The following is a 141,883-nucleotide window of genomic DNA, read 5'->3' on the forward strand; positions in this document are numbered from 1 at the left end:
CTGAAGCATATCAACTACCGTATTAAGGCAGTTCATATATCTTTAAATATTGTGTTTAAGACATAATGGCATTCAATAAGAGTTTGGAGAAAGAAACTAACATTAAATTCATGCTATTTTTGTAAGCTTTTTTATTTATTTTTGAGAGAAAGCACAAGTGGGGTAGGGGTAGAGAGAGGAAAAGAGAGAGATTCCCAAACAGGCTCCCCATTGTCAGTATAGAGCCCGATGCGGGGCTTTAACCCATGACCTGTGAGATCATGACCTGAGCCAAAGTCAGATGCTTAAGCAACTGAGCCACCCAGGTGCCCCTATGCTATGTTTTTCCATATATCCTCTTAATTAATCCTCCTCCTAAGGTGAAGTGGAGGTGGTATTTTATAAACCAGAAAACCATGGATCAGAGGGATGAACAGTTTACCCAAGTTTCAGTAACTAGTCACTGTTGAATCTGGGTTTCAAACCTAGGTTTTCTGACTTCAAATCGAGGACTACCTCTGCTGTCCTGGCTAGTGTAAAGGAAATAAAAATAGCTTGTCCCAGTTGCATGATTTCTTGGCTCAGACATGAACAGCTGAATCTATGGTTTGCTTCCTCTGGATGAGGAATGCATACAACCATAAAAGGTAGTCCTGCTTAGAAACAACCTATAAATGTTATATATTTTGTTAGGGGGAAAGTATGTAAGTTATTATTAAGTTGTATTTAATCTTCCATCATTCCCCTCTCATTGTCAGGCTTTCTGCAATTTTGCTATGTGGTAACTTCACTGATTGGTGAACTAGATGATGTCACCCCTTGATTTTACTGTTTCCCTTTTGGGAATTGCGCACCCAGGAAAATTTTCCCAAACAGGCTGTATCTTGTCCCCTCTGTAATACTTAAAAAAATAAAAAACAATTAACTAGATCCCTTCTACCTTGTTGATAGGAAATCTGATTATTGGTTTACCCTAGGGTCGTGCACAGGTCTATGGCTCAAACATTAAGAAGCCCCCTCTAACTTGTTGGTGTGAGCACTGGGTGTTGCATGTAAGTGATGAACCATGGGAATATACCCGCAAAACCAAGAGCATGCAGTATACACTGTATGCTAGCCAATTTGACCATAAATTATATTAAAAATTAAAAAACTTTAAAAATTAAAAAAAAGCCCCTCTAGTCATTTGTCATCGGTCTACACTTATTACTACTGAGACATCAACTATTCCAGGCTGAATGGTGCAGTAGTTCCGTGTCCATCCCACTCTCGGGCCATGGTGAAGTTTGGTGAACTGGGAAGACCTTCTCCCTGGACTAAGGTTCCATTTCCTCTTAGGCCTTGGCCTCTCAAAGCTACCAAACACCGAGTAGGCCCCTAACTGCATCTGATTTTCAGATACCTGATGTCTTGACCTCTGTCTCTCTTTTCTCTCCTTTGGCTTTCCTCAGAAGCATGTTTGCCTAGGACCCATGTCCCCTTCTTTGATTCAGAACAAAAAAAAACCAAACACACCTTTTTTCAAAGGACTAATTGCACCCTCTGGCTCCAAGACTGGAAGCAGAAGCCAGGTGCAGCCAATCAGCCACAGTAATTGTTTCAGAAATGAATGAGTCATGTGACCAAAAAGCCAAGCCTGGGCCTTTGGAGCCCAGGAGCTCCAGGGAAAGAGATGCTAAGTTGTGGTGGGAGGAGCTTCATGCTACTGGAGTCCAAGTTTGCTGACCACTCATGAAGAGCCTGCCTAGGAATAAAGCCATCACAGAAGAAAGGAGCTGAGAAATGGAGACAGATTTCTATTAACATCATATTGTCTTTTGGATCAAGCTATGGCCAAAGCCAGAAAATTCTTGGATTTTTCTGTTGTTTGAGCAAATAAATTCCCTCTTTTCCTTAAGCCAGTATGAGTTGGGTTTGTCTCTTTTAACTGACAGAATCCTGATACACTCATACTTTTCTTTGGACATTAAACACATCCCTCACCTACAGTGATTTGGCACATCACTTTAATCTTTCAGTTAGTTTAGGATTTTACGAAAGACAGAAAAAAAAATGTAGACTTCAGGCTACTTCTTGTCAACCCAACAAAAAGCACCTGCTTGAAATGGGGGAAAGAAAGAAAGCATAATATCTAAAAAAATATGTTGCACAATAATACTGTCTTAGTCTGTTTGAACTGCTATCACAAAATACCACAGACTAGGTGGCTTATAAGATACATATCTAATTAGATGTTAACTAGACTTACTGTGGTATCAGTTTTGCAACAGATACATATATCAAATTATTATGGTGTACACATGAAACTAATGTTATGTGTCATGTCAATTTAAAAAAAAAAAACCAAAGGAGATTTTTTAAGAGACTTTTTTTTAGGTTTGTTTATTTTGAGAAAGAGAGAGAGAGAGAGTGAAGAAGGGGCAGAAAGAAAAGGAGAGAGAATCCCAAGCAGGCTTCACACTGTCAGTAAAGAGGCCGATGTGGAACTTGAACTCATGAACCATGAGATCATGGCCTGAGCCAAATCAAGAGTTGGATACTTAACCAACTGAACCACCCAGATGCCCAGAAACCAAAGGGGATTTTAAATGCTTAAGATAAAATCATCAAAGTCATTACTATATGCTCATTCCAACAAAAGGAGAATTATAGACTAAATAATGGCACAACACTACAGTATTTATCAAGAAGTTAAAAGAGCTTTGGAATTCATTTTTTTCCCCTAGATTTGGAGAAAAGCAATGAGGTACTTATGAGCTTGCTGTGAACTTAAGGAAAAACTTTGTTTTTTAGAGTACTTTTAAAATAAAACCCCTGGATTCATATATTTTACTTTTGTGTCTTTATCTTACAGAAATAAAATCTCACAGTGCACAAAGATGTAAAACAATGTTCACTGCAACATCACTTAAATTTTTTTTTATTTCTCATAATTTTAAAGGCTGAAAGTCCAAGATCAGGGTGCCAGTGTGGTCGGGTAAGGGTTCTTTTCTGGGTTACAGACTTTTTGTGTTTTCACAGGGCAGCAGGGACTAGGGAGCTCTGTCTGCCCTCCTTCATGAGGACATTAATCCCATTCATGAGAGCTCTGCCCTCACGACCTAACCCCTCCCATAGGTCTCACATCCTAACACCATCACTTTAGGGGGAAGTGTCTAACATAGGAATTTTAGGGGGAACACACAAACATTCAGACCACAGCAAATGGTGATTTAAGAAGGAAGACATAACGGCCTAAGTGTGTATTTCATAATAATGGAGCTTCAAAATACATGAAGCAAAAAATAGAATTATTTTTTGGAATTATTTTGGAATTAGGAATTACAGAATTCCTAATGGGAGAATTAGTAAATCCCACAATCGATATATTTTGGGTAATGGGACCAGGCTACAATTCCTAAAGGCCAGAAATGAGTTGACCCTGAATGGGTTCCAAGAACCTAAGAAAGACAAATTCCTATTGTGCTCTAATCCCTTACATGGAGCCAAAATGAGCTAAATACAGTCTGAGGAGAGCTGAGAAAGATGCTACCATAGCCACACAGAGCTTTCCTCCAGTCATACAGCCTGAAAATCTCACTGTGCTTTATCCATCTGGGGCAAATACATCCAGAATATGTGTATCATGTAATCTCAAGTAGAAAAAAGCAGTAACAATGACTTTTCAGTATCGGGTTTTACTTCTTGTAAAATGTTGAAAATCTATGTATCCTGGAGCAATGGGAATGGTGAGGGCATCAAACTACGTGTCTTGGGCCTTCATGTCTTCCAAACTGGCATCTCAAAGCTAGCCAACCCCTTCTACCCAGGATTTCCAGTAGGATGGGCACAAGGACCCTCACCTCTTGTTCACAGAGTAGCTATTGGTTAGCTGCTCTCAGCCTTTTCTGACTTTCTTACCTCTCTCTGATGTCCCTCCTCTCCTGCCTTGTTGGGTGTAGACGAAATGCCCTCCCAAATGCCACACTAGTCTCAACCCATGACTACTCTGCCCACAGAAACTGGGGGTAGGTAAACAATATCTATTTTGAGGGGTTTTGTTGTTTCCCATCTGGCCTAAAGGAGCCACTGGTAGTGTCAACATCGGAAGAGGTTCTCTGCTGTATGATCATTACCACAAGTAGCACATACTCTAAATTATAAAATTAAAGGTTCAGAAAGTGAAGACAGTGATTTGAGAAATTACCTAGATGAACTAAGTAGACATCTCCCAGCCTCTTACAAGCTAGTTCACACTGGGTACATCACTTCATCTCTTGATGTCCATAAAAGGAGTTGAAGAAGTCCCCAACTATGGGCCAAGGGCTGGTTACATCACAATCACCTGGGACCATTGTTAGAGATTCCTGTTCCCATACTCTATGGCAGTTCTGTATCAGTCTCCCAAATGCAAATGTATGTTTTCTTAGCAAACACCCCATGGGCACCTGGGTTTGGGAACCACTGCAGTAGATGATATCTTCTGACACTAAGTGGTCACTGAGCCCACCGCTGTATTAGCCAGGTTTGGGTGGGAATGGAGCTGGTGGGGGTGAGGGAACACAGGCCTCTCTCAGGGTGTGTGTTGGGGGGACCCCAGGGAATCTGAGGAGGAGACAGTTACCACCTTTCACGCCTGGCCAGGCGGCTTGCAGCCTCTCTGCTATCTGTCTTCAGTTCCAACCGCAGTAAGGCAGCATGTAACCTGGGCTCTACTGGTCTAAACCATAGTTTTCTGCTGACCCAGAAGTTCTAGAAATAGAAAAGTCCAAACTCTGCTTCCAGGCTTTTGTAGAGGTGGAGAAAAGCAGAGTGCCTGGGGAAGAGGTTGTTAGCAACAACAAACTGGTAATGTCCTCCCTGGGGTGAGGGCGATTTTTGGGCTTTTTTCCCCCCCTGTCCCTGCCCTCAGGCTAAAGTGGTGCAGTCTGTTACCTTGGAGATCAGCTAACACTTCCTGGGCTGATCGAGCTACACTGTGGAGTTGCTTGGAGGAGCTTAGAGGAAGTGGGAGCCAGGAAAAGCAGAGACCTCTCTTTCTCTCCCAAAGATGGAAAAATAAATGGAGAAATGCAGGCGAGGGTGAGTGTCACAGGGTTGGCAGGGTGGTTAAGAGAGGGTGAGGCACACTCAGACACTAAGCTTGGAACCGAGTAAGAAAGGTTTAGGGAGCCTGGGCCCTTGGGCCTCCGCTCCCTACAAGCCAGGTACTGTGCCAGGTGCTGGAGATGTAACAGTGGACCAGGAAGGAGCCAGGCTGCTTGGGAGAAGGACCCTGACAACTTGGTATGAGGCAGCCCCGGGCGGGCGGAAGTAGGTGGAAACGATTTCCTTCCTGGGGGCTGGCAGGCAACAAATGGGGTTCAGAAAAGACTTGATGGGTTTTCTTGTCAAGCAAAAAGGGCACAGGGTGTTTCTAGTAGGTCCACCTGGAGCCAAGAAGGCTATGAAGCAGCCAGGTGTACGTAAGTAGGGGCTGCCCAGGCCATAGAAGGGTAAGAGATGAGGAAGAGGTTAAGAACAGGTCCTGGAGGAAGGTAAACCTTTCAAACGTTCAGCTTGATTATCCACAGGCACCATGGCAGATTCTAAACAGGTGAACGACTCTGCATGTCGGAAAAATCATTCTGGCAGTAGAATGTAAAATGCATTGGATGGGGACAAGACTTCGGTTATTTGGCCATTCAAAATACAAACCCTGGGTGTGGTTTCTTCCTGGATGTTTAGGATAATCCAGCTATTAGCAAACCAGGAGTGAGTGAACCAACGGGAGCTTTTCTTTTATCCAGTAACCAGAGCTTTCTCCTTTTGCTCTCGATGCCATCTCCTAAGGGCCAGCTTACATATTCTCTTCCCACCTGAGCCCAGTCCCCCAGGGTAACGTGACCCACCTTCATCTGAACTCTGGACCTGCCCTGAATGCATTTATTCAAATGCTTTTTTGAGCAGTTATTATGTTCTAGGCACTGATTAAGCGAAAAGGTTCTAAAAATGAACCTTAACTAAGTCCCTGCCCTCGAGTATTTTCCTTTTAGTGAGTTGATGGGTGGGGGCAAACAGTGATAAGTAAATATGGAGCACTTCAGATGATAAACCGGCCCCTGGAGGAAACAAGGCAGGGTGGAGGGGGGTACTCTTTGAGATGAGCTGATCAAAGGAGCTGTCTCTAATTAGGTTTCATTTGAGTCAAGACCTGAGGGTAAGACCTGTGTCCACTTCATCTCTGCCTCCCCAGTACCAGCTCTTGCTGGCATCCCTGCAGATACCCTAAAAAACTTTCCTGGAATGAATGATCACTTTATACTGAAGTGTTTGAAGTAGGAGTGTGTATTCTAATGCTATTCTACATTTCTATAGTACTCTGTATGTACAGAGCTCTTTGACATTCTCAACTTCCTTTGACCTGACAGTTGAGTTGAAGTAGGCCAAGCAGTTACCAGTAACCCTATTGCATTCGGCAGACTGAATAAACCCAAGTTCCAGTGCTTTCTAGAACACCACACTGTTTCTTTGGTTTTATGCTGACCACACTCTCCTCCATCAGCCCACACTGGTCGGTCACCCTAGACTCCCATCCTCAGGCCTCTGAGTTCATGAAATTGTGAATCACTCACTGAAAAGAGGGAACTGGAACCCTGTGGGTGTCCAGTGTTCGCAAAGCATTACTATTTCAACAGTCTCTGCCACTGGTCTCTCAGCCAGGTGTAACTGAAGGAAAGCCAGTTGTTTTTAAACATTTTTTAGCATTAACAACATTACCACATTATCTTGGCTCTTCCCAGATGACAAAGCATCCTCTCAATAAAAGGTTAAAAACCCCAGAGAGAAAAGCAAGTTGCTGAACCATCATTAGGCTATTTTATTTAATGATTTCATAAGAACACACACTCTTATTTTTCAAGCTGCAACTCCATTTGGAGTTTCTCACTTGCTGTGTCTCGGCCATTTTTTTTTTTTTTTTGGTTGCAAGTAACAGAAACCTAAATGAGCTAGCTTCAGCAGAAAGATTGGAAATTATAAGGAACAGGGTTTTTCATGGAACCCAAAAGCGGAAAGCGAAGGCAGTTCTCACAGGTGCCTGGGATCAGCATTTAGAAGTTCACGAACCAAGGCAGTTTCTTGACTTCCTCCTCTCCTTTCACCTCCCCTCCCCCAAATATTTATTACCAGCCAGTCCCTGCTCTCATGTAGCTTACAGTCTAATAGGAGAGAGACACCATAATTTTTAAAAATCACACTAATGTATCATTCTAAAATAAAAATAAGTATTCCAAAAGAAAGCACAGTTCTGTGAAAGTTTACATAACACGAAGGAGCCAAAATACAGTGAGAGGGTGAAGACTTCCCAGAGGAAGTGACACTGATGCTAAAACACTAAGAATGAGTTGGGGGAGGGGTGTGTGGTGGGTGGAATGCTGCAGAGCAAAGACAGCACATGAAAAGGCCCTGTGGTTAAAGGAACTGTATACCATCCCAGGAACTGAAGGGAGGCGTTGTGGAACACAAGGTGTGGGGAGCAGGGGTGAAGTAAGAAAGCTGGAAAGGTACAGGTGGACAGCACCCATATTATGCAAGACCTCAAATGCCATCACAAGGACGTTAGTCTTCATCCTAGAAATGAAGGTAAGCCTTAGGGAGAAGAGGGGTTATGACATTGGTTTTGTGTTTTTAAAAGATCACTCTGACTGCAGTGAGGACAGACTAGATGGGGGTGGGGGAAGTCTGAGGGGATGTAGAAAGGCCAGTGAGGGTCTACTGCAGTTGCCTGTGACAGAGATGACAGTGATCTGGACACAGAATGTCACTGGAGACAGATAAGTGGAGAGGGAAAGTTAACAAGATTAGGTGATGGATTGGATGTGGGGAATGAGGTGTCAGGAGTAATTCCTAGGTTTCTGACCCATGTGAATAGATGGAGAGTGGCTCTATTCTCTCAACTGGAGAACAATGAAAAGAGAATAGGTCAGTAAGGAATAAATGAATTCCATCTTGAACACGTTGGGTTTGGGGTACTTCAGAGGGAAATATCCAGTGTTGATGAATACATGGGTTTGCAGTCAGAGTGGGAGGTTTGGATTTTTGACATACAATTTAGGAGTCGATGTATGCAGGTGGTAGTTGAAACTATGGGCAAGGAAGGGTAAGACCGCCTAGGAAAAGCGGATAGAGAGAGAAGGGAAGAGAGTGCATAATTTAGCCTCAAGCAAGAGCAACTTAAAATGCTCAGGTAAAGGAGAGCGAGCCTGGAAGGGAGACAAGGAAGGATCTGGCAGAGAGGGTAGAAGGCAGGAGAGAATGGCCCTAGGGAAACCAAGGCAGGGAATGACCACTCACTCCTCTTTATCTGAAGACAGGCTTTTCCTGCTTCTAAATGTACATGGCGGTCCCTTAGCTCTTAACTCTGAATTCCCAGGGAAGATGTGATGGACCCATCTTGTTCCTGTCCACTGCTGACTCAGCGGGGAGAAGGAGGCTGCAGGGTCACCTCTTTGAGTGCAGATGCAGTTCTCAAAGGAAAAGAACTCAATGTCATCTCAGTATTTTCCTCTCCTCTCCCTATTCTTAAAGTCCTTATGGTCACTCATTGCCCTCTCTGCCCAGTTCAGCCCTCATCATGTTCTGAACATGGCCACCTCCTTTCTGTCCTTCGCAAAGATCAAAGTTCAAGACACCTACACTGACCACCTTAGCTATCCAAAGGTAGATCCCTTATTTAAGTAATCTCTACACCCCATGCAGCTTCAGCTAATGACCCTGAGATCAAGAGTCTTCTGACTGAGCCAGCCAGGCGCTCCATAGAGACATTTTGGTTGTCACATCTTGGGAGACAGCAATGCTATTGGCATCTAGTGGGTCGAGGCTTAGCAGCATCCAACAGCCTCACAATCGAGAATGAGCCTGTCCAAAATGTCAAAAGTTCTAAAATTGAGAAGCCTCTGTTACCTTGTTCACCGTCATATCCTCAGCACCTAGCACAAAGCCTGATACCTAGGAGGTATTCAATAAGAACTTATTAAATGAACGAATGACAGAATTGAGTTGACTATAGATACCCCAAGGCTGTTGTCTCTGTGCTGCATTTATCTTTCTCTTTCCTGGTATTCCTCTTCTCCCTAGGAAAATAAGCATTGGATGTTTTTATAATGGCTACACATACTAGTCATGTCTCCCATGGTCAAGATCATACGTTTCTGGAAAACCACTGGTAAGCATCTTTGATTTTTTAAATGAAAACAATAGCAACAAAGTTTTGTTCAAGGCAGTTGAAGGGGGAATACTTGTCTTGAAGTGAGACTGGATAAATGATCATGGCATCATCTTATGCCCAATGGCTTCAGTTTTCCTTGCTACCAGAACGATAGAATAAAATGTCTTATGAACCTGGGGTCCACCTTTTATCAGGCCTCTACAGCATCCCTTCCCAGTTACTGTACAGAAATAAAAATGTCTCTGGAGACCCTTATAATGTGGAATCAAATGTCTAGTGCTGGGACATTGACCAATCATTCACTGTGTGTTTTGTAGCATGAGAAGAACCAATGGCAGAAATCCAAAGAAGCAGTTGGACCAGAAGGATATCTGTGGACTTGGCCAAAATCCAGACAATGGACTACTGGTTACACATGTTAACCAGACACAGGACTTACTGGTAAAAACCATAGTGCTTTAACTGAGTCATAGTGCTTACAAATCATAGTCCGGAAATGCAGAATGTGTTCTTTCTTTCCTCACATAGAATCTTGGGGTTAAAAAGATAAGTTAAGCATTCATCTCTAATCCTCTGCCTTTGTTTGTTTTACAGAAAGAGTGTAAGTGGGGGCAGAGAGGGGTCAAAGGAGAGAGAGAGAATCCCAAGCAGGCTCCACATCCAGCATGGAGCCCAATGCAGGGCTCAATCCCACAACCCTGAGATCATGACATGAGCTGAAAGCAAGAAACACATACTTAACTAACTAAACCATCCTCTGCCTTTAGAAATGACAGGAATCTCTATGCTTTTATGCAAAATTATAATGCCTTCTTGACCATATCATTAAATCTTCAGGAGTAAATGAACACTGTCTATAATATGAAAGCCTGAAGACGGAGGAATGTAGTTCTAAAATTCCTCTTTCTAAGATTTGCCTTTCTGTTAATATTCTCTAAAACCTAGATCCAAAACTCAGTTTCAAGAAATGCTATCAGAACAGGAGCAATATGGCAGGAGAATTAACTTCTAGAATAACCAGAACTGTGGTTTTAGGCTGACTTTTAGGTTTTAGTTCATGTCAGTCAACTATTTTCCCACAATGGTGGCTAGACTGTATAGAACTCAAAATTTACTCTACCATAGAAACCGGTGTGATCAGGAGCTGTTAGGTGCAAGCCTGGCCTATAATCATCTACCTAATCTATACAAGAGTTTAAAGATGATACCTTTGAAACGACATTCAGTCAATAAACAATACAGCTTTAAGGCTGGTAATTAAACAATCAGGAAAATGGTCCTATTTTACTTTTCTCAAGTATTAGCACTAATAGGAAAGCGATTTTAATGAAAAGAAAATGAGGAGACGTTAATACAGTCTTGAGATTCTGGGGGATTCTTTCAATGACTTCAGATGTTGATAATACGGGTTTTTGCTTCATCTAATTTCATATCAAATATGTGACTTCCCAGGTGTACAGGGGCCATTCCTACATCAGCCACAGCTGGGACCTCCTATACCTCACAAATGAATAGCAGTGGGAAAGAGGAAAAGGATCACCCCAAATTAAAGAGCTTCAGTGTGAAGCACATACCTTATTATATGATCAGTCTGCCCTACAGTCAGAATCTATAATATATATGTGTTAATGGTGGATCTTCAAATATTAATCATACAAAATCCATGTCCCAAAACATGATGAATTATTTCAAATTCAAGTATAATGGAAGAAAGGGAGTTGAGTTCTGAAAGATGAAGAGAGTGACACCTAGTGTTCATACAATGTAAAGCAGAGTTTCCCTAAATGTGAGATGGGGACCATGATTTTAATTGGTGCTGTTCAAGGGCAGGACATTAATTAGCATAAAATCACATGAGAAATTTATCTTTTTATCAGTTCTCCCTCAATCCTTCATTAGAATAGTCACAGTTCGGAGCTAACTTGAGCTTGGATTTGAATCTGAGCTGCACCACTTACCAGCTTATGTGACTGGGAAAACTATTTAAATTCTCTATACTTCATTTTTCTTTCTTTTTAATTAAAAAAAAATTAATGTTTATTTTTGAGAGAGAGACACGGAGCATGAGCAGGGGAGGGGCAGAGACAGAGAGGGAGACGCAGAATCCAGGCCCTGAGCTGTCAGCAACAAGCTTGACGCAGGGCTTAAACCTGTGAACCATGAGACCACGAATTAAGTCGAAGTTGGACAGTCAACCAACTGAGCCATCCAGATGCCCCATGTGCCTCAGTTTGCTTGTCAGTAAAATGGGGTAATGATAGTAACAACTTTTTAGAAATAAATGAGTTAATATATGGACACTGCTTGACACATAATAAGTGCTATTCAAGTGTTTGCTCTTAGTGTTCACACTTCTTTAACACTTGTTAATTTCTTTTTCTTTTTCTTTTTTTTTTTTTTTTTTTGCTAATTTCCTTTAGAAACAGGGCAGTGAGCAGACTTCAGGCATACAACTGAGGGCATCCAATGCTATCTAGCTGGAATATAATAGCATTTCATTTTCATTGAAGGGAGAAATAAGGATCATTGTTCAGATCTGGTTTGGTTTTGTTGTTGTTTAAGTTTTTATGTATGTATTTTGAGAGAGAGAGTGGGGAGGAGCACAAGTGGGTGAGGGGCAGAGAGAGGGAGAGAGAATCCCAAGCAGGGTCCATGCTGAGCCCAAAGCACAATTGTGAGATCCATGACCTGAGTCAAAACCAAGAGTCGAACGTCAAACAGACTGACCCACCCAGGCGCCCAGTTGTTGAGATGTTAACGCAGTGACATGCCTGGCTGAGTGCTATCATAGCTTCACATGCCTGTTTTACAGGTGAAAAAAGAGCCTCACCCACTGGGCCAGCATCACGAAGCAAGTAGATGGAGAACCCCGCATACTGCACTTTCTTCTCTCCTGCTCTTCTTTAGACTTTCCTCTTCCTGTGTCCTCTAACCCTGTCAGTCAGCTACCCACAGAATTTTCAACCCCCTGTGCTCCACCTCACCCACTACAATGAAAGCCCTGACAAATACAAGCCCAAGAAGCACCTACTTAGGGTTCAAGCAGGTGCCCGGGAGATGGGCGCAGCCATTTTTTTGAATGTAGAAGGGAGTCTCGATGGGATAAACAGCGTGCAGACCTACTGACCTACTCCCCAGTCATCAGGTGCTGCAGGGCAGTCTCTGTCATAGTGGGACTGAGCTGGCCTCCGGTATGGTGCCATTCCCCACCCTGAGTGAGTCATGGCCAACTCTGGCAGTGTTTACATCCTAGCTATATCACACAAACTGCAGTGATCGCGCTGGAAGCCCTGTCTGAACCAGGCCTTGCACGCCTACCCAGCCCCTACTCATGTCACCTTACAAAAAGCAGCAGCCACCTTTCTGCCCCTCAAATGCTCTGACTCCTTTTCTGCTCCATGCCTCTCCCCAGAATATGTGTTCCCTAGCTATGCACAGGGCTGGCTCCTTCTTGACCTCCAGGTCTTGACTCACAGAGGCCTCCTCTGATCCCTGCCCCAGCTGAAGTGACCTCTCCATCCCCACCCTATTCACTGTCTATCACATTCCCTGCTCTATTTTCTTTTCTTTCTTTTTTTAAAAATTTATTTTTGAGAGACAGAGAGAGACAGAGCACAAGCTGGGGAGAGGCATTGAGAGAAAGAGAGAGAGAGAGAGAGAGAGAGAGAGAGAGAGAATCCGCAGCAGGCTCCAGGCTCTGAGCTGTCAGCACAGAGCCCAACGTGGGGCTCAAACTCAGAAACTGAGAGCAAGACCTGAGCCAAAGTCAGACGCTCAACTGACTGAGCCACCCAGGCACCCCATCCATTTTCTTACTATAACTGTTCCTTTCTGAAATTTTATACATTGATTTCATTTTTTCTCTGCTGTCCACTTGCCCACTCTGGAACGTAAGCTCCAGGAAGGCAAGAACATTTCTATCTTGTTCACACTGTAGCCCTACCACAAGTGACCGTGCCTAGTGTGTAGAAGAGCTCTGGAACACCCACCGGGGAGAGAAAGAAATGCCGCCAGGAGAGGCTGATCAAGGCCAGGTGGGCTCAAAGCCTCTGATTAGTTTTCTCCACCGTGTGGTTCCCAGAAAGCATCACCAATGTTGAATGCTTGCCATGGACAACTTCAGCTCCATCACCAAGGCCACCACCCAAATCCTGAGCTTGGGACTATGTAACTGTGTCATTAGGTATAAACAAGGGGTATAGTCCTTTTTATGGCCAGAGTCCTACAATGAGGAAATTCTATATGTAAAACTTTTACCTGCTGCTCCTGTTTCCTCTGGACTAGACAGGATAAGCCCATTCCCCTCCATCAGCCAACAAATGTTTGTTGAGGACCCTTCAGACTGATGGAAGGCAAAACTCATACACTTGGAAAAATACAGAAAATCCAAGTGTAGAAATAAACAAAGACCACCCGAGTGAGAACAGGCAATTTATTCAGAGCTTGCTCTAGCGAGGGAGTCAGCCACCGTCTCTTGTGTTTGGCAGAGACTCAAAGGCAGGGGAGTGGGAAAGCTTAGTGTGTGCCCTGAAAGAAGGGTTTGACATAAGGAAGTTGGAGGCGGGCATCTCATAGGATGGGTTTTGAGGGCGTATTTGGCCTTTTCTGAGCTGGATGTGGGATAAAAAATAGGAAAGCCAGCAATCTTAGACTAGTCCTGACCCTTCTGAACCAGTGGCTACAGTTGTGGTTTGGCTTCGTGCACTGGCGGCTACAGAGGTCATGGGTTGGAGTTGTATTGTCGTATATGGTCTGGCCGTTGTTAGTCTGTATATTCAGTCTCTCATGAGGCAGGATGTGGTGAGTGACACTTGAATTGTCTAGCCACATTCTGGGGATGAGGTGACAGATAAGAATGGGGATTTCCAGAGCAACCGGCTCAGGACACAGGCCTCCTCATTCCTCAGTTTCCTCAGCAAGGTGAGTTCTTGAACAGACTACATTCACAGTTGGCAACTCTTGGACATCTGTGTGGAGGGAACCTAGGGCATCCTCAGCCTTGCCCTCTCTCTCCTCAGTTTTCTTTTGATTCTGGCTCTGTCTCACAGAGGCTGCAGGGAGATAAGACCCAACCTTCAGCTTGGGAGGACCCGGAAGACTGGCTTTCCACGCACAGTTTACAGTTTGAGAGGCTCACCTTGGCTGACCTGATAAACCAGGGCACCACAGTGCTGTAAGTCTGACTTCACTCCCTTCACCCCCAAGCCTTCAATGACACACCCCACCCCCAGGCTGGAGACACCCCTTCATAAGACTTTGCTTCTTCAGGGAGGAGGGCAGCAGTGTCATGAGGAAAGTACACTTCTCCACCCAGATCATCCACCAATTTGAATCAAAGCTTTCTGGGTAAGTATGTTTTTCAGTCTCTTCTCAAAAACCCCAGAGCTCCAGAATTTCCTCATTTCAGCAGCCTGAAAGTAACTTTGTTCAGACAACAATCTCTGGGTTCTCAGGCTGCTCTTTCCCACTTCCAGCCCTGATTCCCTTTTTCCTCAAATGAAGGGATTGAACCATACCAATTTTTCTCAGCCCTTTAAAACCCATGAACCATTTGGGCACCTGGGTGGCTCAGTTGGTTGGGCATCCAACTCTTGACACCAGTGCAGGTCATGATCTCAGAGTTCATGAGATGGAGCCCACATCAGGGTCTGTGCTGGGTGTGGAGCCTGCTTGGAATTCTCTCTCCCTCTTTCTGTCCCTCCCATGCTTACATTCTCTCCAGATAGATAGATAGATAGATAGATAGATAGATAGATAGATGTCAATGGAAAGAATGGATTATTTAGTAAACTGTTTTGGATAGTCAGCTTACCATTTAGAAAAGAAGAAATGAATTGATGCACCAAAGTAACATGGTAAATGAATATAAAAATTGACATCTCTGAAGTTAAAAAGAAAAGAAAAGAAAAGAAAATATGCGAGTTGACTGTGTGGTCTTAGAAATAAAGAGAAGACCTTTCTATATTTGCAAAGTCAGCCTCTATTAATAAAAAGACCATGATTGTATTTTAAGGGTAAACAATAGCCTTTGTACAATACACATGAAAGGGTAATATTCTGGGGCGCCTGGGTGGCTTAGTCGGTTAAGCGTCCGACTTTTGCTTAGGTCATGATCTCGCGGTTCGTGGGTTCGAGCCCCGCGTCGGGCTCTGTGCTGACTGCCAGCTCAGAGCCTGGAGCCTGTTTCAGTCTGTGACTCCCTCTCTCTCTGACCCTCCCCTGCTCATGCTGTCTCTCTCTCTCTCTCTCTCTCTCTCCTAGAAATAAATAAACATTAAAAAAAATTAAAAAAAAAAAGAAAGGGTAATATTCTATATAATGAGGCCTTACAAAGCAACATGAAACCAAACATAAAAATTGAAAAATGGACAAAGAAAATGAATAAACAATTCAGAACATGGAATACAGAACACTAAAAGTATATATAAGCATATATTTTTTATTTTATTTTTTACTTTTTTTTAATGTTTCTTTATTTTTGAGAGAGACAGAGTGAGCACACAAGCAGGGGAGGGGCAGAGAGAGAGAGAGGGAGACACAGAATCCCAAGCAGGCTCCAGCTGTCAGCACAGAGCCTGATGTGGGGCTCGAACTCATGAGCTGTGAGATCATGACCTGTGAGATCATGACCTGAACCAAAGTCAAGACACTTAACCAACTGAGCCACCCAGGCACCCCTAAAAGTATATATATCTTAATGTTCACTCTTTCTAGTAATCAAAGAAATTCAGCGTGCATGCTCTCTCTCTCTCCCTCTCTCAAAATAAACAATTAAAAATAAAATCCATGGGCCCTTTGGTTGAGCACATAAAACCTCACACCTTCATTTGATGTGAAATAGTTAAGAGTGACTACTTTCAACGACAGACTGATTGAGCTTCTACTTTTGCAAATTGCATGTCAAAACCAGATTTTCATAGCATATGTATATATTCCATCCCTGCTGTAGCAATCTGTGATCCATGATTACTATTTGTGTAAAGTTTCTTAAAAGGCTATAATAATAATTAATACCCATCATTTATTAACATGTCAGGAATTCTGCCAAGGCCTATGTGCATTATCTTATTTAAGCCTCTCCGCTTCTCTTTTGCCTTTTGGCAGATCGAGTATAGTATCTGTTCTTATCAGTTTAAACCTCTCAACAACTGGAAATACAGTGTCACTCTCAAGCCAATTATCTAAAATTCAGTTGATAACTGACCAATTTGTCAGATTTATCAAAACGTTTTAACTAACTTTTGTAACAATTTATATTGGGTATGAAGGTTTAAACAGGTTCTTAAAGAATTCTGCAATATTTTGGCAGACTTTTTAAATGTTTATTTCTTTATTTGTGAGGGAGAGAGCACGAGTGGGAGAGGGGCAGAGAGAGGGAGACAGGGAATCCGAAACAGGCTCCAAGCAGCAGCACTGAGTCCAAATCCTCAAACTGTGAGATCATTGAGATCCGGACTTGAGTTGAAGTTGGAGGCTTCACCGGCTGAGTCACCGAGGCTCCCCTTGGCTGATTTTATTTTTGAATCAGGCATGTTAAGGAATGTTCAAGCCTCTTCAGTAAATTCAAATTGACTTTCAGGGAATCAATTTGATTTTCAGCAAATTGACTATTGGCAAGTTGACTTGGGTAGAGCCCTGGAATTATCTTCATGTTGGAGATGATGAAGCTTAGGTTCAGAGAGGTTACCACACCTGTTGAAGGTCACACAGCTAGTAAATGGCAAAGCTGGATCTCAAGGACCAGCATGTCTCATTATGAAGCTCATACTCTAAGCTCTATTTGTAGCTTAAAACTGTCCCTACCACCCAGTCCCCCATGTTTTCACATCAAAGGTCTTGCTTGCCCTTCAGGAGGCTCCCAAATCCCACCTGCTCTCAATGAGGGCAATTCAGTTAAATTCAAGTGATGAGTCCTTAAATGGAGAACCTGTTACATGCTGTCTCCACCCAGCCATTGGAATGGTTTACAATGAGGCAAGTTCAAGAAGATCCCCCAGCTCCCTTTTGGAAACTAAGTCTTTTTACGTTAATCAGTCCACGGAGAACACACTGCTGAACTGCCACTGTTGGGCGTTTATGATCATCTCCCGGTGACTAGGAAGTCTCACCTGAGGAGACACAGGTTTGAGAAGAGCAAGACATTACCCAAAAATCCCATCCACACTTTCTTCCCACGCATGTAAGTGGCTGTTGCTCGCTGATGAAGCTGACCTTGGGTGATGAGCCTTTCTGGTGTTTTGGCAGAGCTATTGAACTCTATCAACAGAGAATCCAGTGGCTCGCAGAAAGCAGCAGGAAGGTAAGAGACTTGGATTTCATTCTCCACCCCCTTTTCCTCCTTCCATCTGTATTTGTTACAGCCCTTTCAGCTGCAAATGATAGACCTCCAACTTAAACTGGCTTAAACTAAAAAAAGGAATTTCTCAACCTACATAAATGAATAGCCCAAACACAGCTGTATCCATGGGCTCAGATGATGTCATCCCTTTGTCACTGGGCTCTGCTTTCCTCGGGTTTTATTCTTAGGAAGTCTCTCCCCAACTCGGGAAAGTGGTCACCAGCAGCTCTAGGCTTACATGACACCTGCTGAAGTGACATTTTGAAGAAGTCCTTACCTTCCTTTCCCAGTGTACCCTCCCAAGTCCTAGGATTGACTCTCTCTGGGCCAATTTAGATCATCACCGTAGCCAAGGGGTGAGATATGCTAACTGGCTAGACCTGGAACTAGAAGGTGGGGGACATGCAGGGAGATTGGGTATGTACCCCCAAACCTCATAGACTGAGAAAGGGGGACACGTGGTAGCACATGGAAAGCCAGAGTGCTGTTACCAGAAGAGGAAATGGATCCTGGACAGGTGAAAACAACAGATGTTCCCCTAAGCCATTTAACTTCAGACCCACAGTTCAAGTCATGACTAAGGCTGATCATCTGGACATAACTTCTCTGGGAAGTTTGAATAAATGCTTTCCTCAGACCCAAAGAGTTGAAAAGTGATCATGGGCAAATTAACCTTTGTTTTGCTTTCTTATTTGTGTCCACCTGTTTTCCTCCCGCTGATACATTACTGGCTCACCATTTGCTTCATTTTAGGTAATCCTCAATTCTTGCTTTAACCCTGGGACAGGCAGATGCTGAAATTCGTGCTCCCTGCTCCCAACCCCCACCCCTACACAAGACCAGTAGGTGACAACATAGTGCTGAGGCTGCTTGTCACAGCCGATTCCCTGGTGTCATCTACATTTCAGATCCAGAGCCTTCTTCACCCACTTAGATTGGTCAGTGGATGCATGAATCCAGCTTTGGCATGGCCCCTCTGGTTGCACTTGATAACACAGGCAGAGAAAACCCTGAGGGATGAAACCTTCACATACTCCAAAAACATCCATTCAGGGAATGCTCTGCACACCTCCTCACCCCCATTTCACCTATCCTAGCCCTTTTGACAAAGGAGGCAGGGATTGCCAGACCCTTTTTTCCTGTACCTTTTTTCTTTCTTTTTTAATGTTTATTCATTTTTGAGAGGGAGAGTGTGAGTAGGAGGGGCAGAGAGAGGTGGGGAGACAGAGGATCTGAAGTAGGATCCGTGCTGACAGCAGTGAGCATCAGGCTCAAACTCACGAACTGTGAGATCATGACCTGAGCTGAAGTTGGACACTCAACCCACTGACCCCTCCCAGGTGGCCCTGCTGTACCCTTTTCTGATGGAGCAACAGAGGAACCATGAAATAAGCCCAGATTGGATCCCAGGGAAGCAATCACCCCTAAACCAATTCGTGGGTTCTCTGGGTGCTGAGGCAGCCCGGGTTGCTGGATAGGCCAGCACTGGGCCCACTTCCTGACTACTGTCAGCAAGGCCATGGGCAAGTGGCCTCACTTCTCTAGGTGTCTGTTTCCATATTTATGGAGGATATTATGGCTTAAAATAAGTGGCATGCTGACAAATCTGGCCCACAGCCATGCTTTTCTTGGCCCACACAGTTTAAAATGTTTCTTAAGTTAGTTGCCAAGATTGAAAATTCTGTTGTTTCATGTTTATGTCTGTTTTTTAGCCCTCTCTTGAAAAATGGGAATACCTAGCATCACCAGGCTCCAATTCCGTCTTAAGTACTTATCCAGTTATTTCCACAGGAAAACATCTAGAATTCCAATGGCTATAAGTGTAAGAGAATGAACGTTTTCAATGATAAAAGCTCTAAAGGCAGTTTCCTTAAATTTTAAAAGGAATAGAACTGGCTCTAGATTTGAGCTCCTTTTGGCCCCTGAGGATTGGTAGTATGTTAGAGGCCTCAGACCTCATCTGGGTCATGAGTTCAGCAAATACTGATTGGAGGATTACTTTGTATTGGGCACTGGTCCAGAATTAAGGGTTAGAAGCGTGACCAATATGAAGGTCCCTCCTTCACAGAGATTATAGTCCAGTGCAAGAGGACAATGAATAATTTAGCAAATCACATGCAAGATCAAGTTAATGACAGTACTTAAAGAGAAGTAAAGCAAAGTAAGGGAGTCGAGAGTAGGAATGAAGGAGGGCTGTGCTTCTTTTAAATGTTTGTTTATTTTTGATATAGGGGAAAGAGGAGAGGGACAGAGAGAGGGAGACAGAGAATCTGAAGCTGACTTCTCCTTACCATCGTAGAGCCCAACACGGGGCTTGAACTCAAGAGCTGTGAGATCATGACCTGAGCTGAACTCAGACATTTAACCAACTGAGCCACCCAGGGATTCCAAAGGAGGGCTATTTAAATACAATGGTCAAGGAGGAGGCATTTGAACAGACAACTGACCTGAAGGAAATGAGGCCATTCCCATGTAGACATCTAGGGGAGAATGTTCCAGGCAGTGGAAACAGCAAATGCCCAGGCTCTAAGACAAGAACAGGCTTAGCATGTTCTAGAAGCAGCAAGCAGGCCAGTGCAGCAAGCACAGAGTGAACAACGTGGAGAAGGGGAGGAGATGAGGCTCAAATCAGGAATGTCCTTGCAGGGTTCAGATCTTATTCCATAGGTGAGGGTTTTAAGCAGGGAAGTGACATGATCTGACAAGTTTCAAAAAAGTCATTGTTGCTGCTTCATAAATTGATCATAGAGAACAAAGACCAGGTCAGAATGATGGTGTCTTAGGCTCAAGGACTCAGGTGGATGGAATGAGAAATGGTGGACTCAGGGCTTAGCTTGGAGGTAGACCTGGCAAGGCTGATGGACTGCCTGGGCTTGGGGTCAGAGTGGCTGGGGGTGTGTTCCAGGCTGTTCACGAGAGGACCAGGTGTGAGGAGGAAAATCAAGAGGTCTTGGTTTCAGCGCATGGAGTCTGAGAGGCTTGCGGGACAGTTGGGCAGAGACACAAGGGGGCAGTTGAATGCACATGTTTGGAGCTGCAGGAGAGCCCTGCCTCCTGGATTATCATCAGTGTACAAATGGTATTCACATCCCTGAGACACGGGAGATCATATAGGGGATGAGTGCAAAACAGCGGTTCTTAATGGGGGGGTGATTTTGTCCCCCTCAGTCCACCCCAGGGGACATTTGGTGTGGTCTGGAGAAATGGTTCGTTGTCCAGGCTGAGAGTGCGGCTTGCCAGAGAAGCTGCTGAACATTCTACAATGTATGGTCTGCTCCCCACAACAGGGGTTGTCCAGCTCAAACTGTCTCTAGTTTAGGAGGCGCCTGCATGGCTCATTCGGTTAAGCATCTAACTCTTGATTTTGGCTAAGGTCATGATCTCACAGTTCAGGATTCAAGCCCCATGTCGGGCTTTGTGCTGACAGCCTGGAGCTGATTGGGATTCTCTGTCTCCCTCTCTCTCTCTGCCCCTTCCCCCTTTGATCTTTATCAAATGAACATTTAAAAAAAAATTTTTTATAGTTTATTTATTTTTGAGACAGAGACAGAGCATGAGTGGGGGAGGGACAGAGAGAGAGGGAGACACAGAATCCAAAACAGGCTCCAGGTGCTGAGCTGTCAGCATAGAGCCTGATGCAGGGCTTGAACCCACGAACCGTGAGATCTGACCTGAGCTGAAGTTGGACGCTTAACCGACTGAGCCACCCAGGCACCCCATCAGATGAACATTTTTTAAAAATGTCAAAAGTTCGGGGTTTGACAAACCCTGGTGTAGATAAGGAAGAGAAAGGAGGATGGATCCCTAACCCTGTGCTTCTCAAACTTTTATGGAAGCCAGATCTCTTTTGGTAGTGGAGGAGGGCAGATTTTGTTAAAATGCAGACTCTAATTAGGCAAGTATAGGGTGGGACTTGAGATTTTACATCTAGCAAGTTCTCAGGACAGTCCCCTATTTAGACTTTGGGAGGAGAGGGGGGAGGGTAAGAAGAACTGGCCAGCAAGTGGAAGAAAAAACAGGAAAATGTGACGGCCTACAAGACAAGTGTATTTATTAAGTACTTCAACTTGTCACATTCTTGACACAGCCAAATGGTGTCCTATGGCACTCAGAACTGGATAAAGCAGAGAACTTACATTTGACCATTGGGTCTGGCAAGAGTGAGCTCATTGATCACCTTGTCACGTGTGGTTCAGGGGAGCAAGGAGGTGACAGCCTAATATGAGGGGGTCGTAGAGAAATGGGGGGTAAAGAAGCAACTCTAAAACAGGAAGCAGAGAAATGCGGGGGTAGGGGGTAAGCAGAAGGGAGAGGTGGGGTCCTGAAAGGTTTATTTCCTTTTTCCAATGGGCAATAGTACAGCGTATTTGTATGGTGATGGAAATGGTACAACAGACAAGGAGGAACTGGGGGTCCAGGAGAAGGGATGGTGACAGTAGCAAAGTCCCGATTTGACAAAAGATGAGCCAGTAATGGGAGCCACAGGGTTGGCCTTGGGAGCTTTGGTAGTTGCCATAGATACATTGTAACAAGGGGAAAGCTGAAGTGTGTGGGCAAAGAGGGGCAGGCAAGCATGGAAAGATTAAAAAACAAAACAGGGCTGGGGCACCTGGGTGGCTCAGTCGGTTTAGCGTCCGACTTCGGCTCAGGTCATGATCTCACGGTTCGTGGGTTCGAGCCCCACGTTGGGCTCTGTGCCGACAGCTCAGAGCCTGGAGCCTGTTTCTGATTCCGTGTCTCCCTCTCTCTCTGACCCTCCCCTGATCATGCTCTTTCTCTCTCTCTCTCTCTCTCTCTCAGAAATAAGTAAAACATTATGAAACAGAACAGGGGCCCCTGGCTGGCTCAGTCAGTGAAGCATGTGATGCCTGATCTCAGGGTCACGAGTTTAAGCCCCACATTGGGTGTGGGGATTACTTAAAAAAGAATAAAATAAAAAATAACTTAAACAAACAAAACCAAACTCTGGTTCATTTCTCTTGTCTCAGTGAAATCGGAGGCAAAAATCACTTTCTGAGGGAGTATAGAAAGGAAATGTTGGGGTGTGAGAGATCTAAAATACGCCTCTCTGAGAGCAGAAGTAAGTCAAACAGGAAAATTGGGCACGCAGAAAAGTGAGATTTCAGGCCAAAAACATCAAATGGAACCCACTGCCCCCAGAGAACTAGCGGTTTCATATGAATGAAAATCCCAGTTCATGATGCAGCTGTACCAGGATGAAGTCTGAGGCAGAGTCAGACCGCATTGGCATATTGAATGCGAGAGCCGTTAGAAACAGAATTAGAATGGGGCGCCTGGGTGGCTCAGTCGGTTGAGCGTCCGACTTTCGCTTAGGTCATGATCTCGCGGTTCGTGGGTTCGAGCCCCGCGTCGGGCTCTGTGCTGACTGCCAGCTCAGAGCCTGGAGCCTATTTCGGAGTCTGTGTCTCCCTCTCTCTCTAACCCTCCCCTGTTCACGCTGTCTCTCTCTCTCTCTCCTAGAAATAAGTAAAAACATTAAAAAAAAAAATAAAAAAAAAAAAAAAAAAAAAAAAAGAAACAGAATTAGAAACTCACAGAAATACCATGGCAGCCGGCGAGCTTGACACATCTGCCTTTGATTGGAAGAGTGGGCGAAAAATAAATAAGGAGCTAGAGAAATGGAATAAAATCAGCTGATGGAATTAGATATCCGATTTTATATCTTACAAAGGACACTTTTCTCTGGTCTCCAAATTTAATGGACATGCGTTACTTTATAAGAGTAGACGCGAAGGAAAAAACACTTGTAAAGAGTAGGCTGCCAGGAGATAGGAGCACATACTGCCCAGATCAAGATGTCAAGTCTTGCTTTTTCCTCTTTAAAATGGGCCTGCCTTCTGCTGCTTTTTGTGGTCGGGGGTATGTTCCAACGTCTGCATCATGCAGAGATGCCCAGTGAGAGGCTTCAGAGAAGCAGAGTTGTGCTGGCTATTTCCACACGCCCTCTTTGGTTTTAGGCATTTGGCCTCATCAAGGGAGCCAGAGTCGGCATCATCATTGATGTGTCTGCCATTGGCAGTGGTCCTCAGAAAGAGGCATTCCAAAACGACCTCCTGGTAAGTCTCTCTGGCACAGAGAAGTACCTGGTAACATTCCTTTAACCCCTTCCCTGTTGTGAACTTGCTCCTTGGCTTCCTTTATAGCAACTGCAAAATGAGATGTTTTGCAAAGAACAGTTCACACTTAATTAGCACCTACCTATCGTTATATGGTTATATGTTCTGCGAAACCCAACCATGGAGTCCTTTTCAGCTCCAGTATGAGCTTCTCATGTTCTTACCACAGCAGTCCCCTCTAGTGAGAATTTGCCAGAAGAGCTCCCTGTTCCCTGGAAAGAGGGCGGGAAGACTAATCAACTGGACTGACCCCAGCATAACATAGCCTCAGTCTCCTGGCCTTTTCTGCACCCAAGAGCTGTTTGCTTTGGCATCGTCCATAACAAAGAAGCTAAGAACTCCAGAGTTAGATGACTTGGGCTCAAGTTCTAGCCACCTCTGACACTTGGAGGCTGTGACCCTGCTACCTAATCTCCCTGTACCTAGGTTACCTCATCTGTAAAATGTGGAAGATAACAGTGGCCACCTGATGGGGTTGCCATAGGATGAAAGGAGTTCACTCGAGTTAAGTGCTCGGTACAAAGTCTGGCATGGAAAAAAACCTCTGTAGCCTCTGTGAACTAATGTCGAGAGGCTATTTTCTTATGGGAACCTCTAGAACTTTGGAAGCAGTAGTCAGTTCAAGGACTTTTATTAGGGTTCAATATGGACTCATTGTCCAGAATTATCCCTTGTTCCTGGGCTCAGTGGATGTCAGGAAACAGTGCAGATGCCTTCATGACACATCCCCGGGGCTGAATTTCTAAAGATCCCCCAGGTGAGCTGGTGGAATATTAGCCAGGGCAAGGGTCATGTTGGTGACATACGGATGAAATTCTGGGTAGCCAGGAAGAAGAGGGGGAGCTATCTTACTGCTGGGGATTCATCGGCTATAGCTTGAGAGCATCAAACAGGCTGGCATTGTGCCCATTGCATAGTCACTGTGTTTTGGCGAGAAACCACTGCCCCTGACCTCTGTCTCCCCTTTCTGGGTGCCACAGTGTAGGGTCCAACCATAGCTCGTGCCGAGATCAATAACCAAGATGCTCAAACCCCCCCCCCCCCCATATTACATGAAACGAAAGTATGACAAACATGATGAGATGAACCAGAAGACATTAGTATACAGTCACTGGAAATGAATCAGGACACAGACTACCAGGGCGGTGTGCTGATCTACAGGCTGAGGCCAGTGCCCTGCCTCCACCATGCAGACAGGCTGGGATGGGTCACCAGGGCCACTCATTCCACATGTCCATGCAACTCAGTGGGCAGGAAGCAAATGCCAGCTTGGGGCCACTAAGTGGCCCTGTCCCAGCACAGCTCACACCCCAGCCAACAGTGGGCAGCCCCGGCATGGGGAGTGAAGTCAGGCTCCATGTGGCCCACAGCTCCGGGAGTCAGTGATATCCCTCTGTCTGTCAGAGCCTCATTGATGAGCAGCTGAGCCACAAGGAGAAGCTGTATGTCCTGTCCTTCGGCACCACCACCAGCGCCCTCTGGCCAGACCCCGTGGAAGTCAGCCCCTCCACGTGAGTAACTACCCCGCCTTGGCCAGATTGTTTGCTGTTCATTTTCCTCCCTATGTGGTAGTGTCTTTTGTGAATGAGCACATTGCAAACCCAAGACCCCAACAAGTCAGTGAGTACGAAGAGTCAATTCACAGAGCAAAAGCCCAGGGACCAGTAATCTTTGGAAAAGCGGCCAGCGTCATGAGCAATCCACAAAATGAAAAGACAAGACAATCACAAGGTGCTATTTTCTCCAGCCAACTAGCAAAGATCATTTTGTTATTTTTAAAATAATACATGTTCATTTTTTAAAAATTCAGACAGTATGGAGTTTGTCTGCGTGGCTTAGTCAGTTAAGCATCGACTTCGGCTCAGGTCATGATCTCACAGTTTATGGGTTCAAGTCCTGCACTGGGCTCTGCATTGACAGCTCAGAGCCTGGAGCCTCCTTCAGATTCTGTATCTCCCTCCCTCTCTGTGCCACCCCCTCTCTCTCTCTCAAAAATAAACATTAAAAAATTCAAACAGCATAAAAGGATAAATAATAGCAGAATTTCTGTCACCTCCCAATAACTGTTTCTTCTACCTACGTCCACAGTTGGCCACATATGTGCATCAGTGTGCTTATTAATAAACAGGAGTGCATTACACTGTCCTGCACTTTGACTTTGCACTTAATCTTGAACAGCATTCTCTCTCAGTACACACAGATCTACCTTATTATTTTTTAGTGTTATTATTTATTTAATATTATTTTTAAAATTTATATTTGAGAGAGAGAAACTGTGAGTACATGTGAGTGAGGAAGGGGCAGAAAAAGAGGAAGAGAGAGAATCTCAAGCAGATGCTGCACTGACAGCGGGGAGACAGATGTGGGGCTTGATCTCACAAACCATAAGATCATGACCTGAGCCAAAATCAAGACTCAGACACTTAACCAACTGAGCCACCCAGGCACCCTCAACCTTATTCTTTTTTAATGGCTACATGGTATACCACTGGGTAAATGTACTATGCTAGTCCTTTACTTGGAAGCTTCTAGTTTGGGGTTTTGGCGGGGAGCCTAAAGGGGGGAAAAGGAAGATGTGTAAGAATTTCTCCTTACTTATGCCAGTAGATAAAAATGTCTTTTCCATGAAGAGAATATCCTTGATGGCCCCCCACATGTTAGGTGCCATGCTGAGTACTTTGCATATACTATCTTATTTAATACTTAGGACCAGTACTTGGAATAGGATTCTTATTCCCAATCTGCCAATGAAAAATGGGACTCAGGTTAGGGCACGTGCCTAAAGTAGCAGAGTCAGGATTGGCTGCCAAAGCCCAGAGCAGATGACCTTGACCAGTCCTTCAACTCTCTTCAGCAGGGTGAGGTCAGAGATACCGATCCCTCACTGAACTCTTGTGAACGTGAAATGAGGGATAAGTATCTGGCAGGTAGCAGACACTCAGTGAATGAGACCTTTTTTTTTTTTTTTTTGCTGTGGTTGCCACTCCAGTTAGACGGCAATCTCTGGAATGTTAGACCTGGAAGTAACCATGAGGTCATAGACAAGAACTTTTCAACTTCAGTCATTGCTGAACGACTCCTGTGATTTATGTCACATCTCTGCCACATGTCCTATTTTAAAACATCAACTTTACATGGATTATTGAACAAAACGATCAGTACTATAACCACGAAGCCCATATCACTTGCTATAATTAGAATGCAGCCATAAAATAAATACAACAAAAGCAAACTAAACAATAATATTAAATTCCAAATTGAAACCTATCGGCCAGAGAAGACAGTAGGCCTGGGATTTGCTTTCCCTTTGTTTATTTATTTTTTGGTTTACTTGTTTATTTTGAGAAAGAGAGAAAAAGAAAGAGAGACTCCCAAGCAGGTTCCACACTGTCAGTGCTTAACCCAATGCATGGGCTTGAACTCATGAACCTGAGCCAAAATCGAGTCAGATGCTCAAACGACTGAGCCACTCAGGCGCCCATCTCCCTTTGTTTAAAAGGGAGATTCAACACTTATAATAATGAAAGACAGACTTACTAGCTACGAGTTGAAGTTTTTTATTTTATTTTTATTTTTCTTGTTTTTATTTATTTATTTTTTTTGATCAAAGAGAAACGGAAAGAGCAGAACTCTCTCACTGGTGCCATGTGAGGTATTTAATGGAGACAGCACTGCTTCATGTCTTCTTCCCTCTTAGGGCTGGAGTGTATCCCAGTCCACATGAGATGCGGCCACACAGCCACAGTACCTACTGTGGGAGTGCTCCTAGGGTTCAAGCATTCACCCTGCACTTGGATTGTGGGCTGTATGGCAGGGTGGGGGAGAAGGAACTTAGCCCAGACCCTCTGATGGGCAGAGTTGCTTGAACCTCAGGTCCTAGAGTCAGACGTGGTTTGAAATCCCAGTGTTGCCAGTTGCTTACAGGATCACCTTGGGCAAGTCCTAACTCAGTCTTCTCGTCTATAAAATCGGAATAAAGGTATCCACCTCAAGAATTATTGTTAGTCTGGGGTGCCTGGGGTACGCAGTCGGTTAAGCCTCTGACTCTGATCTCAGCTCAGGTCATGATCTCACAGTTCATGAGTTCAAGTCTCACATCTCACCATCAGTGCAGAGCCTGCTAGGAATTCTGTCTCTCTCCCCCTCTCTCTGCCCTTCCCTTGCTTGTGCACTCTCTCTCTCTCTTTCAAAAAATGAATAAATAAATACACTTAAAAATTAATTTTATTTTTAAATATTTATTTATTTATTTTTGAAAGAGAGGGAGACAGAGCATGAGTAGGAGAGGGGCAGACAGAGAGGGAGACACAGAATCCAAAGCAGGCTCCAGGCTCCTAGCTGTCAACACAGAGCCTGACGTGAGGCTTGAACACATGAGCCGTGAGATCATGACCTGAGCTGAAGTCAGACGCTTAACCAGCTGAGCCACCCAGGTGCCCCTAAACTTAAAAAATTTAAAAAGAAAAGAATTAGTCTGAAATGAGCTTGTGTTTGTCCTGGGCCTGGCACTCTGAAGAACGCCGTGTTTAGGTGTTTGTTGTCTATGCAGTCTCCAGGAACTCAAGCTCTGGGTGAAGAAGCTCCAGCCTGATGAGGGTGGCAATCTGCTACAAGCTCTGAGGAAAATCTTCACTCTGAAGGGGCTGAATTCTCTGGTGACCATAATGGGCAGCTGGTAGGTCTACTTTCCTATGTGAGTAACAGACCACATCAAGGGGGCTGGAGAACCAATCCATTGTTTGAGGAAAGACCATCAAGCATGACTCTTCACACATGCTCGAGAGAAGGATTTCGTTTACAGGCCACCCGTCCACAGGCGTCAAGGCAGGGGGCAGCCAGGGCAGGCCAGTCCTACAGCCCACTCCTCCCCATGCCTTCCCCAAGTGACCTGGGACACATGTCATCAGCTCGATTTGGTAGATGTTCCCGTTTTCTCTGGATGGTCCTCAAAGTGGTTTGACTTGGGGCATCCCTTTTTCTTTGTCTGTCTTCTCCCCAGCCCAGATCAGCCTTCTGAAATTCTGTCCGACTACATCCAACAGTCCACCATGGGACGGGACCTCATCACCCACTTCATCACCTACAAATGCAGCAATCAGGTGCCCCCTGTAAGTACCCGGGATTCTCCAATGTCTCCCTTGGGTTGGCCATAGTGAGCTAGCTGGGCCACCCTTGGAAGCTCTGTACGTGGACAGGGACCCTCTCACACGCTACGGACCAGAAAACAACTCTCCTTGCACCTAGTTCTTCCTTGGGGCAGTTGGGAAGTTCAGTCAAGGAGAAGCTTTGTCAGACTACTGGCGTCGCCCTACAGAGGGCTGACCCTGTCTCCACCCCCCACAGGCTGTCCTAAAGAACCTTGCAGAAGCTCTTGGAGGCTACTACCACTGCTACAGCACAGAGACCGAGGTAAGCCCTTCTGTCAACACGCTGTGCCCCTCTCCTCCCTCCCTGCTTGCCTCTAAGGCTGTCCCTGGGGGATCTGGGCCAGGACAGAGTATGCTGCATACTTGCCTCCCTCCCCCACCATCACCTTCGGTATAATCAGGTTAAGATGAATATGTGGGAATAACAGGGACAGTGTGAAGTCACAGGAGATCCTTTGCTCAGCGTGCATGATGAGTTGATTGTGCACCGGTGTGCCTGGAGGCCTTTTAAAGCCTAGATGGTAGAATCCCAAATCTCTATCCGGTCACCAACAACGTGGGCCCCACCCCACCTCTGCTCCCTCCCATCAAAGCTGTGAGTCTGAATCAATTGCCTCAGGTCTTTCTCCAAGATACATCCTTGCTACTGCAGGGGACCCGCAGCATCAATTATGGGTGAACGATCAGTTCTGTAACAATCCATCCATTAGTGCCACGTGTCCACAATGGAGATAACAATTAGCAAATGTGTGTGTGGACCTGTTTGGCAGATTGAGAATCCAACTGTCTGTTCAGCTAACAGGCTGTATCTTGCCTATAACCATGAATAGCCATAAGCAAATGAATATTCACATCTCACAGTGTTCAAGTGTCACAATGTCTAGCATTTCACACCAAGGAGCCAAGGTCAGGCAACATTTTCCTTGGGTAACACCCCTTCTGGTTATGTCATTTCTGTCACTTCCCAGACTGTTTGTTGAGGCCATGGACTACAGGGGCTAGGAAGGTACAGTAAATGAATGAAACTGGCTGGTTTATCCTTTATCTTTTATCTTGGGCCACCTGGCTAGCTCACGTGGTGGAGCATGTGACTCTTGTGAGTTCAAGCTCCATGTCGGGTGTAGAGATTACTTAAAAATAAAATCTTAAAAAAAAAAAATAGACAGGTGCTTGGGTGGCTCAGTTGGTTAAGAATCTGACTCTTGGGGCGCCTGAGTGGCTTAGTCGGTTAAGCATCCGACTTCGGCTCAGGTCATGATCTCACAGTTCGTGGGTTCGAGCCCCACATCGGGCTCTGTGCTGACAGCCAGCTCAGAGCCTGGAGCCTGTTTCAGATTCTGTGTCTCCCTCTCTCTCTGACCCTCCTCTGCTCCTGCGCTCTCTCTCTCTCTCTCTCTCAGAAATAAATAAAACATAAAAAAAAAAAAAAAGAATCTGACTCTTAATTTCAACTTGGGTCATGATCTCACAGTTTATAAGATCTAGCCCTGTGTCAGGCACTCACTCTCTCTAAATAGATAAATAAACAAACAAACTTTAAAATAAAGAAATCTTTTATCTTAATACCCATAGCCCTCTTGGCTTCTCTGTTGTTTTTCTGCTCTTGATAGAGATATGGGTACAACAAATTTCATTGTCTTCAGCTTTTTTTTTTTTTAAGTTTATTTATTTTTGAGAGAAGGAGAGAAAGAGGGAGAGAATCCCAAGCCGACTCCACGCTATCTGCACAGAGCTCGATGTGGGGCTTGATCTGATCATGAGATCACCACCTGAGCCGAAATCAAGAGTGGGAGGCTTAAAGGACTGAGCCACTGAGATGCCCCTGTCTTCTTTTAATATGAGCAAAATAACAGTAGAAGGATAGTATAAACCCTACAGCTGACTCGGATGGGGGTGGGGGGCAGCAGAGAGTGGGTGGGGCTTGGAGGACTAGGCAGTGGATGCCCCGTCTAGAGAGGCACCTCTGCTCAGCCCCAGCCAGTTGTTGCTCTAGAGGAAAGTGACCCCAGTGCTGCCAGGTCTTCCGATTTTTCAAGAGCCAGAAATCTGGATTTGTATATATGTAGGACTCCTTTACATTTTTTAAAAATGGAGTTGAAACTCATAACATAAAGTGAACCATTAGGGGTACTTGGGAGGCTCAGTCAGTTGACTATCCAACTCTTGATTTTGGCTCAGGTCACAATCTCACAGTTCATGAATTCGAGCCACACATTGGGCTCCCCACTGACAGTGCAGAGCCTGCTTGGGATTCTCTCTTTCTCTCAGCCCTTCTCCCCCTCTCGCTTTCTCTCAAAATAAATAAACAAATAAATTTTTTAAAAAGGTGAACAATTAGAAGCTCTTAGTACTTTCACTATGTTGTGCAACCACCAATTTTACCCAGAAGATGTTTTCATCCCCCCAGAAGAAAATTCTATACCTATTAAGCAGTTCCTCCTTCTCTCCCCTCCCCCATGGCCCCTGGAAACCACCAATCTGCTTCCCGTCTCTATGGATTCACCTATTCTGGATATTTCATATAAATGGAATCATACACCTTTTGTGTCTGTCTTCTTTCAGCATAAGATTTTCTTTTTTTTTTTTTTTTTTTAATTTTTGTTTTTGAGAGGAGAAAGAGTGTGAGCAGGGGAAGGGTGGAGAGAGAGGGAGACACAGAATCTGAGGTAGGCTCCAGGCTCTGAGCTGTCAGCACAGAGCCCAATGCAGGGCTCAAACCCATGAACAGTGAGACCATGTGTGGAGCCAAAGTCAGAAGCTTAACCAACTGGTTAGTGTAATGCTTTCAAGGTTCATCTATGTTGTAGCTTGTCTCAGAACTTCATTCTTTTTCACAGTTGAAGTATATTCCATTTTCTAGATGTACCACCTTTTGTTTATCCATTCATCAGTTGATGGACATTTGGGTTGTCTCCATCCCTGATGGGATGGGCTGTTCTGAACTGCTGTGAACATTGGTGTACAAGTCTCTGAGTTCCTGTTCTCAACTATTTTGCATTATATAACTACAAGTGGAAAAGCTGGGTTATGTGGTAATTCTGTGTCCAATTCTTTGAGGAACCTCCAAACTGGTTTCCACAGAAGCTGCACCATTTTACACCCCCCTGGCCCCCGCCGGCAGTGCACAGGGCACCAGCTCTCCACATCCTCACCAGTGTTTGTTCAAGTCCTTTTTAAATTATGTGTGTAGCCAGCCCAGTGGGTGTAAAGTGTTCTTCATGTCTTTAAGGTTAGAAAACCCTTCAGTTATTTGGGGCGCCTGGGTGGCTTAGTCGGTTAAGTGTCCGACTTTCGCTTAGGTCATGATCTTGCAGTTCGTGGGTTCGGGCCCCGCGTTGGGCTCTGTGCTGACTGCCAGCTCAGAGCCTGGAGCCTGTTTCAGTCTGTGACTCCCTCTCTCTCTGACCCTCCCCTGCTCTCTCTCTCTCTCTCTCCCCTAGAAATAAATTAAAAAAAAAAAACATTAAAAAAAAAAAAAACCCTTCAGTTATTTAAAAACACTTCGGGGGCACCTGGGTGGCTCAGTCTATTAAATTTCTGAGTGCAATGTCGTGCTATGTGAGTTTGAGCCCTGTGTTGGGCTCTGTGCTGACAGCTTAGAGCCTGGAGCTGCTTCATATTCTGCATCTCCCTCTCTCTGCCCCTCCCCTGCTCACACTCTGTCTTTCTCTAAAATAAACATAAAAATTAAAAAAAAAAAAAACCAAAACACTGTAGACCAATGCCATAGAAATGGAACACAACACATCTGCAGGCTGTATCTAGCACATGGACCCTAGTTTTGTTTTGTTTTTTAAGTTTATTTGCTTATTTTTAGAGAGGGTGCACAAGTGGGGAAGGGGCAGAGAGAGAGGCAGAGAGAGTCCCAAGCACTGCATTGCTGGTACAGAGCCCAATGCTCATGAACCACAAGGTCATAACCTAAGCTGAAGTTGGACCCTTCACTGACTGAGCACCCAGGCGCCCGAATGAACCCTGCTTGATAATGTCTGGTTTAAACAGTCCTCCACTCAGCTTCAGAATGACATGACTGCTTGCCTTGCATTGGCCACTGCTAGTAGCCAGTGACCTCTAATGGCTGTTACTCCCACTACCCCAGGTCTGTACCAGCTGGGACATGGACCAGATCCTGGCAGAAATCCAGAAGGCCCAGAGCCTCCTGAGCCACATCCAAGCCTTGCACAACAGGACCCCTTGTGAGGAGCTAACGGGCATGATGACGGAGGTAGGTGGCATGGGTGAAGATTCTGGAGCTGGCCTCACTCCGTTCTCCTTTCTCACCTGTCTCTCTGAGGGCACGGCTGCTGAGGCCCCCGTGTGCTGAAAGGAAAACAAGGCAAAGCTGTGCCCTCTGCTGTACCTGACAGTCCTGAGCTGGGTGGGCCTTCCCCGGTGCTGGAAGGATCCTGATGGATTTTCTAGGTGAAAAATTGATTTCAGAGAAAGGCCAGTAGGCTCCTGCCACCCATCCCATCTATCACTGTCCCTTCCCTTCCTCCCAATGTGGAGAAGGATAAAAACCTCAGCCACACAGAGTGGGCCATCTTGAAGGCAGTCTTTGGCATTCAGCACAAAGGCACCTGCCTGGTGACTTTGTTACTGTAACATTAGCAAAATCACGTGGCCAACTCATGGATGCAGCACCATCAAAGCTATGAGCTGTTTTGGGGCGACTGGCTGGCTCCATCAGAGCAGCATGTGACTCTTGATCTCAGTGTTGTGAGTTCGAGCCCCACATTATGTATAGAGATTACTTTAAAATAAAATTTTAAAAAACTTCTAAACAACAGTACAGTGATATTTCAGATACAGCAAAATTCATGAAGGCAGTGCTCAAGTGTCCAAAGTGTGAAAATTGCTGTTCTGTGTCTTATTTATACATGAGTTATGACTTAGTATCTCAGAACCTCAGGTGTTCAGTTTTTATATGTGGGCAAGGAGAAACTGGGCTAGATCAGGGCCCTGAAATGGTCTGGTGTGGGAATTACTTTTTACTTCTTCGAAGCCTTGTGTTAAGAGCCCATGGAGGGGCTGTCTGTCATCCTGGAGCCCAAGGTGCTGATCTTGATGGTAAGGGTGGGGAAGGGACGAAGATGACAGAAAAATCAAAGATGAAGCAAGTTTCTGGGGACATCTTCTTACTCTGGAAATTCTAGCAATCTCCAGAGAAGGGGATGGGGATGGAGGGAGGGGAAGGCAGAATTGCCTTAATTTACCAGATAATATGTTCAGATGCTCTCCACTCACGGGAACTGGGGTGGGTTGGGGAGACTAAGGACTTCCTGGCTCTAAAATATGATATTGTAATGAGGGCTTTTAAATTTAATTTAGATTTCCACAGAGATTGCAAAAGGGCCACTCACAGGTCTCTTGCGTAAACCCCCAAAGCATGAGGGTCCCCTCACAATTGAGTTCCCAAACTTGGACAAGACTTCTGCAGAATGGCTAAAGATCAATGGCCTAAAAGGTAAGTCCCCATTGAGGGCAGAACCCAGGGCTCAGGTGACTGACTAAATGGCATGAACCCTCTGGGGCTCCGAGTTGTACCTCAAAACTCACTATTTATTTTTACAGCCAAAAAGCTAAGCCTTTATCAGGTTCTGGCACCCAACGCATTTTCTCCCGTGGAGGAATTTGTGCCTATTCTCCAGAAAACTGTGTCTTCATCTATCTATGAGGTAACTCACAGTCCAAGTTCTCTTCAGTCTTCTGCAGGGGAGCTCCTTTGTGACATTTCCCTTCTTAAATGTTCAAGAAATAAGAGTCATCAGGGGCGCCTGATGTCTTAGTCGGTTAAGCGTCCGACTTTCACTTAGGTCATGATCTCGCGGTTCGTGGGTTCGAGCCCCGTGTCGGGCTCTGTGCTGACTGCCAGCTCAGAGCCTGGAGCCTGTTTCAGAGTCTGTATCTCCCTCTCTCTCTGACCCTCCCCTGTTCACGCTGTCTCTCTCTCTCTCTCCTAGAAATAAATAAAAACATTAAAAAAAAAATTCTTTAAAAACAAAATAAATGACACACACAAATACCATTATATCTTAATACCATTAAATCTTAAAACAATTTTTCAATATCAAATACCCACAAACTAATCAGATTTACAACCATCCCATGAATGTTATAAAGGATTTTAGCTTCGATTTTTNAAGTAAGAGTCATCAGTCAGATCACAGGGAGCAGAGGTCTGAGGGTCTGGAGTAGGATGCAGGCTTTCCACCCCGGACTCTAGATCTCTCATCAGATCTACTCCAACTGCTGTTTTGCAAAGATTTAAAAAATGAGGGCGTTATATGGAAACCAACTTGACAATAAACTATATGTAAAAAAAAAAAAAAAAGATTTGAAAAATGAACCTTGAGAGATGGGACAAGAGGGAGAAAGTCAGGTACTCTAGTCACCTCCTCCTTGAAGGTTTTCCTCTCTGCGCTCAGAACACACTTGCTCCCCTTGTGTCCTCACTGTACCTGGTACAGCTCTGCTCCAGCTCTTGTAATGTGTTGATATGTGTATATGTCTAAACCCCCACTGGTGTATGAGCCTTTAAAAGAACAAACTCTCGAGGTGCCTGGGTGGCTCATTCAGTGGAGTATCCAACTTCGGCTCAGGTCATGATCTCGCAGTTTGTGAGTTTGAGCCCCACATCGGGCTCTGTGCTGACAGCTCGGAGCCTGGAGCCTGCTTCAGATTCTGTCTCCTTCTCTCTCTGCTCCTCCCCTACTTGTGCGTTCTCTCTCTCTCTCTCTCTCTCTCAAAAAAGACATTTTAAAAAAAAGACAAACTCTTCTCCAGCCCTGTATCCCCAATATCTAATACAGGTAAGCAGCCAATGAATGTTCCTCGCAGGGCTAACTGAGTAGAAGGAAGGATAGAAAAAAGCAGGAAAAGAAGAATGAATGGATGGATGGATAGAAAGAAATGGCGATGAATGAATAGATAAAAGGGTGGATGGATGGATGGATGATTGGATAGGTGATGGATGGATGGATGGAAATATGGAGGGGAAAGTAGAAGGATGAATGACAGAACTAAAAAGGATGAAAAGATTAAAAAGTACAATGAAAGGATGGAGAAATGAAAGGCTAGAATAATAGGTGAAGAGAAATGTCAATGGAAAGATGGAAGAACGAAAGGGAAGTGGGATAGATCACTGTAGCAGTGGATTGATGAATGACCAGGTGGATGGATATGACAACTTGGTAGAGGATGAAAAATTAGATTTTCAAAAGGTTCATGAAGGTCTCTCAGGGTTCCCAAACCTAGGAACCCATGGCCAGTATGCTTCAAGGTCTCCAACTCTATTACAAAACCTCCAGCCATATCTTATAATCAGGACCCTGATGTTTGGAAGAGCCTCCCCAGAAGGGAAGCCTGGCTTGCTGTCAGGCATGGTGCATTCAGGGACCACTGTCCTGAAGGTCTTCTGCCACCAGCTCCGGTCATGGCAGTGACTAGGGAGGCATAACCCAACCCCAGATGTGCTCAAAGCCCAGTTCCCTCTTATGCATCTGATTTGGAGAGCCCAGTTCCCGAATTAAACTTACAGTCATTCTTTACATGTGCTCTGTTCACCTGCTGCCCATTCTGGCCACACCTGAGTGCAGAAGGCAATGGTACAATTTGAATGGCATGACGGGACAGTAAAGAATGTTCATGTGGACCTGCCCTTCCTCTATGAGTACCAGGTTAGTAATGGATCCAATCAGCCAGAATATGGGTATGGGAAGAGAGAATGTGAGGAAGGCATCATTGAATGTGGAGACACCAAACCATTGATGGACTTCCTTCTATAAACAGAGACTATTCTCTGCCTCCAGGCACTTCTAGAACTTTCTCCCCTTGCTCTCCAGAGAGGGACCAGTCAAAAGTCTCTAATCTTTTGGGGCAAGACCTACTTCCTCTCCCATTTGAGGCAATGAAATATTTGGACTTCTTGGTCTTGTGGCAGACTCATCAATGATTTAGTGGAATGTTATACTGCCTGGATACCCATGGCCTTGACATCCCATCCCCAGAAGCCAACCTTCTCCCAAAGACCCTTTAACCAGCCATCCTTTGATCCATCACTCACTCTGTGTGGCCTATGGATTTACAGAAACAGCTCAGCAGAGCTATGCGAATGTATGAGAGGCGGATCGAGTGGCTCTCCTTGGCCAGCAGAAGAATCTGGGGCACCGTCTGCGAAAAAAGGTACCTTCCCTCAAGTAGCATTCTTGGCCTTTGTGAGTCCAGTGTGTGATATACACACTCATCAAACTCATGATGTGCCTGTTAGTAGCATCAGAAACCATCACTAGATTAAGGGCCAACAGTAACTCAGCAGAATCCCTGAAGGAAAAAGTCACCACTACCATCATCAATATCAATAACATCATCATTGTGTTTACTTGGGATTCTTTCAATTAAAAAGCAACAGAAACTAAATGCATATTGGCTTAAACAAAGCAAGGAAGTCTGGTTAAGGTAACTGAAAATTCTAAGATAGATTTGATTGCTGTCTATCCAGGCATGGCTCCATCCAGGGTTTCTTGCATGTCAGGGATCTTTCTCCATCTCTCATTTCTGCTTCCTTCCCTCTTGGCTTTGTTTTCAGGCAGGCTTTACCCCTCCACGTAGCAGGATAGCCACCTGAAACTCCTGACTTGCTTTCTACCAGTTTAGCATTCCCAGAGCTTGGGGCAGGGGCCCTTCCATGGACTATTCACTATGGCCTGGGCGGTCAGAGTGATGTTCTAATTGCCTAAGGTCAAATGCCCACCCTTCAAGCTTGGGGTCATTCTATTCCATCCAGTTCAGATGGACTGATAGAGGATGAGGAGTTTTCCAAAGGAAAATCAGGATGCTGTTGTGACAGGAGGTGATGGATTCTGCATAGGGAGAAACAATTGGCAGCCATTATAGCCATCATTACCATTCCATACCTTATTGGATGCATTCCTACTTACAAAGTACTCTACTATTCAGTCATTTAATTCTCAAGACAAACCTATGAGGAAGTCATATATAGTTCTTTGTTAATACTATTCAGTCACTTAATTCTCAGAGCAAACCTATGAGGAATCTTATAAATAGTTCCTAGTTAAATATAAGAAGGATCAGAGAGGTTTTGTGACTTGCCTAAGTCACACAGTAAGTGGAACTCTGACTCTAAATCCAGAGGATTTGCTTCTGCTGTCCATAATTGCTGTCTCGTGCTGGCTTTGGCAGCACATGAACTAAGAAAAAAAAAAGAAGAAGAAGAACCATAATTGTTGTCTCAAAATGAGAGTAGAAGATGGAGTTGGGAATTGATTTGAAGTCGTGAAGGAAGACCAGATGGGGCTAAGGATCTTAAGACAGAGAGAGGAAACAAAAAAATGCATTTATTTCCCCCAGAGGCTCAGATACACCTAAGTCCCCATCTAATTTGCTTACCTTATTTGTTTCCCCTACAGAGATCCCAACCTATAATAATATTGAATGTTAGGGCTTTAAAACAGGGAAATGCCTGCTTCCCAGGTGTCCCCCGCCCCTTAAATTATCTCCACCATGATGCGACTTTACTCCATGATGAGACAGAAGCTCCCTGGGACGGAAGCTTCCACGACCCCCTTAGTCTACTGTTGTAAACCCACTCCTGTTGACCTCACACCACGGAAAAGATTTTGGCCACCTGTGAATTTGGCATGTAGAACTTCCCTGGAAAAAACTTTAAATAGTAAAATGGAACAAAATAAACATTATCTGAGAGATTCGGTTCTCTTCTTAAAGCTTGTGTTTCTTTTTAGGGTGGTTATACTGCTGGATATCTCTGTGACCAATTCCATGTACATTATTCATATCCAGCACTCCCTGCGGCTTCTGCTGGAGGAGCAATTGTCCAACAAAGACTGCTTCAACCTCATCGCGTAGGCTCCTGGGTCCCGGTGGGGGGGGCTGGGGGTACGGGGTGTGGGTGCTGAGGCTCCCGGCAGGTGGCTAGATGACAGATGTTACCAGCACCCAGCATCCTAGGGTGGCCATCAGCTTATCTGATTTGAATCATCTTGTTTGGGGTACTGAATAATTAAATGGTTGCCGGACAGTCCCACTGGGGCAAAGGTGTAAGTGGCCCCAAAACACACTGCTTGATCGGCCAAGATAAAGTAACTCAGCCCGTTGCCCCATTTGGATTCTGAGCTGATAAACATGAAAGAGAAAAAGAAGGGCCCCCAAGCGTGCCCCGGTCTTAGATCCCAGCTCATGTCTAGCAACCCACAGTATGTCATACGCTTAGGATTCCAATCTCAAATGTTAATTATGTATATATACATATATATATATACTATATATAGTGCTATATAACACATATTTAAATTATGTATTACTATATAATATATAATTCTATATATTTCAATGATATATTTTATAAATAAATAATTTGATATATACATAAAAATATTGATATTGTATGTAAAAAAAAATATATCTTTTAAAGTGTTTGTTTATTTTGAGAGAGAAGGAGTAAGCAGGGAAGGGGCAGAGAGAGGGGGGGAGGGAGAATTCCAAACAGGCTCCATGCTGTCAGCACAGAGCTCAGTGCAGGGCTCAATCTCATGAACCATGACCCCAGGGTCATCACCCAAGCCAAGATAAAGAGTTGGACGCTTTAACCTACTGAGCCACCTAGGTGCCCTTAAAATATATATTTGAAAAAAAATTTTTTAACGTTTATTCATTTTTGAGAGACAGAGACAGAGCATGAGTGGGGGAGGGGCAGAGAGAGAGGGAGACACAGAATCAGAAGCAGGCTCCAGGCTCTGAGCTGTCAGCACAATGGGAGGCTCAAACCCACAAACCACAAGATCATGACCTGAGTCGAAGTTGGTTGTTCAACTGACTGACCCACCCAGGTGCCCCATATGTATTTAAAAAATTACATATAACTGGGATGCCTGGGTGGCTCAGTCAGCGGAGCATGCAACTCTTGATCTTGGGGTTGGGAGTTTGAGCCCCATATTGAATGTAGAGATTGGTTAAAAATAAAACCTTTAAGGGGCGCCTGGGTGGCTTAGTCGGTTAAGCGTCCGACTTTCGCTTAGGTCAGGATCTCGCGGTTCGTGGGTTCGAGCCCCGAGTCGGGCTCTGCGCTGACAGCAAGCTCAGGCTGGAGCCAGTTTCAGTCTGTGACTCCCTCTCTCTCTGACCCTCCCCTGCTCACGCTGTCTCTCTCTCTCTCATAGAAATAAATGAAACATTAAAAGAAAAATAAAACCTTTAAAAAATTATATGTAACTTGGGGCGCCTGGGTGGCTTAGTCGGTTCAGCGTCCGACTTTCGCTTAGGTCATGATCTCACGGTTCGTGGGTTCGAGCCCCGCGTCGGGCTCTGTGCTGACTGCCAGCTCGGAGCCTGGAGCCTGTTTCAGTCTGTGACTCCCTCTCTCTCTGACCCTCCCCTGCTCACGCTGTCTCTCTCTCTCTCTCTCTCCTAGAAATAAATAAAACATTTAAAAAAAAATTAAAAAAAAAAAAAATTATATGTAACTATACATATTTAAATTATACATAACTGTATATATCATATTTAAATTATTAACTTAGTATACAATCATTAAATTATATTTTACTATATTTAACTTAATTATAATTATTAAATTATATATAGGTTACTTATACTTTATATATAGCTTTATATAATTCAAATATATATAGTGTTATAATTGCATACCTTTTTCACTAATTAGGAGCGAAAGAAAAGGAACCTACTTGAATTATACATTTTTATACCACTTCATTTCAAAAAGGGCATGTTCTCTCTTTTTTTTAATGTTTATTAATTTATTTTTGAGGGAGAGAGTGTGAGCAGGGAGGGGGCAGAGAGAGAGGGAGACCAGAGTCCAAAGCAGTCAGCGTAAAGCCTGACGCGAGGCCCAAACTCACGAACTGTGAGATTATCACCTGAGCGGAGGTTGGACACTTTACCGACTGAGCCCCCCAGGTGTCCCTTAAATCGGGAGTATTCTAAACCAATTAAGACAGCGGTTAATATATATTATTCTGTACCAGAGCCTAATCTTTTTCTAATAAATGCTACAGAAAAAAATACTTAGAGATACATTTTAGGCAATGTTTTCATTAATTTATCCATCCATCTCCATCCATTCATTCAACAAACTTTTATTGAAAGCCTGCCATATACCAGTCATTGTGCTCAGCATTGGGCATAAGGAAGTGAATATGCATAATACTTATTCTCAAGGAACTTGAGGTCTAGTAGAGACAGGCATGTTTAAAAAAATGTGTTATGAACTGTTTTCTACAGAAATAGGTAGAAGGCAGGGTCAGAACATCCTGCCTGAGCACAATGAGGTCAGAAAATGCTCATAGAGGAATTGACCCTTTTGCCAAGTCTTGCCAAATGAGCAGGTGTTTGCCTAGCACATGGGAATGATGGGGCCAAGTGGGGAGGAAAGGGATTTTAGACAAAGGGAACAACACGAGGCATAGAGGTGTTGGAACTATGGAGTGTTGTGTGTTGTGTCGGAATAGAGACTGGACCTTTGGGAGACCATCGGGGAGTTCGGTAGGTTACAGGCTGAGAAAGAGAGATTGCACATGACAGTAAAACAGGTGATGAAGGGTTTATACATGCAAGGTGTGCGCAGCAGCTTTTATACTACGGGACATACAGGCATTAAAGGATTTTAAGCAAGGTAATAAGACGATCAGATCTTGAATGCTCAAGTCACAGTGTGAAGGGTGCGTTGAAGGGATGCGATACTGGGGGGCTGGAGGCCATTTGGACTGCTCCAGTGGTCTGCACTAGTGTGGAGCAGGCTTGAGCCGTGGCCATGGAGGAAGGGATGCATGTGAGACTATTGCAGAGTTAGAATCTACAAAACGTCGTTACCATGCGGCGCTAGGGGATGAGAGAACAGTGAAGAGAAGATGTTCCAGATGGAGCAGATCTTGGAAGTAGAAGACAGTTTTAGCCATGAAGAGCTGGAGATTTCCAAGAGGAGATGTCCTCGTAGGGTCTCCAGTGGAGCGTTCTAGCTAGGAAACACAGGTATCCGAGCTCTCACTATTCTGGTGACGTGGTTCAAAACACGAAGCGCATGAATTGCACCTGTGGAGATGTGAAGGAGAGAGAAGACAACCAAAGACAGAACTGATGAGGCTCTGACATTTGCAGGGAACCGCCAGAGGAACACAGGAGAGGAGCAGCAGAGAGGTAGCAGGAAAACGAGAAGAGAACAGTATTGAGAAGCCAGGTCTCAGAAAGAAGCAGAGTTTGATTCTGCAGAAGCAAAGCAGGAAGAGGAAGAATGAAGGAAACCACTGAATTTGGCAGTAAAGCTCACTGATAACAAAACAATTGGATAGAGGATTTTTGGAATTCAGTTTGGCAACTGAATATTTAAAAGATTTAAAATAATAACAATGGCCAGTGCTGGTGATGATGCAATGAGAAGGGCAACTCTTGGAAACTGTCAGTAGAAGTGTAATTTGGTATAGCCCTTGTAATTAAAATTTTTAAGTTAAACCTTTATATATTATCTGAAGGGAATACAAAGCCAAGTTTACAGAGATAACCATGCTAGGTTGTTCAGTACAGAGTTCTAATGCGGATAAAACTGGAAACAAACCACATGATCATTGGCAAAATTGGTATAACAATCCTGACAGTGCAATTACTCAAAAGAATGAGGGAGAGTTACACATGAGCATTTAGAAAAACATCCTCAGTAAGTCCCAATGAAAGGGAACACATAGATTACAAATAGCACGTACTGTGTAATTTCATTTCTGTAAATATGTATTTACTTATTCTGGTTTTTTGTAGTATAGTTGACACACAATATTACATTAGTTTCAAGGATACAGCTCACTAATTTGACAAGTTTTACATGTTTACCTATTTTTAAAATTTTAAAATTTTATTTATAAGTACTCTCTTCACCCATTGTGGGGCTCGAACTCACAACTGAAATAAAGAGTTGCATGCTCCACAGACTGAGCCAGCCAGACACTCCTATGCTTTCTTCTTCTTCTTTTTTTTAATCCGAAAGAATATAGAGTAAATATAGAGTAAAAGAATATAGGGTAAAAAGTTAAGAGAATTTTTTTCTGGGGAATAAAATTGGAGGAATTTTTACTCTCTGGATGTTGTTAGAATTTTTATCAACCTGTAATAGGGAATTTATTATCCAATTACAATAGATATTTGCATGAGGGAGAAGGAGGTCATTGGGTATATATTTTTTTAAGTTTTATTTATTTATTTTGAGAGAGAGAGCGAGCACACAAGGGGCAGTGTCTGTGGAACAGAGAGAGAATTTCAGAGAGGGAATCCGAAGCAGGCTCTGCACTATCAGCACGCTATAGAGACAGCACTCCATCTCCGGACAGTAAGATCATGACGGAGGTCATTGTTAATATTTGCCAGAGACCCTACCAGAAGCTTGACTGCAGTGGGTTGAGGGGTAAGGAGGTGCTGGGACATTGTTTTTCCAGGGAGCTCGTCCATACATGGGAAAGAGAAGTGGCTAATAAGAGTGGTCCCTGGTAGAAAGAGGAAGTTATTTTTAATAACAGGACAGGGTTGGGGTGCCTGGGTGGCTCAGTTGGTTAAATGTCTGACTCTTGGTTTCAGCTCAGGTCGTGATCTCATGGTTCATGGGTTCCAGCCCCCGCATCATGTTCTGTGCTGATAGTACTGAGCCTGCCTGGGATTCTGTCTCCCTCTCTCTCTCAAAATAAAGAAATAAACTTAAAAAAAAAAAAAAAGAATGGACAGGCTTAAACATGCACAGAGACAATTGGGAAGAATGGAGTAGAGGTGGGGTGGTGAGGGAGGTATCTCTGGGCAAGTCTCAGAAAATCAGATGCAAGACTTAATCTTGAGCCAGAGAGGGGACACCTTTTCCTTGAGAAGGGTGATCAGTCCTCTCTCTTCTCAAGGATTTAAATTCTGCCTCATAGGAAGATGAGATGATGCGTATTTTTTAAATTAGAAATTATAGTGCAGACAGAGAGTGAAACAAATGAATTGTGGGACTGAATCAGTACTGGGGGAATTTACAAAGGGGGAAATGATTCCCACCTTCAGGGGTGGGGGGGAAGGGGAAGTTCACCCAGAAAAGGGAGGTGGTGTCAGAAACGAAGTCTGGCCACAGCTGGTTCTTGCTCTGTGCCTCCACTGAGAGCCTCTCAGCTCTGCTCGTACTGGGAATGTACTGTGACACATCATGACCAGCAAGGAAATCTTGTGGCTGGCCCAGGCCAGGGACATCCTAGCATTTTTGAGTGTAGTCAGAATTTTACTCCCCAAAAAGACCTGGGGTGTAGAATGGCTGTATCTCCTGCTTAAGAACACGCCCTCTTTCCTTTCCCGTCAAGGTTTGGAAGCACAATAGAAAGCTGGAGGCCGGAGATGGCTGCCGTGAACCACGAAAACTTACAGAGTGCCTGGCGGTAGGTGACTGTCAGAGGCACCTGCTGTGTCTCAGGGTGGCCCTTGCGGTGCTGTTTTCTCTGTCTCCTTCTCACCAGAATCCCTGGCCTCCCTCTCTGGGGTATCGTGGCCGGCCCCCCTCAGCAAGGCCCTCCTTGCCTCCCAGGTGGGCCCTGACTCTGCAGTGTCAGGGCAGCAGGAATGTCCTTGGCGCCCTGCGGAAGGCTGTGGAAGTGGATTTCAAGGACAAAGACAAACACCAATCACAGGGCATCTATCTCTTCACGGGGGGCATCCCTGACCAGGAAGTGGTGGGTAGGCCTCATCCTGGGCAGCCTTTCTGACCCCACAACTCCCCCTAGGTGGATGCCTAGCAATGGGTTTCTCCAGCATGGTTTTCCAAACTGGATTTTATTTATTTATTATTTTTTTAAAAATTTAAGTTTATTTATTTATTTTGAGAGAGAGAGCAGGGAAGGGGCAGAGAGAGAGGGAGAGAGAATCCAAAGCAGACTCCAGGAACCGTGAGATCGTGACCTGGGCCGAAACCAAGAGTCAGACGCGTAACCGACTGAGCCTCCCAGGGCCCCCCCAAAGTAGATTTTAATGTGCAGAAAAATCACCTGGGGATGTTGTGAAAATGCAGGTCCTGTTCCTGAAGGCCTGGCCTGGGACCTGAGCGTCTGCCTTGCTGGCGAGCTCCAGGGTGACATCCATGCTTCTGGTCCCCAGACCACACATGGCATGGCCGGTCTCTCGGGTCCACCCCCCTGGCCTCACCCTATTAGGACAGAGACGTGGTGGCCCAAGTGCAGTTATCCTTCTGTCCCCGGCATCTAGTCCTAGACCAGGCCCACGGCAGGCCCTGAAGAGAGAGGATTATTGTCAACTGGCCTGGGACCAGCTGCTGCAGGAGCCCTCAGCTGGGGCCTCCCTGCCCTCTTTCCCCCTGCAGCCCATGCTCAGCGCCTACATGGCTGAGGCCTGTGGGGGCTGCAACCTCCAGCTGAACGTGTGTCTCTTCTACGTGGGCGAGCCCCAGATGGACAGCACGCCCCCTGCCTGCTATGCCAGCCGCAGCGACACGGCCGCCGCCTACCGGGAGGTCACCCGGGCCACCGCTGGGCGCTTCCACTGGTTTGGAGACACAGGTGCGTGAGCGAGTGTTGGCGGGCCCTCCACCTCTTTCCTTCCAGAAAGTTGTCTCGGTACCAGCATAGCTCCCCACGCTATAGATGTGTTCCAGAAGAAGGGCATGTGAAACTCACATTTGGAAGAGTAGAATTCCTGTCCTAGAGGCGGATGGTCATGAGGACCGCAGGACGGTATGAACATGCTTAACGCCACTGAGCTGTACACTGAAAACATGGTTAAAATGATACATTTCATGTGAAGCCTACTTTATCACAATTTTTAGAGGAAAAAAGGAAAAAAGCAAACCTACTTACAAACATTTTATTTGCTTATTCAGTGATTCATTTATTATTTTTTTTTACAAATAGTTTATTGTCAAATTAGTTTCCACATAACACCCAGTGCTCATCCCCACAAGTGCCCTCCTCCATGCCCATCCCCCCCCCATCCATCAGTCCTCAGTTTGTTTTCAGCATTCAAGAGTCTCTCATGGTTTGCCTCCCTCCCTCTCCCCCACCATTTCCGCCCTTCTTCTCCCCCTTGTTCCTCCGTCAAGTTCCTCCTAATCCTCCTATACGTGCAAGCATATGATATTTGTCCTTCTCTGCCTGACTTATTTCGCTCAGCATAACACCCTCAAGGTCCATCCATGTTGCTACACATGGCCAGATTTCATTGTTTCTCATTGCCATGTAGTATTCCATGGTATAGATAAACCACATCTTCTTGATCCATTCGTCCGTTGATGGACACTTAGGCTCTTTCCGTGTTTTGGCTATTACTGAGAGTGCTGCTATGAACATTAGGGTACATGTGCCCCTTTGCATCAGCACTCCTGTATCCCTTGGGCAAATTCCTAGCAGTGCTATTGCTGGGTCATAGGGGAGTTTCCAGTGATTTATTTTTAAGTAAGTTCTACGCCCAGTGTGGGGATCGAACTCATGACCCTGAAATCAAGAGTCGCATGATCTTCCTACTGACACCAGGTGCCCTGACTTAAAAATGTGTTAAGGCCTATATAGGGTCTTAACCAAGGACAAGGCATTTGTAAAGAAGTGACAAGTCAGAGGAAAGGGGGTTAGGCTGTTAGGAGTGGTAGACCAGACTGTGGGAAGGCAAACAGGGAGGGAACTAAGGGGAAGGTCAGGGTTGTTTTCATAAGGCTTGTTGTCTCCCATGCTCTTCCTCCTCCTCCTGGCAGAGGGAGACACCCTAAAATGGAAATTTGCATCCTGCTCTAAAGGAGGGAGGAAGGTAGAGAACTTTTTCACTGTTTCTCAACTGTCTTCAGCGCAAAATAATCCTTATGCCAAAGTTGCATATTTTGGGATGGCATGCATATTCTGACCCCCTACACAATCACAATGAAAGAAATTGTTGGGGCACCAGGGTGGCTCAGTTGGTTGAGCTTCCAACTCTTGATTTTGGCTCAGGTCATGATCTCACTGTTTGTGGGATGGAGCCCCACGTAGGGCTCTGTGCTGACAGCATGGAGCCTGCTTGGGACTCTCCCTCTCGCTCTTTCTGTGCCCCTTCCCCACTTGTACTTTCCCTTTCTCTGAAAAATAAATAAATAAACTTTAAAAAAAAGTACTAACTGTCTGGGATGTCTCCCTGGTTCAGTCAGTAGAGCACGCAACTCTTAATTTCCGTGGCATGAGTCAAAACCCCACATTGGGCATACAGCCTAGTTAAAAATAAATAAATAAACTTACCAAAAATGCTAGCGTTCTGTGGTCTGAAGTGACATAAATTTTCTCCTTTTTTTTTTTTTAAGTTTTATTTAGTCATTTTGAGAGAGAGGACGTGTGCGTGCACTCAAGTTGGGGAGGGACAGAGAGAGTGAGAATCCCAAACAGGCTTTGGGCTGTCAGCACAGAGCCTGATGTAGGGCTCAATCTCACGAACTGTGAGACCATGACCTGAGCCAAAATCAGGAGCTGGACACTTAACCAACTGAACCACCCAGCTGCCCATAAATTTTCTTTTTTAAAATATACTTTTAAGTATGTTAGACATTATGGTGATCATTTGACAGTATATACAAATATCCAATCATTTTGTTGTATACATGAAACTACTATAATGTCATTTTATGTAATATATTATGTCAATAATATATATCTGAATTATATTATAGGCATATGTATACTTTTAAGTAAACAAAAGTGAATTGATAAAATATATATTAAGTAGATAATGGTTGGGGTGGTATGCAGATAAGGCAAAATCATGACAGGAATACGGGAGCGATTGAGGTTCAGGACACACTAGTATATTCCACCCTCTCTGGTTTACAAATGAAGAAATGATTTCCGAGGACATGAGTTACCTGTGGTACAAAATCAGTGACATATAGCTAGGGCTGGAACCCTGGGGCCCTGTTTCCCAGCTCTTTCCATGAAAAGCGCTGGGTGTATACATAGAAGTTATTGTTGGTGATTATTACTAATAATAGCACACACTTCTAGGATAGTTATCATATGGCAGACGCAGTTCCAGAATGAAGAAGTTACTTCTTCATTCCTCACAATAACCCTATGAAGTAGGTTACTATTATCTCTATTTTACAGCTGGGAAAGCTGAGAGAGAGAACCCAAAAGCACATGGGTAGTAAGTGGTAGAACCAGGAGTTGAACCTAGGCAGGCCAACTTCAGAGGTTGTCTTAGTCATTACATTCCAATCCCTCTCAAATAAGTCACCAGTATTCACTACAGACACTAGATAGTTTAATCCCAAGGTGGATCTTTTTAGTTATTGCCATAGCAGGACCATCGTTCCTAACCCATCCTTCCCCTGGGTGAAAGCAGTCAGCTGGATGCACCCCACTGCTGGTAGCTTCACCCTAACTGCCCATCCCCTTCACCACTGGATGGGGTGGGGAGGGAGCAGGGACCTGGTCCACGCAGCCCATCAGGACCCCTCCCCACCCCTCGGGCTCAGGTCACCTCCACATAGCCCTCACGTATGTAGATATGGACACTCACCAGGATCTACACCCCTCCCCCGTGCTCACAATGTGCCTTGTTTCCAGGTATTTATGAAAGCGATGACATCAATGCCATCGTGTCTGAGATGGAAAAGGCTCTCAACTATTCCCAAAAGGTACGCTTTTCATGTGGGGCAAACGACTGCCCTTCTCTATTCATGTCCTGGGGCTGCCATATAAAGTACCACAAATTAGGCAGCTTAAAACAATAGACGTTTATTCTCTTACTGTTTCAGAGGCTAGACGTCTGCAATTAAGGTGTCAGAAGGACCAGAGCTCCTTCTGAGGGCTCTGAGTAGAATCCCTCCTTAGCCCTTCCTAGCTGCCAGTGCTGGTTAGTGTTTAAAAAATTGCACAGGAGGGGCGCCTGGGTGGCTCAGTCGGTTAAGCGTCCAACTTCGGCTCAGGTCATGACCTCATGGTTTGTGAATTCAAGCCCCACGTCGGGCTCTGTCGGGCTCTGTGCTGACAGCTAGCTCAGAGCCTGGAGCCTGTTTCAGATTCTGTATCTCCCTCTCTATCTGACCCTCCCCTGCTCACGCTGTCTCTCTCTCTCTCTCAGAAATAAATAAAACATTTAAAAAATTTAAAAAATTGCACAGGAGGCATGTGGGTGGCTCAGTTGGTTAAGCCTCAGACTTTAGCTCAGGTCATAATCTCATGGGATTGTGGGTTCGAGCCCCGCGTCACGTTCTGTGCTGACTGCTCAGAGCCTGGAGCCTGCTTCAGATTCTGTGTCTCCCTCTCTCTCCTCCCCTCTCCTGCTTGCACTCTGTCAGTTGCACTGGATGCTTGTCAAAAATGGCAAGGAAGAAGGGTGCCTGGGTGGCTCAGTTGGTTCAGTGTCCAACTCTTGATATCAGCTCAGGTCATGATCTTGCGGTTGTGGGGTCAAGCTCTACCTCAGTCAGGCTCCATGCTGAGTGTGGGGCCTGCTTGGGATTCTCATTTTCCCCTCTCTCTCTGCTTCTCCCCGATTCACACACACACACACACACACACACACTCTCTCTCTCTCTTTCTCTCTCTCTCTCAAAAATAAATAAACTTCAAAAAAGATGACAAGAAAGACTTTATCCAGTAACAGAGAAATTGAACTCAGTTCTGAATACAAAGATATGTGGGGATTTATAGCCAATGAGCAGAGGGAAAGGGTTAGGTGATGGAAATTTACTATGAGGAACTTAATTAGATATCAAGGGTAGGGGGATTCTTGCACAAAGGGCTTAACAGGATTCTTTACTAAAACTGGGTTTACTAGGCCAAAGTCAAGGCCTGGTTGAGAAGAGGGCTCCAGGAGCACAGCTAAGGTATAGTCAAGGAGAGAGTCCTTGTCACCAGCACTCCTTGGCATTCTTTGGCTTGTGGCAGAACAGTTCCCATCTCTGCCTCCATCTTCACATGGGTCCCCTCTCTGTGTGTCTGCATCTCTCCTCCTCCTGTGGGGATTCCAGTCCTATGGGATTAAGGGCCCACCTTTCTCCACTATGACCTCATTAACTTACATCTCTGTTACATCTCCAAAGACCCGATTTCCAAGGAAGGTCACATGCATACGTACTGGAGGTTCCACATATCTTTCTGGGGGACACCACTCACCCCTATCAGCTTCCCTCCTCAGGTCCTGTCCACTGGCACCCAAGGCTTTGAATGAAGCCTGGGAGTTTCCTAGAAGTCATGGCTTAGGTCTGTGTGTCAAACATCCTGGCCTCCTTGGAGTTCCTTGAATGTGTGAGCTCACTCCCAAACTCATTCCTCAACTCGGAGCCTCTGCACTTGCTCTTCCTTCTGCCTTCCATCCCCTCCCAGATGGCCCATAGGTTGCTCCTTATCATTCAAGACTCGCTAACATGGTACTGCCTCAGAGGATGGCTTTGAGAAGTTCTAGGTGGGATTAGAGGGGTGGAAAGGAGCCAGGTTGTGTCAGGAGCCATAAGAATGAGAATAAGGGAGTGGACTTAAGAACATTTGAAAGGAAAAATTGGGGGCACCTGGGTGGCTCAGTCCGTTAATCATCCGACTCTTGATTTCAGCTCAGTTCTTGATCTCATTGTTTGTGAGTTTGAGCCCTGCGTCAGGCTCTGCACTGATGGCGAGGAGCCTGCTTGGGATTCTCTCTCCCTCTCTCTCTCTTTCTCTCTGCCACTCCCCCCACTCGTATGCACGTGTGCTCTCTCTCTCTCACTCAAAATAAATAAACATTTTTTTAAAAATGTTAATAAATATATAAAAATAAAAGGAAAAATTGACCAAATATGTGACAATTGAATGTATGAGGTGAGGAAAGAGAAATTCCAGGGTTTCAGATCTTCCAAGTTCCTTGCTGGGGGACCTGGCAGATGGTGGCACCGCTGATCAAGAGAGAGAAAACAGGAGAGGATCCCACAGGGGCTGCGGGAGGGTGGGCCTAGGACAAAGGTGAGTTTGTGGGGCCTGTGAGCTGACAAGTGGAGGTTCAGAAGGGGGAGAAGATAAGGGCTGGAGGCAGATGTGGAACAGTGCAAGTCACAGGGGTAGACAGATAGCATGAAGAAGGTCACAGCTAAGGTAGGGAGGGACAAAGAGCCCGTGAAGAACACTCAGCCTGACTCACGTTGTCATCGCAGACATTTGCAGGGCAACATTTTCCTGACTCCATTGTGAGCTCCCCTGGGAGGGCAGGCCCGCAGCCTCACGTCCTTTCCCTCCCTGTCCCTGGGGTGGCATACCTGTGCTTCCCCTAGCTGCCCTCCCTGAGGGGACCCCTCCTCCATGCTTTGTTTATGCCTTCTCAAGTGCAAGTTAGTCTGTTTCATCATGTGACGAGCACTCACAAAATGTTAGTGGGCAATGATGGTTTAATCCACCCTTCCCAGGATGTTGCTTACATTCAGATGGTGTCTCAGTGCTTTGAAAATTACTGGAGAAGCTTTCAGGCAGGTGAGAAATGTGTTGGCAAAGGGAACCAAGTGTTCCACCACGTTTCCACCAGCACTGGGTACGTGGTGAGCTGATGGGCGTTTGTGGATGATGCTGGGTCCACATATGGAAAGCACTGGCCTGGGAACCAGACCCACCTGGGTTTGAATAGAAGGTCCTCTCCATATGAGTACTGTGGCCTTGGGCACATCCCTTGAACTCATGGAACTTTGGGTTCCTCATCTGTAAAGTGGGGATAAAACAGCACTTACCTAGGGAAGCCTGGGTGGCTCAATCAGTTAGCATCTGACTTCGGCTCAAGTCATGATCTTGTGGTTCATGAGTTTGAGCCCTGTGTTGGGCTCTGTGCTGACAGCTCAGAGCCTGGAGCCTGCTTCCGATTCTGTGTCTGTCTGTCTCTCTCTCTCTGACCCTCCCTGCCTCTTTCTCAAAAATAAATAAACTCTAAAATATTTTTTTTAAATAGCACTTGCTCTAAAAGCATAGTTGGCATGCTTTCTTGGCAAGATGATTTGGGACGCCCGGGGAATAAACTAGCCCAGTGCCTGAGGGATCCCACGCCCTACATACGTGGGACTTAACAATTCATAGGACTGATCCACAGTGCTTATGACCCCAGGAGGCATTCTAGGGACAGAGAGAGGAATCCAGAAGCCCCACTGGACCCAGTCTCTTCTGTGTGTGTGTGTGTGTATGTGTGTGTGTGTGTATTTTGTGAGTGTGCACACTCTCTGTCCCCTGCTCAGAGGCACACCAGGGCTGGGGCGTTGCTAACCCTCCAATCTCTGTTGCAGTGTGCCTTGCTGGTGTCCTCCCTGAAGAACCAGTCTGGAAAAGAACTGAAAAGCTCAGCCCTCTTGAAAGAAAATCCAAAGGTGTTCAAGCAAAGAAGTCAGCCCAGGAAACTCTGTTCTTTCAAGCCCACAGCTCCCTCAGTGGCCAGAATGGTTTGATTCCCCTCCCTCCCTAATAACACACTGTGGACTTCATTGCCACCTTGTCTCTTGGTCTTTCCGAGATCTTAAAATGACCCGCCTAGACCCCCAGACCCCAGGCCAGCAGGGTGGGGGAGGAGGCAGGGTGCTCAGTGGTCAGTATCCTGGGGGTACCTCCAGCCCCCACCTCCTCTGGGGGATCTGCTTCTCAGCTCATCTCTGGCCTCCTCTCCACCCACCTTTGGCTCTGTCTGGCTATCTCAGCTTGGATCCCTAGCCGGGTGCCAAGGACTCCATGAGACTGGCACCCACTGTTATATCTGATGGCTATAGGGCAGCAGCACTTACCCTAGAGGGTCTGCCGGGGCAAAGGAACTAGGGTATTAGGGTATCTAATGAGCTCCCGCTACTACAGGAGGTACTGCTGCCCAAGGCTTAGCAGGACCTGATAGGACCCTGAGGTGAACCTGCGCCTGCCAGGGCCTTATTCCCGTCATAGCCGGTCCAAGCTGTCCTGCCTAAAATCTCCACCCCTGCAGGAATCAGCGGGACTTCAGAGGACCCAGACTCCACAGTGCCGTGTGCAGAAGCAGCAAGTATCTGGAGGTCTTCAGTGTTCCACTGACAGACAGATCCTTGCAAACACAGTGCATTTGCAGAATAAGGGGACCCGTCCGGATTATGTGTCGCTTATTCCGAGCCCTGAGGCTGCATTTCTAGGAGGTTCTGTCCACACAGGCTCTACCCTCATTCAACCCTCCAGCACGTTCCGGAGCCAGCCCAGACGCAAATTCTGGGACGAAACCCCAGAGTCTCGGGGGCTGTGTCTCAGGCCTTTGGTGCTTTCCGAGCTGATTCAGCCTGAAGAGGCTTGGGCTGTGCCAACGCCTCTAAAGAGCCTCCTGAAATGAGGGCTGGGGGCCTGCTGGGGTAGCAGCACCCAGGCCTTTTACACAGCAGCTCACCCAATGGGGTGAGCTGGTTGGTCTAGGGCTCTGGGTGACTCTTCAGCCACGGCCACATTCCACTTGTGCCCAGTAATGAAGGGCTCCTCCCTTAAAACTGGATGCCCAAAAGGGCACAGAAGTTACTCAAATGGTTGCTTGTCATGCTGGAGGCCCAGAAATCCCAGTCCTAGGAAGAAGGGTGGGTAACTGAAGAAAGTTCTGGCAATTCCCACGGGTATGCTAGCATGCCCTCCCTCCTTGTTATTAAATACACACACACATACACACTGTCTCACCTCAACACCCAGTCTCCTCTGAATCTGTTGCAGGAGATGGGGTAAACATGTCAGAGGCATCGATTCCCATAGGCCCTTCCCCACATAGGTTCCCAATGGACAGGCTGAGACTGGGGTTTCATCCCCAAATTTGGGAAGGCAGGGAAGGCGATGCCTCTGGGCCGGCTCATGGAACCTGGTGGAGTTCTTTGAATGTGGGCAGCACCCATGTGGACAGAACCTTCCAGAAACACAGCCCCTGGGATGGGAGTAAGCTACACATGGTCTGGGCCTGCCACAGAGAACAGGCCACTGATAGGAAAGACGGCCTGTTTTCTAGAGCCTTAAAGACGACCATGACAGAGAGAAGAGCTCCCCCTTGGAAGCTCTGACACGGCGGCCACTCAGTGACAAAGCAGGCATCCCAGCAGGTAAGCATGGCCGTGCTCAGGCTGGTGGGGGAGAGGGGGTGGGCATGGCTGAGACAAGTATTAATTACAGTGGTAACGAGAATGACTGATGATCACAAATCTTGATCACACGCTCACTCTTCTGCTAAGATTGTCGCCTGTAAAGCTTACAGTAATCAATCCTGTGTGCCAGGTAATCTATTCCCCATTTCACTGATAAAGAAATTTAGGCCCAGACCGGCTAAGGATAATGACCAATGCCAGCTGGTCATGACAGGGCCTCAGTATTTTTATTTAAGTATTTAGCTCATAGAAGCAAGATCATGTATCTTATTTCTTTTTTTTTTTTTAAGTTTATTTATTTATTGAGAGAAAGACAGAGAGTGCGAGTGGGGTAGGGGCAGAGAGAGAGGGAGAGAGAATCCCAAGCAGGCTCTGTGCTGCCTACACAGAGCTCAGTGTGGGGCTCAAATTCACAAACTGTGAGACCAAGACCCGAGCTGAGATCAAGAGTCAGACACTTAACTGTCTGAGCCACCCAGGTGCCCCCATGCATCTTATTTCTAATGTCAGAGACAGAGCCGAATGGTTCAGAGCAGAATTGTGGAGTCACCAAACTTGGGTAGAATCTTTGCTCTGCCCTTACTGACCCTGGGCCCCACTTGCCTCGACTATAAACTGGGGCACGTTGAGGATAAGGCAAGACAGGTTACAGAAAGCATTTAGCTCCATGCCTGGTACACGGTGGTATTTGGTAAACGGCAACTTTGACTGTTGCCGATCCAGGTGAGGCCAGAAGACTTGGGGTAGTCCCAGAGGACCTCAAGGCCATCTTGAAGCCCTATTTCAAAGGCAGAGCATAGCTGAAATTGACAAGTCTCCCAGACAAGCAGATAGTATCACCACGTGACCCCACGAGGCTGCTCCAGCCAACAGGTCAATTTTCCTCCAGCTTCAGCTCAGCCAGTGAAAGAAGGGACAGCTGGGAGGAAGGAACAGAGGAAGAAGACCAAATGGAGGGAGGCAGAGACATCTCTCTCACTGTTTTATATGGAGACAGGGAATAATGTGGGTAAGTTGAAGGCTACACAGATGTCTGTAAGAACTGTAAGGTCAGCAGGCCCCGTGGGTAGGGAGACCCCTCCAGCTGCCCCAGGATGCAGGCAGCAGTGTCTCCAGAGCGGGCCTGTCCTCAAACCACTCAGCTGTCCCAGCCCAGGAAAATGGACGTGCAAATTCTTGACACCACTCATCATCCATCAGAAGCAGTGTCCTTGGCTCTAAGGCTGGTTGGGAAGGGAGCAGAGATGAGTGTCCCTTCTTGTGTCCCTAACCCTCTCCCCATTGACTGCTGTGAAATGATACAAATCCCCCAGTAACGATTCACTGAGGTGCAGACAGGGGAGGTCTCAACACTTCCCCTGATTCCCCTATAAGCCTCCCTCTATCCTTCAACAAATTTCGCCTAAGGAATTTTCCAGCTGATTTGATTGACAGAGAAATTAAATGCAAAATGAAGCCAAAACGAGGAGGGAAGAAGAGGGGAGAGGGAAGAGAGGTGCTTAAAGTAACCTCACTCTGTTTCTCCTAGGCTCAGTCTACAAGAAATACCCTCAAGGAAGGAAGATACAAAGGGTTAGCTCTTCTATCCAGTTGCCCAGGAAGGATGCAGTTTGCTCAAGCCAAGAGGTATTAAGTTCTTGGAGCCTGCACATACCCCTCAAGCAATAATTCCTCCACCAACCTTCCACTTGTAGGAAAAGTGGACATTCTTGGAAGTGGAGACATACCTTCTCACAATGACCCCTTCATGTGGCAGGTGGGGAAAGAGTTTAAGCAGACCTGGGTTTGAAACCCAGGTCTGCCGCTTCCTAGCTGGATGGCCTTGGGCAAGTCATTTAGCTACACCCAACCTCAGTGTCCCCATTTGTAAAATGAAGCCGGTTGTATATCTTCTAGGATTGATGACTTATTGAAGTATATTTTGGGTAAAGCGCTTAGCAGTGTCAGAACCTTTAGGATGCAGACAGGGCGAATCCCCCTTCTTGTTCGTATCCTGAAGACAGACCATCCTGTTTCCCACAATGATTCCGTAGAAGAGTGAGCTGGTTCTGATTGGGCCGATCCTGGAGCCATGCTTGACTGTCATGAGCCTGCCCTCTCTTGTATCTCTTATTGTGACAAGCGGACGGAGCTCCTCCTAATCGATTTAGAGTCTGAACTTCAGACTAATCATGGCTTTCCACTCAAATTTTGTGGGAGAGTTGAAATGGATATTGGAAGAGCAACACTGTCCACCAGACTAGGAAGCAGCAGGTTCCTCGTTCCCAGTATTTCTTGCGCATCTCTCCCCCGCACAGGGGAAGGAAATCCACACGGCGTGGGTATTCTGTGAAGACCCAGAAACCCCATACTTCAAACACGAGACAGATTTCAAATACAATGTTTTAAAAGATGAGTCAGACCATCATTCAGTTAAGCCTACATTACCCAAGGTAATAGTTTTTTCTTTTATTCTGAAGTGGGTAGCAAATTATGGGCTAAAAAAACTGAGGATGGAAATCTCCAGATACATCGGTCCCAGATGCACTCATCAGAAGTCAGTCCAGGGGCTGGCGTCAGCCAAATACTGCAACATCCTGCCCAGCATAGAGATCAATGTAAGTCATGGTTTTTGTTGCTATTGTTGCCTTTCTTCGGCCTCCTGCCTGTGATCAGCCACAAATGGCACAATGTGTCGGGGAGAACTCGACGTGAACGTCCGAGCCGCGGCTTCTCTTCCTGCTCCTATCCACGACTCGGGACTGTTCTCGCAAATAGGGATGCAGATCATGTTAGAAAAGTCAAACCCTGGGGCGCCTCGGTGGCTTAGTCGGTTAAGCGTCCGACTTTCGCTTAGGTCATGATCTCGCGGTTCGTGGGTTCGAGCCCCGCGTCGGGCTCTGTGCTGACTGCCAGCTCAGAGCCTGGAGCCTGTTTCAGAATATGACACACACTCTCTCTGACCCTCCCCTGTTCGCGCTGTCTCTCTCTCTCTCTCCTAGAAATAAATAAAAAACATTAAAAAAAAAAAAAAAGAGTTGATGAGTAGGCGCCTGGGTGGCTCAGTTGACTCTTGATTTGGGTTCTGATCATGATCCCAGGTCAGCTCAGGGCATGATCCCAGGGTCTTGGGATCAAGCACCTCATGGAGCTTAAGATTTTCTCTCTCTCCTTCTCCCACTGCTCCTTCTCCCTGCTCTCTCTCTCTCTCTCAAATAAAAATTAAAAAAATATACAGTTGCTGAGAATAGGGCAGTGGCTGAAGAACTCAGCAAAACTCCATACCCCAATACTGCTCATGATTCTGTTAAGGTGGGGAGCACCAGCAGGTTCCCTCCTCCCCCTGGGGGAGGTGACAGTGTTCTCTAGTTTTTAGTTTGGGGATAATTTTTTTTCATTGCTTTGATACTGGAACAAGTAAATTTAGTACAAATGAAAAATGAATCATGCTGGGGTTTTTTTTTTTTTTTTTAGAAGACCCCATTTTCTATCCTTGCCATTTTATATGACGTTATTGATGTTAGGGGAAACTAGAAAGCCAAAAGTAGCCACCAAATGCAAAATTATTCACCAGAAGGATTTTATGGGAGTTTTATCACGCCATCTCCTTCTCCATCTGAGGTCATCTTTTAGTTTGACTTTTATGGACTTCCCATTCTACCATTAAGAGTTTTCTAATTTAAAATTTAGAGATGCTATTTTTTTTTTATTATTTCAGTGACTGCATTTGCCTAGTAGTTCGATAAAAGAAAAAAGCCTTTTAAGCAAATATATATGCCTAATAGATGTTTTGGAAATTATTAACCACAACCGACTAAACTATTAAAGGAGGTGTAGGGGATATGAAGAAATAGCTGATGGGGCAAAGTTTGCCTTGACTTGTCTTAATCCAGGGGGTAGTGAGACATATCCAGTGGACACCCAGGGAAATGGAAGCATACATCACATGTCTGGAGAAGGTGATGAGGCGCTACGTCCAGAGGCTGCAGTGGCTGCTGTCTGGTGAGCCTGCCTACTGTCCCGGAGGGTGGAGGGGCATGAGGCAAAGTGCAGGGTCAACCCCAGGGACGAGAATCAGTCCTTTCCAGACCAGGTACACAGATCAAGGATGAGGCCAGGAGGGTCATCCAGGTACAACTTGATTTCTCGGTTCCTAGGTGCCATTTCAGGCAAGGTGCTGGATGACAGGGAGGTGGAACATGGGCCAGTGGGACCCAGGCCTGTGCAGCCCCACCCTGCAAGGCCATGTCCCCACCCTTGTCTTCCTGGATGTGACAGAGGGGCTTGCTCTCAAGAGGCTCAATTCAATATCGATTGGACCCCATAGAACTTGTCTAGGAAGGCAGAAATGAGAGGGGGTCCAGACAGAGAAGAATCCCCTGTTCTTCTTTACAAAGGGCACCAAGATCCCTCCAGGGCAGGCAAACAGCAGGCCTGGCCCAGGAGAGCCAGGCTCACACCCTAGAGGAGGGTGGACTAGAGATCAAGAGAAGGGCAGAAGTATCAAGTCCAAGAGGCCAGGCGGATAGTTGGAGCTGGACAGGAGAGTGTTTAGGCTTTAGGGCCTGGAGGGTTCCTGGGACAGCAGGAGGAAGGAGAGAGGGACCTTTTATATATACGTCCCTGTGGGGGCCCCTCAGAGTCCTGTACAGATTCACTAGATCCAATCCTCTGCAGTAGAACCTGGTAAAACAGACCACGTGCCATGGGGTATAGTGATGACTGCTGGCTTCCAAAGCCTCTGGAGGGCGCTGCCAGCTCCACGTGTAGTTTTCACGTCAGAGGCTGCCATGGGGCAAAGAGGTTGTGTGCTTCTCTCTAATCGCAGTGCACATTTGCTGCTGGGAAGGGTGTGAAGATCAGCGATGCCGCCACCACAGCGCCACCTAATACTTCAAAACACCGCCAACACTTCAAAACTCAGGGCTACTTCACTTATTCACTTGTTCATTATTCAACAAATGTGTGTTGCTCTCCCGCCAGGTGCTGGGGAGATGGTGGAAGGCAACACCCAACACGGTCCCTGAGCTCATGGAGCATATGGTCTAGGAGATAGACGTTAACCAGAGAGTCTCACAAATGAGTCTAATGTCACAGCAGAGATGTGTAGGGAGGAGATGGGCATGGTGCAGTGAGAGCCTCTAAGAGGGGCAATGGACCTGGATAGGAATATCACAGGGAGCTTCCCGGAGGAGGTGATATCTGAGCCACCATCTGAAGAGTGAATGAATAGATGTTACCTGGGCAAAGAGAAAAAGGACAGGCATGTCTGAGGTGCTGGGGGCTGGGGAGATGCTGAGTATAAGGACCAAAGGGAAGCCCTTGTGGCTGAGAATGAGGGAGAGTAAGAGTGAGACCATCCCAGAGAGACAAGGTCATGCCTAGACTGTCTTTTATCCTAAGAGCAATTGAAGCCACTGAATGTTTTAAGTAAGGGGAAAATGATCAAGTTAGCACTGGCAATAATGCCCCTGGTTCTGCATGGAATATAAATCGTTGAGGGGACGGAGAGGAATCAGGGGAACTTGCAATAGCCCAGGTGAAACATAAGGCTAGCTGGAAGAGGTGGGGATGGTGAAGATGGATGGAAGGCAGTCCGAGAGATGCGGGACGTAAAAGCGACAGGGCTTGGTGGCTTGCACTGTTTCCACCATCTGGTTCCTAAGACAGATCAGCCGGCCGTTTGTGGTTGGAGTTTCCTCGACAGCTGGCCGGCCACCCTCATGGAACGTCTCCCATGCCTCAGGATGGCCCCTCTCTTGTCATGTTGACGTGAGCATTGCCAGAGAACACCGCAGATGAGTCCCGGAAGATTCCTCAGTGGGTCCAGCCATCTCTCTCCGTCTTTTCTTGGAGAGCAGCCCATCTTTGCTGTGGCAGTTTTTCCATTTTTGCTCCAGCTGCTTCCAGGAATGTCCCTGAGGCGTGATTCGAGAACACTGGATGTGTCGTGTTCTGTTCTTCCGCTTTCCCCTGGGTCACTTCTGTATTTAGCCTCCTGAAACCAGAAGGGCTTGGGTTAGTGGTTGTCTGACTAAAGTGTGGGTTGGAGGACGTGGGTTTCTCAGTGGCCACCGCCAGTCTGTGTGGCCCTGGCAAGTCCCCAGCCCTCTCTGTTTATCCCTAGGGATAAATCCCAAATCCTTTCCTACCCTCACCAGCTTTACCTCTTGCCGTCTCCTCCCTGTGGGTCTCTCCATCCCAGTCCTCCGGATTCTTTACACAGCCTTTCTCTCTGTCCTTGGGCACACTATGCTCTTCTTCGTCCAGGCTTTCCCAGGCTGTTTCTTCCACTCCTCCACCTCTTCCTCCGCTAGCTGCTGCTTATCCTATGGTGGTAGCTCACCCATCGAACTGAGATTCTTCCCATTACGGACTCTGTCATAACCCTTGGAGAGCCGTAACTATTGATGTAACGTCGGTCTAACCTGCCCAACTCCCGGCTCCAGGAGGGCAGGCACCCCCCTCCATTGCACTTTGCACAGCACCAGGTTCCGCTGATTTCTGCTGACCAGCTGAAGGACTCTGTGCTCTCTAACGTCTTTTCCAGCCCCAAACAATACTGTAAGGCCACGTAGTCCAGGCGCTTAACTGTACGGATGAGGAAACCCAAGGCCAGAGCAGTTACAACCCCTTGTGCAGGTGATCACAGAGCACAGACAAAGACACAGCTGAAATTGCAGCATCCCAAAGCCCAGGCCACTGACCGGCTCTGCCCTTGGACAACTGATGCCCTGCCCTGCCCCCGCCACTCCACGACAACAACACAAAGGCCATCTCCCAGTGGGTTAACATCTGATTGTCAAACAGGCAATGGGTGTATTTGGTAGACCTTGTATTTGATAGCTGCTGTGAGAAAAACTAGCAGTGGGGGAGCGATCCCTCACTCCTTCCCCGCCTCTGCCCCCACCCCCTCGGAGCAGGGAGCCGCCGATTATTTGGCACCATTTTGGAGAGCAAAGTGTGCATCCTGGTGGACACGTCGGGATCTGTGGGCCCTTACCTGCAGCAGGTGAAGATGGAGCTGATTCTGCTGATTTGGGAGCAGCTGCGGAAGCACTGTGACAGGTGAGAGGCAGGGGCGAGTGGGTGTGGAGTAGGATGATCAAAGGGGAAGTGCATTGGGCTTCCCTCTTCACCCTTCACAAACCTGGAGGCATAACTTATTTGAGCAGTAAAGAACACTGCATCCTGTTGCAGAGGTAAAGCAGCCTTTAGAAATCCATCTCGGGCCCAGGGACCATTGCAAGCAGAGCAAAGGAACCAGCAGGTGGCCTTCAATTGTAGATCTCAGCTGAACTTGATTTTTTTTTTTTTTTGCCCTTTTTTTTTTGAACTTGATTTTTTAAGAGATGGGATTTGGGGATTGTTTTCTCTACCCAGAGAAATTGACACTAGGAGATAGTAGGAAACTCCGGTCCTAGGCTGGGACTCATCCTTGCCTTAATATTAACAACAGTAAACATTTATTGAGCACTTGCTGTGTGCCAAGCACTTTACCTACATGATTTCATTCAATCCTCACGGCGCCCCCATGAGGTATTGCCATTATTATCTCCATTTTTCAGAAAAGGAAATTAGGGCTTGGGGAGGTTAAGCAATTTGCTAGAGATCACATGACCTGTAAGTGGCCGAGGTGGGATGTAAATCTATTTCAGTCTGTACCTAGAATCTTCAGTGTGAACCTTCTCATTCTCCCCCAGGGGCCCCTGGGCTCTGCTGTAGAGTCTTGACACTGATAAGCATGCATAGCTCACAGAGGCTACTTCACCCAGGCCATCTCTTTCACCTCCGCTCTGCCCCCATCTTGTCCACTCCCTTTCCCAGGTTTAACCTGCTCAGCTTTGCGGAGGACCTACGGCTGTGGCGGGACACTCTGGTGGAGACCACAGACACAGCCTGTCACGAGGCTATGCAGTGGGTAACCCACCTGAGCGCTCGGGGGAGCACCTCAGTCTTGCAAGCATTACTGGCAAGTTCTATCCCCGAGCTCGACCCCCTGGCAAAACAGAAATACCATCACCCCCTCTACTGATCCTGCACGATGCTTTCAAATTACAAATAGCACTTTTAGATTTACTGTTACTTTATTTCATTGTCCCAACAACCTGATAAGAAAATGATCCTCGTTCTCACTTTATAGATGATGACACAGAGGCTCAGAGAGGTTAAGTGGCTCGCTGGGGTTAATCAGCCAGGAAGCGCGCCATGGTCTTTCTCCTAAACCCTGGCAGCTTCTTTGGTCTGTGGTAGGCTGAAGCGGTGGGGGGTTTGGGGAGGAGGATGTCTCTCACTCTTAATGGACAAGTCAGTGGCTCTAATCGGAAATACTTCCCTTGGGGACTGCAGGCAATTGGCTTTTGCCCTTCCTGGTTAGCGCCTAGACCTGAGCCGGACCACCCTCCACGCTCTTTCAGAAAGCCTTCAGTTTTCACGATGTGGAAGGATTGTACCTCCTGACTGATGGGAAGCCAGATACAAGCTGCAGCCTTATTTTAAATGAAGTCCAAAGACTCAAGGAGGAAAGAGATCTGAAACTGCATACCATTTCCCTGAACTGCTCAGGCAGGTGGGCAAGGAGGAGCCAGGGCTGACCTGTAGGCCCTTCCCACGGCTGTGTGTGTGAGGCTCATGCGTGAGCAGCTGGCCCAGTCCAGGGATTCGCCAAAGACCCTGATCTCTCTGGGACCCAAGTCTGTGAGTGAGAAATGAGAGGGGCCTAGGCAGGCAGGTGTTACACCAGAGTGAAAGCCCTCCCACCACCTCCAGCTTACCCCTCGTAGGCCCCACCCATCTGACTTTCTCCAGCACTGACCGTCCATTCCCATGGTCACCTGTGGTAACCTCCCTCCCAATCTTTCTCGGGAGCACATTTGTGAAAGTTGACCAAAAAAAAACATTTAAAGTAGCATTGTTATGGTTATTTCTATAAATGATCGCGATAGAGGGACATGTGTCGGACAAGAGAGATTCTGCTCCTTCAGAAAAAGACTTTAGTGTCATTGGCAAAACTGTGATTAATTTGGTGCATTTTTTTCATCATGTTTATTTTTGAGAGAGAGACACACACAGCCAGTGCGGGGGAGGGATACAGAGGGAGGGAGACACAGAACCGAAGCAGGCTCTGAGCTGTCAGCACAGAGCTGGACGTGGGGCTCGAACTTAGCATGGTGAGATCATGACCTGAGCGGAAGTCGAACACTTAACTGACCGAGCCACCCAGGTGCCTCACTTCAGTGCATATTTGATCTCTGTCTAAACCACGAGCTCCATAAAAGCCACCTTTGTGTCCCTACCAGGCCCAACATGTAGCAGCAGGCACCGGCTACCCGACAAGTTAAGGAACGTGTGCTGGCCTCGTGGTTTCCCACTAACTGGCAACCCTGAAGCAGGGAATCTGCTTCACGCAGCAGCTGCCGCCCCCCATAAACTAACAGGAGGTGGGCTTGGTGATGCCGACGTGGTCTCAATGGCACAGAGCCTCAGGGTCCAGGGCCCATTGCCACACAGACTTGAGCCCCCCACAGGCTAAGAGTACACAGGGAACCTGCCTGGCCAGTCAGCGGCCAGCCCAAGAACGTCTGTTTTCCCAACTAGGGCTGCGGTTGACTTCCTGAGAAATCTAGCCTCCCTCACCAGGGCCCGCTATCACTGCCCCGTTGATGAGGACACACTCTTCAAAATCCACCGCCTGCTGACCAAGGGCTTCATGGATGAAAGGGTAGGTTGTGGAGCGACTGAGTGAAGTCTGTTCAAACGTCTTGATATAATGTCAACAGATAGGGGTTTTTCCCCCTCTAACTAAAAAGATCTCTGCTTCTCTTGTGAGAATACAAAGTATTGGCCAGAAAGGGCTGTGTTTCCCTGCTGTTCTTCCTCTAGGCTGGCTCTCCTTGGGTGGGAAAGCAACAGAGATTGGAGGTGTTATTAATTTAGTCAATCAATCAGTCCATCAATCTCTACACCCAACTGCCGAACATGGGGCTCAAACTCATGACCCCAAGATTAAAAGTCGTTCTCTGCCTATGGAGCCAGCCAGGCTCCTGTGAAGGTGTTATTTACTAATAGAAAATTCAGATTCATTGCACTTACTTTGTGCAGGCCCACTGCTTTATACAGATACCCATTTGAGTTCCCTCAGCCACTATTATACCCATTAAACAGATGAATAAATAGGCTCAGTAAGGGATAGGAGTACACCTAAAGACATAGCACATGGTAAAGGCAGAGCCCAGACACCCATGCTCTTAACCTCTTTGGTTTAAGTCCTGCTTATTTCTGTCTCCCTGTGTTCAATTCATTGAAACACAGATATTCCAATTATCTAAGTAATAAATCTGGTAAAGTCATGGTTTCTATCACACATGCAAGATAAGAGAATACCAAAGATCCTCTCCAGAGGAGGAGACATGTTTAGGCACATGTTTATCCCGTTTAGGAGTATGGTGCTGTCAATTAAAACATTTTCAAGGCAACAAAGTATCAAGTACCATAACCAACCAGAATTCCAGATTTCTTTTTGCAGGTTAAAGATGACTATCATAGGACATGGCATAACTGGTGAGGTCAAGCGTTTTGCATGACTCCTTCGTTCAAGTACCTCTTCTAGGAATAAATATTACAAATAGTTCAGAGAACAGAAGAAGTAACAGTAACAAATATTCACCTGTCCTTATGACACAGGAAAGCAAACTTGACAGTATTGCAAAGGTTCTCAGTTTGATGCCGCATCAAATCGGTTCTTTGAATAGTCCCTGGATGCAGAATGGGATCATTCTTCTCCTGCTGCCAAAGATAGAGGTAGCCTCGTCTTTCTCTTGCTGATCGCGAGCACTTGTGTTTTGAACACTAGCCTCTAGAATTCCACGGGTTGACATAAGGGAAAAGCTGCCTCTGAAGCTCTGTTTTACTAGAAGCAATAGGGAGAGGGCAGAATAGATTTCACTGGGTAATAGTGAGATAAGGAGCATGTTCCACTTATGTTCTACTGGGAAGAGAGGCGCCGACTGCTGTTAAGTTCAGTGACCATCATGGTTCACCACCACCCACTCCACTGACTCTCAGATACCTTACCTCAAAGTGTTCCACTTGCAAAATGACTGCTTTTACAGGTGGTGAGCTCCTTGTCCCTGGAGGTATGCAAACTGAGGTCCACAGACTTCCTGCACTGGGTCGGAGGCTGCATTTGAATAGCTCTAAATTTTTTTTCCTGAGATTTTGGATTTTCAGGTTGCATCCAGTCATTTAATGGATCTACCTAATTTCACACTCATTTCCTCTTTCCAAGGATCCCATATTGCCACTATTTGAAGGAGATGATTTGAGGAGATTGGCCCAGGAGATTGTCAAGGCCAGAAGCTTCCTATGGAAGGCCCAGTCCTTCAGGTATGCCCTTTGAGCAGCCCCTCACACCTGCCTCGTGGCTCTAGCTCAGCTCCCCCAGACCCTGGGCCTCCTCAAGACCTGGGCCCACCCTGGTCATAGGACAGCCTTCCTGCAGGAGCGTCTGCCTGCTTCTCCCCACCAGGCCCAGAAATCTGGGGATCAGGGGGACCTCCTTCCTTCATCTTCTGTCCCCCAGGTCCCAACTCCAGAAGAAAAACAACACAGAACCAGATGTCACTCTTTTCTAGAGAAAGTTCTCAGGGAAGAGGAGGAGATGGGCTCTCCATCGTGTAAGTATCCAGCAAGGCCAGGCAGCATGTTCTGTGTCATGGCCATAGTAACTCTGGGGAGGGACAGAAATAATGATTCCTCTCAACTGAAAGGCCGTCTTACAAGTAATCACTCACTGAGCGCACACTGGCTCTGAGGGTGAGGGATCCTAGAAAGCTGTAACCTAGAGTTCATCCCCAGGAAACATGATCCCAGGCAGCAGGGCTCTCTGGAAGCTGAAGGAGGGAAGACTCTGCCATCTCGGGTCCACTCTGATGTTCCTGCCCTGTCCTCCACCACACCCTACACCCCAGCCACAAAATTATCACTGACTGGGAAGCCCTGCACCAAGCCCTGCCTGGAAACGCCCTTCCTACCACCCTCTGCCTGGTGACTCCTGCTCAACCACCAAGGCACAACTCATGTGGCATCATCTCCACCGTGAAGATGTCCCTGGGACCCACAAGAGCTGGGAGCCTCCAGCCTTCCTCCCACCGCATCCTGACCAAACATCTCTTTTCATAGCAGTGGCATTTAGCACTTATGATGCTTAGCACTCCATGCCATGCTTCCTCACTCCCTTTGCCAACTCTTTTTCTTGACTGTGAACTCCCCCAGGATGAGGCTGGTGTCCTAACCATCCCTAGGTCCCCAGAACCTGCCTTGGGGACAGACGTAGAAAACTGTGAGCAAGCACCCAGCTTAGCTGTGGGAGCCCAGCTCTGGAAACCAGCCAGAGGGTGTTATTTCTGCCCTGGTCCCTTTATTCTCTGCTTCCCAACACCCTGGTCCAGGGGGCTGATGCAGATTCACCGGCAGCCCATCTCAGGAGAAGAAACAAGTGAGCCCCCTACCTGTTTAACCAAACTGAATCAGATCTGGTCTGGAGCTGAGTCCAGAGAGAGTGCTCTGTTCAAGCAGGTGAAAACTGGGTTGTGTCCACTGGGCCCAGCCCTGCTGTGTACATATGAAATGAATATCTCACATATTATGTGGTCGGGAGTGATTTCCTGAGATGAAAAAAAATTGCTTTTATTTAATTCAATAGAATCAAAACGACTTTTAAGCTGAAGTGGTGATTTGTTTGTGTGTGTATAAATTTTTGGTGATATAAAATGTTAGTAAAAGACTCATGCAGGGGCACCTGGTAGCTCAGTCAGTTGAGCGTCCAACTTCAGCTTAGATCATGATTTCATAGTTCATGAGTTGGAGCCCCACGTTGAGATTGGTGCTGTCAGTGCATGGAGCCCGCTTCAGATCCTCTGCTCCCCTATCTATCGGCCCCTCCCCCATATGCGTGCACTCTCTCTCTCTCTAAAATAAATAAAACATTTTTAAAAGACTCATATCCAGAATATATGAAGAACTCCAAATCAATAATAAACTGAGAAATATCCTAATTTTTTTGAAATGGAGAAAACACTCAAACAGGTACAAATAGACAATAGGTATATGAATAGGTGCTCAAAAGGTTTACCCATCAGTGAGGTGCAGATTAAAACCACAATGATAGGGGCACCTGGGTGGCTTGGTTGGTTGAGCATCCGGCTCTTGATTTCGGCTCAGGTCATGATCTCACAGTTTGTGGGTTCAAGCCCTGCATCAGGCTCTGTGTTGACAGTGCGGAGCCTGCTTGGGATTTGTTCTCTATCTGCCCGTCCCCTGCTCATGCTGTCTCTCTAGCTCATAATAAATAAATGAACTTAAAAAAAAAAAAAACCCACAATGATACATCACTGCATGCCCACCAGAATGGCAAAAAGTAAAAAGATTGACAGTATCAAGATACAAAGCAGCTAGAACTCTCCTGCGTTGCTGGGGTGGGGGTGGGGCAATGTAACTTGGTTCAACCACTTTGTAAAACAGTGCATTTTTGCTGAAGGAAAATATACGCCTACCCTATAATCTAGCAATTCCACTCCAAGAGAAACAGGTGCATACATTCCATAAAAGACATACACAAAACTGTCTTTACAACATCTTTATTCATAAGAGCCCAAAATTAGAAACTTACCTAAATGTCCTACCAGTGCTAGAATGGACAAATAAATTGTGATACATTTGTACAGTTTGATACGTTTATGATACATTTGTACATATGTACAGTGTACCTTTCTACACATCCATTTCAAAAATAGGTCAGTAGGAGCACCTGGATGGCTCAGTTGGTTAAGCATCTGACATCCACTTTCATCCACATCTGACCCTATGTTGACAGTTCAGAGCCTGGAGCCTGCTTCAGATTCTGTGTCTTCCTCTCTCACTGCCCCTCCCCTACTCATGCTCTGTCCCTCTCTCTCTCATAAAAATAAATATTTTTTAAAAAGTTTTTAATAGCTCAGTAGGTTAAGCATCTGACTTTTGATTGCTGCTCAGGTCATGATTTCATGGTCATGACATCAAGCCCCACAGCGGGCTCCCCATTGGGTGTGGAACCTGCTTAAGATTCTCTGCCCTTTTCCCCCTACCTTTCTCTAAAAATATGAATAAATAAATAATATAAAAATAATTAAATAATGAGCTAGAACTACATTCAACAGTATACATCCATCTTACAATCAATGTCAGGCAAAAGAAAAATATGTAGCAATTCTATTTATATGAAGTTCAAGAACAGACAAAATTCTTGCTGGCAATAAAAGTCAGAATAGTGACTGTGAGAGTCATACTGGGGACATCTGAAGTGCTGGAAATATTCTATATCTTCATCTAGGTAAAGCTGTAAAATTCAAGTTGTTTCCAAAAAAAACCCCATAGTTCACTAAGGCTTGACAAGCCCTGGCTTTGGCCAGGCTTTGTGCTGGGCTCAGGGAGGCAGCAGTGACCATAGCATAGCCCCCGCCCCAGTGGATTTCAGTCTGGTCACTGTCTCGGATAGCTGTTCTTCCTCGTCACCTCTCCAAACAGAGAAAATGGCCTGTGGTGTTTGTATCTCTTTGCTAGTGTCATCACAACAGAGTGCCACAAACTGGGTGGCCGGAATATTAGGAACATATTGTTTCCAGTTCAGGAGTCTGCAAGTCTGAGATTAAGGGACCGGCAGAACTCCAAACTTCACATGATGCTCTCCCTGTGAGTATGTCTGTGTCCACATTTCCCACTTTCATAAGGACACCAGTAATATTGGACCAAGCTCTCCTCTATATTACCTTATCTTTAATTACATCTGCAATGACTCTATTCCAAGGCCACATTCTGAGTACGGGGCGGGGTGTGGGGGTTGTTAGGACTTCAACATATGGATTTGCGGGGCGAAGGAGGTACACAATTCAACTCACAACTGTTGTGTTGCAAACTATGCTCTGAGCAGGATGACAGCCACCAGCCAGACCTGGGGATAGGATTCTGTGGCCCTGTTGGTGGGAGAGGAGAGGCTGGTCTTGGTAAATGGAACGATGCACACGGTTTGGATGTGGTTTGGGAAGTGGTGAAGCACAGGACGTAGGTCTGAACCCCAACCTCTCCTACAATGATAACTCGACCATTGGTTGAGCCTTGCCTGGGCGGGGACCATATGGCTGATAAATACCTTGGGTGCCCCAAGCTCAACGTCACAGCTGTATAGCACATGCGATTTCCAGTTTGTGGAAGAGGAAACTGAGCATTGTAGCTGCCAAAGACACACAGCAAGAAAGTGGCAAAGCCAGGACTAAACGCCAGGGCTGACCCCATGGGCCCTCTCTTGCCAGACTTTGAATCTCTTTTCATCTCTCTGAACCTGTTCCCCTGACTCTAAAATTGATCCAAAACAGAGTTGTGAGGATTAAGTAAGATACCTTAACACCTGGCACACACTGGCTAAGACTTTCTTTTCTCTTCCCCACACCCACCTATGCCCGCAGAGGAGGCTCCACTGGGTGAAGCCTTTCCAGTAGCCACTTCAGACCAAAGTCACCAGGCATCAGTGGTCCTCGCGGCTCAGTGGGTCCTCAGAGCAGCCCCAGCTGCCTGGCACATGCCTTCCCCTCTGCCACTGCCCCTTGCAAATGGGTTGTCCAGGGATGGGGTGTGATCCAGCCGGGTCCCCAGAGGAAGGGAAAGACCAGCACTGAAGAAACACCCCTACACATGGAATGACCCCTCCGAGGACAGATGAACCCAGAAATGGGTGGAAGAATACAAGAAAGGAAGGGGAGAGAGATGGGTGGACAGGCAGCAAGAAAGATACATGGAATGAATTAGATGGATGGAAGGCTGGATGGATAGGTGGAAAGATGGAATGACGGATGGATGGATGGATAAGATGAATACATGAATGCACAAAAATAGAAAAATTGTGTGGGAAAATGAAGAGACAAAGAGGTGGATGGAAGAATACGTGGGATGATGAATGGGTGGACGAGGAAGAAGGGAGGGAAGGCAGGAAGCGGCAGGCAGGCAGGAGGCAGCCTGCACAGAGAGGAACGTCTCAGGGAGCAGATGGATGGGTAAGGGGGTGAAGGAAGAAACATTGTTTCTTGGACCCCTTTGCGGCAGCACAGGCCAGCACGCAGGGCCTTTGCGTCCTTTCCCGCCCTACCAACAGCTAAGCCCATTTTACCCCATCGCTGTTCGGCGGGCCTCAGTTTCCCAGCTGTGAGAGCCTGCGCAGGGCCCTGAACAGTCCATGCGTTCCCACGCCGGATGTGGGCGGGGCGGGCCCCGGAGCCCCGCCCCGCCCCGGAGCCCCGCCCCGCCCCAGGAGGCTGCCGCCGGGTGGCGCCTGGGCTTCTAGCGGAGAAGGTGGGCGCAGCGCCTTGGAGCACGCAGCGCCGCCGCGGGAGCCCAGCTGGGTGAGCGCAGCCGGGCGCTGGCAGGGGTGTGGGGCTGGGGTTGCGGCCGGGGACCCTGAGACTGGGCAGGAGGTGGGGGCGGGGTGAGGACACGCCCGCGCAGCGGGGGGCCGGGGCTGGGGCGGCGCTCGGAGTGGGGGGCACCTGCTCCTGCCCGCCCCCGCGACGCGCTGAGGCCGGGGTGGGTCCCCGGCGCTCCTTCCACAGTTCCTTTCACCACATTCCACTTGGGGCCCCCAGGGACCTGGACCCTGGACGCATTTACTGAGACTCCATCAAAGTTAGCGAATGTTCTCGGAGCCTCAGTTTCCGTCTCTGGGTGATGCGAACGGCAGCCTCTACTACACAGGACGGCCAGGAGAATTAACTGCCGCCCTGGCTGCTGTCAGCCGGTGCTTGGCCACGGCGCTCCCAGATGCAGACAGCTCCTTGTGGTTTCATGCAGTCGGAAGCTACTTACCACCTGCTTGGCGCCAGCGCTGTTCTAGGTGCTGGGGACGCTGAGGTGAACACAGCCGTCCGGGAGCATGCCTTCTAGTGGTTTGCCAAGGCCTTTGGCATCTGTTTTCTCATGGCCGTCTGGTGAGGTAGACAGAGCAGCCAGGATTATTTGGGTCCATTTTACAGCGGTGGATACTGAGGTACAGTGAGGTTGCAAGGATTTTGCCTAAGGGCACGCCCAGTCTTTGTCACCAGAAAGCATTCCCATAGGATAGAAAGACAGCTCCTGTCCCAGAGACCAGTCCGCAGAACAGTCCTAGGCAGAGAAGGGCTCCACTCGAGGGCTGCATCCTCTCCCCTCTCCGTAGGGGAATTAGACTCATCCCTTGTGATGACTCAGATTTGGGATGTCTCCCCACTCTTAAACCCATGAGCACCAGTGTTTATACAGCGTGTGACTGTGTCCCTCACCTAGAACTTTGGAGAACAGGGCAGTGATGGGGGGAGACCAAAAGATGCAGCCCCTATAGCTGTGAGGGTCCCTGCCCCTTGACATCACCAGCCACAACCAGGGGGCTCATCACTCAGTCACTCGGTTGTGCCTATTCTTTTTTTTTTTTTTTTGTTTATGTATTTTGAGAGAGAGATAGAGAATAAGCAGGGGAAGGGGCAGAGATAGGAGAGAGAGAGAAACCCAAGCAGGCTCAGTGCCAGAATGCAGATTCCAATGTGGGGCTCATACTCATGAACCATGACATCATGACCTGAGCTGAAATCAAAAGTCAGACTCTTAACTGACTGAGCCACCCAAGTGCCCTGTGCCTGTCCTTTCTTTCTTACAGCCATTAGGCATCATGCAGAGCAGAGATACCTATCTCTGTAGCCACACGGCCTGGCAAATAGTTGGCCCATGGTACATGGTCACTGCTGTTATTAATCATGATGATGATCTGGCCCCTGGTGCTGCCTTAGCCTCAGGTGGAGCAGGAGGCGGGGCGTGGGCTGAAGATGGTGATAGTGACTGACAGCTGGATGGTTTTAAGTCTGGAGGTGGGACAATAGGATCCCCAGTGCTGGACCCCAGGGTTCCTGACCTGACCCTGACGCCAGCAGAGGGCTTGGGCAGACCTGGTAGTGCCAGCCGCCTGCACTGCTGGGGCACCTGGGAGAACCAGAGGCTGCAGGTTCAAGGTGGGGGTCATGGACCTCTTCAAATCATGTGCATGTTTCCAAGCACGGAGCCATTTTAGATCCCATGGGGACTCCTCCTCCTCATCTCATCCCTTTATTCTCCTTCTCTCCTCCTTGTCCTCCTCTTCCTTCTCTTCTTTTTCTCCAGGAACCCCTCCCCATCTTCCCAGTCAGAAAGCAGTCACCTCCAGGGGCGCCTGGGTGGCTTAGTCGGTTAAGCGTCTGACTTTCGCTTAGGTCATGATCTCGCGGTTCGTGGGTTCGAGCCCCGCGTCGGGCTCTGTGCTGACTGCCAGCTCGGAGCCTGGAACCTCTTTCAGAGTCTGTGACTCCCTCTCTCTCTGACCCTCCCCTGCTCACGCTGTCTCTCTCTCTCTCTCTCTTAGAAATAAATAAAACATTTAAAAAAAAAAAGAGAGAGTATGTTCTTGGGGCGCCTGGGTGGCTTAGTCGGTTAAGCGTCCGACTTTCGCTTAGGTCATGATCTCGCGGTTCGTGGGTTCGAGCCCAGCGTCGGGCTCTGTGCTGACTGCCAGCTCGGAGCCTGGAACCTATTTCAGAATATGAAACACACTCTCTCTCTGACCCTCCCCTGCTCACGCTGTCCCTCTCTCTCTCTCCTAGAAATAAATAAAACATTAAAAAAAAAGAAAAGAAAGAAAGCAGTCACCTCCAGTCTGATGGGGTTCCCCTGGGCATGATTTATTCTGCCTTCCTCTGGTGCTGCATGGGAACAGGGATTTTAAGGAACTGGTAGAGAAATGAGGAATGTTGGTGTAAACCTCAGCCATGCAGTGTGACTTTGGGCCTCAGTTTCCCCAGCTATAAAACCCAAGGGAGGCAGCAATTGCTTTGAAAGTTCTAAAAATTCTGAAGGAGATAGGTTCACTGGGAAGTCAGAGGTCTCTATGCCCCACCAGGAGTTCCCCTTAGTCTGATAATCCACATTACTTGAGACAACTCTAGAATGTTTTTTCTTCTATTTTTTCTCTACAGGTGGATAGATCCTGGGTTTGCATGGCTCACTAGAGAATGAAGCCCAACCCAGTAGGCTCCTCCCCAGAGGCCTGCAAAGCTGCAGGCCAGGGTGCGAAGAGCTGCCCTGTCTGCCAGGCCTGGGGAGGAGTCTCAGGCCTGGGGTCTGAGTCAGGGCCTGGGCTGGGGCCTGCTGCAGTTTCAGGGCCTACTGCTGTTCTGGGGCCTAGGCCAGGGCCTGGGGCTGTGTCAGGACATGGGCCGGGGCCTGGTGTGGTTCTAGGACCTGGGCCAGGGCCTGGTGCTGCTTCAGGGCCCGGACCAGTGCATGGTGCTGTGTCTGGACCTGCACCAGAGTCTGGTGCTGTTCTGGGACCTGGACCAGGCTTTGGTGCTATGTCCAGACCTAGGCTGGGGCCTGGTGCTTCAGAACCTGAGCCAGGTCTGGGGCCTGGGTCAGAAGCTGGGCCAGTACCTGGGCCAGTACCTAGGCCAGGAGCTGCACCATTACCTGGGCCAGGGGTAGAGCCTAGGCCTAGACGGGGATCTGGAATAGGGGCCAAACCCAGTGAGCCAGAGACGGCTCCAACACCGGCAGCGCAGCAGAAGACTCAGGCCACACCCATGCAGGCCCCTAGGCAGAAGGTTCTGGTGACTGGAGGAGGAGGCTACCTGGGCTTTAGCCTGGGTTCTAGCCTGGCCAAGAGCGGCACTTCTGTCATCCTGCTCGACCTCCGCCGACCGCAGTGGGAGCTCTGCCCGGGGACCGAGTTCATCCAGGTGCGGTGATGAGTGTCTTGGACACTGGTGAGGGGCCCAGGCGGCTGGTGGAGGTCTGGGGACAGTGTCTGATGTGAAGCCAGTGGTGTGGTACTGAAGAGCACAGGCTCTTGGAATCAGACTATTTAAACTCTGGCACTTCCGGGGACGCCTGGGTGGCTCATTCGGTTAAGCGTCTGACCTTGGCTTAGGTCTTAATCTCACAATTCGTGGGTTCAAGCCCCGCGTTGGGTTCTGTGCTGACAGCTCAGAGCCTGGAGCTTGTTTCAGATTCTGTGTCTCTTTCTCTCTCTGCCCCTCCCCCACTCGTGCTTTGTCTCTCTCTGTCTCAAAAATAAATAAAACCTAAAAAATAAAATAAATAAACTCTGGCACTTCCCACCTGGGCAGCCATGGCCACAAGGCTCCACATGTCTGAGCTTTGGTGTCCCCATCCATAAAGGATGCACAAGGGTCTTCTAGGGGAGGCCATAAGACAGTGCACTTAAAACACCGAGCACAGCCCCTGTGAGTTAGCTCGATAAATGGAGCCTCCACTGATGATGAAGATGATGGTACCCTGTGGAATCATACACTAAATCCTGCCCCACAGCTTCTCCCACCGGTGCTCGGCCTGGGTCAGGGGACCAGCTCTGGGACCTGGCAAGGTGCAGGGTTGGCATCTCTGCCTTGGTCCCAAACCCCCCGACCCCATCTCCTCCTTCTTTGTTTCAGGCTGATGTCCGAGATGAAGAAGCCCTGTATCGTGCCTTCGAAGGAGTGGACTGTGTCTTCCATGTGGCATCCTATGGAATGTCCGGTGCTGAGAAGGTGAGCACCCCAACATACAGTACCTGGAGTTAGACAGAGCGGGGTTCAGATCCTGGTTCTGCATACCCCCCACTTTATGTGCCCTGTATTCACTACCCCCCTTCACCTAATCCAGGAAAGACTTAGATCCTACCAGCCTGCATTTTGCATCCATGGGACCACAGGCCAGTTCTGCCACTTTCTTGCTGTGTGACCCAGGGCCAGTTAACTTAACCTCTCTGAGCCTGTTTCCTCATCTATGCTAGTATTTCCCTCGGAACCTCCTCAGTGTGTGGTAGCTATCAAAACAGACACCCTTTGACTCAGAGGTCACATTGTATATATATTTGCAGCATTGTTTTAAGTAACAAAACACAGGAAGTAAATGCCCATCAGTTAAGGACTATTTAAATAAATTGTAAAGTCTCCACACATTGAAACTCTATGCAGCCATTCAAAAGAGTGAAGTAACTCAGTATGTGCTGATAACAGAACAGTTTCCAAGATGCAAAACTAGTGTTTGATCTCCTCCTGTTTGTATAAAAAGAAAAGAGGCTAGGATACTCATGCTCACACAAGTGTATGTGCTGATATTAGTAAGTAGAGATTATGTCTAGAAATACACGGGACTGTAATAGTAACAGTAGTCGCCTCTGTGGGGGCTGGTGAGGAAGGCTGAGAGTCAGCAATGGAAAGGAAATTTCCTTTTTACTTATATACCCTTTACACTGTTTGAGTGATTTTTTTTAATCACTTATTTATTTTGAGAGAGAGAATATGCACACATGGGTGTGCGGAAGTAGAAGAGGGGGAGATGCAGCAAGAAAGAAAGAGAGAGAGAGAGAGAATCCCAAGCAGGCCCTGCACTGTCAGCACAGAGCCCAACACGGGGCTTGAACTCACAACCCTGAGATCAAGACCTGAGCTGAGATCAAGAGCCAGACACTTAAGCAACTGAGCCACCCAGGCGCCCCTGTTGAAACATTTTTAACTTATTCTAAGCAACTGCAATGAGAATAATTGTAGTTTAAAAATCAATATAGAACCCATCTCCTAGTGTGGTCAGAAGGATTAAGTGAGATAGATGTACAAGGCTTTGCCCTATCCTGGGCACACAGGCAGCTCTCTCTCTGTACACAAGGTGTTTTTATTTTTTACACCCCAACCTCTTGAGGGCATGGACAGTATTACACTTGTCCATCTTAGAGATAAAGAGCCTGAGACTTCCAGAATGAGGAAATGACCCAACACATTTTGAGTCCCTTTTCTGGGTCAAACACTGCATCACGTCCTCCCATGGGGTTTATGGGAGGTGCTGCTGACCCTCAGGGGGTAGGTGATGAGGGAGCTGAGGCCAGGCAGCGGTGGGGGGCGGAACATCCCCTGCCTGCTCAGCGAGATGCAGAGCAGGGCTCCTGCACCACCCATGGGCCTCCCAGACCCCTGCTTCTGAGCTGGACACTGTGCAGCCCCTGCCCTGCCCGACCCTGAGCCTGGCCTTACGGCCTCAGCGACGAGGCATGAACAGCACCATGACTTCCCACCTCCGTCTTATCTTTTAGCTGCAAAAAGAGCAGATTGAGTCTATTAATGTTGGAGGCACCAAACTAGTGATCAATGGTAGGCACTCCAAGCTCAGTGTGACCTGCTGTGTGTTTCCTGCTTTTCTCCCCTCTCCTGCCACAGGTCCTACCCTGGGGACAGGGTAGGGGGACAGAGGTGAGACTCTCCTCCCCTGCCCCCGCCACCCCAGTGGAGGGCCTGTGGGCAGCACATCCTTCCTGAACTGCAGACCTGCCCAGGCTCCTGCATGGGGTGGCTCAGTGTGGCCACGGCGTGTCCGGGGACACAGGCAGCGGAGTTTACATTTTAGGGATCCAGGGTTAGAAAAGTCACCGAAGCACCAAAATAGAAGACCCACATCTGGGGTCTCTGGGCATGTCTGCTTTGTCCTGCATCTGGTCTTTTCTCTGATTCTAGAGTGTTTTTCGTATGTCCCCATCGACTGAAACTTTCTTCTGACTTGCCCCCAGCAATGTAGCTCAGGGGCCACAGCCATACTGAGAAGGAGGAATGAGCCAGCCTGGCCCCCAGGGCCCCATGGAGCAGGGACTTGGCCCACACCCCTTACCTCCTGAGCAACTCTGTATTCTGGGAGGGCCCCAGGGGCCGGGATGTGTGGCAAAGACTGGGTGGAGGTCAGTGGATTCCCCCAGGGAGGTCCCAGCAGCCACCTCCTCAGCCAGCTCCTACTCACCTCAGCCCCGTGTGTGTGTGTGTGTGTGTGTGTGTGTGTGTGTGTGTGTGTGTGTGTGTTGCTGTATGCACCTGTCACTGCAGTTTGTGTCCGTCGACGGGTTCCGAGGCTCGTCTACACCAGCACCGTCAATGTCGTGTTCGGCGGGAAGCCCATAGAACAGGGCGATGAGGACTCTGTGCCATATTTCCCACTGGAGAAGGTACCTGGCTTCCAGGAGAGGTGGGCAGGGCCACTGGGCCTGGGACCTACAGCCCGAAGGATAGGGGTGGGTGGAAACCAGGGTCAGCTTCACAACTCAGATTGAGTCCCATGAAGAAGGGGCCCCAAAACTGGGTAGCACAAATCTGCTCCTCTTTTAGGGATCCTGAAATCACACAGACTTGGCCTTGAGCCAGCCAGGCCACTTGCTATCTGTGGGGCCCTGTGCAGGTCACTTTACTCCAAGCCTCTGTTTCTTCATCTGGGCATGAAAACACCACCCCTGTGGGGTGTGGAGAGCAGGCTGCGAGCCGATGCATGTGAAAAGCCAGGAACACCTGGAGGACTGCATGGAAATAGTTCATCCAATGCATACGCAGCGTCCGCATTCCAGGGCTCACACTGGGGGCCAGCAAGAGCCTCCCTGAGTGCAGGAGCCCTGGTTGTTGTTACTGCTCTGTAATCTGCTCCCATGGCTCCTGGCCCAAGGGAAAAGAAGGGCACTGGCCATTGCCCAGGGGGAGCCCCCAGAATCCAGCCCCTGTTGGTCTGAAGCAAGAGGACAGCCCTGGGGCCAGGTGGGCTGGGCAGTGCCACTGATCCCTGCCCGGTGGTGCTTTTCTTCTTGTCCTCTGGCAGCACATGGACCACTACTCACGAACCAAAGCCATCGCTGACCAGTTGACACTCATGGCCAATGGCACACCTCTCTCAGGTGAGTGTCATGGGCCCCTACTCAGGGCAAATGTGTCTGCCCCCAACCAGTCTCCCCCCAGAATGTATGTGTGAGTTCAGCTTTCAGTTTCTGTTTCTGTTTCTGAGGTTCACCTTCCTTCCAAAGGACAGTTCCCCAGGGCCTCTGTCACTCATCATTTCACAAATTCTGAGCACCTGCTATGTGCCTGAACCCCACCGGGGACATAGTCTGGACAAAGTCATCTCCAGGTTCTGCCCTCATGTGGCTCACATCTTGGGTGAGGGAAGAGACAGATAGGAGTGGATCTTTCTTCTGCCACATAGGAGTAGATCTCATTTAAGGATGCTCTTTACTTTAACAAAAATTTTTTAATGTTTATTTATTTTTTGAGAGACAGAACTAAGCTAGGGAGGGGTAGAGAGAGAGGAAGACACAGACTCTGAAGCAGGCTCCAGGCTCTTAGCTGTCACGTCAGTACAGAGCCTGACAAGGGCTCAAGCTCACAAACCATGAGATCACCACCTGAGCCGAAGTCAGATGCTTAACAGACTGAGACACTCAGGTGCCCCTTACATGCTAAGTTTATATGCAAAAGTCTCAGTAGTTCTTTACAGCATCCATGTGAGCTAAAAACCCTAAGGATCCCCTGCTTTCCAAACTCAGGAGCCAGAAAGATTCAGATAGATCCCTTGCTCTTCAGATTATCACTCTCTGCTTTCCGAAATTCAGAAACTAAAAAAGAATCAGAAAACTTGGTTTTTCTTACTATCTCAATTATCTAAACTCAGGAGTCAAGTAGATTTGGAGAGTGAGGAATGGTTGCAATTATAATCCCCAGATTTACAGGGGAAGAGGCTAAGGCTGAGAGGTGAACTGACTTAGTTAAGGTCACATAGCTATTAGGTGGCAGAGGTGGGATTTGAATACCCCACCCCTACTCCACTGGGTGTCTAACACCAGAGCCTGGAGCTGAACCATCATGCTTCACTGAGCTAAGCAGGCCACTGGGCTCTTTTCCCTAAAATCCTCCCCACTTCCACCCTAGCACCCTGGGCTTGTCAGGCCTTGACCCCTGATCCCAGTGGGAACATACATCCGGGTGTGTTTTCCCAGGAGGTTGACCCTGTGCGGTTGAATTCTCTTCTTTGCCTGGAGCCTTCCCTGGCTGGACCAGCAGCCTGCAAACCAGACATTTAATCCTTTGGACAAGAATTATTTATACGAGCATCCCCAGCTCTCCGTGGCCAGGAGTCATGGATACCCTGGGCCCCGCCCCTCTGTGACGTGGCTGCCGGGTGCCCCACCAGTCAAGTCAGCTGCAACCTGACCTCCCCCCCTCCACCATGCCCAGGTGACCCAGAGTTTAAAATTAGCTGCAGTCTGTTTACAGAAAAGCTCTCCTGATACCTGCCTTCCAGGAGTCCAGCCATGGTCACCCTGGATGATTTCCAGTCCCTGCTAACACAAGCTGGTCCCTGAGACTCTGTCTCTAACCCAGCAAGGAGAGCCCTGGTCCCTGAAGCAGAGCCCGGAGACTGCAGATCTCAGCTCAGTGTGAACAGAACAAATGAGTACAAACTTGGTGGCCTAAAACCGAAATGTCTTCTCTTGTGGTTCACAACCAGATGTCTGAGATCGAAGTGTGGGTTGGGCTGCACTTCCTCTAGGAGGCTCTAGGGGAGAATCAATTCCCAGCTTAGGGTGGCCCCACTCATTCCTTGAGTTCATGTGTCTCTTCTCTGTGAGTCCCTTACAAGGGATACTTGACAGTGGATGTGGGCCTCACCGGCACAATCCAGAATGATCTTAATTACATCTCCAAAGGCCCTCATCCCAATAAGGTTACATCCACAGGTTCCAGGATGTGGGCATATTTTTTCTGGGGCTACCACTCAGTCCACTGCACTGGCCTCATTCTAAAGTGAGGATATCGGTGGGGAAGCTGTCAGGGTATTTGGCTATGAACCAGGACACTGGCCCCGGTAGAGTTTGCAAGGAAAAGGAACTTACAGCAGAAGGATGTGGGATAGCTTCTGGAAATGTATTTCTGGAAAAATGACCACCAGGGCTTGGAAAGGACAAGATCGGGGCAGCTCCAGAGACCTGGGTGGCAGGAGCTGGTGACCAGTTTCTTTAGGGTGAACCCACCCGTAGGGTTTTAGATCCCGGTGTCAGTGATGGCGAGAGTCACATTCCTCGGTGAGACCATGTCACTGGCCCAGCTTGGGTCCCATGGCCACCACCTCAGAGGAGAGTGGCACATCTGGTGCATCTAGACTGACGGTCCTCTAAGACTTTGTGCAGGGAGGGGAGGGGCCCCCGAAGGAAGGTGGGCTTCTGATCCCAGAGGATGATGTACACTGGGGCTTCCCAAACTAGGGTGCAGTCCCTTGGGGAACCTGAGCCTCAGGGGAGTGGAACACCTTCCAGAAGGTTCCATCTCCAGGGGTTGGGATTGAAAGTCGAATAATTTACAAATAAATAATTAAGAAAAAAATTGTTTAAATCTTAAATAGATTATGATAAACTGAAATTTTTCTAGGGCTTCTTAGACTTGAGAGAAGTATATTTGTGGCAGGCTTCAGGCTGCACCCCCGGACTTCCCCAGGGGAGACTCATTTACTGCTTCCATCAATGTGGAGAGACCTGTGGCAGAGAAGTTGGGAGGCCCTGGACTAAGCTCCGTATTGGTCTGGGGGACTCTGCTGGCACAGAGCAGTGAGAGGGAGGGGGACAGCCTCCAGGCTCTTGTGCTGACGGCTCCAATCTCTTCCTTTCTCCACTGATTACCTGGAAAGTACAGTTACTACCACTACTTACAAAGCACCCATTTTCTAGGAAGACAGAGGCTGAATGAGTAGAAAAACAGTCTGTAGCATCAGAACCTGGGCTTTGGTTCATCTCCACTAGGCTGAGCTGTGTGCCCTTAGGCAAATCACATCCCTTCTCTGAGCCTTGGTTCTTTGATCCAGAAAGCAGGGATAGTAACAGTTCCCACCTTGTAGGGTTGCCTTGAAGGAAAAAACCCTGAGGGCACCTGGGTGGCTCAGTTGGTTAATCCTCTGACTTCAGCTCAAGTCATGATCTTACAGTTTGTGGGTTTCTGGCCGCATCTGGCTCTGTGCTGACAGCTCAGAGCCTGGAGCCTGCTTCAGACTCTGTCTCCCTTTCTCTCTGCCCCTTCCCCACTCACACTCTGCTTCTCAAAAATAAATAAATAAATAAACATTAAAAAACAAACAAACAAACCCTGGCTTACCAGAGCATCAAGTACATAGTAGGCTCTCCCTGAGAGCCCTCATAGTCCTTATCTAGCTGATGATCAGAAAAAGGAAAGAGCTACAGCTATTGGCATGAAAGAGTGAGGGTCTCTGTTTGCATCTGTAAAATGGGCACAGTAGGACTCTCAGGGGAGTCAAAGGAGATTATATCTGTCAAGTGCTGATTAAACTCTCATGGGCCAAGTACAGATATGCATCTTGGACTTACCTCTCTTACTGGCCCATGAGCTTCATGACCATTTCTTGGTCATCCATGGATTCTCCAAAGCATCCATCCCAGTGCCCTGTGCAAGGGGGAGACGTTAGGGAACCCCTGAATGTTGTTTGTTAAATGACTCACTGATCGACTGAGAATAAGTACTTAAATGAGGAAACCCCAAGGGCCTGTCTTCCCTGCCTACCTGTCCAGGTAAGGACCAGGAGATGTGGACAGCATGTCTGTGTCTCTCCCTGCCGATCCACCCCTCCCCAGGCCCTGACCACCCTCCTTGTGTCCTAGGAGGCGGCACTCTGCGGACGTGTGTGCTCCGGCCCCCGGGGATCTATGGCCCTGAAGAGCAGAGGCACCTGCCCCGTGTGGCGGTATGTCAACCCAGGCCTGTGCCCAAGGCACAGGGGGACCCTGGCCGATGTGTGCATGGATGGGGCCCTTGCAGTCCACAGTCACTGTGTTGCTCTTGGGGCAATGTCCTGAATCTGGGACTCTTAGTTCTGGGAGATGTCCCCACCCCCATCAGACCCACCAGGAACAAAGGTCTCAGTGTGTGCCAGCCAGGGTTAGGCACAGACCAGGGAGACACGGAGCTGTGACCCCAAAGGGGCAGAGGGAGCCTGTTGTCCCTACTCAGATGTGGGCTCAAAATGGCCAGATGGCTCATCTCATGCTGCCAGCACAAGGGTCTTCATATAGAAAGCCTCTCCAGAGAAAACGAGTGCCACCAAAATAGCTACGAGGGAGTGGAGGCCCTGTCCTCACATTTCTCACAGCCACGTCAGGGAGGCCGAGGCCACAGTCACAGAGTCAGCGTGGTAAGGGCTACGTGGAGGGAAGAGCGAGAATATGGGAGCACAACAGAGAGGGCCCGGCAGGGGCAGTCCAGGAGGACTTCCTAGAGATAGTGATACCTGAGCTGTTTGGAAAGAGAAGAAAGAATTAACCAAGGAAATGGGTGGTAGAGAGAAGGTGGTCCAAATAGAGCAGCCAGCTTGGGTACAAACCTGGAAATCAGATCACTATTCCAGGCTTTAGAATGGATCAGTGAACAAAACAGACAATGATTCCCTGCCCTGTGGGGCTTATATTCTCACAGGAGGAGATGGATAATAAACATGATAAATGATAAAGAGGTTCAAAGGTACCAGGGATGATGGAAAAAAAGGACAGGGGGAGCAGGTGTGGGAAATGGGCACACGGGCAGCCAGGGAGTCTCATCGAGCAGGGGACAGGGGAACCTTGAGGCTCCTTCACCTTGAAGAAGCTGGCAGGGTGCACCACACCTGCATTTGGGGGACGAGCCTTCCAGGCCAGGATGGCCCTAGATGGGAGCCTGCTGCACATCCAGGGAGGGGCCATGTGGCCCCAGGGAGCTGGGTGAGTGAGGGAGTTAGTGGGAGACTAAGTCTGAGAGTAAGCGAGACCAAGTCAGAAGGGCCTCCTCGGCCAGCTGTTGTCAGGACTTTGGCCTTCAACTTGGCAGCGAGAGTCCAGAAGACTCTGAACCGGGAGACATAGGATCTGACTTAGAATTCAGAAGATCCCCCTGGCTGTGTGGAAAACAGCAGCGAGGCCCATGGGTGGAAGCCAGAAGCAGTTAGGAAGCTATTTCGGTGTCCAGGTAGAGAAGCTGGGCAGCAGTCACGGCCGTGAGAAGTGGTTGGATTCTGGACAGGTTGTACTGGTGAGCCCACTGGGCTCACAGGTGGCTTGGATGTGGACTGGAGAGAAGGGAAGGCCCACGGAGGCCCTGGGGTTTCAGCCTGAGTCACAGAGTGCTCTCTAGTAAGATGGGGGAGGGGGTGAACAGGAGCTAGAAGGTCAGGTACATGCTCTAGGACATGGACAACCGACCACCACATGGAGGTGTTGGGACATGGGTCTGGCCTGGAGCTAGAAATTTGGGAGCCATCATCATATAAGTGGCATCCAAAGCCCCTCCAGGCTTGGGTTTGTGTTTATCACCTTCTCCAGGGCCACATCAAGAAGAGGCTATTCATGTTCCGGTTTGGGGACCACAGGACGCAGATGAACTGGGTCCACGTGCGCAATCTGGTGCAGGCACACGTGCTGGCGGCCGAGGCCCTCACCGCGGCCAAGGGCTACGTGGCTGTGAGTCTCCTGCCATGCTCTCCCAGCCTTCCCCCAGCAGGCTGCAGGTGGGGTGCCCCATCCCTGGGGATTCCTGGCCCACACACATTTCTCCCCGACTCAAGATGGCCGGTGGGACTGTGGGCCCAGGGAAGCCAGGGTTGGGGTGTCTTTATGGGGCATCACTAACTCCTTGCAGTGACCCTGTGATGTAGGTGCTGTTAATCCTGAAGTAATGGTCACCACATGCTGAGCATTTTACATATGCTGTCACATGTACTCTTTATGATCCTCCAAGAGGGAGATCCCATTATTTTTGTCACATTTAGGTACAGAGAGGTTAAGTGACTCTGCTAAGGCCATACAGCTAGTCAATGTGGCAGTCCCGGAATTCAAAGGGAATTGCTGAGGTCTGTCCCCAGGGCTGGAGAATGGCTATGACTCCTCAGTGGCTGATGGGGAGAACTGGGGGGTCAGGGCTGCTGCTAGCCATCTGAAAGGGTAGGGTCAGGCTGGTGGGCAGATGCCTGACTGTCCCCCTCCCTGTATGTCCCTCTCAGAGTGGCCAGGCATACTACATCAATGACGGGGAGAGTGTCAACCTCTTCGAGTGGATGGCTCCACTGGTAGGTGCCCAGATGTCCACCCCTCTCCGTCTTGAGTGAGAATTCAGGGTTCTGCACATCTTCTCTCCTTGTCATCCTTTCCTACTTCCAAAAATCCAAAGATTTCCCTTTGAAAACCAGCTCCGGCAATAGTGTCCACTGGGCAACAATGCAACTGGCTGGAGCTGGGTTGTGGCTGCCCCTTTTGGGGACCATGTACTCCCCTGGTTTGCCTTAGCCTCTCCTAGCCTGATTCCTGATTTTTTTTGTTTAAAAATTTTTGAATTATTTTATGAGAGCAAGAGAGTGAGTGAGCAGAGTAGAGGGGCAGAGGGAGAGGGAGGGAGGGAGTGAGGGGGGGGGGAGAATCCCAAGCAGTCTGCACACTCAGCATGGAGCCTGAGACAGAACTCAATCCCATGACCCTGGGATCATGACCTGAGCCAAAACCAATAGTTGGATGCTCAACCAACTGAGCCACCCAGGTACCCCCTGATTTTTTTTTTAAGTTTATTTATTTATTTTGATTGAGAGAGAGAGAGAGGAGAAAATCCCAAACAGGCTTAGGAGCAGAGAGAAGGAGAGAGAGAGCCCCAAGCAGGTTCCGTGCTGTCAGTGTGGAGCCCAATGTGGGGCTCAATCTCATGAACTAAACCATAAGATCATGACCTGAGCCAAAATCAAGACTTGGACGCTCAGCCTACTGAGCCACTCAGGTGCCCCTGGATTCCTGTTTATGTCAGCTTGCCCTGTTGAAGTTTGCCATGATGCCCCGGTACTATGTGAGGAAGCTGTGTAAGGGGTAAATGGAAGGTAACCTGAAGCACAAAGGGAGATGTTAGTGCTGGGGCTTCCTAATTAAACTGCAGCCCCTCCAAGGACCCTGGCCTCCTCGCCCAGCACCCTGCACACTCCTTTTTTGGGGCCAGGCCTGCCTGGAAGAGATCAACCAGAACCCCTGTGCCAGAGGATCCGTCTGTGGGGCGTGCAGACATGCCAATGTCAACAGCTTTATATGCTTTTCATTTGCTGTTCGATTCACCTATTTAAAGCACATAATTCAATGGTTTTTAGTATATTCAGAGTTGTGCGACCATCACCCCAAGCCACCACAGAGCCACAAATCTACTCTCTGTTTCTGTAGATTTGCCTATTCTGGACATTTAGAATAGATGGAATCGTACAGTGTGTGAACTTTGGTGTTAGGCTTCTTTCATTTAGCATCATGTTTTCAAAGTTCATGTGTAGCCTGCATTGTATCAGTATCCATTCTTTTTTATTGCCAAAAAAAAATATTCTATTCCAGGGATAGACCACATTTTGTTTATCCATCTATCAGTTGATAGAAATTGGGCTTTTTTTTTTTTTTTTACTTTGGGGCTATTAAGAATAATGCTGCTGTTGGGGCGCCTGGGTGGCTTAGTCGGTTAAGCGTCCGACTTTCGCTTAGGTCATGATCTCGCGGTTCGTGGGTTCGAGCCCCGCGTCGGGCTCTGTGCTGACTGCCAGCTCAGAGCCTGGAGCCTGTTTCAATCTGTGACTCCCTCTCTCTCTGACCCTCCCCTGCTCATGCTGTCTCTCTCTCTCTCTCCTAGAAATAAATAAAAAACATTTAAAAAAATTAAAAAAAAAAAAAAAGAATAATGCTGCTGTAAATAGTATTGTATACCTTTTTTGTGGACGTATGTTTTCATTTTCCTTGGGTGTTTTCCTAGAAGTGGAATTATTGGATCATATGGTATCTTTTTTTAACCTTTTTTAAAAAAAATTTTAATGTTTATTTTTATTTTTCAGAGAGAGAGAGATTGACAGAGTGAGAGCAGGGGTGGGGTGGAGGCGGAGAGAGGGGGAGACAGAATCCGAAACATTCTCCAGGCTCTGAGCTGTCAGCACAGAGCCCAATGTGGGGCTCGAACCCATGAACCATGAGGTCATGACCTGAGCTGAAGTCAGATGCTTAACTGACTGAGCCACCCAGGTGCCCCTCTATTTAACCTTTTGAGAAACTGCCAGGCTGTTTTCCAAAGTGGCTGCACCATTTTACAATCTCAAAAACAGTGTAAGAGGGTCCCATTCTTCCATATCCTTGCCAACACTTGTTATTGTGTTTTTTTTTTGACCCAGACAGTTTTTATACAAGTGAACTTCATTTCATCTTGTGCCAGCCCATCTCTTCATACATCTCCTACCACCCTCCACACATGTGCTGAGGGGTTTTTGTTGTTGTTGTTGTTGCTGCTGCTGCTGCTGTTATTCTTTAATAGCAGAAAAGTCAATTCTAGAAAAATTAGATTCTATGTTAAGTGCCTTGGAATGTCTTTGGGTGTGGGCAGATGGAAAAAATAACTAAACGATGTGAATGATCCCAGGCTAAAAACCTACCCATGCACTCAAGCCCTGCTTGACTTTCCTAGATCAAAGTTTCCCATTTCAAGACTGGTGCAGGGTTGGGGCTGTCTGCTGGGTTTGCCCTCCTGTGTGGGCAGGCAGGGGGCCCGTGGTACCTCTGCTAGTCCCAGGGCAAAGGGAACATGTGGCCTTTCCACACAGCCCCTGAAAGACCACGTCTCATCTCAGGCCATGTTTCCTTGCAGTTTGAGAAGCTAGGGTACAGCCAGCCCTGGATCCGGGTGCCCACTTCCTGGGTTTACCTAACAGGTAAGGAAAATGGTGTGTGTGTTACAAGCCCTCCATGTACCAGGCACACATGCATCACTTATTTCAAGACAAGGGTCAGGATTAGGTGGAGGCGAGTGAGGCACTGAGGGCACAAATCTAAGGAGACCGTCACTTTCAGGGGTCAGGTGCTCCAAGTCCCATCTGCACTTGCCTGGCAACCTCCTTGCCATAGCGCTGGCCCTGTGTAAACCCTGTCCTACTTGCTAGGTGGGTGTGATTGGACCCATGTAAAGATGAGGCCCCTGAGGCCCTGAGAGGTTAGGGACCTACTCATGGAGCCACAGTGAGAAAGGCAGAATTCACACCTGGGCTTGGCTGACTCCAAAGCCCACACCCAGCCCTGTGGTTGGTCTTGGAAGGCATCATGCCAGTCAGAAGAAGGAGCCCCGGGGGTGCCTTGTCTCCCAAGGTCCTGCTGAAGTTAAGGCTGCTTTGGGGCATGTGGAGCTTTCTCCTCACCCTGAAGGTCAGCCTCTCCTCTCATCTGCACCCTCCATCATCACCTCTGCTGGCCTTCCAGCCACAATGCAGATCTGGCCTCAGGCATGGAGTGATCAAGCCTGAAGGGAACAAGTGACCCTCAAGTCACAAACAGCTGCGTTTCTGGAAAACCTTAGCTAGATCTATTGTATTTTATTTTATTTTTTTAATAGTTTATTTATTTTTGAGACAGAGAGAGACAGAGCATGAGCGGGGGGAGGGGCAGAGAGAGAGGGAAACACAGAATTGGAAGCAGGCTCCAGGCTCTGAGCTGTCAGCACAGAGCCCGATGTGGGGCTCGAACCCATGAACCATGAGATCTGACCCGAGCCGAAGTCGGACGCTCAACCAACTGAGCCACCCAGGCGCCCCTTTAGCTAGATCTGTTGTATTTTAAATGCATTGGGATGCTTGCCATTTAAAGCAGGGATTTGCAGACTTTTGCCCACCAGGCCACATGCATGGGGCGACTTCTCGCGCACAGTGCTGCCACAATGATTGACACTCTTTGACCCTCAGCTGGGAAGAGATCAGCCACACATTCAGGCAGTTTTATAGGACTGTATGTTGTTCCCAGTGAGCTAACCACTACCCCTTAGTTCTTAATGCTGGCTGCACATTAGAATCACTTGGGAGCGTATAAAATAAAAATGCCTCAGCCTCACCCCAGACCAATTACATTAGGGTCGACGAGAGCAAGGGGGCAGGGGAAGCATGAGCAATTTTAAAAGTGGTCCGATGTGCCACCCAGATTGAGAACCACCGCTCCAACTTCTTTCTTTCCTACTCAGGAGACCATGTTGGAATAGAAGTGAGGGAGGGAAGGAGACATGATTTGAGATAACTCTGAATCTGCTCTGATTTGTTTTCAAATGTCAGCCTTTAATATTAATAACAATGTACTTGTGCCATATTTCACAGCCAACGAGCCCCCACCTCCACCTTCCCGACATGCTGACAACTGCTGATTTAAAATTTTTTTAATGTTTTATTTATTTTTGAGAGACAGATAGAGACAGCATGAGCAGAGGAGAGGTCAGAGAGAGAGGGAGACACAGGATCTGAAGCAGGCTCCAGGCTCTGAGCTAGCTGTCAGCACAGAGCCCAACGCGGGGCTCGAACCCATGAACCATGAGATCATGACCTCAGCTGAAGTCGGATGCTTAATCGACTGAGCCACCCAGGTGCCCCTGACACCTGCTGATTTAAAGGAACCCAGGGACAGAAGAATTTTGCGAAATGAAGAGACTCCCCGCTAGCAAAGCAAATAATGCCCCCAACTGATTTGTCCCCGAGGGCCTCCCCAGAACTTGCAGAGTGAGGCACCCTGATCACTGGCCCTTCTCTCCCCCCACAGCTGCGGTGATGGAATATCTGCACCTGGCCTTGAGGCCCATCTGCAGCGTTCCGCCGCTGCTCACCCGAAGCGAGGTAGGTGGGCTGCTGCTGGGAGGGAGGGGTGCCCTGCACCACCTCCAGACCCCCACCACCCCTCACCCCTCTGACACCATAACTGGATGCTTGTCTGAGGTCTCAGAACCTTCCTTGTGGGCACAAATCTAGCGCTAGCTTCTTTATAATCATCCCAACCTCTGGGCTTTTGCTTAGGCTGTGCTCTCTTGGTCTGAAATGTGATTAGCTCCAAGCCTGACCCTCATCCCTGTCATTCATTCATAAGCAGCTTATCTTCGCTGCCAGACTGGAAGCTCCCGAAGGCAGGTTTTGTGACATTCATGTTTTTGAATATGCCAACACTCCCCACCAATGCCACCAACTCTCGAGACACATGCACACAGAACCTGGTGGTTCCGGGTTCACCGTTCATGCTTGCTGAATAATAAGTATATAAGTGCCTAGTGAGTACCGAATACTATTCCCAAATGATCATGCAGATTTCTCTTTGCACACACAGTTTAAAAGAGAGGACGTTTTAATGCAGGTTGTAAATAGTAGTGTTTGGTGTTAATGCAAAATACTTCCAGGTCACTTTGTATTTGATTCTCTCTGATGTCCTGCTAAGTTAGGAAGGGCAAGAGATTATGATGGTGCTTTATGATACAAAACTGAGCACTAGAGAAGTGTAGTGACTTGTCCAAGATCACACGATTCTGGAATTGACTTCATACTCCAAGCTCAGTGCTGTTTCACTCAGAGGATAGGGAATGGGCCACAGCAAAAAGCACTTCCCTGTAGTTTCTCCTTCGAACTATGCAGACTAGCAGAGGAAAGAGAATAATGACAGTATCGTTGTCTACTGAGTGGTGACGATATGCCAGGTGTTGTGCTTTATCTCATTTAGTTTTCCCTGCTACTCGAAATTGTAGACTGTTATCTCCATTTACAGAGGAAATGAGACACACAGGGGTGAAATAACCCACCCATAAGCATGCTCTTAAGTAGCAGAGCTGACATTTGAACCCAGACCAGACCTAAATGATTTCAAGCTTCAAGTTAGTCAGGAATCACATTAATGTAAATTAGCTGCCAAGGCCTGCTGAATTGTGGCAGGGAACTAGCTCCCCTCCTTCTGGTTTCACTTGTAGGTTTCCTTGTTCTCAGGGGCAAAGGATCCCTACTTAGCTAAGGAAGTTTCTGGGCACTGCGGCTCTCACGCCCTCTGCTGGTCAGTCTGTGACATAACCAGCCAGCCCTTTAGTTACAGTCGGATTCACTGAACATGTTTTGAACACCTAGTGTGTGCCAGGAACTGTGCTGAGTAACTAAGGCAAGACACGGCCCTTACCTCAAGGAGCTCACAGCCCAAAGGGGAAGACAGCTCAGCAACCGGGAAACCTAACACACAATGATAAGGGCTCTACTGGAGGAAATTATGAGGAACTTCAGAGCACACAGAAGGGGCACCTGAGCTAGGTCTGAGGCAGTTAGGGAGACTTCCCAAAGTACGGTAACATCTAAGCCTGAGATCTGAGAGCACTGTGTCCAGGACCTTGCTGATCTAGTTCCCAGGTGTATCTCCCAAAGCCTTGAACTTACTACCTGGGGCAAAAGGGAACAAGACTGGCCTCTCCCCTCCCCCATGAACATCCAAGACCAGCGGCTTGGTGGAGGGGCTGTTTCAGTGTCGCGGGAGAATCAAGTGGCTCTCTTGGACCCCCTCCCTGTGTCAGGCTGAGGAACAAGAGGAAGAAATGAGGTGGGAGGGCATCCTCTTTCCAGGCCCAGCGCAGCCGCAGCTGGGAATTGCAGGGCCTGGAATGTGGCTCCCCTGTGAGTCTGGGCAAGTCATCTAACCCCTCTAATTGTAATTTTCTTTTTTCTTTTTTTTTTATTTAATTTTTTAATGTTTTATTTATTTCTCAGAGAGAGTGAGACAGCGTGAGCAGGGAACCAGAGACAGAGGGAGATACAGAATCTGAAACAGGCTCCAGGCTCTGAGCTAGCTGTCAGTACAGAGCCCGACATGGGGCTTGAACCCACGAGCCTGAGATCATGACCTGAGCAGAAGTCGGACGCCCAACCGACTGAGCCACCCAGGTGCCCCCTTGTAATTTTCAAATATGTAAAGAGGAGATAGTGTTAGTGCCACCTCAGGGAATTAAATAAGATAAGGCCTCGAAAGGGTTAAACCCAGGCCAGGCACAGTGCTTGTTCAGTTATTCATGGCTGTCAGTACTGCCCTTGAAGCCTATGGGGCCCCAGGCAGCCCAGAAGGTGGAGAGTAATCATTTCTTCATAATTGAATTCCTCTCTTAGGGAAGCCTAACCAGGGAGGGTGAGAAGGCTGCGTCCTGGTGCGGTGGCCAGAGAAGCCTAGAGCGTTTCCAGAGAGCAGCACCCAGGGCCCAGACAGGGCGGTCAGCTTCTCCTAGAGCATAGCCAACAACCTGCTGAGTCCCGGCCCGTGCTAGGCCGGGAAGGGACGTGTCACTGTTGGGGGACTGAGAAGTTCAGGAGGGTTGGGGAGATGCAGGAAACACCTCCTGGAATCGTCGCGCTCCAGGAGAATGGGAGACGTAAGGGAGAAAGGAAATCTTCCCTGAGGAAGGCATCGCAGGAGCGAAACGCAGCACATGAGTTCCGCCGTGCAAAGACAGGAAAACCCCTGCCCTCTCTTCCCTGGGGGTAACACAAGTTGGACTGTGTTTCCCACCCTCATAGGCCCTTCCCTCCACCGCCAACACCCTCTCCCCGCAGGTGCGCAGCGTGGCCGTGACGCACACTTTCCAGATCGCCAAGGCCCGCGCCCAGCTTGGCTACACGCCAGACAAGTTCCACTTCGCCGACGTCGTGGAGCAATACGTGAGGTCTATGAGCCGGCGGTCCCGCAGCTCCACCGCGCGGACGCTCCTACGGCTGCTGCTCGGCCTGCTGCTGCTGCTCCTCGGGCTGCTCGCCCTGGCCCTGCACATCCGAGCCCTGCAGCCGTCCAGCGTCTGACCTGCGCCGCTGGTCACTGCCGGCTACCCTCCCAGCTTCACCTTCCGGGCTCGGACCCGCCCCCGAGCCCTTGCCTCGCCCACAAGGGGTCTCGATTCCGTCCCTGGCCTACCCCCTAGGCTTAGGCACGCCTCTGCTCCGCGTCTTGAGCCATGGCCCCGCCCCGCCCCGCCCCAGCCGTCTGGGTCTTGCCCGGGCTTCTCCCTCTGGCCTGGCGGGGTTACCGAGGAGGTAGGCATACAGCCTCCTCCGCCTTCCAGGCCTTCTCCTCCTGCTCTGCCCAGACCTAACCCGACCCCGGATTCTCCTCTGCTCGCGTTCCGCCCTCTTTTTGGCCCTACCGGTAGGATTGAGCCTTCCCCTCGGTTTCTTCTTCCGGGACTGGCGTTGCTCCTCCTTCTGGATCCGGCCCCGCCCCTCTCCTACTTGTAATTCTGCCTAGCCCCGCCCCCTGCCTCTCTGGCCCCACCCCCTCCCAGCCACGCCTCCTAGGGGAATGCTTAGGGGCTGGCGGGAGTCACCTCTGGCAGCCGGCTAAGTGCTGGGGGTGGTGTTTGCAGCTGCTGCCTTTCTAGAGACATTGTACCGTCCTCACTGCCCAAGCTCCTCTCTGTCCTGAGATCATCCTGGTATCTTGGAATAGACCCATTCTAGGAGAATTGCTTTTGATCTGCTGTTACATTGATGTTTTGGTTTCACTCAGTATTGCACATCTCCCTGTGTGATGATAGCCAGGGTTGAAGGGACACCTTGCCGGACCTGACCTTTTTGGGTGTCTGGTTTATGAGTCTGGGGCTGACCTAGCTTAGTAAGCACAGGCTTCTGTATCAGCAAAGATCTAAAACAAAACAAAACTTTTTAAGGTGATCAAAAGATATAAACTTCCAGTTATAAAATAAATAATTATGGTGATGTAATGGCTACTATGGTTAATAATACTATATTATGTATGTGAAGGTTGTTAAGAGAGTAGATCTTCTTTTTTTTTTTATTTTTATTTATTTCTAGGAGAGAGAGAGAGAGAGAGAGAGACAGCGTGAGCAGGGGAGAGTCAGAGAGAGAAGGAGTCACAGACTGAAACAGGCTCCAGGCTGGCAGTCAGCACAGAGCCCGACGCGGGGCTCGAACCCAAGAGAGTAGATCTTCAAAGTTTTCATCACAAGGGGCACCAAGGTGGCTCAGTTGATTAAGTGTCTGACTCTTGATTTCAGTTCAGGTCACGACTTCACAGTTTGTGAGTTTGAGCACCGTGTTGGGTTCTATGCTGACAACACGGAACCTGATTGGGACTCTCTCTCTCTCTCTCTCTCTCCCCCTCCCTCTCCCCCCACCCTGCTCACTCTCTCTCTTTCAAAAAAAAAAAAACTTAAAAGTTTTTATCACAAGGAGAAATTGTAAGTATATGTGGTGATGGATGTTAAACTGGATGTTGTGATCAATTCACACTATATACATATATCAAATCATTATGTTGTACACCTGAAGCTAATATTCTCTGTAAATTATATCTCCAAAAATAAGTTTTTAAAGAATTGGGCCTTTTGAAAAAGTACCAATATAATTGTAATGGGAAGAATTAGAACTTATTTTGGTCATACTTTATAATTTGGTATTTCTTCTATATATTAATATATATAGATCACTAGAACCTTTAATGTTTAAGCTCACAAAATTTCTTAATCCAGCCTTGCTCTCTACAGAAACAGGGTCCTCTTCCACATTGTCTTGGTATTGACTGTATCAAGAGATCAGTGTTTAAATATATGCATGTATATATCATAATGTGTACACGTGAAACTGGCCAATCAAACAATGGATCCTGGCAGAAAAGAAAACCATGACAAGCCAAACAAAACTTGTGGAGGGGAATGAATGTGTTAGTTAGAGCAAACATGGCCATACCCAGTGTATCCCTCTCTGCTGAACTGTTAAGAAAGTTTGTGAAGAGGGGCGCCCGGGTGGCTTAGTCGGTTAAGCGCCCGACTTTTGCTCAGGTCATGATCTCGCGGTTCGTGGGTTCGAGCCCCGCGTCGGGCTCTGTGCTGACTGCCAGCTCAGAGCCTGGAGCCTGTTTCAGAGTCTGTGACTCCCTCTCTCTCTGACCCTCCCCTGTTCATGCTGTATCTCTCTCTCTCCTAGAAATAAATAAAATATTAAAAAAGAAAAACGTTTAAAAAGAAAGTTTGTGAAGAAGCTAAAAATCATAATTGTATGCTCCCCTTTGATAGGTTGAATTGCTTGTGTGCATATAATTTTTTAAAGCTCAGTAATAATCCTTTATGTCTGTTTTGATGCTTAACAGTTTGAAAGGCCTTTCATCTGTATGCTCTTATTTCATTCTTAGGGCTCTGCTTACAGTAGGGTTTATCACTCCCATTTTACAGATGAGGAATCTGGGTGTGTCTAACTACAAAGGGTGGGGCTTACTCCTCTGCAGCTGAAGTAATTTGATGGCGCTGGCCAAGGCTCACTGGCCTAAGGCTACACATGGTTATTTCTGCTCTTCTGCATCTCAGCCATGCCAGGACTTAGTTTGAGCTCTGGCATCTACCTCAGGCCATTTGGGGCTGGCAGCCCTTGGGCTCCCTTTCTTCTCAGTAACACATTTGCATCTAAACTCACCTCCTAAAAAAAAAAACCCCAAAAAACTCACCTCCTTCTTCTCTGACTTTCCTCTATCAATCCTGAGAAATCTGTTCTCAGGGCAGGGAAAACAGACTTTCACTGTTCACATAATCTTCTGCATCTCTTTTCTACTGCCAAAACTCAGCTTTCAGAAAACAAAAGGAAAATAAATTCCTTTGTTTTCTCCATTTCACTAAGTCATCTCTTTCCTGAGGCTCTGAATATCTACACCCTGGGCCTGGGGGCAGTGTGGGTCACTATGCCAAGAAAGCTCTCCTTTCCTGTGATTTTACCCAAAAGAAAAGAAGGTAGCACCTCCACCTAACTGACAGAGCTCCCAAGAGGATTTTAGAGGCTGCCCAGATAACCAGCCCTCATGCATGAGGTTCTGAGAGAGGTAGGAGGTCCTAGCTTACTTGGAAACACTGAGCAAAAGCAACACGAATGCAGAAAACAGAGCTAGCAATGTGGGCAGCCAATCAGAATGGATCATCAAGGGTATATTCATAATCTTTCCTCTGTCGGTGCTGAAACTATAGCCTGAAGAGGCGCCTTGGTGGCTCGGTCAGTTAAACAGCTGACTCTTGATTTGGGCTCAGGTCATGATCTCATGATTTGTGAGTTTGAGCCCCACATTGGGCTCTGCAAAGAGTGCAGAGCCTGCTTGGGATTCTCACTCAATCCTCTCTCTCTACCCCTCCCATGCACTCTCTCTCTCTCTCCCTCAAAATAAATAAACTTAAAAAAAAATCATTGATGAAACTATCCCCTTTTGTAGATGCAAGGCCAGTTGTCTAAAATATCCCCCAGTCTCAGGGTGCCTGGCTGACTCAGTGGAAAGAGCATGTGACTCTTGATCTCAGGGACATGGGTTCAAGCCCCATGTTGGCTGTAGAGTTTACTAAAAAACAAATTAAAAAATATCCTCCAGTCTCTGTCATCTTAAAAATATCTTCCCTTAACTCCCCATTTCCTCTCTCACTAGGGCTCCTGTGGCTCTCCTCCTCAAAATCAAATTTTGTGTTGAGATGTCCACATATATGTTTCTGTTTCTTCTCTTCATTCAAAATGGCTTTAGTCAAGGCCATCAATGACCTTTCCCAGAAGTCATAAGTCCAATGGATAGTTTTTAGGTTTTATCTTGCCAAGCCTCTTAGTAGTGTTCAACATAGTTGGCTACTCCCTTTTTGTAATACTCTTCTTGGCTTATATGACACCACACGTGTTTTCCACCAATGTCGCTCACCAGTCCTTCTCTGCCTCCTCTCTCCTACTGCCTTCCATTAAAAAAAAAACATTTTATTATTTATTTTTGAAAGAGAGAGAGAGAGAGAGAGAGAGACAGAGTATGATAGGGAGAGGGGCAGAGAGAGAGAGGGAGACACAGAATCCGAAGCAGGCTCTGGGCTCTGAGCTGTCAGCACAGAGCCTGACACGGGGCTCAAACCCACAGACTCACGGATCATGACCTGAGCCAAACTCAGTGCTTAACCAGCTGAACCACCCAGCCTCCCCTTCTACTGCCCTCTATTTAAGATAATGTTCCTCAGGACTCTGTCTTGGCCCCTCTACTGCCCCGTGCACTCTTCCTGAGCAAGTACGTCCACTCCACTGCCTTCCTAGTCTGTATCATTTGTTTCGAGTGTTCTCTTGACCTTGGACTTCCATGTCCAACCTCCTACTCAAGCCCACATCTCACACTCATTGTGAATCAAGCTGAAATCATCTTTTCCACAAATTCCTCTTCATCCTATATTCCCTCCTAGGGAAAGTAGAGGCACCACCAGTGCCACCATCCAGTGGCCCAAGTCCAAAACCTGGTCATGACTTTGACATGTCCTTCTTCTTCTTACCCTCTTCAGTGAGTTTTGTCAGGTTCACTTCCAAAACGTCGGGCTGACCCACCCCTCCTGTCCTACACACTGTCGCAACCATGGTACAAGCCACTCTTCTTTCTCCTAGACAAGTGAAGTTGGCTTTGAATGGAACCACCTGTTCCTGCTGCTAGAAGGAACTTTCTAAACCCAAAATTGGAACATGCCACCCTCCAGGTTAAAACCTTTTGATGGTTTCCCATTGCCCTCAGGATCAAGTTCAAAGCCTTACCTTAGCATTCATGGCCCTCCTTGCCTAACACTCAGGCCATTAGTCCGTGCTGCTCTCTACTCAACTGCTCTGAATTGCCTTCAAAACATCTCAAACTCACCACAGGCTCTCATTTGCCACTAGGATTTTCCACATGCTGTTTCCTCTTCCTGAAACAGCCCTCTCCCACCTTCACATACCTAATCTCTCAATTTCAAGTCCCAGTTAAATGTCACCTTCTCGTTGACCCTGGGCCAGGTGAGCATGTTGCACTGCAGGACACTCCTCACAGGTGTAATTAATGAAATTACCGCAGCTGTAAAACTGATGAGAAGGCTTGTCTTCCTGTGTGCTCTGTAGTCTCAAGGCGAGGTTGGTTTCTTGCACATAGTAGGCCCTTCATAATTATTGAATAAATAAAAGAGAGGCTCCTGAACCAAGCCTGAAGGCCAAATAGGGGGTGGATCATTGAAGCTGGAACTTCAAGGTTGATAGCCCCACGTTGGGCAGGCCCCGGGATATCCCAGCCTTTCCACAGGGTCACCTGACACCTTTTCTACCGACAGAGGTTTGTGGAGTCCGCTGGAGCTTTCCACAGAGCCCGCGGGAAAGGAACTCTCCCTAACTCAGGTCATAATTAAAATCACCCCCACCTAACCTTTGTCCTTAAGGGGTAAGGTAGCGCCCCCACTCTGGCCGCCAGCCTCGAAGCATTAGAGATATAAACAGTCTGTTGGGAACTATTAAAGTTATCTCAGATGCTTTCCCTTTGGAAATAAGGAGACGCTTCTGGTTTTGTTTTTAAGATAGCGGGAATGGTGGATTTGTGTACTGGGATACGGAGTGACAGGGCCTGGGCTGCAGTTTCATGCTTTTCCCGTTTGCTCTACATTCCATTTTTAAAATACAGAGTCATAAAGGAGAAAAGGAGTAGGGTGAATGGGAGATGATAAACAAATTGGAGCGTCCAGGAAAAGGGAGACCAAGAGGGTGTGGCAGCGGTGGGATTCGAACCCACGCCATCGAAATGACTGGAGCCTAAATCCAGCGCCTTAGACCACTCGGCCACGCTACCGCCCGTCGCACGCTTTTTCGCTGAGACTATATTAGTCTAATGACGTAGCGTTTCACGCTTCGTAGCCCCACCCTCTTGGATTTACGCATGCCCAATAGCAACCTAGCGTCTCCTGCGCCTGTTAAGGCATCTTGGTCTGTGGTTCTTTCTGGGCCTCGGAATCACAGTATTTATATGATCGACAGCAGTAACTACGGTCGGAATGAATGCAGCATTAAAAGGGAAAGTAGAGTTCCTGAATGTTAAAAGTGAATCCCCACGTGTGTGCAGTCGCTTTGCTGTGTGCGTCGTGTACCGTCTATGACCACCAGGGGGCGGTGTCGCGCTGCCGCTGCCTCCATTGCCAGGCTAGGGGGTCCCGCGCGGAACCCTGCTCAGCACAGAACCCTGTAGGGTCCCCATCCTGCGGACTTCCCAGCCTTATTCCACGTCATCTCTGCAAGCCCTGGGTGGCCCCATGGTCTGGTCCCTGCCACCGCGAGGTAAGGATCACGGGTCCAGGTGAATGTCGTTATAATGTTAATGGATGTTGTTACAGATTATTTGTATGTTGGTCTCCCGATTATCACTCTAATCCGCATCTTAGAGAGACGAAGTAACTTGTCTCTGGTGCCCCAAGCAGAGCCAGTATTCTCCAGCCTGCTAAGACCCCAGTGTTCTTCTATGAAGGCTATTTCGGTGGGGGTTTTTTTTAAATGCAATACGTACAGATCAAATACATAAGTACATAGCAAACTTCTATTTCCTGTCATCCATAATTAGTGTTAACGTCTTGTATGTTTGTTTGTTTCAAATATTCTTTAATAAAAAGTAAACAACTAAGCTGTAGGTAAGATTCAAGTCTCCTTTGATATCTGTAAGTTCGGTCCTCCTTTCTCCTTGGTCAGGAGTCTCAGATGCTTTTAGTCCACTTTTTCGAATTTTACCTACACATAGCCTTATCCATTTCCTTGCATATTTAAGGAAAACAACAAAAATACAGTAAAGATAGGCAGGTGGGTGTAGTAAGCTGAATAACACCTCCACCCACCAAACATATCCACATCCAAATCCCCAGAACGTGTGAGTATGTTACTTTATGGGACAAAAGGGACTTGGTTGGTGTGATTAAATTCAAGATCTTCAGATAGGGAGACTATTCTGGATAGTCCACGTGGGCCCAAGGTAATCACAAGGTCCTTAGAAGAGAGATGCAGGAATTAGAGCAGGAAACATGAAGACAGAAACAGAGGCCCCAGTGATACAGCCACAAGCCAAGGAATGCACTAGATGCTGTAAAAAGTAAGGACACAGACTCTCTCCTACAGCTTATGAAAAGGAACAAGTGCCTGACATCTTGATGTTCAAAGTTCTGAATTCTGGAACCCTACGGCCGTTGTGTTCTTTCAATCCACTAAATTTGTGGTAATTTGGTACAGCAGTAATAGGAAGCCAAAAACAGTGGGTAAACTGGCACGTGAGCTTGGGAACACAGCCTGAGCCTTGACCTTAGGAAAACTGCTTCTCTCTGGACCTCAGTTATTCATCTGTAGTGATAATGGGGTGATGATAATACCCAGCTCACAGGATTGCTATGAGAATCAAATTCATTCATTCTGCAGATATTCCTTGAGCTCCTTCGACATGTCAGGCACTGTTCCGTGTACTTGGCTACACCGGAGTGAAGCAGAGGAAGATTAAATGTGTGTCATGCACTCAAACATGCCTGGAGCATAGTGTGGGTGTGGTGGTGGTGACTCCAGGGACCTGAGCTCTGCACCCCTTCGCGGTACCTCAGTGTGCTTACCACCAGAATCCTTAGGTGGGCGCTGACCCCTTGGAGGTATTATTCCATGTACATCCCCCCACCACTGCCTCAAGCAGGTATTTGACTTTCTCCGAGGACTATAGTGAGCCTGGCTAGAGTGTCGACTCCGGGAGAGCGGGTAGTCATGTCTTGTTCACCCAAAGCTATGTCCCCAGGACGTAGAACAGTATTGGCAGCAAGATCATTCCTTATACTAGTGGTTTTGCATCTTTGGTTAAGGCCACTCCATCTTACCATGTGGGCTTAGACAACGTCAGAGGCAAATGCTTCTAGGCTAGAACTGCCCAGCTTGAGAGCTCATAGATCTTTTGTCTGGATATAGTGGTCTGCTCTTCTGGAAGAACACTTGTGTCCACAAGTAGGAAACAGAGACTTCTTTAGGTAATCCACCACCCCCACCCTCCTGCCCCAAAACACACACCCATTTGCTGGGAGCAGCCTTCTTCCACCCCTGCTCTTTCTCTGATACTTTAACTTAAGTGAATGTTAATCTTGCACCTATTAGGCCTGACCAGGCAAAGAGCAGGTCTTCTGGGTGAAGGAGAGCTTCCAGATACCCCTGGCCAGAGGTGCTTTTTCAAAAGCACAAAAGTCCAGGGGAAGCAAGGCCATGAGCAAATCTGAGCATTTCCACCCGTGCCCCACCCCCCCGTGTGGCCTCCCACAGACTTGCTGACCTGGCTTCTCTGGTGATTTATGTCTTCAAGGGTGCCGCCTGAGAGAGGGCAAAGCCAGCCACCCCTCCCCCACACAGTGATGGGGAGGGGCAGGCCACAGAAACCAAAGCAGCTAGACTGCTTCATTTTGAGGTTTTGTTTCATTTTGGTTTTTGTTTTGGTCTGGAAGTGACACTTCAAAATAACTTTTGTAAAAGTAGTATGTTTCCTTGTTGAGACTCAAAGAAAGATAATCATAAATAAGAAAATAAAATCACCTTGAATTTCTCCACCCAGTTAAACGCTGTCATGGTTCGGTAAAGGAAGGTATTGAGTCTTGATCTCAGGATTGTGAGTTTGAGCCCCAGCCCCACCTAGGGTATAGAGATTATTTTAAAAGTCTTGAAAAAAAAATAGGGGGTATCTGGGTGGCTCAGTCAGTTAAGCGTCCAACTTTGGCTCAGGTCATGATCTCATATCTCCTTGGTTTGAGCCCCACATCCGGCTCTGTGCTGACAGCTCAGAGCCTGGAGCCTGCTTCAGATTTTGTCTCCCTCTCTCTCTGCCCCTTCCCCACTTGCACTCTGTCTCTCCCTCTCTCAGAAATAAACATTAAAAAATTTTTAATAAAAATCTTTAAAGATTTTTGTAATGTAATGCATGCCTGTTGTAAGGTTTTTCCCAAATGTTTTATCATATGTATAAAGTTGGAGGGAAGTTCTCTTCCTCATCACCAGTGTCCTTTGCAACTGAATCCCACAGCTTAGGAACTCTTTACCCTGTGAAGAGTAACCTTCCAGATCTTTTCCTATGCAGATGTGTGTAAATGCCCCACTCTGTTCCTGGGGTTTGCTTTGCACAAGGCAAAGGGAGAAATATACCACCACAAAGACCCAAGTGTGGTCATTTCTTGTGACTCTTTCTAGAGCTACACGTGGGCCATGGGATGGTTCTGTGATGTGCTTCATTTTTTATGCTCAGGGGAGCCGGGGACCGTCTGAGCCACGGAAGTAAGCTAAGGAGGACTTTCAAGCTACTGCTTTAAAGCATCTCACTGTGGTTCCCAAGAGTTGGGAGACAGGATTTTTAGGCAGAGAAACTACTGTATATGATACTACAGTGGTGGGTACATGGCGTTATACATTTGTCCAGACTCATGGAATGTACAACACCCAGAGTGAACCCTAGTGTTGACAATGGACTTGGGTCATAATGATGTGTCAGTGTAGGTTCACCACGTAACAAATGTACCACTCTGGTGAGGGATGGTGATGATGGCGAGGCTGTGCCTGTGTGGGGACAAGAGAGATATGGGAAATCTCAGTACCTTCCGCTCAGTTCTGCTGTGAACCTAAAATTGCTCTGTAACCCTTGTGGACACAGGCTTCTATGGACAGTGGATCTGAGCCATTAGCACTTGGGAACCATTTCCCTTCTGTGGCAGATGGGGCTAGTATGGGTCTCCATCCCTCTCTGAGCCTATGGGAGGATTATACCCATGTCCTGGAAGGTGAGAATAGCCACGTATCTGTGACAGCGCTAGAGCACGTAAGAGCTGGACTTGCTGCTCCTGCTGACCTTTCTTCTGCTGCCACACCACCCCGTGGTGAGACGGAGACTCTGTGAGTACTTTTCTTGGGGGGGGGGGGGCGGTTAACAGCTTTAATGTGATGTGATTCACATGCCATACAATATACCCATTTATTTTTTTAGTTTTTTTAATTTATTTTTGAGACAGAGAGAGACAGAGCATGAGTGGGGAAGAGGCAGAGAGAGAGGGAGACACAATCTGAAACAGGCTCCAGGCTCTGAGCTGCCCGCACAGAACCCGATGTGGGGCTCGAACCCGTGAACTGTGAGATCATGACCTGAGCCAAAATCAGACGCTCAACCGACTGAGCCACCCAGGTGCCCTTATACCCATTTATTTTTTATTTTTATTTTTTTTAAAGAGAGAGAGAAAACAGCTGAGTCGAGGGAGGGAGGGAGGAACAGGGACGGGGAGAGAGAGAGAGAGAGAGAGAGAGAGAGAGAGAGAGAGAGAGAGAGAGAATCTTAAGCAGGCTCCATGCTCAGTGCAGAGCCCAATGCGAGGCTTGATTCCACGACCCTGGGATCATGACCTGAGCTGAAATCAGGAGTCAGATGCTCAACCCAGTGAGCCACCCGGATGCCTCTATACCCATTTAAAGTATATAATTCAGGTTTTGTTTTTGTTTTTTATATTCAAAGTCTGCAACCATCACCATGATTAATTTTAGAATATCTTCATTGCCCCAAAAAAGAAACCCCTCACCTTTCTCCGCATTCTCCGCAAACTCCCTTCCCAGCCCCAGGCAACCACTAATCCACCTGTGTCGCTATGAATTTCCCCAATCTGGACATTTTATATCAATGAATTTATATAATAAGTTGCCTTTTGTGACTAGTTCCTTTCACTTAGCATAATGTTTTTTTTCTTAAAGATTTTATTTTTAAGTAATCTCTACACCTGATGTCGGGCTCTAACCCAGAATCCTAAGAAGGGTCATGTGCTCCACCAAGTGAGCCAGCTAGGCACCCCTTAGCACAATATTTTTAAGGTTCATCCATGTTGTAGCATGTATCGGTGCTTCATATTTTTTTTTGCCAAATAACATTCCATTGTATGGATAGACCACATTTTAGTTACCTGTTCCTCAGCTGATGGATGGATGGGTTTTTACCTTTTGGCTCTTATGACTAATACTGCTCTGAACATTCCTGTATGAGTTTTTGTGTAGGCATATGTTTTTATTTCTCTTGGGAATGGAATTGCTGGGTTGTATGATAACCCAATGTTTAATTTTTTGAAGAGAATGTTTTCCATTTTCTATCCCTGCAGCTACCTGGGTTTGAGGATTCTGATTTCTCCACATCCTTGCCAACACTTGTTATCTGACTTTGTTATTATAGCCATCCTAGTAGATGTGGTTTTGATTTGCATTCTTCTAATGGCTAATGATGTTAAGTATTTTTAAAAATATTTTACTTTTTTAAAAAAATTTTTAAATGTTTTATTTATTTCTGAGAGAGAGAGAGAGAGAGAAACAGCGGGAACAGGGGAGGGTCAGAGAGAGAGGGAGACACAGAATCTGAAACAAGCTCCAGGCTACGAGCTGGCTGTCAGCACAGAGCCCGACGTGGGGCTCGAACCCACGAACCATGAGATCATGACCTGAGCCGAAGTCGGACGCTTAACCGACTGAACCACCCAGGTGCCCCTAAAATATTTTATTTTTAAGTAATTTCTACACCGAAGGTGGGGCTCAAACTCACAACCCCAGATCAAGAGTCACATATTCCACTAACTGAGCCGGCTAGGTGCCCCTGATGTTGGCTATCTTTCCGTGTGCTTATGGGTCAGTGATACTTCTCTTTTGGAGAACTGTCTGTTTAAATCTTTTGCCCATTTTTGCATCTGGGTGACGCAGTCAGTTAAGTGTCTGACTCTTGGTTTCGGCTCAGGTCATGATCTCATGGCTTCGTGGGTTCAAGCCCTGCTGGCAGTGCAGAGCCTGCTTGGAATTCTCTCTTTCTCCTGTCTCTCTCTCTCCCCCTCCCCCACTCACACTGTCTTACTCTCTCTCAAAATAAACAAAGTCTTTTGCCTATTCTTAAAATGGGTTATCTTTTTATGATTGAGTGGTAAGAGCTCTCTATATATTCTAGCTACAAATCCCTTGGATTTGTCAGTATTGTCAGGACTTGTCAGTATTTTCTCCCACTCTCTAAAATGTCTTTTCACTGTCTTTTTTTTTTTTTTTAAGTATACTTGACTCACAATCACACAGTATTATATTAGTTCCAAGTGTATCTTTTTACTTTCTTGATGATATTTTTTTGCATCTTGTGGGTTATTGAGTCCTTTATTCTGGGCTACTCTGGTGGGAAAGCGGGGGAAACCCAACTCCCTGTTGGTGAGAAGAGGGATTTTTCTAATAGAGGCGGGGATTTTGTCCCTCAGAGCTTGAAGAAGAGATGATTGTCCATGTGACAGAAGGAGGGACAGGCTTTAGGACAGGGGAGCAAGGCTTGGAACTGGAGTGTGCCAACGAAGGGCACCCTGGGAAGGGCATATTTTCCTCTTGGATTGCTAGTGTGGTTTAATGTTTTCCCTCCTATATGTAATTCTTGTTACCTCAAACTTTTCAGTAAAGTCTGAACAACTTTGTGTCATGGTTATAGGAGGTGATCAAAGACCAGGCAAAAACCAAGAATGGTTCTGATCCAAATCTCCTTGCTGAGGAGGGCACCTGTCTTCCTAAAGCTACTGGAAGTGATGCCTACTTTTCCTTCGGAGCCACGCTCAAACGTCATTTCTTCAAAGAAGCTTTTTTGAGCAGGTTTCCTTATAATCTCTCATTGTTGCTTATACATCTCACTCCTGGCACACCTGGCAGTTGATAATGGTATGGACTAGGATTAATGACTACATGAAAAATTTCTGTTCTCCCATCTCTTACCCCATTAACTCTCTGAAGGCAGGCCTTTCCCCCAACTCCTAGCACAATACTTAGCACACAATAGGAGCTTAATAAATATTTGCCATGAGAACGAATGTCCAGAAACCCGAGGCTTAAATCTTATCAGCTTAGCAACTCTCTGGAAAGAGAGATTCTCATTTTTATGCTTGCTAGAAAAGATGCAGGTAAGTATTTCATTGGCTTGGCTTGGGTCACATGCTCATCCCAGAACCAATCAGTGTGGCTAAAGGGATGGAATGTGCTGATTGGCCAGGTCTTGTCATGTGTCCAGCTTACCTCCAGGTCAGTGGGAAGGGCCAGTCTCACAAACTGGGAATAGGGTGGGCTGGTTTCCTGAAGGCAAATCAAGATCCTCCTGCAAAGAAGGGGGACTTGTGCTGGGCAGATGAAACTTACAGAGGCTCAGAGGAGGTAAAAAACTTGCCCAAGGCCACTCAGAACTATAAGTAGTTAAGTAATACAGTTTTGTTTTGTTTTGTTTTCTGTTTGTTTTTTTTTTGGGGGGGGGGGGAGGGGGGGGCGTTGGTCTGACTTTGGATTTGGACAGAGTAGCTCAGACTCTGTTCCTGGCCAGCTTTCCTACAGTCACAATTTCAGGTGCAATTTTGTGTTGCCAGAAGCCAGAGTTTTCCCAAAACTTCAAACCAAAATATCTACTGGCTCATGTATTTTCCAAAACTTGTAGCACAGAGGCCAAAGGCTACAATACTCAGTGATAGGTTTCAAGACCATTGCATTTTATTCATTTCCCTCCACTACCTTATGAGATGCTGTCTGTACACCATCCCCTTTCCTCAAGCCACATAAACTTGAACCTGCTCCCTACAGAGGCCATAGCACCTAGTAAACAGAAGGCCTTTGATCTCCCAGGGAAATGTGAATTTTCAGGGACCTCATAAACTGAAGAATCAAGGCTTAGGGACAGGACATTTGAGGGGCCAGTATATACTCAGGCCTGGGTCAAATCCTGGGTCTGCCATTGACTGTGTAACCTTGGAAAGTTCTTTAGCCTGTCTCAGTCTCTCTGTGTATGATGTGGGGACAATAAGAGCATTCGGGGTAGTAATCAAAAGAGCTAATCCTGTAAAGCAGTTACCACAGTCCCTTGCACAAAGTGAGTGTCCTGTAAAAATCAGCGCCTATTGCATCCCCTCATGTATCAAAGCAAGCATTACAGATGACAGGTGGCTCTTGACCACAGAAATATGTTCACAAGCTAGTGCCACCCATGGAAAGGAGCAAGAGATAGGAATCCACTCTTTCTTAGAAAAATGTAAAATATACCTACAAGCATACCCAGATATCATTGTCTGTCACTGGTCTGCCTGCACCTGTGGTCTCTGTGTTTGCTGGACCTCACCTGACAAAGACTGAGCATGCCCTCCAGCTCCTGAAATATAGCTGCCCTTTGCTAAGAGAAGCCACCTTAGAAATCTCTTGGGTAGGGGTGCCTGGTTGGCTCAGCTAGAGGAGTATGCAACTCTTGATCTTGGGGTGGTGAGTTTGAGCCCCCTGTTGGGTGTTAGAGATTACTTAAATAAATAAAACAAACAAACAAAAAAGAAACCTTTTGGGCAAATCTATCTCTATAAGCCTCAGTTTTATGACCTGTGAAATAGAGCTAATGCATCCTACCTCACAGGGTTGGTGTGAAACTAAAATGAGATAAATCACTCAATAAATATCACTTATTTTTATATCTGAAATAAGAGCTGTGAAATTTCTAAAAGTTTATTAGAAAAGTATCTGGAAGGATATAATATGAACATGTTCACAGGAGTTATCAGTTTTATATCCTTTTTTCTTTATACTTTTCCATATTTATCCGTTCATTCCACAGGTGTTTCTTAAGCATTTACTATCTGCCAAGCCCTGAGAGTTAAGACTATGGCAATTTACTAGAATGGTAAGGAACATCTACAGGGGATACTAATCGAATAATCACGCAAATGGTTGCAATTGTCATAATTACCTACGTTTTAATAAAAAGAAATCAGGGGGGAAAAAGCAATTTCAGATAAAAATACTTCGAAGTTGCCCATGGAGACTTAATGAGATGGATTTCTAGTGATTTTGGAAAGGACTTCTCGAATTACCCACCGGGAGGGCGCCCCTTTCGCGGGTGGGTGCTATGTCCTCCCCCCACGTTAGGTCCGGACGCCGTGTAGTCAGCAGGCGGGGAGGCTGGGATTCAGAGTGGGTTGTGCTCTGGAGCCTGGAGACCTGCGTGGCGGCTGCAGGAGCAGTGACGGCCACCGGGGGGCGGCCACGTGAGTGCTGCGCCGTGCGCCCTCCCGGCCAGAGCCCCGCCCCTGCGCGCCCGCTGGTGCCCCAGCCCCGCTCCTGCCCGGATCCGAGGTCCGATCCCCTGCGCTGCAGCTGCCTCAGCTCCGCTGACTGTGTCCTGCTCTCCCGCCCCTGGCACGCGTCCTCAGCGCCCCGGGATCCTTCCAGCGGCCCATCGTGCCGGCGGCGCCCGCGCCCGGAGATCGATCCAACCGCCCTGCGCCGTCCTCGCTGCCTCCCCGGAGCGCCGGCCGGTGCGCCCCGCTCGCCGCTCCCCGGCACTTTCGGGGGGCCCGCCCGCCCTGCACCCTGGAGCACCGGGCCGCGAGCCTCTGCCAGCTCCTCTGGATCTTCGCGGCCGTGGGCAGCGGCTGCGGTGCCTGTCCGCCCGAAGGAGGTAAGTGCGGGCCGCGTGTAGCCAGGCGGGTGGGGGCCGGGATCCGGCGCTGCAGGCCTTGGGCTACCCGGTGCACCGGCTTCCCCAGCGCTCTGGGTCCGAGCTTGCAAGTGGGGGCGGAGGCGGCGCAGAAAGTGTGTGGAGCGCTTCTGTGATTCAGCTCTCCGGGGCTCGGTGTTTGCTTCTGTAAAAGCGGGGAGTCATGCAGATTAACGGCAGTGTCTGTTGGGAAAACACTTGGCACGCCGTCGGCTGGGAGAGGCAGTTTGGGGGCCTCCGCCCCGGGCTCCTCAGAGCCCGCAGAGGGTGGGGACAGTGCTGCCTTCCTGTCTCCTGCGGGGGCCCACAGCCGCAAGCCCTACCCTGGCCCCTGAACAAGAGGCTTGAATTCCTGGAACCCCCAGGACAGCGTAGACGCGCCCTTGCTGTATTGTTGACTGAGGGAGGGAGTTTGGGTGTTGGTTGGCAGGCTCCACCGACATGTGCGCCAAGGGCCGGGCATTGATAGGCGAGTGGCGGCGCGGGGGTGGAGGCCTCCTGGGTAAGTCTTGGCCTAGATCTGCTCGCACCCGGACGGAGGATTGCGGGGCGCCAGCCCAGCTGCGCCTCTAGTGTGACAGATGGGCCGCATGGGAGGGGACCGCAACATCTGTGGGGGACACTCTGGGAGCCTGACTTCTGGGTCCTTAACCCGGGACGCTGTCTGCCTGGGGCCACAGTTTCAGCCAGGAAGTGGAGTGACATAGCCCAGCCCTATGATTTTATAGAGGAGGAAACCGAGGCTCGGGCTTGTCTAACAGCCAACTAATACGCAGAAGGGACTAAGGGCGGACCCTTAGAGCAAGTAGGTGGGAGCCAGTTATGCCCGCTGTGTGAAGGTGGAGGGGGAGGTTACTGGGGAGGCTTCCTGGAGGAGGTGATGTTTGTGCTGATCTGGAAAGGATGCCAATGGAAGGAGGTAGGGTTTAGAGATAGCGTATGAACACATTCATTCCTTTGTTCATGCATTAACTCAACAAATACAATCAAGCTAGATGATGTGAATTCAGGTGTAACATTTGGGATGGCCAACCCCCCTCCTTTGAGTTCCCTTCTCTAAGAGGGGTTTGCAGGGGTCAGGGGAGGCAGAAAGTCAGGGCCTGATGATCCCTTAAAATGGTCTCAGATTACATAGGATCAGTTGTGTACGTTCTGTGATTTACAGTTTCTTTTGTGCTTTTGGTTACAGAGCATTGCGTTTTGGCTGATTGAGGATATAGCCGTGATTTTATTTTAAACCGTTTTTAATGTATTCTATGGCAGAGATGGAGATTAGTCAAATCTTCCTGGGGTATCGCCTGGCTGAACTTCCCAGGCTCCCTTAGAGTTTGGTGGGCTGCGTGACTGCATTTTGGCTGATGGAATGAGAGCAGAAGTAGCGAGCACCCTTCTCAAGCTTGAACCCTAAAAACCTCCCTCCTCCTCTTTCCGCATTTACCAGTGGAGTTGGAGGGCTCTGAGGGCCTAGGAGAGGGCCGAGCTACCAGACCGAAGGAGTCTGGGCACCTGAGTGACTGTGGAGCAGAGCCCCCCGCCCCCCACCTTTCTGCCTCCCCTGGGGTCCATGTCTGCTGAAGGGAATGGGGCTCCAGTAAGCTCTTCGGAAGGTCTGGGGCTGTGCGTGGGGCTAGTTGGCGGTGGCCTTTGCATCAGGGCAATCTGTCTGGACTGTTCCCTGGAGAAGGGTGTCTTTAAGGCCTTTTTTCTCACACTGGTCAGATTCCCCCAAAGAAGTCTTGTCCAGTCTTTGGCAGGATTGGCAGCCAGTTGCTGGGAGACAGAGAACAGTGTGGGAGAAAGCGGAAGGTCAACAGCAGAAACTTGGAATTGTTCAAGCTCTTTCTCTAGAAATCACTCTTTCTGACCCAGTTCTTAAAGCTGAAGCAGAAAAAACATTGATGGTTGGAACTATATCCAAAGTAATGGTGGCTGGCTGGAGTAAATAAAAAATAAAAGTTTTTGTGTTGGAGAGATCAATTTTGCTGACCAAGAAGCTGCAGACTGTTGCCTTAGTAAACTGAGAATATACTAGAAGAAGGTGATTGTGGTGACCACTATGGAATGAAAGCGTTTTGTTTTTGTTTTTTTGAGAGAGAGAGAGACTGTGAGTGGGGCGGGGGGTGGGGGGGAAGGGGAAGGAGACGCGGGGGCGGGGGAACAGAGAGAAAGAGAGAGAGGGAATTTTAAGCAGGTTCCACACTCAGCATGGAGTCCGAAGTGGGCTGGGATCATGACCTGAGCCAGAATCAAGAGTTGGAAACTCAACCGACTGAGCCCCCCGGGTGGAGTAAACCCTTGTAGACAAGACTGATGGGCACAAGCAGAAGGCTCTGAACAGAGGAAGTAGCGAGTCACTAACATGCTGATAATAAAGTAGGAGATGACGGTCTCTGGGTCCCCAAAACCCCAGGGCTGGGAAAACCCAGAGAATCATTTCAAGTGACTAGAAAGTCAGAGGGTGGATAGTATTCAGTTTTTCAGCCGTGATGCTTTCTTGACCTAGCAAGGACGCCACAGTTGGAGTCAGCTGCAGAGAATTTTTCCAGGCCATTGGTTCTCGAACTTAACTGCACATTATCAGAACCAACTCAACTGGTGAGCTTGTTTAAACACAGATTGCTGGGCCCACCTCCAGAGTTTACTTCAGTGGGACCGGAGTGAGGCCCGAGAATTTGAACATCTACCACGTTCCCAGGAGAGGCTGCTGATGCTTAGTGGTCCCATGAGCCCACATTTAGAAGTAGCAAGTGATGGCGAGAGAAAGGCCTGGATTCAGCCTACACTGTCTTTACACCCAACTCCCCCACTTTCTAGCCATGTGATTTTGGGAAGTTACTTAAACTCTCTGTTCTTCAGTTTCCTTGTCTGTAGGATGAAGCTAATAGTGCCTACCTCCTGGGCTTCAGTAGAGGCTTCCTGGAGGAAGTGGCATCTAAACTATGACCTGAAGGACGAGCAGAAGAGTTGGCCAGGGGACGGGTAGGGAGGGCAGGCCTGGGTGTGTGCCAGGCAGAGGGCAGAGCGAGTGCAAAGCCCAGGGAATGGGGAACCTGTGTCCTCCAGGGAGCTGAGAGGAGCTATGGCACAAGTGCTTTGTAAGTGATGCTGAGATGCTGCAATCTATTCTGTGGTATGTGTCTCAGGGCAGGATTGCAGTTGAGGAAGAGTTGACCAGGCTGTGGAAAATGGGCTGCCTGGAAGCAGCACCAGTTACTCCTGCTCACACTCCATTGGCCTGAATGCAGTCACGTGGCCTCACCTAGATGCACAGGATGCTGGGAAATGTAGTCCGTGGTAGGGCAGGGGGAGTACAAATCTGTGGTGGAGAGCTAGCTGTCTATGCCACAGCAGCTTTTTAGGGCCCTTGGCCACCTCTCTTACCTCTTCTCTGCTCACTCTGCTCCACTTTGTTGGATGAGTGAATTTTACAGATGAGGAAGCTGAGGTTCAGAGAGGTTAAGTAATTTGCCTAATGTTACTCAGCTAGTAGTGGTAGAGACAGGACTTGAACCCAGATCTAGCCTCTTGGGCCAGATCATAGTTGTGGGTGCTTCTTAAGGGCCTCCCTATGATCCAGATTTTCCTAATCAGGATCTCTGCCATGTCTCAGGCTAACTAAGCCCAGAAGCCTTGTAATTTTAATGGGATAGTCCTTCCACTCCACGCCTGCACTGCCCATGATGTTCATAGAAACTGCCATCTTTTCTCTAGTTACTCATTCATGCCACATGCATTCACACAGAGCCTGCTGTGTGCCAGGCATTGTGCTCTCAGCTCGGAGCTGGTGGGGAATAAGACACGGTCCCTTTTGTTCCAGACACTCACATGGTTTGGACACCGAGAGGCTATGTAAACACAGATTTCCCCTGAGAAGTGAGACGCGCTGGATCCCTGGTGTGACCCGCCAGGAGTACTGAATGTCCCGGGTACATGAGAAGGGTGCCCAGCAAATGATTAAAAATTAAATTTAGGCTCCCTTGTGCATTTTGTAAATCGAAGCTATCATGACACTTATTTTGTGCTTTGTGTTCTAAAATGTGTTTTTCTGATTTTTAAAACAAGAAAACTGCCTTTGCTCTGTGACAGTTTTATATGCACGAAGCACAGTGTATGTACTGCATTGATCTTTTTATGAGCCTCAGTGAAGCAACTGTTGACTTACCTTCTTGGGTTCAGCCACTGGTTGCTATTCTCATCAGTGAGTAAGCTGATTTCTTCAGTTCAAAAGAAATACCAGGAATGGTATGCATGGAAATCTGCTTTTATTTTACTATTATTTTTTTAATGTTTTTATTTTTTGAGAGAGAGAGACAGCGTGAGCAGGGGAGGGTCAGAGAGAGAAGGAGACACAGAATCCGAAACAGGCTCCAGGCTCTGAGCTGGCTGTCAGCACAGAGCCCGACGCGGGGCTCGAACCCACAAACTGCAAGATTATGACCTGTGCCAAAGTCAGACGCTTAACCAACTGAGCCACCCAGGTGCCCCGAGATCTGCTTTTAAAGAGGAGAGGAGGGAGAGTGGGTCAGGGGAGGCTCCTTGCACTTGCCCCAGAATCTTTCTAAAGTGGGGATTCTCAGCACTATTAACATTCTGTTTTTTTTATTTTTTGTGTGTTTTATTAATTTTTTTGAGAGACAGAGTGCAAGCGGGGTAGGGTCGGCATTGTTAACATTCTGAGCTGAACAACTAATTCTGTGTGGTGGGGCCTGTGCTGTGCACTATAGGGTGTTTAGCAGCATCCCTGGTGTCTACTCACTAGATACCAGGTGTACTCAGAGAGTTGTGACAACCAAAAATGTCTCCAGACATCACTAAGTGTCTCCTGAAGGCGCAAAAGTGCCCCAGTGTTAGAGCCACTGTTCTAGACTACATTTGTTTTCTTTTCTTTTTTTTTTTTTTTTAATTTTTAATGTTTATTTATCCTTGAGAAAGTGAGAGAGACAGAGAATGAGCAGGGAAGGAGCAGAGCGAGAGAGGGACACAGAATCTGAAACAGGCTCCAGGCTCTAAGCTGTCAGCACAGAGCCCGACACGGGGCTCAAACCCACGAACCGTGAGATCATGACCTGAGCCGAAGTCGGACATTCAACCGACTGAGCCACTCAGGTGCCCCAACTACATTTGTTTTCTATTGCTACTATAGCAAATCACCACGTGCTTAAAACAACACAAATTTCTTATGGTTCTGGAGATAGAAGTTCAAAGGCCAAGGGGCACCTGGGTGGCTCAGTCGGTTGAGTGTCTGACTTTGGTTCAGGTCGTGATCTCACAGTGAGTTTGAGCCCCACATTGGGCTCACTGCTGTCAGCACAGAGCCTCCTTCAAATCCTCTGCTTCACCTGTGCCCCTTCCGTACTCACATTCTCTCTCTCTCAAAAATAAAAATAAAACATAAAAAAAAAAAAAGAAGTTCAAGCAGCACCTGGGTGGCTCAGTCAGTTAAGTGGCCGACTTCAGCTCAGGTCATGATCTCACCGTCTGTGAGTATGAGCCCCATGTCGGGCTCTGTGCTGACAGCTCAGAGCCTGGAAGCTGCTTCAGATTCTGTGTCTGCCTCTCTCTCTGCCCCTCCCCTGCTTGTACTCTGTGTGTCTCTGTCTCTCTCAAAAATAATAAACATTTAAAAAAAACTAAAAAAAAAGTTCAAAAGTCAAGGTACAGCAGTTCCTTCTGGAGACTCTAGGAGAAATCTGTTTCCCTGACTTTTCCAGCTTCTGGGGACCGACTGTACTTCTTGGTTTATGGCTCTATTCTCCATCTTCAAAGCCAGCTGCATGGCATCTTCAGATCTTTCCCGAGGACCCCTGCGTCCATTTTCACATCTCTTTAGCTCTGACCGTCCTGCCACTTTCTTATAAAGACCCTTGTGATTATATACAGTTCACCGGATTTCCCAGGAGAATCTCCCCATCTCAGGATCTGTCACCACATCCGCAGTCACGTTTGCCATGTAAGGGAACATATTCACAGATTCTGGGGATGAGGGTGTGGACATCTTTTGGAGGGCCAGTGTTCTACCCGCCACACAGAATGTTCGGCCTCTAGGTTAATGGAAATGCTTCTGGGAAGCCTGGCAGGAGGAACGTGACTTAGGGAGTGGGGCCTGGGGGGTGGTCAGGGCACAATAACAGCCGGTACTTTTGAGCTCCAGTTCTCTGTCGAGCGCCACACGCCTGATCTCCCTGACTCCTCAGACATCTCCGCGGGTGGGTACTGTTTATCCTCCGTTTCACAGATGAGGACACCACCTAGGGGAGGCTTTCTGGAAGGAGTAAAAATTTGAGCTGGATTTTGAAGGGAATCAAGGGGTTCGGCAGCAGGTAGGAGAGGTGTTTCAGAAAGAGGGCCCGTGGGGTGCCAGGGGCAGGGAGGTGAGAGCTTGGTGTGAATGGTGCCTGGTTCTTGGGGGAGGGGCAGGTGGGCGTGGAGCTTTGCAAATCAGACCTTTTATCCTGACATTCTCATATAAACTATTATTTTTCTACAGTAGTTTAAATAAATATTTTTTCTTTCTTTTTTTTTTTAAATGTTTTTTATTTATTTCTAGGAGAGAGAGAGAGACAGCGTGAGCAGGGGAGGGTCAGAGAGAGAGGGAGTCACAGACTGAAACAGGCTCCAGGCTCTGAGCTGGCAGTCAGCACAAAGCCTGACGTGGGGCTCGAACCCACAAACCGCGAGATCATGACCTAAGCGAAAGTCGGACGCTTAACCGACTAAGCCACCCAGGCGCCCCCTTTTTTTTTTTTTTTAATTTTTTTTATTTATTTCTAGGAGAGAGAGAGAGACAGCGTGAGCAGGGGAGGGTCAGAGAGAGAGGGAGTAAATAAATATTTTTTCAATAGCACCTACCACATGCCAGGGAGATAGACATTAAGAAGACACTGACATGAGCTTGGCACATCTGTTACTATCCCCACCCTCAGTAAATAAATAAAAGCCACCCTGGAAAGGTAAGGCTTGATGAGCACTTTGAGCCCTGTTCAGGGCCAGGTGCTGTGGGGGACGCAGAGTCCAGGAAGGCACAGCTTACCCTTAAGATAGCACTTTGGCTCCTAATGGGGAGATTCAAACCAGGCCCTGTGGCTGCAGAGCACAAGTTCTTAGCCTGATTTTTATTATTTTTTTCCACCAGATTTATTGAAGTATAATTGACAAATAAAAATTATATGTATTTAACATGTCCAGTGTGATGGTTTGGTATACATATGCGTTGTGAAATGATTACCACAATGAACCTAATTAACATATCAACTCACATGGTTACCTACCACCATGTATGTGAATAATTAAGATCTATTCTTGGGTCACCTGGCTGGCTCAGTCTGAAGAGTGTGGGACTCTTGATCTTGGGGTCTTGAGTTCAAGTCCCACATTGGGTGTAGATACTTAAATAAACTTAAAACAAATCTATTCTCTTAGTGAATTTCCAGTATGCAATAGAGTATTACTAACTATAGTCACCGAGCTGTACCTTATGTCCCCAGGATTTACTCATCTTGTACAACTGAAACTTTGTACCCTTTGACCAACATCTTCCTGTTTCCTCCCTCCAGCCCTGGACAACCACCATTCCACTCTGTTTTTATGACTTTTGTTTTTTTTTGTGAGATCACAAAATGTTTGTCTTTCTATGACTGGCATGTTTCACTGAACGTAATGCCCTCCAGGTTCATTCATGCTTTTGCAAATGACAGGGTTGCCTTTTTTTTTTTTTTAAGACTGCATAACATTCCAGTGTGTGTGTGTGTGTGTGTGTGTGTGTGTGTGTGTGTGTGTGTGCGCGTGTATGCAGGCCAGATTTTCTTTATCCATTCATCCGTCTCTTTAGTGGTTTCCATACGTTGACTATTGTAAATAATGCTGCAGTGAACATGAGAGCGCAGATGTGTTTTCAAGATAGATTTTTCTTTCTGGTTTGAAGGAAACTGAGGACTCATGCTACAGCCCAAGATACCATTGGAACAAGCCAGGTGCAGCCCAGGGCAGCCTGCCCCTGCTCACCCCTCCTCCCCAAGTTACCCCATCACAAGCTGGCTGCCACTTCTCTGCCCAACAGTTGCTGTCATTGTCAGATGAGAGTCTGTGTCGAGTACATAGCACGGTAGCTGGGATACCGGAAGCTGTCCACCTGTGTTACTTATCTGTCTTATTTCAGTAAAACTTACGCATCTTTGCGGTCGATAGGAATGAAAGCATCATCCTCTTTCTTATCACTTATTTGCAGCATAAAAGCCACATCTTTCCTTATCTCCCACGGTGAAATGAACTCATGCTAAACTGTGAGAAACCCATAGCTCCTTCTGCTTGGTGGAATAAGACCACATTCTTGGCATGGGATCTAAAAGAACCAGGAGAGGACCTGTCCGTCTGGGGGTAGTGGAGTGCGGAAGGGAAGTGGAAAGTTCAAGGGAAGCTCGAGTCTCATTTGTCACATCAGGAAATCAATAGGTAAGGACCCAAATAGGTAAATTAAGAAATAGCAGAGAGGGGCGCCTGAGTGGCTTAGTCGGTTAAGCGTCTGACTTTCGCTTAGGTCATGATCTTGTGGTTCGTGGGTTCGAGCCCCGCGTCAGGCTCTGTGCTGACTGCCAGCTCAGAGCCTGGAGCCTATTTCAGTCTGTGACTCCCTCTCTCTCTGACCCTCCCCTGCTCACGCTGTGTCTCTCTCTCTCTCTCTCCTAGAAATAAAAAAAAATTAAAAAAAAAGAAATAGCAAAGAAACTATATTATTTAGGGATGTGGCAATTTCCACCTGAAGTAACATCGAGAATTATTGGAAGCGATTGCCTCTGGAGGTTGGAAGCAGGGCTGCCCATGTCCTCTTGCAAAGGTTGTAAACTAAAGTTGAGCAGTACCCAACCTGTACGGTTGTACACCATGGTCTTACTAGGAAAACTGTGTTATTTTTATTTTTTTAAAGTTTATTTTTGAGAGAGAGAGACAGAGCGAATGCGGGAGGGGTGGGGGTGGGGGTGGGGACGCAGAATCTGAAACAGAGCCTGTGAGCACAGAGCCTGATGTAGGGCTCCAACTCTGATGGGGGAGATCATGGCCTGAGCCGAAGTCTGATGCTTAACCGATTGAGCCACTCAGGCGCCCCACGTGTTATTTTTAACCATGTGCTTTACTAAGACTTTTTTAATTATAAGAACTAATACACAGTGGCTCTAAGTCCTGGCTGGGTTTTGGACTCTTCATAATGCAGGTGAGAAAAGCCTATCTTCGGCCTCCCTAGAATGGGGCGGTATCAGGCATGTTTGGATTCATGGTCTCAAATGGTGTCGTCACTGTTCATTTTGCTCTTCATCTCTTGCTCTGCTCACCGCCAAACATCAGCTTTGTTCTCTGGTGGCCTTAGCCCCTGCCCCCGAATCACATCCTACACGAAAGGATGGTATTGTCTTCCAGCCTCTCAGGCTAAAACCCAATCTGGGATTGGGCCAGATTGGTTAACTTGAGTCACATGCTCACCTTTGAGCCAATCAATATGGCCAGGTGCATGAATGGTGTGATTGGTTCAGACCTGGGTCATGTGACACACCCTGTTGCCTGATGGTGGATATCCAATCTCAGAACAACAGGGTGGGGGTAGGGGGGCAGATTCTGGAACAGAAGCAGGTGTGTGACCCAAGGTGGCCCTGAAGTCACCCTGTTTTCCGTGGTGCAGTTGACGACCCGGTGGGTTCTGCCGTGCTGGGCATACCTTGGTGTGTATGCACTGGCCACATCACGTGGACCATACTGGCTCTGGGGTGCTGGCGCCTGGAAGTGGCAGGCAGTTCATTTCTAAAGCTAGCAAGGCAGCTCTTGGGGGTGAAGAGAGCCCCAAGGAAGACCAGTGGTCACCGTAGCTTGGCCCACAGTCTTGACCTGGACATTGCAAACATTGTGTTCTGTCCCAGCCACTGCCAGAGGAACCCAGTGGCCAAAGTCTAAAATAGCCTGTTCCCCGAAGACCCCTGAAGACGCTTGGCTTGGCTACTAACCAGCTATCCAGGTTACCAGCGTGGCTGGGACCCACGGCTCAGCCCCTTTTATTTAGGATAATAAAAATGATGATGATAATAATTCTGTGTCTCAGTGCTTGCTCTGTGTGAGCGCTGTCAGGTTAACCGGGTGACCAGATTATCGCAAGGAAGCTGAGGCTTGAAAGGTAATGTCACACAGCTAGTAAGTGGCAGAGCTGGGGCTTGAGGTTGAGTCTGACTCAGAATTCCACTCAACCACCTCTCTATACAAATATTTTCCCAGAGTGTGTCAGAGATGGGGCGGGGAGAAGGGGCGTGGTATGTGGGTTCCTGAGCAAGGGGAAACGAAACCTTCCAGAGAATCCTGATGTCTTAGCTGGGGTCCTGCCCCTGGTCTCAGCCTCTTTGCCAACGAGAGCAGGCCCCTGTGGGCTGAGGAAGCCCAGGTCAGATGGAGATTCCTGGGAGGTCAGAGCTTTGGCTGGTGTTGGAACAGATATAGTGGGGCTGAGTTATGGAACATTGAGGGCTCCTTGCCTGCTTGGGGAATCCACCGTACTGCAGGGCGCAGTCTTCCTGGGTGAATGTGGGAGTAGCTGCCAAGTTTGGACTCTGGATTAAGGCCACAGTTTTCCCAGGTTGAACCTACCCAGGCATCGACTTGTCATAAGAGATGTGATGTGACTTTTTGTGGGAAAGATGGGGATACTGGGCTGGATAGAATTATAAGTAGTATGGGGGGAAATTATACTAGATATTATAAGTTTAGATAGTCAAGTCTGAAGATTGTGAGTCTGGGACTGTTATACTGCCCCATGATGGAAGATAATGCTGCCCCAGGCTCCCTCTGTCTCATGACTCTGCCATCCACAGCATATGCTTTTCTCTTCTTGGTTAAATATAGCTGTTTGAGTTCCGGCCATCACACCTCCATTCCAGCCAGCAGGAAGGAGGAAGATTCCAGAAGGGCACACTCCCTCCCTTTAAAAACTCTTCCCTAAAGTTGAAAACAGCCCTTCTGTTTATATACCCTTGGCCAGAACTTGGACACATGGTCACACCTAACTGCAAAGGAATCTGGGAAATTTAGACCTTCTTTTGAGTGGCCATGTGCTTAGCCAAAAAACCAGCGGTTGTTAAGGAGAGAACAGCTGCTGGGGGACAGTTCACAGGCACTGTCACAGCTGCCTTAAGAGCAAATTTATGACAACGGGAAAACCATAAAACATCCCCACTCAGTTCTGGAATATGCATCATGTGCCTGCTGAGTGCAAGGCACTGTGCCAGGCAGGGTCGCAGCTGCTTGTCTGCAGCTCCTTTTGTTTCCCAGGGTCAAGGAGAATGTCAGGTCTGGGCTCTGCTCATAGTTACTCTGTGAATCTAGGCCACTTCCCTCAGCTCCCCTCACAAATGGGGGAGTCAGTGAGATGAATTAGTGTAGTCCAGGTCAGCAGCAGCACAGCTGGGGTTTGTACCTGAGTGCAGGCTCTTAGCCCCTGGGTAACACTGCCTGGAAGTCTGTGGGTTGATGCTGAGGTTCTGGCCCCTCCCCAGCCCCATCCCAGCCCCTAGAGGCCAGTGACCCGGCTGGGTCCACACTGCCTTGGTCAGCAAAGGTTCTGGCCAAGGGCTGATGGGGGCAGAGCAGGCACTGGGGCTGGGAGCCGCGGAGGGGGAGGGGTGGGCCCAGGGCCCAGGGAAGGTTTTGGTAACAAGCAGGGTCAGATGGCTCAGGCATTGGCTCCAGCCTGTGAGAGTGTCCTGCCCACGGGGTAAGAAACAACTCTGCAGTTGACACCTGGGGCAGCGATTTTCAAGAAACCACTGTGGGTGGTGCATTAAGGGGAAAAAATGAAAAAGAAGTAAAGCAAAACAAAAATAAGTCGACTAGAAAATAGCAGAACACATTGTACAAAGTGAGTCTAAGTATGGTTTCCTGAAATTTTAATTTACACTTTGTGTGTACTGAGTTAGGATAGAAATATATCCGCTGCTATGGTAGCTGTTAAGAAAGTGCCAGAGCCTAAGATCTAGGAGGCTGCCTGCCGATAGAGAGAGCCATTAAGAATAATCGGAATTATTGCCTCGACCTAAAAATGTTTTAAAATTGTTTTCATTTGGGGCGCCTGGGTGGCTTAGTCGGTTAAGCGTCCGACTTTCGCCTAGGTCATGATCTCACGGGTCGTGGGTTCGAGCCCCGCGTCGGGCTCTGTGCTGACTGCCAGCTCAGAGCCTGGAGCCTGTTTCAGTCTGTGACTCCCTCTCTCTCTGACCCTCCCCTGCTCACGCTGTCTCTCTCTTTCTCTCCTAGAATAAATAAAACATTAAAAAAATAATAAAAATAAAGTTGTTTTCATTTATTTATTATTTTATATTGAAAGCAATGCAGCTTGTGAAAAGTTAAAACAGTGTACAAAGTTCTTTTTTTTTTTTTTTTTTTTAAGATTTACTTTATTTTGAGAGAGTTTGTGTGTGCACACAGTCGGGGAGGGACCGAGAGGGAGAGAGAGAGAGGTTGAAGGAGAATCCCAAGCAGGCTCCACACTCAGAGCAGAGTCCAATGCAGGGCTCGATCCTATAACTCTGGGATCATGACCTGAGCCAAAATCAAGAGTCAGCCACTTGGGGCACCTGGGTGGCTCAGTCGGTTAAGCGTCCGACTTCAGCTCAGGTCATGATCTCACAGTTTGTGGGTTTGAGCCCCGCGTCGGGGCTGTGCTCACAGCTAGCTCAGAGCCTGGAGCCTGTCTTCACATTCTGTATCTCCCTGTCTCTCTGACCCTCCCCTGCTCATGCTGTCTCTATCTCTCTCTCAAAAATAAATAAAACATTAAAAAAAAGTAAAAAAAAAAAAAAAAGAGTCAGCCGCTCAACTGACTGAACCATCCAGGTGCCCCTGTAGCAAGTTCTTAAATGTTCTTCCCACCCCCACCTGCCAGCTTCCATTACTACTGCCCATCCCAGTGTTGGTAGAGTTCCTGGGAGTCCTTGAGGGAAGTTTTAACACATCTACTAATGTCCTTTTCCTTTTAACTTGAGTAGGATCACCATAATAGACCTGCTGTTCTTCAACTTGCTTTTTTTTTATTTAATGTTTTTTGGTTTTGTTTTATTTCTGAGAGAGAGAGAGACAGCGTGAGCAGGCGAGGGTCAGAGAGAGAGGGAGACACAGAATCTGAAACAGGCTCCAGGCTCTGAACTAGCTGTCAGCACAGAGCCCGACGTTGGGCTCGAACCCACGAATCATGAGATCACTACCTGAGCTGAAGTCGGACGCTTAACCGATTGAGCCCCTTCAACTTGCTTTTTAAATGTAACAGTTTTGTGGGGTGCCTGGCTGGCTCAGTCAGTAGAGCATGTGACTCTTGATCTCGGGTTTATGAGTTGGAATCCCACATTGAGTTGTAGAGATTACTTGAAAGTAAAATCTTAAACATAAATTTCACAGTTTTTCTTGACTTTTTAAAAAATTCCGCTTTATTAAAATATTCACAAACCTGCCAATCTATCCATGTAAAGTGTACAGTTCAGCTGTTTTTAGTATATTGGCAGTCATGCAACCAAGACTAAAACCAACAGTTTTAGACATTTTCATCGACTCCAAAGAAACACATTAGCAACTGTTCCCCTCCCCCACCCCCATTCTCTTCTCCCCCATCCGTAGACATTCACTCATGTACTTTCTGTCTGTATAGATTTGCCTTTTCTGGACATTTCATACAAATGGATTCATTCAATATGTGGTGTTTTGTGGTCAGATTCTTTCACTTAGCATAATGCTTTTAAGGTTCACCCATGTGTCGGTAAGTCCTTCCTTTTGGTGGGTGTATAGTATTCCATTGTGTGGATATGCCACATTTTGTTTATCCATTCATTAGGTGATGGACATTTGAGTTGTTTCCCCATTTGGCAATTACAGATAATACTTCTATGAACATATGTGTACACGTTTTTATGTAGATGTTTTCATTTCTCTTGGACATATACCGAGGAGTGGAATTGCTGGATTGTATGGTGATTCTGTGGTTAACTTTTTGAGGAACTGCCAGACTATTTTCTAAAAGTTGTTGCACCATTTTACATTCCTACCAATGGTGTATGAGTGTTTTAATTTCTCCGTACCTTTGCCAACATTTGTTATTTATTGGGTTTTGCTAAAATTATTCTATCCCTTCTAGTGGGTATGACTTTGACTTGCATTTCCCTAATGGCTAATGATGTTGAGCATCTTTTCACATGCTTCTTGGTCATGGGTATGTCTTCTTGAGAGAAATGTCTATTCAAATTCATTCAAGCCCTTTGCCCATTTATTATTTGGGTTGTTATTTTATTGTTCAATTGTATAATATTTATTTTGAGAGAAAGAGCATGTGGGAGAAGAGCAGAGAGAAATGGAGAGAGAGAATCCCAGGCAGGCTCCAAAGTGTCTCAAGGTAGAGCCCATTGTGGGGCTCAGTCTCACGAACTGTGAGATCATGACCTGAGCCAAAATCAAGAGTTGGACGCTGAGTGAGCCACCCAGGCACCCCACAAGTGGTGCCTAATTTATCTGTTCTTTTGTTGCATATGCTGTTTGTGTCCTATCTAAGAAGGCTTTCCTAACCCACATCACAAGATTTTCTCCCATATTAGACAATCTCTTAGCTTTTATATTTAAGTCTCTGATCCATTTTTAGTTATTTCCCATGACGAGTATAAGGAAGGGGTTCAATTTCATTCTTTAGCCATGTATATTTACTTGTCTCAGCACCGTTTGTTGAAAAGATTATTCTTTCTGCAGTGAATATGGTCTTGGCTCCCTTGTCAAAATCAACGGTTATAAATGTGAGGGTTCATTTCCGGACTCTCAAATCTCTTCCATCAATCTATGTCTATCCTCACGCCGATACCAACTGTCTTGATTACTGTAGCTACATAGCAAGTTTTGAATTAAGGAAGTGTGACTCCTTCAACTTTGTTCCTGTTTTTTTTCAAGACTGTTTTGGCTATTTTGGGACCCTTGAATTTTCATATGAACTTTAGTACCCATTTGTTAATTTCTTCAAAAAACCACTCGGATTTTGATAGTGGTTGGTTTGAGTCTGTAGATCAATTTGGGGAGTATTGCCATCTTAGCCATATTAAATCCTCTGATCTGTGAACACAGAATATCTTCCCACTTTTTTAGGTCTTTAAGTTTTTTCAACATGTTGTGTTTCTCAGTATACAAGTCATGTACTTCTTTTATTAAATTTATTCCCAAGTATTCTTTTTGAAGTTCTTTATAGATGAACTTGTTTTCTTAATTTTGTTTTTGGATTTTTCATTCCTAGTGTGTAGAAATACTATTGATTTTTCTATCCTACAACCTTGCTGAACTTTTTCTTGATTGTTTTGCATGTCTGTGTGTATCTCGAGCTTCCCCTTTCTTATAACAGTCACACAGCCGTTCATGGTATAGAAAACTCTAATTAATTGACAAGACTCCACTGATGGACATCGTGGGATGTTACCATTCTTTTGCTGTGACTGATTATGCTAAAGAGAACATTCTTTGGGTCACACAACCATTCTGTGGGCAAGTATTGAGTGCCCAGTTTATGCCAGGTACTCTTTGAGGCACTGGGGATACAGGCAGTAAAAAGGTAAAGGAGGTTTCAGCTTGGGAAAATCTCTGATGAGAATAAAGCAGAGAGATGTGCTAAGGGGTGACTGGATATGTGTATGAGAAGAGTTCTTTGAATAGAGAGGTGACTTTTGAGCTAGGATCCAACTGGTGAGAAAGAACCTACTGTTGGAAGGTTGGGGAGATTGTTCTAGGCACAGGGAATAGCGAGCACAAAGACCCTGGGGTAGAAATAGGCTTCCCATGCTCACCAAATGGAAAGCAAACCAGTGGGCCTTGGAGAGCGGCCAAGGCCAGAGGATAAGTGGGCAGGGGCCAGACTAAGGCCGGCCTTGTAGCCTTAAAGGCCATTTACATTTTATTAATAATGTGGAGAGAAGCTGCCGGAGGGTGTTAAGCAGGGGAATGATTTAATATACTTTATGTTCTAAAACGATCACTCGAGTTGCTTAAGAAGCATTTATTTTCCCTGCCTTATTTCAAACACAGAGTTCTTTGAAGTGGAATTACTGGGTTGACAGGTTTGTACATTAAAAATGTTCTTAAATGCTGCCTGCCTAGTGCCTCCCCAAAAGATAGCTGTAGTTTTCACTCTGAGGGTGCCAGCTCTTTGTCACCAGGGGCGCTCGTGGTTAGGTGCACAGCGAGCTCTGACTCCCAGGACCCCGGCACCCATTGTCTTGCTTCCCTTGCAGGACCCACACTGCTGCATTTGCCCTGTAACTCTGGCTGTACCGCCTGCCCCTTGGGTAACACGGGCATCCCAGGAAGATGGCAGACGAAGACCTCATTTTCCGCCTGGAAGGTGTTGATGGCAGCCAGACCCCCCGGACTGGTCACGACGGTGATTCCGAGGCAGACAGCGATGATGAGGAAGGTTACTTCATCTGCCCCATCACAGATGACCCCCGGTCACACCAGAATGTCAATTCCAAAGTTCATAACTACTATAGCAACCTAACGAAGAGCGAGCACTATGGCTCTAGCGGGTCTCCTGCAAGCTCCTTCCACTTTAAGGTGAGTGGACCACCTGTTCCATCCTGGCCCACCTGCCGCAAGGGGTGGGGAAGTGGGCTCACTGATTGGGCAGCACTCTGAGCTCTGGACATTGGCCGAGATGCCTGTTAAGCTGGGAGGGTTTTGTTGGCTTAAAACAAGTCTCATTACTTTAGAATGATGTTATTCAAAGAGCTGCTCAAGACCCACTCCTGGGCCATGGAAACCTTGACCAACTTTTAAAATATTGCAACAGAACAGAATACATGAGGGCATACCGGAGAACACTGCAGACTATAAAGCTCTTACTTTCTGGGACCGACGCTCAGACACGTTCACATGTGTGGTGACCCACTTGGTTGTTGTTGGCCAGGCTCTAATCATGTGAATATTTGCATTTCATCCCCGACATGTGTGTATGTGGGTGCAGGGACGTGACGTCAAATGTAGTTCTTCGTGTTGGTTGTGGTCAAAAAGGCCACTGCCTTCATATAACAGTGTATGTTAACTATACTGGAATTAAAATAAAAATCTTAATAAAAAAATTAAAATGAAAACACACTTGGGGTTGGGCAACCTTCTTCTGGATTGAGGAAAAGTGTACTTATTTGGGATGTGTGCTCATGCCAGAGCAAAGCTCATATAAAGGGCTGGGGGAAAGATAAACATTGGGCTTTTGTATAATAACTGGTGATGAAAAAAATTCATTTATTTAGTTAGTAATCTCTACGCCCAATGTGGGGCTCAAACTCATGACCCGGAGGGGTGCCTGGGTGGCTCAGTTGGTTGGGGGTCCGACTTTAGCTCAGGTTGTGATCTCGCGGTCAGCTCGATCATCTCAGGTTGTGATCAGCACATCGGGCCCTGTGCTGACAGCTCAGGGCCTGGAGCCTGCTTCGAATTCTGTGTCCCCCTCTCTCTCTGCCCCTCCCCTGCTCGCACTCTCTCAGAAATGAATAAGCGTTAAAAAATTCAAACTCATGACCCTGCAATCGAGTTGCATGCTCTTCCAACTGAGCCAGCCAGGCGCCCTGAAAAAAATTTTAAATGCAATAATGTTATCCTGATTTAATTTAGTGCTTGCCAATAGAAGGTTAGTACTGTAAGCAAAATGTGAATTGCCACTTTGGGATTTAGAATTGGAGCCATTCTTCTCTAACTTCAAAATTAATCTGTTTTTATAAAATTAATAATTCTAGGGATGCCTGGGCGGCTCAGTCGGTTGAGCATCTGCCTCTGATTTTGGTTCAGGTCATGATCCTAGCGTCATGGGATTGAGCCCTGCATCAGGCTCTGTACTGAGCGTGGAGGCTGCTTAAGATTCTCTCTCTACCTCTGCCCCTCTTCCCTGCTCATGCTCTCTTAAAAAAAAATTAATAACTCTAGTTCTTGGACAGTTGGATTTTTTTTCCTATCAGGGCCAGAGTTCTAGCTGAAGTCTCTGTGGGGCAGGCAGCTCCAGAAATAGTCCTGTGGGTCCCCTCTGAGGTTGGAGGCCCCTCAGGGGTCAGACTGAGGCTTGCCCTGCTTTCCCATCCTGAGCCAGCCTCTGAAACTCACAGCCAGCCCCATGGAGGGCAGCACGGGAAGGGGAGCAGAGCAGCCTGGCACTCCGGTCTCTTCACTGGGAGCTGGGGAGGCCGGAGGAAATGCTGATCCCTGAGGCATCCATGTGTGAGGAAATCTGGGCGCCAGCGGGGTCTGGAGGGCTAAGGGCTCGTGACTCAGAAACCAGCTCATGCTGGCTGAAGGGAAGAAGGGTATCCGTTATAATAGTCCAGGAGTATTTCTGGGGACCCAGGGGAAGAAACAACGTCTAGTCTCTCAGGGCACAAGTCTAGGAACCAGAAGACAGCAGGCTGTACTGTCTCTCCCTGTCTCTCCCTCTTCTTTATTCTTCTCTGCTTCCAGTCTGGACAGTGGGAAAATGGACCCCTATGGCCCCAGTGTCCCCTCATTACAGATGGAGCCATGTGCAAAGACGGCCTTCTCCCTCTCCATGCCGTTTGTAGGGGGCAAATATCTGCTTGGCCCAGCCTGAGTCAGGCATTCGCTCTCTCTGACTCAGTAGTTTCTGTCCAGGGCATGGGATTGAGGGGCAGGGGAGTGGCCCACAAGAGGGGACTGCTTCAGGAAAGGGGGATCCTGGTGGCTTCCTTGGGGGGCAGACCGCTCAGCTGACCCCTTGAACCCAGTTGAGGCTTTTTGGAAGACACTGAGAGGGCCCAGGAGCTGAAGGGTCTCAGACACAGCCAGCCAGTCCCTGACCACAAAATATAGTTTGGTGAAGCCTTTAAAGGAAACGCAGATGGAGTGACCCAGTGACACAAGGTTTATGTGCAGGTCTGTGGCTTTAGGAGGTGAGCCTCATGAGGGTAGGGCACTGTAGCATTTATCACTCATCTCCAGTGCCTGGGGCCATGCTCTGCACACAGTAGGTGCTTATTTCAGAATCAGGGACGGGATGGAAGAATACTCAACTGACTTCACTGCGGGTGCTCTCTTGATGAAGGACAGTATTTACCTAAAACGTAAACCCTTGTGGGCCATTTGACAATAGTTCTTAAAATAAAAAATATACCTCAGACGGCAAATTGATCTCTGAGAATCATCCTCAGCCCAAGTGCTCCCACTGTGTGTACTGTTGTCTTCGCCCTGTTCCTTATGGCAACCCCACGTGTTCCCCACAAAGCCCATGTGGGAGGGTACCCACCTCAGTCTAGAACCAGTACAGAAGAAGGACGCCTGGGCGGCTCAGTCAGTGAAGCGTCTGACTCTTGGTTTTGGCTCAGGTCATGATTTCACTGTTTCGTGAGTTTGAGCCCAGTTTCAGGCTCTGTGCTGACAGTTTGGAGCTGGCTTGGGATTCTCTCTCTGCCTCTCCCCCACTCACACTATCTCTGTCTCTCTCAAAACTGATAAAAAAAAAATTTAAAAATTTTAAAAAAGAACCAGTACAGAAGTATTTGTACAAATACTCAAGTTTTAGATATTCAAAGATGTTGCAGTATTGTTGTAATAAAGAAAAAATAGACATAGCTCAAAGGTCCATCAAGAGGGGCTTATTTAAATGATAAACTATGGTCCTAAGAGAATAGTGTATTTACATTAAAACAAAAATGATGTTTCTATGTGATTTGACTCGAAAACTGTGCCAAGATGTATATATATATTTGGAGGGAAAATCCATGAAAAGCAGAGGGATAGTGTGGGTCCATAATTAGGACATAAAATGTTAGCTGTTTTTATTTTTATATGCCATTAAGTAAAATAGCAAGCTAAAATATAATACAGTCTCACATTTATCAAAAAATATATAAACACATCTTAGTATTTGCATTGCAAAAACTGACAGAGGAATTTATACCCAACAGTTAATGGTGATTCTCTCTGGGGAAAAGGGTGCCACTATGGGAGACTTTATGTTATATATTTTTTTAAACATTTGGAACTTTTTTTAATGTTTATTTTTGAGAGAGAGAGAGAATTCAGGGGAGAAGCAGAGAGAGAGGGAGAGAGAAAGAATCCCAAGCAGGTTCTGCACTGTCAGCACAGAGCCTGACGCAGGCCTTGAACCCACCAACTGTAAGATCATGACCTGAGCCAAAATCTAGAGTCAGAAGCTTAACTGATGGAGCCACTGAGGTGCCCAAACATTTGGGACTTTTAAGCCACACATATGCATTACTTGTGTGCAGAAGAAGGCATTTTTTGAAGAAGAAAAATAAAGCAAAACATCCAGGTCATCTCCCTTCCCTCAAACAAACAAAGCAAAAAATAGCCCCTCTTTCTACAAGGCATAGTTCAAAATCCTCACCAAGGATGAGAGCGCTCATGGTCCCCAGGGACCGTTCTGGGCTCTGTTCATCCCCCACCTCTCCCTGCTCCTGGGATAGGCTTCCCTTTTAATGCCTCTACCTGAAACCTCTTTAAACTATGCTTGATCTGGTCTGTTAAGATGGTTGTCGTGGCTCCCTCAGGATGTGGTTTTAAGACACCTTGCCCTGGCTATCTCTTGTGCATTCCCTGGGTTAGGAGACCTCTTTGTGCATCTGTTATCCTGAGTCAGCGGCTGCCTGCAGGGCTAGGGACTGTGTCTGATTGCACTTCCCATTCCCTGTACTTGCTAGAATGACCATTTATGGACAAGACTGTGCCTCTTCATTGCCCACCATCCTAGGTAACTGAAAGCAGGCTCTGTGGTGTTCCTGTGGCCTGTGGCAGCTTCAGAGGGGGACAGCAGCTCAGTTTTCCAAACCTCACTTGTCCTGGCGCTCCACAAAGCTAATGTGTTTTTTGTTTACTGTTGACATGGCAACCTGGGCTGTTCAACCAAAATGGCCACCTGGAGTTCCTCCAGAGAGGCGCCACCCTGGCAGGTACTGGGCGTGTGTTGTGAACAGTCCAGTTCTGTCACTGTCAAAGTCAGGGCCTTCCGCCTAGTTCCTGGGGGCGGGGGGTGGGGGTGGGGGAGGATGGCGGCAGAGTCGTTCAGGGGGCTGCCCTCTTGATAGAATATCAGGCAAGGATATTTAGAGAGTTTACCATAACGTGGGAAAGTGCTTCTGCTCTGGAGTTAAACTTAAATAGCAGAATATAGAGTACTGTTATAGCTTTGTTAAAACACACTCGCACGTGCACGCACACACATACATATACACACACCAGCCAGGTTTGTGGGATTGGATTGTATGAGGAGTGATTGTATTTCCTTTCTACTGCTCTGTCATTTCTCCATTTTCTAGAATAAGCATGTATGTTTTTAATTTTTTAGTAAAGTGGGAAATTTGATTTTAAGAACTTGTTCTCCTGGTGTGGGAGTGTCTCGGGGATCACTCCATATCAGCACATAGAGATCATCTCTTTTATTTTTAAAGTGAATTATGTTATATCCCATGATGTTCATGGATTTATGTAGCCAGTCCTCATCTTGGGGGACACTTTCATTGTTTCCCCCCTCTTTTCCCCCCTTACAAACAGTGCTGTAATAAATCTCTTATATGTATAGCTAAGCAAACTTGAAAATGCATATATTTCAGGGGTGCCTGGATGGCTCAGCAGCTCGGGTCATGATCTCGCGGTTCATGGGTTTGAGCCCCGCATCAGGCTCAGTGCTGACAGCTCAAAGACTGGAGCCTGCTTCGGATTCTGTGTCCACCCCCCTCTCTATTCCTCTCCTGTTCACACTGTCTCTTTCTCTCTCTCTCTCAAAAAAAAAGTAAAAGTAAATAAACATTAAAAAAATTTTAATGCATTTATTTCAGGTGCGCCTGGGTGGTTTAGTAGGTTGAGCATCAGACTTCGGCTCAGGTCATGATCTCGTAGTTTGTGAGTTTGACCTGCACATTGGGCTCTGCGCTGACAGTGCAGAGCCTGCCTGGGATTCTGTCTCTCTCTCCGTCTCTTTCAGCCCCTTCCCCACTCGTGCTCTCTGTCTCAGAATAAATAAGTAAACAACAAAAAAAATAATTACTATAAAATGCATGGATTTTTATATATAAATAATATGTATACAAGGTAAAAAGAATTCCCACTGTATCAGTGGTATAGTGAAAAGTAAGCCTCCCACCTCAGATCCCTGCTTCCCTGGGGGATGTCCTTCCAGAAACATCCCTTGCATATGTAAGCATCTATATGTGTATGACCCTCCCCCCTTGTTTTTATGGGATCGTTAGGCACCTGCAGACCCGTCTTGCACTCTTGTGGCCGTCTTCCCACATTGGCATGTATGAGCTGGCATCAGCTAGCTCCTGTGTAACAGCCACTGTGGGCTGGGCAAGCACTGCCCTGCACACTTTATTCATTTACTCTACATGGCAGTCCTGTGAGGATGGGCGTTTTGCAGACAGTATACCTGAGGCTCTGAGATCTTAATCACTTGATGCTCCTCGTGACGGTAGCATGTTGCAGCTTATTTTGTAGTTTTGTGATGGCTGAATATCACATCTGGAAGCCCTGTACTATATTGAGCCAGTCCCTCATGCATGCTCAGGAAGGTCGTTTCCAGTCTTCTGCTGCTATCGACAGCTCTTCCTTAACCATCTCTGTGCGTATGTCCTTGTGTCCAAGCAGGTACATCCCCAAAGGGGGAATGGCTGGAGTGAGATGTTTGAGAGCTCGCTGGGCATTGGCAGCTGTCCTTCAAAGAGGCTGCACCACTGTCTGCCCCCACGCTGTCTGGGCATGTCTGCTTCCCACGCCCTTGTTTGGCGGGCTTTGGTGATTACACATCTTTGCAGCCCACCAAGGGTGGCTCTAACAGCTTGGTCAGAGGACAGTGATTACCCCAGAATGAGATGGACATGCCAGCCTTTGATGACTCACCAGGAAGAGAGGCATCCCTGCCCATCTGAGCCCCAGGATGCCCCACTCTGGCAGCAGTGGGCTTCTGTCCCTGCCTAGTGACCACAGGAAGCTCTGTGCACACCCAGAGGTGAGGAACATTTTGGGGCTCTGCCCGCTACTTCGGGAATGCAGAATCAGACCAGGAAGCTTAGGCATTCAGTGCCCAAAAAGCTCTGCACTTCCAATAAGACGAGGGCCTGCTGGGCAGATGAAGGAAAAAGAGAGTGACGCTGGCAGTGGGCAGGAGGCCACCCGCTGACCTGGTGTCTGAAAAACAGGACAAGGCTGAGGGGATTCAAACCCAGCTGCAGGGACTCCTCTTTCTGAAGTCTGTGCATGTACTAAAATGCTAATGCTCAAATCCAGGGCGCCTGGGTGGCTCAGTTGGCTAAGTGTCTGTGTCTGACTCTTGGTTTCAGCTCAGGTCATGAGCTCACGGTTCATGGGTTCGAGCCCCACATGGGACTCTGCGCTGGCAGTGCAGAGCCTGATTGGGATTCTGTCTCCCTCTCGCTCTGCCCCTTCCCTGCTTGTGTGCTCGCTCACTCTCTCAAAATGAAATAAACATTGAAAAAATATATACATATATTTCCCACACATCCTTTGTGGAAATGTGCTGGGGTACAGGGGCTCCCGTCTTCAGTTTTACTTTGTGTATGTTTTTAGCAGCTTCACTGAAATATAGCTCATATCACATACAATTTAGCCATCGAAAATGTCCAAGTTGGGGCGCCTGGGTGGCTTAGTCGGTTAAGCGTCCGACTTTCGCTTAGGTCATGATCTCGCGGTTCGTGGGTTTGAGCCCCGCGTCAGGCTCTGTGCTGACTGCCAGCTCAGAGCCTGGAGCCTGTTTCAGAGTCTGTGTCTCCCTCTCTCTCTGACCCTCCCCTGCTCACGCTGTATCTCTCTCTCTCTCCTAGAAATAAATAAAAATATTAAAAAAAAAAAAAAAGAAAATGTCCAAGTCAGCAGCTTGAAGTATATTTATTCAGTTTTGCATCCACATAGCCACAATCTGTTTTAGCCCATTGTCATTAGCCCTGAAAAGAAACCCCACTTGTATCTCTCAGCCATAACTCCCCAGTATCCCCAACCCACCCAGCCCCTGGCAGCCACTAATCTACTTTCAATCTCTGTGGATTTGCCTTTTCTGGACATTTCATGTAAGTAGGATTCTATAACATGGGATCTCTTGTATCTTGCTTCTTTTACTTAGTGCAGCGTTTTCAAGATTCATCCATGTAGAAGCATGTGTCAGTGCTCATTTTATTGCTTAATACTACCCACTGCATGGATGTCCCGCATTTTATTTGTTCATCTGTTGATGCGCATTTGAGTGGTTTCTCCCTTTTGGCTTTTGCAAATAATGCTACACGAATCGCCGTGTGGACGTGTGTTCATTTCTCCTGGGTAGATACTTGGGAGTGCATTGCTGGGTCACATGGTCATACTCTGTTTGGCTCTCCTTTTTGCAAAACAGCAGGGAACTTGGGGCTTGACAGGCTTGGTCTGAGTTCAGGGTCTGCTGGTTCCTGGTTGCTGCAGGTCATAGGCAAGTTACCTCCTTGCTCTGTGAGGCTTGGGCTCCTCTCCAGTGGACTGGGGAACTGTCCTACCTGCCTGTCTGCCCTTCACAAGGCTGCCATGAGGTGCAGGCTGGGATTCTGTCTGGGAAGGGGCTTCCAGGAGGCAAGGGTGTTATGCCAATCTCAGGAATGTTACTGCATTGCTGGTTATTATTGACATCCTTCCCACCCTTTCTTCTCTAGCCCTGGCTCCAAATCCAGCTGGCTGAGGGAGACCAGCTGCAACTATTCCCTTTTGACAGAGAGATTTTTTAGGACTTTTAGCTGTTTCTTTGGCACTTATTTGTATGATTGCTTATGGAAGTAATCGTGTTCCTTGTAGAAAACAGTGAAAGTGTATATATAATTGCTGTTAAGGTCTTAGTGTGTATTTTAGTCTTTTCTGTATTTCACTACAAATATAGACTTGACTAAATAAATAGGGACTTTTATTGCATTAATAAGATCATCTATCTGTGTCTTCAGAAACCAGTTTTTCTTGGCAAACAAGAGATGGTGCATATCATTACATATTAGTAAATGTGGATCCAATTCATCTTTTTTCTTAATGGCTCCCTGGCAGCCTGGATGTACCCTCGTTGCTGTAAGCATTTCCTCCTTGTGGGATACTTAGACGGTCTCCAGTTTTCTGCTGTCATAGCCGGTGCTGAGTCCCATGGAAATTGCATGAAACCTCCAAATGCATGTGGTCCAGAGTGGGGCAGGCACACAGCACTTTCCTAGCAAAGCGGCCTCTTCCCTAGCAAGCAAGCTTCCCCAATTCTTCCTGCTGCTTTTATGTGTCCTTGGGTGTAACCCTTTACTGTCAGCCAGGAGGGGCGAGTCAGGCTGACACGGAGCTACAGTTCTTAGAGTCTACAGAAAGGGAGATGGGAAAGGACATTTTATAACATCCACTTAGGGGAAAACAGTTGATGTTTAGGGGAGGATTTAGTCAGCTTCCAGATGCTTCCTCGTGTAAGATCCGGAGGAATCTCTTGATTGCTGTGTTGGTGGTATTAAGAATAGCAATATATAAAGAGGACCAACAGCAATAACATCCTATGTGCCAAAGAAATTACAAACACATACCCCAGCTTTCGGCCTTACTCCTGGCATATTGCAGGAAATTTGTTGTTGTTGTTACTTTTATTTTTATTATATTTATTTTTATTTTGTGCTCTCAGGCTTTGAGGAACCAAAGATTTTTCTGCTCCCTAGGCAGGCTTATATTTTCCTTTTTAGGAACCCCCTTGGCACTCCCATTCTGTGTAAGATTGCCCACCAACAACTGAGTTCGAGTCTTTATTTTATTTTGAGGGGGTCTTTTTTTAATGTTTTTTAATTTATTTCTGAAAGAGAGAGACAGAGTGAACAGGGGAGGGTCAGAGAGAGAGGGAGACATAGAATCTGAAGCAGGCTCTGGGCTCTGAGCTAGCCATCAGCACAGAGCCCTACGCAGGGCTCGAACCCACAAACCATGTGATCATGACCTGAGCAGAAGTCAGACACTTAACCAGCTGAGCCACCCAGGCGCCCCGGGGATCTTTAAAACTAGATAACAGTAGAGCTGCCAGAGCCTTAAGAATCCCCTAAACCGGTGATCTTTGTTAACTTTGACTTATAAGTGCAATACCTGAAGGGTATTCAGTATGTTAATATTCTCGTAGTAAAAAAAATGCAAACAACATAGGTAAACCTATCTCCCAGAGATAACCATTTTATATCAAGTTGGTAGAAAGGACCTTTCAGACCTCTGTTATGTACTTACATATAAAGATACTCTCACGTGTATATATACACACACGCATCCTTGGAAATCCATAATGCTGGGGTGCCTGGGGGGCTCAGTTGGTTAAGTATCTGACTCCTGATTTTGGCTCCGGTAATGATCTCACAGTTCATGGGATGGAGCCCTGTGCTGACAGTGCCAAGCCTGCTTGACATTCTCTCTCTCCCCCACTCTCTGCCCCTCTGCACGCTCTCTCTCAATCTCTCCCTGTCTCTCAAAATTAAAAAAAAAAAAAAAAAATGAAATCCATAGTGCTGATTTGTGGGTTTCCTCTACCAGTAAATGGTGTCATACTGCTTGCATTATTCAGCAACTTGCTTTTTACCCCCTAAACAATAAGTCTTAGACTTTGTCCATTCACTGTCTTGATCTTTTTTTTAAAAAAATTATTTATTTTTTTAGTAATCCCTATACCCAACATGGGGTTTGAACTCACAACTCCTGAAATTGAGAGTTGCATGCTTTCCCGACTGAGCCAGCCAGTCCCAATACCTTGATCATCGTAATGGCTGCATACTAATATGCCAGGTGTGGGGAATCATGCCCCTGTGGATAGGCAGGCTTTCGGCAGTGCCTGAGCGTTACATGGCATTGTAAGCAGGGACCCATCTTTAGGGTGCTCACCTGTGCACACCTGAGTAGGTGATCAGCATGGCTGGGTCACAAGTCAGTGAAGAGACTGCCAGATGCCTCTCAAAGGTGGCAGTACCTGCTTCTACTCCCCTCAGTGCCTGAGAGTACCGACTTCCCATAAACACCTGATGGGTAAAATAGTGGACCAGTGATTTGCAGCTTGTTATAGGCCTGTTGAGCTGTAATGAGCACTACAACCTCAGTGAACCACTTTTCCTTTTTTAATATTTATTTTTGAGAGAAAAAGTGTGTGTGGTTGAGCATGAGCAGAGAGGGGCAGCGAGAGAGAAGTGGGCTCTGTGCTGACAGAAGAGAGCCTGATGTGGGGCTTGAACTCATGAACCATGAAATCATGACCTGAGCTGAAACCAAGAGTTGGAGGCTTAACCGACTGAGCCACCCAGGTGCCCCAGTGAGCCACAAGCTATTTCTGACAGGAATGTGTCTACCCCAGGAAAAAAGTTGGCCACTAGGAGTTGAAACATTCTTCATTGACTTTCGTAAATGAGGAAATGGAGGTTCCCCAGTTAGTCAGCCATGGGTAGGAACCAGAGTCTAGGGAAGAAATCTTAGTGTAGGACCTTTCATACTGCGCTTTAAAAAAAAGTTAGTTGCCCTAAATCCATCTGTTGCCAATAAGGAGTGGTGTGATTCTTTTCTGGGTTTGGGAAAAAAGGTCATTTTGATCCTGTGAAATAACATGCCCTCAAATTCTGAAATACTTTTTTCCTAGACTATTTTTTCAGTTGCAGTCATAGCCTCTAACCAGGAGGTAATTTTTTAATGTTTGTTTATTTTTGGGGGGGAGGAGCAGAGAGAGAGGGAGACAGAGGCTCCAAAGCAGGCTCTGAGTCATCAGCGCAGAGCCCAACGTGGGGCTCAATCACAAACCACAAGATCATTGACCTGAGCCGAAGTGCCAAAGTCAGATGCTTAAACTAACTGAGCCACCAAGGGGCCCCCAGGAGGTAGTTTCTGTTGATAATCCTCATTGAATGGGGAACTTGGGGAGCATTTGAGTCACCAGGTAATAGAGGTGCAGAGAGGCATGTGTCACAGGCAGGGAATAGGGCACCTGTCCAGACAGGCTCATAACACTACACGTTCCTTAACAGGCAGGGGTCAGGGTCTGTCTCTGCAGTTCACAGCAGCTGGAATGTGAGAGGAGACAGCGGCACTTTTTCGTTAAGTACAGAGATTCAGGAACTGTTTTAGTTACAAACATGCCTGCTGCTGGGTTATTTGTAACAGGGAAGAATCAGTGACAAGCTCAAAGTCTGACAGCGGAGATCCACAGGTGAACAGTTAAGTCAATAATGATAAACCACCTGTACAATAGATTACTTAGCTGTTACAGCTAACTTGCAAATTCATGGTGTCATGTTTGTGTTTAAAAATAGAAGTGATGTGCAGGGCTCCTCGGTGGCTCAGTCGGTTGGGCATTCCATTTCGGCTCAGGTCATGATCTTGCAGTTCATGAGTTCCAGCCCTGCGTTGGGCCCTGTGCTGACAGCCTGGAGCCTGCTTCAGATTCTGTCTCTTTCTCTCTGCCCCTCCCCTGCTCACACTCCATCTCTCATTCTCTCAGAAATAAATAAACATAAAAAAAATTTTTTTTAATGTAAATGATGTGTCCTCTGCCTCTTGGAATATAATTTTGGAGAAACTTTCTGGAGGAGAACTCCAAACTTGTACATTTTTTAAATTTTCTTTTCTTTTTCTCAAACTTGTACATTTTAAATGTGATCCAGCAATGACACTTCCAAGAACTATGTACCACTGAGGTCTTAAACAATTGCATAAAGATTTAGATGCAAGGGTGTTCACTTCAGGACTGTCTGTACTAGGAATTATTGGAGAGAATACAAATATCCATCCACTGAGGTTCAAGAAATCTCTTAAGGTACATTGGTACAATTATATATCTTAGAACTACAGAAGGGAAATGGGGTCAACCCAGCCTGCCTGTACACGTGGTGTGGAAAGATGTCCAAGGCCCTGTGGTAAGTGGAGAAGAGTAAAGTGCAGAAGGGGGCAGGAGGCCCTGGCCCGATGATAAATTCACGTGTTAACAACTGCATCAGAACAGACTTGCAGACTATCTACATCAGCCGTGGACTGTGGTTTTCAGAGCAACCAGTCAGAAAGTACTTCCACTTTCCACTTCACATTCTGTAGCGCCTGTGGTTTTTTACAGTAAGCAGATCAGATATTTGGAATCAGGAAGATAATCTAGATCACTGAGTAAAGTACCAAGTCCCATTGGCCCACTCTCCTGAAAGTCTGTAAATTATATTTACAGTGTGATTCCAGCCTTACGAAACACACATGGGAAGGATCTGGAAAAGAACATATCCAAAGCATTGAGGGTCGTTGCTCTGGGTGGGCGGCATGTGGCGAATTTGAATTTTGTCTTCTGTTTTCTAAGTGTGAATTAGCTTCCAAATTGGAAGAAAGAAATTCTGGGCTTGGTTTTTGGACTTTGGAGAGATTGGAAACTGCCAACGAGGGAGCCCTGTCCTGTGCAGCCCATGTGTGTGCCTGTGTTTAGAGGCGTGTGCGTGCGTGCGCTCTCTCCCTTTTCTCCGAGCAGCAGGAGCCCTGCTGTGAGGCTCAGGCCGGGGCCATGCTTGGGGTGCCGTTCTGTTTGGGTTGAGCTCATGGGAAGCTGAGCTGGCCCCAGAGGCTGAGAGATACTGACGGCAGATGAGGAAATCTAGAATTGCTCTGCCACCCCCAGTGTTCAGCTCACCATCCAACCCCCTCCCGGTGGCTCAGGCCTCTGCCCTGGAAAGGAGTTTTGGCCTCCCCAGTGCCACATGACGCTACGGGGCCGAGGTTCAGGTTCTTCAGGGAAAGAGGGAAAGCATCCTACTTCAGCCCAGGTCGTGATCACACAGTTTGTGGTTTTAAGCCCCACATCAAGCTCCGTGCTGACAGCTCAGAGCCTGGAGCGTACTTTGGATTCTGTGTCTCCCTCTCTCTCTGCCCCTCCCCTGCTTGCTCTCTCTCTCTCTCTCTGTCTCTCTCTCAAAAATAAATATTTTTTTTTAATTAAGAAAAATAAAAAATGGGGTTGTGTCGTGATACTGTTGAGAATCAGCCTTATCTCCATAATATCATCTTTCCCAGTCAGTACCCAGAAGCCCTGTTTCTCAACAGGTTTTGAAAGTTTGGGGGGATATTTTTGGTACCCACAAGGATGAAGGGGCACTAAGGCATTGAGTAGGTGGAGGGCATAGATGTTAAAAGTTTGAAATGGGCAGAACAGTTCTGTGCAATGAATTTTCCTACATCCCAGGACCTTGGAATGTCTCGTGGGAATCTGTTCCTAATCATCTGAGCCCAGAACTTAGCACTAAGTTATTGCAAAGGCAACGTATCTTTGGCATAGTTGGAGATATTCTGAATTTAGGAAAGTTATGTTGTCTGTGATTTTCATTTAGGATGGTAAAAGGGGGCATACTTGTGATTCATACAATATTTATAAAAAGGTGATCTTGACTCTGGTAGGGCCCACAATTCCCACTAGTAGGTAATGCGGTCACTTGGGAGGAAGGGCTGTTTAGCATTTTAAGTGGATAAAACCAAAATATATTTAACCAGTCGCCACAGATGGACATTTGGGTTGAATTCCATTTTTCACACAGCAATGCTTTGTATATATATGTTTGCAGATTTGTGTTTGTAGGACACATTTCTCAATGTAAAATTTTTGGGTCAGAATAAAAGAATTCGTATTTTTTCATCTCAGTACACTGCCTGGTTGCCTTAAGAGGAGGTTTAGACCCATTAACCCTGTGTGAGGGAACCTGTTTTCCCCACATCCTGGCCCACACTAATTATTAGCAGTCATTAAAATGCTTACCAGTCCGAACAAGGGGGGGATAAGGAGATTGATGTCTTATTTTTATTTTCAACTTTTTGGTTATAAGTGAAGTGGTGTGCTTTCCTATGTGTATTGTGATTCTTCCTTGGTTTCATGGTTAAGATATGTCACTTCTGGGGTGCCTGGGTGGCTCAGGTGGTTAAGTCTCCAACTCGGTTTCCTCTCAGGTCATGATCTCATGGTTAATGAGATTGAACCCTGCATTGGGCTCTGTACCTGCTTGGGATATTCATTCTTCGGCTCCCTCCCTCCTCCTCCCTCTCCCCTTCTCCCTCCCTCCTTCCCCTCTCAAAATAAATAAATAAACTTAAAAAAGAAAAAGAAGAAGAATGTCACTTCTGCCTATGGGAAGGCCCTGCCCACAGGAAAACAAATAGGGTCTTTTGGGAACTTTGTTCCCACAAGATGACAGCTGGGAATATTTCTCTCTCACTGATGCTGTCTGCCTCCCCAGAGGTGGGAGACACCTGGGAAATCACAGGGTAGGAGGTGGCTGGACGGCCCTGCCCCAGAAGCCCCTGGTCTAACACCTCTCTTTGCCTTTTGCAGGAGGCTTGGAAGCATGCAATTGAGAAGGCCAAGCACATGCCTGACCCCTGGGCTGAGTTCCACCTGGAGGATATTGCCACGGAATGTGCCACGCGTCACAGGTTGGCAGCTCGTCTGGGTGTGCTGTATGGCCCCAGGCTTCAAGGATTCCTTGGGGGTATGGGTCCCGCTTCTGCTCATAATCAGCGAGGCCTATGTACCCTTGGAGGTCAAGGAGAAGGGCAAAACAATAGTATCTGCCAATATTTGAGCATTCATGCATGCTTGCGGCACTGCTCATTACCTCATTTCCTCCTCAGCGTGGTCCTGTAACATGTATTTGTCAGCAAGGCTGAGCCGTGCTGCGGTAACAAATACATCAGAGGCTCAATGCAGCAAAGGTATTCCCACTTGAGTGAAGTTAGGGGAGAGCCCCAGGACCCCTTGGGGCTGCTCAGGGATCCAAGCCACTCCATCTTGTGGTTCCACTGTCCCACCACGTGGCCTCTACAGTTACCACCAAAGGGAAGAAGAATGCATGTAGATAGCATGCCAGCTTTTTGATACCTTGGCCCCAGGAAGATTCATAAAATGGAGCTATGAGCATCTAGGTTTCCTATTTGAAAAGGCACAGGGAAAGAAGAGTTATGTCAGGGGGTTTCAAGAAAGAAAAACAATAGCAAAAACCGCAGACCACCACCGCTAAGGATAACTATGATGACAGTAGCCCTTATGTGTGGAATCCACGTGACAGGCACTGGCTCAAGCCCTCTATGTGTGTTTACTCATAAAAAAACCTGAAGTACAAATCATGTCAAGCATTTAGGACCCCACTCTGAGAATCTGATGAGCGCCATCTCAGAAAGTTGCACACATATGTCTAATTTTGTGCATAATATTAGAGAGCTCCAGGGCAGGTCCAGGTGTAGCAGGTCCAGCTACCCCACCCTCCGCCCCCATCCAGTGACCTCTGTAGACCCCTCCAGTCTGAATCCTCTAAACCTACACCCTGAGTTCCCATAATTAGCCCAGGGGAAATAGAGGTTTGCCCAGGCTCACCCAGGTGACCAGCTAACCTTCTGACTCTCAGTTCAGTGTCTTTCAGTTCGTCAGAACTCTGTTTCAAATGCAGGTGACAGAAACCCAATTCACAGCATTAAGCATGGAAGGGGATGTTTGGCTCGCACACGTGGACTTCAGGCATGGCTGGTTCCAGATGCTCCAAGGATGCTTTGTACTTTGACCTCAGAAAGACTCATATCAGTGGCACAGATATTCCCTGAGAGCCTCACATTTCATTTTACCCAATAGAAGAGGATCTTTTCTTTCTCAAAATTTTTTAAGCAAAAGTTCCATAATGGAACTCTATTGGCCTGGCTTTGATTATATGCCCCTCTCTGAACGTCGTGTGCCAGGGAGCTTTGCTCTGATTCTGATGTGTCTAGGTCCCATACCACATAGACAGACAGGAACAGCATAGCCCTTTACGTCTTTCCGCATCGTGTCCCTGCTCCCACCCTGTGAGGAGATGGCTTAGAGCCTGGCACGCCCTCCCTCCCCAGCACTGGAGGCCCACCTCCTATCAGGCACTGGGGGCTGTGCTGGCAGCTGAGGCCAGCATTGTGGGGGCTCCAGTGGGGCAGGATGTGGACTCTGTTCCTCCCTGCCTATAAGGCCAGTGTGGTGACTGGTTGGTGACACATAGCTTCCAGGCTGAGGACACTAGGCGACCCAGGAAGACCCCTGGGAACGTAGGCCCCACATGCTGGGCCAGCACTGTGTGTCCCAGAGCTCCTTGGAGACCAAGGATCAGGCCAAACTGTTTCCTAACTGAAGTGACTGCCGGCAGAGGGAGCTCAGGAATTGATGGCTGGATCTCTACACAGTTTCTGAACTGGAAGGCTTCCTCCTCTATTCCTGATTTTTAAAGACTGCTGGTGCAGCCACCCCTTTATTGGGGACAGATGTCCTCTTCTCTCAGGCTGGTTAAGAAGAAGGTTCCAGTTGAAACTGATCTGAGTCTGATCCTGGCTCAGGCAGGTTGCCTCCTTCTGCCTCGGTTTCCCCACCTGGAAAGTACGCACAATAATTATTCCAATCTCACAAAGCTGCTGCAGAGTTTAGCTGAAGAGATCTAGTCAAACCTCCCACAGATAGTGAATGCTCAGTGAACTTTGAGCGTCTCTGACCTTTATGGTGTCAATGGTTGTGAAGGACAAATGAGACCCTTCCAATGTCCTATATCTCCCATCTCCCTCAACTTCTGGGTGCCTCTCAGCCTTCAGTCTTTTTTTGGTAAGTCTATTTATTTATTTTTGAGAGAGAGAGAGAGAAAATGAGCCAGGGAGGGGCAGAGAGAGAGAGAGAGAGAGAGAGAGAGAGAGAGAATCCCAAGGAGGCCCCACACTGTCAACACAGAACCTGATGTGGGGCTGGAACTCACGAACTGTGAGCTCATGACTAGAGCCGAAATCAAGTGTCAGATGCTTACCCGACTGAGCCACCCAGGCACCCTCAGTCTTTAGTCTTATTTGGAAGTGAGAGCAGACTGTTTTCTTTACCTTGGTCTCTACAGAGTAATAGTAATAATCATGCTGTTATTTATTGAGCACGGTACTGGCCGTGGACGGGTTGCAAGTAAGTTGCGGCTCCACCCAGCATCCCTGCCCCCAGCTCCAGGCAAGTTCACCTGCCAGGCCTCTTCTTGCCTTTCCCCATAGAGGTTTCAGGCTCTGAGAAGCCTGTTCTCACCGAGCTGGGAGCATTTTGGAGGGTGTCCTACTGAAGGGTGGGCCAGGGAGGCCCCTGCTAGAGTAAGAACACCTCAGCCCTAAGGGGAGGTTTTAGAATTTAGGGATTTACTGAGCTGAGGAGTTCTCTACCAGGCAAATCTGTTTGAGGCCCAGCCAGGCCCAGGGGCAGATTTGCTCTGGGAAAGAGGATCCCTGAGAAAGGAGAGATGAAAATGTTCCAGAACCTTCTCTGTCTGTCTCTGCCTTGGGTGTCATCCTGCAGCCCCTTCCTCGGCTGGACTCAGAGGCAGGGTCCCCAACACCCAACACACACACAACCCCTGCCTGCACCAGGACACAGGCCCAGCTACCTGGGCTGGGCCTCACACAGGTGTTGGCAAGATCGAGGGCGCTACCACTTCCTGTCCTGGGACACGCCGTTTGTTGTGTGGATGGGTTAAAATAAAGATATTCATTTATTCCGTCAGTTTATCCAACATGCATTTATTAAGGCTCCATCTGCACCAGGCCCTACATTGAAGAAACCAGACAGGGGCGTGCCTTTGTAGACTTCCAGTCCGGTGGGGGGGCCAGATGGGGGCCGAGCCCACCAACAGCACAGAGTGCCTGGCGACACGTTTGGAGAGAAAAGGGAAGGAGACCAGAGTGGGCAGGGGGTGGAGGGTTGGGGGCTGGGAAAGCGGGAGAGTGTCCACAGACCCAACCTAGGAGGTCGCCTGGGCCTGTGGGTAAAGGAGTCTTGATCCTAAGACTAGTGAGTAATAGGATCATGTGATGGACGCTGTGCCCTGGGGTGGCTTCTCTCTGCAGGTACAATGCTGTCACTGGAGAGTGGCTACAAGATGAAGTTCTGATCAAGATGGCATCTCAGGTAGGCTGTCCCTAGCACAGTGGCAACAGGGCTGAGTGGGGATTCTTCTTGGGCGGACTTCCTTTTCCCTCCCCTTTATACTCACTTCATTGTTTTAACATTGGGA

General features: G+C 47.4%; 4 protein-coding genes, 1 non-coding gene and 1 pseudogene across 8 annotated transcripts in view; 5 read left to right on the plus strand and 1 right to left on the minus strand.

Annotated features, from left to right (window-relative positions):
• Positions 1 to 1,876, plus strand: part of MOSMO (modulator of smoothened) — a 68,159-nt gene extending 66,283 nt beyond the window's left edge. For both annotated transcript variants that reach the window (XR_005528772.1, XR_005528773.1), the window contains exon 4: positions 1,431 to 1,876. The gene's annotated coding sequence lies outside the window, so the exon portion shown is untranslated. The remainder of the gene's footprint in view (positions 1 to 1,430) is intronic.
• A 2,943-nt stretch (positions 1,877 to 4,819) lies between these two features.
• VWA3A (von Willebrand factor A domain containing 3A) lies at positions 4,820 to 66,701 on the plus strand. Of its 2 annotated transcripts, none has more exons than XM_039234450.1 (34): positions 4,820 to 5,040; positions 9,076 to 9,163; positions 9,484 to 9,607; positions 14,215 to 14,339; positions 14,435 to 14,512; positions 17,411 to 17,465; positions 23,483 to 23,581; positions 25,046 to 25,152; positions 28,191 to 28,316; positions 28,641 to 28,749; positions 28,985 to 29,050; positions 32,888 to 33,013; positions 34,120 to 34,255; positions 34,363 to 34,466; positions 36,387 to 36,467; positions 36,878 to 36,972; positions 38,550 to 38,669; positions 44,145 to 44,219; positions 44,366 to 44,510; positions 45,155 to 45,350; positions 48,369 to 48,439; positions 52,037 to 52,189; positions 53,740 to 53,830; positions 54,762 to 54,881; positions 55,401 to 55,498; positions 56,332 to 56,469; positions 57,745 to 57,853; positions 60,775 to 60,919; positions 61,679 to 61,823; positions 62,269 to 62,420; positions 63,449 to 63,572; positions 65,139 to 65,236; positions 65,433 to 65,526; positions 65,708 to 66,701. In XM_039234450.1, exons 2-33 carry the CDS (start codon positions 9,102 to 9,104, stop codon positions 65,482 to 65,484), a joined length of 3,525 nt encoding a protein of 1,174 aa, XP_039090381.1. In that variant the 5' UTR covers positions 4,820 to 5,040; positions 9,076 to 9,101; the 3' UTR covers positions 65,485 to 65,526; positions 65,708 to 66,701. The 2 variants fall into 2 exon arrangements, with proteins under 2 accessions (XP_039090381.1, XP_039090382.1); XM_039234451.1 differs by lacking the exon at positions 4,820 to 5,040 and adding an exon at positions 7,469 to 7,581.
• Positions 16,250 to 16,409, plus strand: LOC120233299 (annotated as a pseudogene).
• A 6,241-nt stretch (positions 66,702 to 72,942) lies between the features above and the next one.
• SDR42E2 (short chain dehydrogenase/reductase family 42E, member 2) lies at positions 72,943 to 91,738 on the plus strand. The gene is made up of 12 exons (XM_039234442.1): positions 72,943 to 72,997; positions 73,484 to 73,665; positions 74,380 to 74,475; positions 76,017 to 76,074; positions 76,795 to 76,913; positions 77,552 to 77,627; positions 81,390 to 81,472; positions 83,079 to 83,216; positions 83,756 to 83,821; positions 86,395 to 86,458; positions 88,317 to 88,390; positions 91,115 to 91,738. Exons 1-12 carry the CDS (start codon positions 72,943 to 72,945, stop codon positions 91,355 to 91,357), a joined length of 1,254 nt encoding a protein of 417 aa, XP_039090373.1. The 3' UTR covers positions 91,358 to 91,738.
• A 5,322-nt stretch (positions 91,739 to 97,060) lies between these two features.
• Positions 97,061 to 97,142, minus strand: TRNAL-UAG. Its single transcript has one exon. It is a non-coding gene; the product is annotated as a tRNA-Leu (tRNA).
• Positions 97,143 to 97,566: 424 nt separating this feature from the next.
• The window catches only part of EEF2K (eukaryotic elongation factor 2 kinase), a 71,571-nt gene continuing 27,254 nt past the window's right edge, over positions 97,567 to 141,883 (plus strand). Inside the window, exons 1-4 of one of the 2 annotated variants that reach the window (XM_039234376.1) lie at positions 97,567 to 97,624; positions 123,101 to 123,422; positions 138,175 to 138,275; positions 141,717 to 141,777. In XM_039234376.1, the coding sequence (XP_039090307.1) occupies positions 123,177 to 123,422; positions 138,175 to 138,275; positions 141,717 to 141,777 (408 nt within the window). In that variant the 5' untranslated portion in view covers positions 97,567 to 97,624; positions 123,101 to 123,176. Of the gene's footprint in view, positions 97,625 to 106,453; positions 106,794 to 123,100; positions 123,423 to 138,174; positions 138,276 to 141,716; positions 141,778 to 141,883 lie in introns of those variants that run through there. The other variant, XM_039234375.1, reaches the window with a different exon arrangement.

The sequence above is a fragment of the Hyaena hyaena genome, unplaced genomic scaffold (assembly GCF_003009895.1).
Source record: "Hyaena hyaena isolate Hyena2069 unplaced genomic scaffold, ASM300989v1 scaffold_88, whole genome shotgun sequence".
NCBI classification, from domain to species: Eukaryota; Metazoa; Chordata; class Mammalia; order Carnivora; family Hyaenidae; genus Hyaena; species Hyaena hyaena.

Excerpts from the sequence above, each read along its gene's own strand:
- SDR42E2 (XM_039234442.1), top strand. The coding sequence starts at position 72,943 with ATGAAGCCCAACCCAGTAGGCTCCTCCCCAGAGGCCTGCAAAGCTGCA. Across the intron at positions 81,473-83,078 it reads GGCACCTGCCCCGTGTGGCG|GGCCACATCAAGAAGAGGCT; the intron begins GTATGTCAACCC and ends CACCTTCTCCAG. Across the intron at positions 88,391-91,114 it reads CGCTGCTCACCCGAAGCGAG|GTGCGCAGCGTGGCCGTGAC; the intron begins GTAGGTGGGCTG and ends CTCTCCCCGCAG.
- VWA3A (XM_039234450.1), top strand. The coding sequence starts at position 9,102 with ATGGCTACACATACTAGTCATGTCTCCCATGGTCAAGATCATACGTTT. Across the intron at positions 56,470-57,744 it reads TGCCCAGCATAGAGATCAAT|GGGGTAGTGAGACATATCCA; the intron begins GTAAGTCATGGT and ends GTCTTAATCCAG. Across the intron at positions 65,237-65,432 it reads TGGAAGGCCCAGTCCTTCAG|GTCCCAACTCCAGAAGAAAA; the intron begins GTATGCCCTTTG and ends TCTGTCCCCCAG.